The 136,642-nt window shown below is 34.1% G+C and overlaps 19 protein-coding genes, 2 non-coding genes and 1 pseudogene across 23 annotated transcripts in view; 7 read left to right on the top strand and 15 right to left on the bottom strand.

The window, feature by feature from the left end:
- LOC111809350 (60S ribosomal protein L9-like) overlaps positions 1-885 on the top strand; it is a 2,271-nt gene extending 1,386 nt beyond the window's left edge. The window contains exons 2-3 of the mRNA XM_023695794.1: positions 267-389; positions 496-885. Coding sequence (XP_023551562.1) covers positions 267-389; positions 496-585 — 213 coding nt within the window. The 3' untranslated portion in view covers positions 586-885. The remainder of the gene's footprint in view (positions 1-266; positions 390-495) is intronic.
- Positions 886-2,927: 2,042 nt separating this feature from the next.
- On the bottom strand, positions 2,928-4,508 carry LOC111809143 (probable WRKY transcription factor 27). Of its 2 annotated transcripts, none has more exons than XM_023695505.1 (3): positions 3,850-4,508; positions 3,645-3,758; positions 2,928-3,499 (listed from the first exon to the last, which is right to left on the bottom strand). In XM_023695505.1, the coding sequence occupies exons 1-3, from the start codon at positions 4,326-4,328 to the stop codon at positions 3,064-3,066; spliced, it is 1,029 nt and encodes a 342-aa protein (XP_023551273.1). In that variant the 5' UTR covers positions 4,329-4,508; the 3' UTR covers positions 2,928-3,063. The 2 variants fall into 2 exon arrangements, with proteins under 2 accessions (XP_023551273.1, XP_023551274.1); XM_023695506.1 differs by having other exon boundaries at positions 2,928-3,481.
- Positions 4,509-10,794: 6,286 nt separating this feature from the next.
- LOC111808666 lies at positions 10,795-14,508 on the bottom strand. Its single transcript, XM_023694782.1, has 9 exons — positions 14,395-14,508; positions 14,125-14,300; positions 13,720-13,811; positions 13,551-13,630; positions 12,453-12,494; positions 12,206-12,333; positions 11,628-11,809; positions 11,112-11,555; positions 10,795-11,038 (listed from the first exon to the last, which is right to left on the bottom strand). The coding sequence occupies exons 1-7, from the start codon at positions 14,506-14,508 to the stop codon at positions 11,794-11,796; spliced, it is 648 nt and encodes a 215-aa protein (XP_023550550.1). The 3' UTR covers positions 10,795-11,038; positions 11,112-11,555; positions 11,628-11,793.
- On the bottom strand, positions 11,108-11,794 carry LOC111808667. Its single transcript, XM_023694783.1, has 2 exons — positions 11,628-11,794; positions 11,108-11,555 (listed from the first exon to the last, which is right to left on the bottom strand). Exons 1-2 carry the CDS (start codon positions 11,792-11,794, stop codon positions 11,108-11,110), a joined length of 615 nt encoding a protein of 204 aa, XP_023550551.1.
- A 5,048-nt stretch (positions 14,509-19,556) lies between the features above and the next one.
- On the top strand, positions 19,557-20,780 carry LOC111808665 (uncharacterized mitochondrial protein AtMg00810-like). Its single transcript, XM_023694781.1, has 2 exons — positions 19,557-19,742; positions 20,259-20,780. The coding sequence occupies exons 1-2, from the start codon at positions 19,557-19,559 to the stop codon at positions 20,778-20,780; spliced, it is 708 nt and encodes a 235-aa protein (XP_023550549.1).
- Positions 20,781-24,172: 3,392 nt separating this feature from the next.
- LOC111808199 (heavy metal-associated isoprenylated plant protein 39-like) lies at positions 24,173-25,956 on the bottom strand. The gene is made up of 3 exons (XM_023694043.1): positions 25,666-25,956; positions 25,487-25,562; positions 24,173-24,711 (listed from the first exon to the last, which is right to left on the bottom strand). Exons 1-3 carry the CDS (start codon positions 25,669-25,671, stop codon positions 24,371-24,373), a joined length of 423 nt encoding a protein of 140 aa, XP_023549811.1. The 5' UTR covers positions 25,672-25,956; the 3' UTR covers positions 24,173-24,370.
- A 3,235-nt stretch (positions 25,957-29,191) lies between these two features.
- On the top strand, positions 29,192-33,580 carry LOC111807983 (protein REVEILLE 6-like). Its single transcript, XM_023693732.1, has 8 exons — positions 29,192-29,477; positions 30,240-30,297; positions 30,512-30,635; positions 30,730-30,897; positions 31,184-31,288; positions 32,062-32,171; positions 32,332-32,391; positions 33,052-33,580. The coding sequence occupies exons 1-8, from the start codon at positions 29,275-29,277 to the stop codon at positions 33,157-33,159; spliced, it is 936 nt and encodes a 311-aa protein (XP_023549500.1). The 5' UTR covers positions 29,192-29,274; the 3' UTR covers positions 33,160-33,580.
- A 1,626-nt stretch (positions 33,581-35,206) lies between these two features.
- On the bottom strand, positions 35,207-37,458 carry LOC111808664 (probable polygalacturonase). The gene is made up of 6 exons (XM_023694780.1): positions 37,426-37,458; positions 36,813-37,145; positions 36,573-36,693; positions 36,234-36,408; positions 35,996-36,066; positions 35,207-35,913 (listed from the first exon to the last, which is right to left on the bottom strand). Exons 1-6 carry the CDS (start codon positions 37,456-37,458, stop codon positions 35,207-35,209), a joined length of 1,440 nt encoding a protein of 479 aa, XP_023550548.1.
- Positions 37,459-44,225: 6,767 nt separating this feature from the next.
- On the bottom strand, positions 44,226-48,145 carry LOC111808663 (probable polygalacturonase). Its single transcript, XM_023694779.1, has 6 exons — positions 48,068-48,145; positions 45,836-46,177; positions 45,598-45,718; positions 45,258-45,432; positions 45,012-45,082; positions 44,226-44,929 (listed from the first exon to the last, which is right to left on the bottom strand). The coding sequence occupies exons 1-6, from the start codon at positions 48,143-48,145 to the stop codon at positions 44,226-44,228; spliced, it is 1,491 nt and encodes a 496-aa protein (XP_023550547.1).
- Positions 48,146-48,722: 577 nt separating this feature from the next.
- LOC111808330 (probable polygalacturonase) lies at positions 48,723-50,998 on the bottom strand. Its single transcript, XM_023694251.1, has 6 exons — positions 50,966-50,998; positions 50,310-50,648; positions 50,062-50,182; positions 49,719-49,893; positions 49,509-49,579; positions 48,723-49,426 (listed from the first exon to the last, which is right to left on the bottom strand). Exons 1-6 carry the CDS (start codon positions 50,996-50,998, stop codon positions 48,723-48,725), a joined length of 1,443 nt encoding a protein of 480 aa, XP_023550019.1.
- Positions 50,999-54,006: 3,008 nt separating this feature from the next.
- Positions 54,007-56,302, bottom strand: LOC111808331 (probable polygalacturonase). The gene is made up of 6 exons (XM_023694252.1): positions 56,270-56,302; positions 55,652-55,990; positions 55,409-55,529; positions 55,045-55,219; positions 54,793-54,863; positions 54,007-54,710 (listed from the first exon to the last, which is right to left on the bottom strand). The coding sequence occupies exons 1-6, from the start codon at positions 56,300-56,302 to the stop codon at positions 54,007-54,009; spliced, it is 1,443 nt and encodes a 480-aa protein (XP_023550020.1).
- Positions 56,303-65,205: 8,903 nt separating this feature from the next.
- Positions 65,206-67,509, bottom strand: LOC111808662 (annotated as a pseudogene).
- A 7,791-nt stretch (positions 67,510-75,300) lies between these two features.
- LOC111808329 (probable polygalacturonase) lies at positions 75,301-78,811 on the bottom strand. Its single transcript, XM_023694250.1, has 6 exons — positions 78,779-78,811; positions 78,150-78,491; positions 77,903-78,023; positions 77,627-77,801; positions 76,074-76,144; positions 75,301-75,989 (listed from the first exon to the last, which is right to left on the bottom strand). The coding sequence occupies exons 1-6, from the start codon at positions 78,809-78,811 to the stop codon at positions 75,301-75,303; spliced, it is 1,431 nt and encodes a 476-aa protein (XP_023550018.1).
- Positions 78,812-80,534: 1,723 nt separating this feature from the next.
- Positions 80,535-82,750, bottom strand: LOC111808328 (probable polygalacturonase). Its single transcript, XM_023694249.1, has 6 exons — positions 82,705-82,750; positions 82,076-82,414; positions 81,844-81,964; positions 81,555-81,729; positions 81,372-81,442; positions 80,535-81,288 (listed from the first exon to the last, which is right to left on the bottom strand). The coding sequence occupies exons 1-6, from the start codon at positions 82,735-82,737 to the stop codon at positions 80,585-80,587; spliced, it is 1,443 nt and encodes a 480-aa protein (XP_023550017.1). The 5' UTR covers positions 82,738-82,750; the 3' UTR covers positions 80,535-80,584.
- Positions 82,751-87,731: 4,981 nt separating this feature from the next.
- Positions 87,732-90,285, bottom strand: LOC111808327 (putative septum site-determining protein minD homolog, chloroplastic). Of its 2 annotated transcripts, none has more exons than XM_023694246.1 (2): positions 89,077-90,285; positions 87,732-88,078 (listed from the first exon to the last, which is right to left on the bottom strand). In XM_023694246.1, exon 1 carries the CDS (start codon positions 90,177-90,179, stop codon positions 89,208-89,210), a length of 972 nt encoding a protein of 323 aa, XP_023550014.1. In that variant the 5' UTR covers positions 90,180-90,285; the 3' UTR covers positions 87,732-88,078; positions 89,077-89,207. The 2 variants fall into 2 exon arrangements, with proteins under 2 accessions (XP_023550014.1, XP_023550016.1); XM_023694248.1 differs by lacking the exon at positions 87,732-88,078 and adding an exon at positions 88,197-88,468.
- Positions 90,286-90,357: 72 nt separating this feature from the next.
- TRNAR-CCU lies at positions 90,358-90,430 on the bottom strand. The gene has a single exon. It is a non-coding gene; the product is annotated as a tRNA-Arg (tRNA).
- A 5,328-nt stretch (positions 90,431-95,758) lies between these two features.
- Positions 95,759-98,000, bottom strand: LOC111808326 (scarecrow-like protein 8). Its single transcript, XM_023694245.1, has one exon. The coding sequence runs from the start codon at positions 97,849-97,851 to the stop codon at positions 96,091-96,093; it is 1,761 nt and encodes a 586-aa protein (XP_023550013.1). The 5' UTR covers positions 97,852-98,000; the 3' UTR covers positions 95,759-96,090.
- A 16,484-nt stretch (positions 98,001-114,484) lies between these two features.
- LOC111808104 lies at positions 114,485-117,113 on the top strand. The gene is made up of 2 exons (XM_023693911.1): positions 114,485-114,872; positions 116,302-117,113. The coding sequence occupies exons 1-2, from the start codon at positions 114,527-114,529 to the stop codon at positions 116,994-116,996; spliced, it is 1,041 nt and encodes a 346-aa protein (XP_023549679.1). The 5' UTR covers positions 114,485-114,526; the 3' UTR covers positions 116,997-117,113.
- A 2,342-nt stretch (positions 117,114-119,455) lies between these two features.
- Positions 119,456-125,105, top strand: LOC111808661 (cucumisin-like). Its single transcript, XM_023694777.1, has 10 exons — positions 119,456-119,542; positions 119,616-119,704; positions 119,944-120,038; positions 120,244-120,490; positions 120,594-121,107; positions 121,191-121,288; positions 121,508-121,729; positions 121,810-121,921; positions 122,008-122,221; positions 124,570-125,105. Exons 1-10 carry the CDS (start codon positions 119,456-119,458, stop codon positions 125,103-125,105), a joined length of 2,214 nt encoding a protein of 737 aa, XP_023550545.1.
- A 3,345-nt stretch (positions 125,106-128,450) lies between these two features.
- LOC111808592 (protein DETOXIFICATION 35-like) lies at positions 128,451-132,599 on the top strand. The gene is made up of 7 exons (XM_023694677.1): positions 128,451-128,827; positions 129,558-130,183; positions 130,528-130,584; positions 130,999-131,237; positions 131,322-131,440; positions 131,631-131,717; positions 132,287-132,599. The coding sequence occupies exons 1-7, from the start codon at positions 128,573-128,575 to the stop codon at positions 132,362-132,364; spliced, it is 1,461 nt and encodes a 486-aa protein (XP_023550445.1). The 5' UTR covers positions 128,451-128,572; the 3' UTR covers positions 132,365-132,599.
- Positions 132,600-133,919: 1,320 nt separating this feature from the next.
- TRNAL-CAA lies at positions 133,920-134,003 on the top strand. The gene has a single exon. It is a non-coding gene; the product is annotated as a tRNA-Leu (tRNA).
- Positions 134,004-135,091: 1,088 nt separating this feature from the next.
- LOC111808594 (28S ribosomal protein S9, mitochondrial) overlaps positions 135,092-136,642 on the bottom strand; it is a 7,858-nt gene continuing 6,307 nt past the window's right edge. The window contains exons 3-4 of the mRNA XM_023694678.1: positions 135,522-135,602; positions 135,092-135,403 (exon numbers count right to left, since the gene is read on the bottom strand). Coding sequence (XP_023550446.1) covers positions 135,312-135,403; positions 135,522-135,602 — 173 coding nt within the window. The 3' untranslated portion in view covers positions 135,092-135,311. The remainder of the gene's footprint in view (positions 135,404-135,521; positions 135,603-136,642) is intronic.

Below are 136,642 nucleotides of genomic sequence, written 5' to 3'. Positions count from 1 at the left end.
GGGGGGGGGGGGGGGGGGGGGGGGGAGAGTAAGCAAGGAGAGAGATGACGTCTAGAAAATGAACGAGAGAGTCGATAGGAACATCATTGAATACTTTCCTTTGATCTATCATAATATTCTAATAAGTATCTAAACAGAACTAGTCCATATACCAATTAAATTTTTATGGGTAAAAATCCTCTTTAATTAATATAATTATTCTTTGTAAAAATGCATATACCATTTGTATGATGCAATGTGATGTTTTCATTTTCTTTGTGCAATAGGTGCGAAAAGTAGACATGCTTGACGGAGTATCTATTGTTCGATCTGAGAAGGTTAAGGATGAGTTGGTCTTGGATGGTAATGACATTGAGCTTGTATCTCGGTCTGCTGCCTTGATAAACCAGGTCTTGTTCTCACCCATGCCTCTTTTGATTGATTATTGCTCGCAAAACATGTGCCTAGTCATTGTTGGTTCTATACATAAATTTTTTCTTTTTTTCTGGGTGACAGAAATGCCATGTGAAGAACAAAGATATCCGGAAGTTCCTTGATGGTATTTATGTCAGCGAAAAAGGAACTGTTGTTGAAGAGGAGTGTTGACTTGAGTAGTTTTGTTCAACCATGCTTTGGCTTTTGGTGATAGTTTCTTCTTATATATTTATATTTAATTCGTAGACAAATTAATGAGACAAAAAAAACTTATCTTAGACAAATTCACGAGATTTTAGTTCGAAGCGATGTAACGGCGTATGGAGTAAATGTCAGTTACCGTTGTTTGGTTTGTTTCGGGATTTCGAGAAGACCTAATTTTGTTCCTCTCTTAGTGTTGAGTTAAGAATGCTGTCCATTTTCCAATATTTAGTCATTGGTGATGTGGTGTGGTGAAGCCATTGTTGGTTGTGGGATGCACTTGTTATCTTAGGGCCATAAATTTTACACTTATAAACACATTAACATCATCTTATATTGATGTTAATTTATATTTTAGGGAGGACTTTTGAACATAGATTGTTGGCTAGGTGTAGCAACTTGGGTTGTTCGACAATCATTTGATTTTTGAAAATTAAGTTTATAAATTTATATATTTCTTTGTTTAGAAAGAAATTACAGAATATGTTGCCTCTTTATCATTATCTATTGTTTCAAGCTTTTACACAAGTTTTCTTTGCACAAGGAAACCATACTCCAATTCCTAAGAAGCAAAGCTACTATTACCTCTTAGTTCTCCGAAACAAGCAGACCTCGAATAGATTTCACTTTTCTCTCTTTTACTCGTTTTGCTCTCTTTTAAGTATAGTGCAATAGATAAAATATTAATTATCATTCTTATATTTTTTTTCCTAATAGTATTCTAGTATACACTAATTAAGAGTTATAAATGGACATAATCCAAGTTGACAACTTGATTCTGACAAAGTTTCAATTTTGAAACAACTTGAAATATAATATGTTTGACCAAATAAAAGTCATACTGAAAAAGACTTAAGTGAATTGACATAAAGAGTATCTTTCGATTATATATATACCATTTTGTACAAAGTATCTTTCAATTAGATACTCATTATAAAAAGTCATTTTGCTTTCCTTCCATTTTGTACAAACCCCCGTGTAGATTGTACTATAGGTAGATTGACTCATGAGTATTGTACTATAGGTAGATTGACTCATGAGTCTGACTTTACAACATTTGAGTAATAAAAACTCTAGATTGTACTATAGGTAGATTGATCATGAGTCTGACTTTACAACATTTGAATAATAAAAACTCTAGATTGACTCATGACTCATGAGTCTGACTTTACAACATTTGAGTAATAAAAACTCTAGATTGTACTATAGGTAGATTGACCATGAGTCTGACTTTACAACATTTGAATAATAAAAACTCTGTAAAATAATAAATTCTGAGTAGATAACCAAGAGATTGAATCCATTCCTCCTAACTTCTTTATTGTATCATGTCATTTATCAATGACTAAGTTAACTTTTTTGTTGTATCATGTCAGTTATCAATGACTAAGTTAACTCATGATGATTTTTATTATTGGAGTTAATAATATGGATTAGTTAGAGGATCATTTCGAAAATGTATTTATTAATTTAATTTTTATAAATTCATGAGTTAAATAAACACTGTGGATCTTATTTTGTAAATATATTTAATTTGGATGAACACAAGTATCTAGATCTTATTTTGTAAATATATTTAATTTGGATGAACACAAGTATGAAATGTTATAGTTCAATTTAGTTAGCAACTACAATGTTGTTTACTCGATCTCTACATAAATTAAGGTATGGTATAAATATTAGAACTTGATAGAGTGTATAATCACGATATCCTAAAAATAGAAAATATAAATATTAAAGGCTACATAAACTATAAAACAATTTAAATTAGCATAATTATAATTTTGTTCCTCATATTAGTTTAGATTGTGAGTTGAAATGAGTTAAGTTTTCTTTTCTGTTTCATATATTCTTAATTTAACTCATTATAATGCATGATATATTTTCTCGACAGATGTCTAATCATATCTAAATGTGACCGGTGTCTGATCACAGAACTGAACAGACACTCCTTAAATATAAATTTTGAATTAGCAAAAACTTACCAAATTACTTAACTTAAACCAAGTCTAACGAGATGACTACGTGACTAACATGCCGTGATTAAGAAAAAAATTATTTCTATTCAACCCATCCACTATAAATTATAACTTTGGTCCTTTCTATTACTTTAGATTAACTTAGTCATTTCTATTAGTTTAGATTAACTTGTCTTTTTTTTTTATTAGTTTAGATTAGGTGATTTTAGATTTAGTGTTTTTGAAATGTCAGGGAATATTCGGCCTATTTAAGTGCATGATATATTTTCTCTGATTATGACAGGTGTCTAATCATATTTGACAAGTGTCTGATCAGAACAGACACCCCTTAAATATAAATTTTGAATTAACAAAAACTCAAAATTACTTCACTTATACCAAGTCTAATTACATGATTATATGACTAAAGTCATTCTGTGATTAAGAAAAAGTATTATTTCAATTCAACCAGCCGCCACGGTGGCCGGAGTTATGGTGGTCGCCGCCTCCGAATCTCATCAAACCCAGCAAAGATTTCATCTCTCACCATCAAGTTTGGAATCAGAATATCGTCGTAATCATCATCGCTATCGATCGCCATATCCTCAAACATCTCTCCCTCTTTCTCGTCTCCTCCGCCATAGTCATCGTTGAACGGTGTCATCGGAGAATCAGCCGGTGAAGAACCAGAGCCCACCAGAGCAGTAGTGATCAGAGATTGATTGGGATCTCCAGTGGGGTTTTTGTTAGTGACGGAGGAGAGTGGCCTGTTCCGAGAACTTCCGGCGAGGCAATTCCGGTGAGTCGGACGTGGATGAATGTGTTCGCCGGTGTAAGTGATGATGAAAGATTCGGGATCGGCGTTGCTCCGTTCAACTTGCTTTCTGGCCCCACACCCTTTTGAGCTGCTGCAACGGTAATAGTTTCTGTGATCATCAATTCAAATCATGGGAGGAGAAAGTAAGAATTTTCCCGAGAAACAAACAGAAAATAGAAAAGAAATTTTTTTATTTTTGACCATTTATTTATTTAATTTAATTTCATGATTATTAATAATGTATATTTAAATACCTTGGATATGGAGATCCTTTAATGGGCTTTTGCCCATATTTACGCCAAGCCCACATGTCTGTTGAGAGATTATCTGCAGTAACATGGCATACAGTTCTCTTCTGTTGATTTTTTCTGTAATTTTTTTTTTTAAATTATAAAAAAAAAATCCCCAATTATTACCCAAAACAAATAAATCAACAAAAAATTCAATTAAATTTCTTACCTTTTTCTCGATTTGGGTATGTTAGATTGCACCATTGACGAATTTGGGAATTCCGGCGGGAACGAAGGCTGGATTTGGTGGTGGTGTTGATTCTGCAGCGCCGCCGCCGTCTCTGCCGCCTCCACAGGATCCGGCTGCGGCAGAATGGGTGTAAATTCCTCTTGAAAGTAACGGTTTGTGGTGGCGGTGGGAATTTCCGGCGCGATGGTGACGGCGGCGGTGAGGGAATTGGGGAGAAAACAGATAGCTTGGTGCAATTCATCGAAGCCGTTGTGTTGTTGTTGTTCTTGTTGTTGGGGTTGAAGTATGTCGGGAAAGGAGAATGCGACGTCGTTTGGATCGTCGTCGAATGTTAAAGAAGCGAGACACGACAAATCGGTTTCTGTGGCGGCGGTGGCAGTTGGGGTTGTCCTGTAAGCTGCTGAATTGCAGCTCCGGACGACGGCGGAGAGATCCCAGTCATTGTTTCCGGCCGCCATGGATGGAGGTTAAACAAAAATTGAAATTAATTTTTTTTAAAAATTTGGGAATTTGGTTAAAAAAAAAGGGACAAAGGGGAAAGAATTGGAGGCAGAAACGACGGCGCTGACTTTTTTTTTTGATGCTCAGAGAGCCAAAGAGAGAGAGAGAGAAACAGAGAGAGAAACAGAAATGAAAGGAAAAAGAGCACTGACTTTTGAAATTCCCTAAATCTTTATTATGTATTTATACACACAAAAAAAAAAAAAAAAAAAAAAAATTAAATCATTTTTTTAATAAAAAAGAAAAAGAAAAATTACCAAATATAATTTTTCTTTTAAAAAAAATATTAATATTTGATATTATCCTTTATCCTTTTAGTGTTTTGAGCAAATAAATAATATTTAAATTCATCATTTTTGAATTTTGGAAATTTAGTAAATTAAGTGATTAGTGTTTTTTTTCCCATTTTGTTATTTTTTATTTTTATAACTAAAAGTGATTACGTTATCTATAACTTTATAGCTTAAATCGTCAAAGGTTCGAGTTTCCGATCATACGGTCACGTGTCCGTATATCCGTTATTACTTCTAACTTATTTAATGATTGCTTTTCTTTTTCATTAGTAAAAAGCATCTTTTGTCGTTTTGTCTCGGAACTTGTTTCGAATCCAAAACTATAATTTTAATACAAAAAAATCAATTAAATTATACTCAGATTATTTTCTTTTTTAAAAGAATAATAATTATAAAATCATAATAGAAAATGAGGCATCACTTTAAAATATTAATTTTATTTCTTATATATATATATATATCAAAATTTTCTCGTCTCCATCCTATATCAGTGTAAAACTTACATTAGTTGGAGAAGGAAACAAAATATTTTTTGATAAGGGTATGTAAATCTAGCAAACACATTTTAGAATAAAGATGATTATATGTTAGCAGTGGACTTGAGCTTGAGCTGTTACAATCATTATGTTTTTTTTTTATCTTTTAATTCTTATACTCTTAAAACTAATTTTTTATTATTATTAATTTAAAAAAATTTTGGGGAATTAAATTTGAACGTTTGAAAGTATATAGACGGGTTTGAGACCGTTGTAGAGAGAGAAAAAGAGGATGAGAGACAAAAAGTGAAATGAATATAATAAATATAAAATTTGTTGACTTTGAAAGAAAATGTCAAATGGGGACAAAGAAAGAAGAGGGAAGGTGGCAAAGGTTGAGGAAGTTGGTGTTTTTTGTGGCAGTGTGCAAAGGAAGGCGTTACACTAACATCTTTGACTCTCCCATTCTCTTTCTCTCTCCTCTTCTCATTGGTCAATAGCTTTATAGGGATTAGGGAGCTCTCTTTACTTCACGCGCTTTTCCCTCTCGTCCTCTTCACTTTTCCCCCACATGGGCCCTTCTGTTCTGCATGTTTGACACATCATGCTCGTCTTCCCTACGCCCCTCCTTGCGACTGCTACTCCCTCTCTCTCAACACAATCTCCCTTTTATTCCTTACCAACCTTCCCATTTTATTTACCACTTTTTTAAAAGTTTTTTTATTTTTTTCTTATATAAATTCATACTCATGTTTCTTTTAATTATCTCTTAATTAGTCAACGTGTGACGGTTCCTCTCAATAATCATCAACAAATTATTCGTTTACTTGATAGTGAAATGACGTGATTGGTAATATACTGATGTGAATTATTGACACTACGTCACTGTCGTTATTTGAAACTAATAACGACTTTTTTGTTAACGAAAAGTTAACGATTTTGTCGTTAACAACGAAAAGTCTCACTCATCCAATCTCGACTTTCCTTTCAACGTGTCAATTATTTCGTGTCTTTTTAATAAGTAAATCAATCATAATTGACTTAGAAATATATAAAAATTCACTTTTATTTATTTAATTACACAAATATTTTTTTATTTAATAAATTTTAATAGATCACACCGCTACTTGGAACACAAATATATGTTTGTTATAAGGCTATGTTCCACTTTTGGAAGACCGTGCGTTATATTACCATATCGTGATTTTTCATATATAAATGTAACTAAGGTATGGGAGCGGAGCGTTATATCGCCATATCGTGATTTTTCATATATAAATGTAACTAAGGTACGAGAGCGGATTCCCCATCGGCAGGGGACAGGAGACGGCCAGCTCAAGGCACATCACGACCTACAGGCAAGACCAGCGAGACTTGGGAAGGCAACCCGATTGGTTGTCAGATGATCCATAGTACCTGCAGCATGCAGTTAGCTCAAAACATGTTCATCATGTGGCCGAGCGAAGTGCACCTACACCTGTCTTTGTGAAGGGTGAAGCTGAAGCAACCTAGCATCACTTTAGATAGGAGCAGATTAGATGACTTACAAGTGAAAGTCAATTCTTCGGATCGATACATAGTACCACGTAATGGAGATCAATTGGTAATTGACCCTAAGGTCAAAATATATACCGTCAAATATAATTTTTATACATACAAATAGGTAATTGTCTTAAGTTTCCATGAACTCAAAAGGGTCAAACGTTCAAAAAATATAATTTTTAAATTACGCAACAATATCACGACAATTCAAAATATAGAATGGAAAACACTTATATGCATACATAGGAAAGTGTAACAACCCAATATTGTTCGCTTTAGCTCATTACGTATCATTATCAGCCTCACGATGAGCTTACGTCCCGTATGCTTAGATTGTGACGTGTCTTGTAAAGAGATGAATGTTTATTGAAAGTAATAATTCCTAAGTTGAAGCCAAATTTGTTGAGTGCATCTAGCACAACAAAATGACCCTGCCTACACTCCTATTTCTCATCCTAATATCGAACGTGTCATTTTTTCATCCACTATTTTTCTAATATACTCTTTAATTTTAAGTTATTTATAGCATTTTCAGAATCTAAACTTACACAACTTATGAGGAGTATATACAGAACAACTATAAATTCAAAAATCAATCAGTCTATTAAATGAATCGAAAAGTGAGTCAGTCAAATATAATGAACGAAACATACACTAAGAAAGATGTTGGTCTTTATAAACAACATCATCTATTTTGTTATAGAGTTGTTTAATGTTTTTTTGCCGTATATAATTTATTTAATGATATAAACAAGTTGTTTAATGTTTTTTCGCCGTATATAGTTTATTTAATAATATAAATCAGAAATATTTTAAACTTATTTTAATTAATTAATTAATTAACTCAAAATAAAATATATTATTGTGGTTAATAGTATGTCATATTTTCTGGTTCATTGTATTTTCAAAAAATAGACATTAATTAAACAGTTAAAGCAGCTCTAATTATTCTAAAAGATAAATACAAAATTTCTCCCGTCACATATGATGTAATATTACATTAAATTTTTATTTAAAAAAATATTTTTATTAATTTTTTATTTTTTATTTTTTTAAAAAAAAAAACTGATGTGTGTATGGTAGGGATGAGAATATGGATCCGAAAAATAATAAAGAAAAAAACTTTATGGTAAACAAATATAATGTAGAAAAACTNAGAAATGTGGAGTGAGGTGAGGAATCTTTTTAATTTTCACTATTTTTTAAAAAAAATTAATTTATTATTGCCTATGCATTTTTGAGAAATTTCATTATAAAATTTTCCTAATTCACCCATTAATTTGTAAAATAGTTTTTATTTTAAGTTTATTAATGCATGATAAAGTAAATTAGTCAAAACTCTTGAATTTTAATAATTACGACAGTCCGTTTTATTTCAAAACTTGTCAATTTTGTAAGATATATGTGTCTGGTAATCCATTGAATGTATAATTTTTTTTAAATAATATCCGAAAAAGTTTAAAAATACCATACACAGATCGGTTTATATCCAAAACTAACCTTAAAGATATTTTTTAGAGTAGAAGAAGATATTTTAATTAATTTAATGAATTTTGAATTTAAAATTTAAAATTATGATTTAGATTATTAAATAATTAAAATATTATGGTCCCAAGAGAGGGATATTGGATGTTTGTTTTTTAATAAATAATTTATGTATTATTATTTTTGTTTGGTATGTTTCATTGTATTTGTTACTAATTAATGCAATGAAAACTCTTTTTCCCCAAATGTCAATTTTATAAGGGTTCGTTTTAAGAGTTTGTTGCAAGGGATTTCATCCCTTTATCACTTTTCAATTTCACCTTTTTTTTTATATTATTTTTATCTTTCTAATTTAAATTTAAATTTCTTTAAAAAAATTCAAATATCTTTTTAACCGACTTACATATTTATCCTCAAGAATTTTAGATTTGTTACACCTGTGTGATCTACAATTTTAGATCTGTTACATTTGTCTGTCTGAAAACAGAATGAAGTCAATGTTGAGTTCAAGATAAATAATAGAAATTGGATCCCTAGAAAATAATCATGGACTCATTGACCTTAGATAGAGCGGAATTGGACTCACTTCAAAACGCATACATCTTGCACTTCATCGGCTCATTGTACTCATCATTGAAACACGTAAAGGAGAGTTCTCTGTACCTAACTAATTAAATGTATTGATGAAATTTCTCCGTCTATAATAGAAAATCGATTATGGAATGAATTAATACTATTTTAATTTTGTTAAATAAAATATATGTTCTATTCACTAAGAGATTAGAAATTTGAAAAATATTTAATTATATAATTAAAATTAAGTCTATTTTACAAGCAAATAATAAATAGATTTATAATTGATTAAACATTAAATATAGTAATTATTTTCATTCAATATATTGAATATATCGGCGGCAAATTAAATACAAGAATTTAAAAGGAGAGGGTTAGGAGAAATGAAATTGGATATTAAAGTCATCAACCTTACCTAATCTATACCAAAATTGTGTTAAGAAAGACGGGAAGATCGTTGTTTGTCGCGTTTCAAAAAGACAAATCATTGTAATGATTGATTCGAGCTATCTGAGCTATCCGACAAAATATATTTAATTAATCATGTTCTATAGATACGAACAACTATATCAACTAACTCGACATCTCAACTAACCTTTAGATATAAAAGGTTCCTTTTTGCACTACCGCTATACTAAAATAGGTTTGTCCCTTTAATGCCTTAGTGGACGGATATCTTAACATTTGGAACTACTATATTCGAGTGTAGGATCTAAAGAATAAAAACGAAACAATGATTTGGCGTTATGGAAAGTTAATAGCAGTATTACATGGCATGTCTTCGATGGATATGACTGATTTAGGTCATAAATGAGTGTATAAAGAAAACGTATTACCTAAAAGTGTCAAACCAATACTGATTAGATCGAATAAAACATAAACTATAGAAATTATAATGATAATGTAACAATTCAAGCTCACTGCTATCAGATATTGTTCTCTTTAGATTTTTCCTTTCGGACTTCCTCTCAAGGTTTTAAAACGCGTCTACTAGAGAGAGGTTTCCACACTCTTATAAGAATGTCTCGTTCTCCTCTCCAACCGATATAGGATCTCACAACCCACCCCCTTGGGGGTCCAACGTCCTCGTTGGCACTCCGCCCAGTGTCTAGCTCTGATACCATTTGTAACAACCCAAACCCACCGTCCTCTTTGAACTTTCCCTTGAGGTTTTAAAACACATATGCTATGGAGAGGTTTCCACACACTTGTAAATAATGCTTCGTTCCTCTCATAGGATCTCACAATCCACTCTCCTTGGAGGCTTCAGCATCCTCGCTGGCATACCGTCCAATGTCTAGTTCTGATACCATTTGTAACAACCCAAACTCATCGCTAGCAAATATTGTCCTCTTTGGGCTTTCTCTTTCGAGCTTCCCCTCAAAGTTTTTAAAACGTGTCTGCTAGGGAGAGGTTTCCACACTTTTTGTCCTCTTTAGGCTTTCTCTTTTGGGCTTCCCCTCAAAGTTTTTAAAACGTGTATGCTAGGGAGAGGTTTCCACACCTTTATAGGGAACGTTTTGTTCCCCTTTCCAACCGATGTGGATCAGATTAAAAGGGTGTCCTAAAATTCATTCTTAAACATAAGATAATGGGATTGGAAGTGATGGTATTATGTTGAAAAGACCAAATATTTTTGATGTTGGAAATCCATGGCATCCACTTCTCTCTCCTTCTCTCTCTCATCCTTCTAAATCATTCTATTTCCTTCTAAGATGATATCAAAAGAAAAGAAAAAGTATCCCATAAGCTTAAATAAAATGATAGCAATATCTTTTTCAGGAGGGTCTATGTGAGTAACTATTAGCACTTGATAATGTGGAAGAAAGTGCATAACACTATGGAAGAAGAGGACAAGAAATGCATTAAAACCACAAACAAAACAAAGCAAAGCAAACCCACTACCAATTCCTTCACCCATCATTGCTTTGCTTTTTCCTGTTCTTAGAACAGTTCTTACCTTACTATGGAAAGTTCTGCTTGTTTAATTCATCCAACACCGTCAATTTCTAACCAAAACTGGAACAAGCCATCATAACTCATGGACATAGCAATTTCAGTAAAGGCTTCGCCACAAAAAAGGAAGCAATATCTAATCTTTAGCACACAATTCTTTCAAATCCAATTCCATATCAACAGACAGACACTACTGGAATTGAACAAACAATCATTGCAGTTTTGGAGCCATGTAAGAATAGAACAGAGAAATAGATTTGTAATACTTACAAGCAGCAGCAGCCTGTCTCGCTTATGAATCCATTTGGTCAAATTGTAACAGCCCAAACCTACCGCTTGCATCTGAGAAAACGGGAGTTGTTAGAAGAGTAGTTCGTTTAGATGCATGATGCTCAAAAGGTCCTTTAATCATTACCTATGATCCCACCGTGCCGAACCAGAGCAGAAATGACTGACATTTGCAACAAATAATGGATCACGTTCTTCGTTGTCGAATTCGTACTCGTTAGGACTAGTAGGATTACCCTGATCTATATTCTCTAGTTCTCTAGTCAAATCTTCCATTGTCTTTTTTAAATTGGCTTTACTCGTGTCCCCTGATTCACCAGTAGAGACACCAACCATTGTTATTTTGGGAAGAAAAGGACTTGCCTGCACGTTTTGATTCATATATTCGTGACGAATGTCATCTCTTTGGCGTTGTTTTGACCACAAATTTCTAAAAGGATTGAAGGATTGTTGCTTAGTTTCTTGATTGGCTTCCCTATTATCTTGAATGTTGAGGGCTGATGAGCTATAACACTGAAGTTCTTCGGCCTGCTTAGCAGACTCTGAGATTCTTAGGAGAGAAGTTGCACTCCTGAAACATAGAACATAAATAGCATCAAAGGTATTGTAAGATGTACCTAATTTCGAAAACCTGAGCACATACCGTCTCTCGAATGAGTCGACCATGCAAGGGAACTTGGGCTGAATACCGACAGCTTTACGCAACCATCTATTTCCAAGAATTACTTTATCGACGGTATAAAGAAGCTGCATTTCAGCAACCTTAGAGATGACACTCAAGGGTATTCCAGGATTGCCCATCTCATCCATCACTTCTTGAACCTACTAGAGAAGAAAATGTGAGACGACGCATGTTAGTTGTGGCTTAATAATCGATCCGAGGATAATATGTTCGGAACCCAGATAGAGTATGAAAAGTGGGAGAATAAAAATTATCCTGCTAAGAAGCTAAGCCTCTAAACACTCTATTATTCCTTTCACCCCAAAGGTTCCACATGATTGCACATACTCCAGCTCAAACCGACCTTTCTCACAAAAAGGCGGACGAAAGGGGAACTACCCGAACATTATTGAGCATATCGAGAAAGAAATTAGAATATACTAACAATAGCCTTTTGATTCTTGAAGACACATTATGATATGGTATAGAACCACCCTTTACAACAACGTACTTACTCAAAGTAGCAAACACTGCATAACCAACTTGAGAAAATGACATACCACTTTATCCCATCATTAGTTGCTATTGCAATATTCAAGTTATGGGCACCGAAAACAGGAACGCCATCAATCTTTTTGATTCCACCATTTTGAGACAGGCATTTAAGAAGCTTGTTTGCTGCTTTAACCTACACATTACAAAAGCACACAAGGGCCAACGGCACGACTAACTGTCATGATATTCTAGCTGGTAGATTGATATTTTGTGTTAATTGAAGTTTTTTGATTCAGTCAAGAAAAATCATACTTGCTTCTCATTTGGAATGAACTGAAATAGATGAGGTTTTTCCTGCATAACATAACTTTAGAAGTTAGATCATGGAAGACAATGCCCAAAATCAAGTAGTGAATCTTCAGCAGATTAGTACAGCTACTTGCCGTTTGAATAATGTACCTTATGGTTATGGATTCCAAAGAACAAAATTCCAAAATGAACCGATGACATAATATTGTTAGAGAGAGGTAATCTTTTTGTTCAAAAGTAGAAAAGTTACAGAAAAAGTTAACAAAGAACACGCAAAAGAAATACAGGTCTTCACCAAATCAGCCAATCTCCAACTGCCTTTACATGTCATTAAATATTCTAGAATTCCTTTCCACCCAAATATTCAATAAAGATCCTTCATCACATTTATGAGAGATCCCACATCGGTTGAAGAGGAGAACGAAGCATTCCTTATAAGGGTGTGGAAACCTCTCCCTAACATACACGTTTTAAAACTTTGAGAGGAAGCCCAAAGAGGACAATATCTACTCGCGGCGTGCTTGGGCTGTTACAAATGGTATCAGAGCCAGGCACTGGGTGGTGTGCCAGTGAAGATGCTGGACCTCAAAGGGGGTGGGTTGTGCAATCCCACATCGGTTGGAGAGGGGAACGAAGCATTCCTCCCTAATAGACACATTTCAAAACCTTGAGGGGAAGCCCGAAAGGAAAAACCCAAAGAGGACAATATCTGCTAGCTGTGGACTTGGGTTATTACATACCCATAAAACCATCCTTGTTCATCAACGGTTAGAAAAGAATTGAATGAAGATTTTCATTGCTTTTCACAGTTATCTATACCACCACTAAAAAGAGTGCAAAAACTATATTGACTACTCAAAGATGATTATGGGATAAGCAGAAGAGGAACCTTATTCCAAATAAATTTTGAGAAATACAATCCAAGCATGGTATGACATTGTCCACTTTGAGCGTTAGCTCTCATGGCTTTGCTTTGGGCTTCCCCAAAAGGCCTCATACAAATGGAGATGTATTTCCTTACTTATAAACACACGATCATTCCCTAGCCAACGTGGGACTTTCCTCCCAACAGACTTGACCCAACAATATTATATTTAGTACCTTGAAATGCTCATATGCTAAATCAAGACGACATGCCCCCACCACAGCACTTGGAATATTCAATCGCTTAACATATGTAACTAAGAAGCAAATACATAAATCACATAAATACTACAAAAGGAATGAAGATAAAGTGTAGCATAAACATAGAAATTTAAGGAGTTCATACCTGCATCGCCTAAATCAGTAAAGAAGCGGAACATGGGGCCATTTCTTTCACTCTTAGTAAAGGTCGAGAACATCTTAAGCCACTCTGGTGTTCTAAAAGAACGGAATCAACAAATAAGATATGACATTTGAACGGATACTTCGCTCAGAACAATACAAACAAACTCTAACACTTGAGCTATTAAAAAATGAATCACATAAACAGTTCCCCCCAATTACATATTCATAAACTGACTAAACCGTGAGCAGTACTTCTCATATAATGTATACATAAACAGCCATGATTGGCTGCCCATTAGCAAAATCAGTTGTTACCCTAGCTTCAATCTACTCCCTAGCAACATAAATTATCAAACTCAAATGAAAAAACAATTACAATCTTAACGACAAGAGATGGGAGGGGAACCTTTTAGAAATGAATGGAATGTCGAAGTGGGTCGAGACGGCCATAAGACCAGTCCCAGAAAGGTCGCACATGCTGAAGACCTGGCCTACAAATGCGGGGCCGCCGGCTTTTCCATCCGAATTGAGCCCTGAAATCCTGAGTGTGGATGAGACGACAGACCGTTGACAGCGGCGGATTTGGAGGAGTGGAGGTCACGATGAGTTGAGCTAAAAGGGTAGAGAAATTGGAGGTAGCGAAATGGAAGAAGTGGGTTATGAATTTAAGTGGAACATTAGGAGGTTCAATCTGAGAGGCCATGGAAGCTTCACAAATTCCTTCTGATGCGACCTGCTGTGTTAACTTCAGTAGCAACATTCTTTCTAGCTCTGAGTGGGTGAGCTTCATTGAGCGTGTAAATTAGCGTGTGGGGTGCATTTTCTTGCCCGTTCGACCTTTGCTCGTATGATTTCAATGGCATTCCTAATTTCTTTGTTACAAGTCATATTAGTGAAATTTGGAAGGAATTGGAGTAAGTTAGGAACGTTTTTAGCGTAAAACACGTAAAGCAAGTACCCATCTATAACATGTTTTAAGAAATACTCGTACGAGTCGATTAGGACCATGGACAAATGATTAGAAAACATGTTTAAGAGCCTAACTGACATAGTTTCATGATACCTAAGTCTTGTAAATAGAAAAGTTTATAATTTAGTACATTATTCGATTTTACCGCTCGTGTGCACATGATTTAAGATCTCTAATTGTACTACTATGTTTATTCTAACATGTCTGGGTTGATTTACTATCCCTTGCTTAAGCATTTTAAGTATAATATATGCTTATTTATCTTATTATATACACGATTTAGGGTTTAGTTCATGCCCATTTATGCTCCAAACTAATGTTATGTGCCCTAGAATGTTTGTTATGATTATGTTAGACGTGACCACGAACTGTTGTTTTACATTATTTTGGTCCTAGACGGTAGTTGTGAGCCTCATAGACCCTTTTTGGGTTGAATAGGCACCTTCTAGAGATGTTTAGGGCGCAACCTCTAATTGTGAACTAAGCAAGAGGAGCTAGGGCTTACTTGGTACACAAAATTTAGTTATCACCCACATGGGACTCTAAGAGTCATAGAAGGTATATTATTAAGTTAACCCGGTTGTATCTAGTGGAGAGTCATGACCTTATACTATTCCAATCCGAGGAGGGTGATATGAACATGCAGTTTACTATTCTAACTTGAAAAGACGATGAATAAACAAGTATTGTTCCTAAGGCAGGTAGTTGACTATTCCAACCCAAGGAGGGTGGTAGGAATATGCATTTACTGTCCCAACTGAAAAGGCAATGTGACAAATAGTTTACTAATCTTAAGAATAGGTAGATGTTGTCTGACACCACTAGAAAGAATCTTCTGAATAGAGCCTCACTAGGTAGACATGTATGATCATTCTTAGAGCAAGACGACTCCTTCGTACCTATGAGAGTTACCCTAGGACTTATTCAAGAGCCACTACGACTCAGAGCATATTAAGCATAAGATTGATTACCGACGTATGTACATGATTTAGGTACCTTTGAACCTGAAAAAGTTAATACATACCTTAATCCACATTTTTTTTTTTACTAATTTATGGGCAATATGAGCACATAGCTTCAACTTTCGTCTATAGGTATATGTCCAACGATAGCGTATAGAAGGTTGCTTACTGAGTACATTTTATACTTACTCTTACTGCACTTTTTTTTTTCTCGATAATTACTAGATGACTGATCATAGTGGAGGCGTACTACTGGTTGTGAGTATGTTCTTGAGGTAGTGCCTCAACTCTAGACATCAGACACAACTCTGAAGGCTAGTTAGTTACCTTAGTTTGTGCATAGCAAGAATGATATGCATAAATCTCAGTGATAGTCAGTGATAGTCTGTGGTCACCTGCTAGATCAAAGATGCGATGAGAGCCTACAAGTAGTTTGCTTGTGGGCTATATCTATATACTTACTCCTTTCTACATTTTCTTTTTCAGGTCACGTGGGCTATATCTATATACTTACTCCTTTCTGCATTTTCTTTTTCAGGTCCATGACCGTGTTAATTGAGGTGAAGTGTTGGGAGTTTAGTAGTCATAAAGGAATGTCGACCCAGGGCATCTGTTGAATGCAGTCAACATTTTTGTACACACCATGTACCTCAATTCTCGTTCCCCTTTTTGAATGAACATATCAGATATTTTATAATACTTAAATATAATTGAAGTAAAATATTATATTTCGATATATTAAAGAACATTATCTTAAGTCAAGAGAATCTCACGCATTCTTCTCTAGAATTCTTTAGACGTCTTCATTTTCGAGAGGTTTTTCAAATCTTGGTGTTGTATTCAAGTCATAATCGTCGTAGCTCGGGAGAAAGTTCCATAAACATCATTTTCAAATTCTCTAATTTTCTTCCCTTTTATTTAATTTATATGAATTCAGGTGAAAACAACATTAAAGACAGAAGATTATAATAAATTACAAAAGAGGAAATAAAATACATTTTCCCATAATTAAAAATATAATTGAATTTCAAACAGTTGTTGGGACATTTTTTAAATAATCATTTAAGCAACAACTTTCTCATAATTAATATAGTATATACATTTTATTGATTAAATAACTATAATGGAGTAACGATCTATGCTTAGAATTTGGATAAAGACTCAAAATATGTACTTGTCACCTGATCGTCGTGACATGAAATGTTACAAATGGTATCAGAGTGGTACCTCTTCCAATAAGGTGTTCGGAGATGAACTAAGACAAGAGCTGGTGGACATGTAACACTTGAGTAAATGAGTAGTACATGAATAAATCGCGGCTCTATTTGAATGAGAGCAATTACGAGGATAGGATAGCTATTTGGTTTTAGTTTGTAGGTATTAAGTTTGAAAACACTACTTTCATCTATAAATTTCGTTTTTAACCACTTTAATTCACGTGTCATACAATAGCATTTCATACTTATTCACATGCAGATTAAATTAGGTTTAACAAAATTTCTCTTATATTACCTCACAAAAGCTTCAAGTTGCAAACATAACACGTTCTTTTTCCTTTATATTTCACCAAAATTTCGGTCAAACTCTAATCCTAACAACCGAAGAAAATTGAATCAAACCAATCAAGTTGTACTGGATCAAATCGAGGCTATTCACATAAAAGACGGTGAGTCAATAGACGACTTTACTATGAAGTTGACGACGATCGTCAGTGGCATCCGTTCATTAGGCGACAAGGTGGAGGGATCTCCGTTGTTAAGAAATTCCTTCGAGTTGTTCCCTCGAGATTCATGCAGATTGTTACCTCCATCGAACAGTGCAGTGACTTCAAGAACATGTTGGTAGAGGAGTCGTTGATTATCTTAAGGTCCATGAGGAGAGACTTCGTGGCTACGAAGACAAAGGGGAGGAGAAACACCTCTTACTCAGACATGAGGATGGCTCGCACGAATGAAAAAGAATGATGCATCTGACTCTTCTTTTTCAGGTACGAGAGGGCATCGCAACCATAATAATGGAAATAGAGATCGTGGACATGGTAGCGAACGTGGTGGCAGAGGAGGTCGTGAAAGTACCTTACAACAATGTCAACCCCTTGAAGGACAATAGCATGATCAAGTGTTACTTTTGTGGAAAATATGAGCATTATGTGGTAGAGTGCTACAAGAAGAAGTGCGATGAGGAGGCAAACCTCACACTCACGCAGGATCAAGAGCCCACACTAATGTTGGCTTAGAAGATGTCAAACTGTTGATACTTAACTAAGAGAAGGTTATGGTGAACTTTCTCACAAAAGAAGAAAACTGAGCAGAGACCAACATGTGGTGCCTAGACAATGGAGCAACCAACTACATGACTGGAGATTGAGGAAAGTTCAAGAAGTTTGATGAGAACCCCTATGATAACGTGAAGTTTGGTGATGAGTCAACTGTACCGATCCAAGAAAAAGGATTCATCTTGTTCTAGTGCAAGAACGACGACCAACGTCTACTGACCGAGGTATATTATATCTCAATCTTGAAGAGTAATATTATTAGTCTTGGTCAGATGAAGAAAGAAGGAAGCAGAGTGGAGTTAGCTTGACTCATTCCTCAAGATGTTCAACAGAGATGGAAACTTGTTGATGAAGTCAAAATGGTTGCATAACCGCCTCTACAAACTACTATTGAAGACCAATCCTCCCTCTCTATTGACGACACTCGCAGACCGAGCTTGGCTATGACATGCAAGACTTGGACACTTGAACTTTTAGGCGCTCAAAACGATAGGAGAGAAGAAAATGGCTAATGGGCCACCCAAAATCATACACCCGAACTAGCTATGTGAAAATTTTCTAGTCTCCAAACAAGCAAGACTGTCGTTTCCAGCTTAAACCCGTTTCCATGCTGAGTGACCATTGCAACTGGTTCATACAGATTTATGTGGCTCAACATGTAATACCCCAAGCTCACTGCTACTAGATATTGTTTCTTTGGACTTTCTCTTTTGGGCTTCTCCTCAACGTTTTTAAAACGCGTATGCTAGGGAGAGGTTTTCATATCCTTATAAAGAATGCTTAATCCCTTCCCCAACAAATGTAACATCTCACAATCCACTCGCCTTTGAGGCCCAACATCCTCTCCAATTGATGTGGGATCTTACACAATCACCCCATCATCAAGTGCTAGTAACAACGTACTTTCTCTTACTTGTTGATGATTATAGCCGTTGGATGTGGTACTTAGAGAAAAAGGAGTGGCATTATGTGCATTCAAGAAGTTCAAAAGACTTGTTAAAAATGGTCTGATCACGAGCTAAAAATCTTGCGCACCGAACGAGGTCGTGAGTTCTTATCCCAGAACTTCTGAAAGTTTTGTGATGAGGAAGGCATCAAGCGTTAACTCATTGCACCGTACGCTCCACAAAAAAATGGTGTGGTCGAACGAAGAAACCACACCATAATGACCACTGCAAGAAGCTTACTCAAGAGCATGCAAGTCTCCATGACTTTCTGGGTGAGGCAATATGACATGCAGTTTATCTTTTAAACCATTTACCACAAAGGCGCTAGACACTCGCACCCCCTACGAAGCATGGTTCAGTAAGACAACTCACTTCGAGTACCTAAGAGTCTTCAGTTATAACACATTTTAAGACTGTAAAATCATATATCAAAAAGCTTGATGACAGAAGCCAAAAGATGGTGTACTTTGGCGTAGAGAATGGGTCCAAAGCACACAAGTGTATGATTCGCAACATGAGAAAATTCATGTAAGTAGAGATGTCGTATTCGAAGAAGAGAAGAAGTGAGATTGGTGCAGCATTGGCGATACCAAGCAGCTTGTTACAGACTTCACTGCCCTGGAAGAAGAAGGAGACGCAATAGACCTAGAATGTACACCGACAGTGACACCAAGAAGTCCACACATGTCATCACCAGTGACTTTGAAAGTCGTGATAAATCCTCTAGAACAAGAGATCTCATGCGAGAGCACAGGAGGATCCACAACAGAGGATGGACCAAAGAAGTTTCGTTCTCTTGCTGTAATTTATGTAGATACACTTGAAGAAGAATTGGATCCCGACAAGTTAGCAATTGAAATGACGAATTATGTAGATACAGTGGCGAGGAGCCGAAAACTTATCATGAGGCAGCAATTGAAATGATGTAGTAGGAGGTCATGGAAAAAGATCTTAAAGCCACTGAGAAGAACAAGATGTGGGCATTGACTAGTCCGTCAATTCGAAGTGGGTGTTTAAGTTGAAGAAGAATAGCGAAAGAAATTTCATTAAGCATAAAGCAAGACTCGTGGCGAAGGGATACGTGTAGCGGCAAGGAGTTGATTTTGAGAAGTTTTTCACGCCAGTGGCTAGATTGGACACTGTAAAGTTGATTCTTGCCCTCGTAGCTCAACACGGGTAGAAGGTCCATCACTTGGATGTCAAATCAGTGTTCCTAAATGGTGACCTCCAAGAAGGATTGTATGTTGCCCAACCTGAAGGTTTCATCATCAAACCCGAAGGGCACAAAACGTACAAGTTGCCAATGACCCTCTACAGTTTACTGCATGTATTGAGGGCTGGAACATACATCTGAATAAGAGCTTAAAGATTCTAAAATTCATGAAGTGTTCGCAAGAACAAGCAGTGTATACAAGAAACAATGGAGATGAAACACTCATAGTTGGTGTGTACGTTGATGACTTGATCGTCATTGGTACAAGTGTGGAAGGCCTCAAAGAGTTCAAGCACCAAATGATAAAAGAATTTGAGATGATTGATCTCGGGTTACTCACGTACTACCTCGGTATTGAAGTAGGCCAAAGGAAAAATTGTATCACGCTAAAGCAATTGGCCTATGCTAAGCAGGTGTTGCATCAATTTAAGATGGCAGAGTGCAACCCAACTAAGTATCTCATGGAAGCAAAGTTAAAACTCGCGAAACATATTAAAGGAAGCTTGGTGAATTCCACTGAGTATAGGTGCATCATCGAAAGTCTATGGTACTTGACTCATACTCGTCCGAACCTTTCATATGTTGTTGGAATTGTGAGTAGGTACATGGAAAAGACTACTATGATACATCATCCAGCAGTTAAGCACATTCTCAGCTATGTGAAGCGAACCACAAGTTCTGGGCTGAAGTATTAAAGAGGGTGAGGTCTTGAAGAACTAATCGATTTTTCCGATAGTGATTTAACGGGAGGCATTGACGATAAAAAAAAAGTACGGCAGGAATGACGTTTTATCTCAACAGAAATTGATCTCTTGGTAATCTCAGAAGCAACAAATTGTGACACTATCTTCCTATGAGGCCAAGTTCATGGTAGCAACTGCGACATCATGCCAAGCATTGTGGCTGAGAAATTTGTTGAACTAAGTGACTGAAAGTCGGTAACTCTCTATGTCGACAAAAAACCTACGATTGCATTGATGAAGAATTTGGTATTTTGCAGACGCAACAAACACATTGACACTTATTTCCACTTTATCCGTGAGTGTGTCGAGAAGAGACAAATCGCTGTAGAGTTCATATGCATTAGAGAGCAATGTGCGGATGTTCTCACCAAGGCCCTAGCAAAGACTAAGTTCGCAGAGATGCGAGAGTTGTTGGGAGTGAAAAATCTTGAATAAAGTCATGGGGAAGATCGTGAGCCGATAAACTTAAATTAATAAAATAAGTTATTAATTAATGGAGCAACTTTAGTAGATTTGTCGGTAGTTGGCAAATTGTGGAGTGATTTAATTAGAAAAATTGTTAATGTTTTTAACTTGAGGAGAAAGTTTAGAAAAGTTGTCGGTGCTTTCTCCACTATAAATACTCATTGTCAAATGTATGCTCTAGTCACGACAACATAAATGCTTAAGATTCTTTTATTCAAAGAATCTCTCCCCTTAAGTTGTTCTTGCTTCTTTTACTTGTTTCGGTATATTTCGATCATGGGTCATAATCTAACAGATAATTTTCGAATAATAGTAAACAGAGAACAATTGAATCAAGAGCTTTAAGATAACAATGACCCTAGAGCGTCGGTTAAATGATGGGTTAATGAACAGGGAGAGTCAGATTTCTTTGAGAAATCTGATCCTTTAATAGAACAATCTATGGACGATACCAAAATTTATTTGTTTTTGAGATATTACAATAATTTTCAAAAACTAAGAACAAAAAACCAAATGGTTATCAATAGGGATGTATTGAAATTCTTCTCTCATTTGTGAATTATTAAAAACAAAAGGCAACGTGCTTAATATACAAAACAAATGCCACTAAATAATCAAGTCAAGGCTTACTTGGCTACCACTCCATACTATATTATTATTACCAACTTTCTAAAAGGCATCTCCACCAAATATGGCAAAAGGGTGTGTTCACATCTTTAAACCTTTTTTTCCCCTCATATTGCATTATTGTCTATCTCTATCTATGATTCATCAGTTATGGGTAAATTCTTAGAATTTAAAGCATACCCTTTTGAATTTTCTTCGAGCAAATTAGTGGGTTGAACTCGTGCTGTAACAGTCCAAGTTCACTGCTAGTAAATATTGTCCATTTTAGCCCGTTACGTATCGTCGTCAGTCTCACAGTTTTAAAACATGTTTACTAAAAAGAGGTTTTCACATTCTTATAACAAACGTTTCGTTCTCCTCTCTAACTAATGTGGGATCTCATACGTGATTATCGAATTGGACGGATGCAGACACAATTGTCTAGCTCGTCAAACTCGAGATTATATTAACATATGGATAAATATGCAATCCATTAGTCATACGTAATATTCGATAATTGATTATTATTATTATTATTATTGTATGGATTGACGTCATCATGAAGAGGAAATTGACAAAAGAGTTGCTTTGTTGAAGACGGCATCTTTGGATATATCTCATGTCCATTTGAACATTGTATTTGTGGGGACAAATATTATTCCACTCATACACAGTGGATTTGAATTCCGACAGACATATATGTGTCGTTTACAAAAATATTAATGTCTCAATTTTATGAAATTATTGATAAAAATATCGATAATCGTTAATACCGATAGAAAAGTTACCTAAATAAAAGATTTTGAAAAAACGTCGATTTCGTTAAACTCATAAATCATAATTTAATATCTCGCTTCTAGTTAAAATATATAAATTAAATAAGTTCCTGACTTTTTTAAATTTAAACGAACTAAGATCATCGCTAAACACATGCAATCGTCATTTTAAAACACAAGACAGAGAAGTAATTCTAGCTTAAAACGAGGAAAAGTCGTAGCAAATGACCTTAAAATTGAACTAAACCAACTTAGCCGGACTGAACTGCAAAAACAATGGTATGCATAAATCCCAATCGGGATCTCCCAACCATTTCCTAATGACGACGACAACGACAAAAACTCCCACAAGCAACACCCTGATGGTTGATATATGCAACGATGTTGTTGTGGCCGAAGGTGGAAAAGATGTAGTTGCGTATATAAATAATTTAAGTTTTGAAAAATTTCAACTAGTATCTAAAGTTGGGTTGAATCTTTGACTTCTAATTATTGCTAGACGTAATCAATTCAATAGTCGTAAAAATTATAATATTTAGTTTCAACCAATTTATATCAACTTATACCGTCTTTTTTATCTTATACACGAGAATCAATTAGCTAACCAATCCTTCCTACTTTATTATCAACATCGCTTTCTCAGGAAAATTTATTCATCAGGGTATTTAGGAATTTTAATTAAATATTATATAATTAAAATATTTGAAACTTTAACTCTTTTTATTAAATAATTATTGGAGTTAAATAAATTTGTTATTAGTAATATTAATCTAACTATTTTTGAATTATTATTTTAAAAATAAATATTTAATTATTTTTTCAATAATTTATCATTATAATTGCATGAATTTATTACGAATGCAAATGGTTTTTAGTTGGTTTGGTCAAAACCGGCATACAAATTAATTATTATTATAAGAAATTTTAACTATTTCTATTTAATATAAAATTACCATTAATTAATAAATAAAATAGAACAAAATAGCAAATTTACAAAACTACCCTTGATATTTCCTATTTAAGATTTTAAAAATAAATAATCAGAAAAATGGGTATAGAAGAGACTTAGTCAAAGTCAACGATTATACCGACGACTTAAGAGATAAGGTTTTTTATGTTCGTTCCATTGATTAATTTTGATTATAATATATATATATATATTTTTTTTTTATTTGCAAATATTTTTTATTTTTCTTCTACTAATTAAAAATAAATAATTTTTAAAAATTGTTCTTCCCCTTCAGGAAATGAACGCCATTACTCTTTGGAATCTCGGGAATTATATTTTTAAATAGTTCAAGAAATTAATGTTAGAAATATGAACGTTCAAATTTTTAATCAAAATTAGATACATCTTTACTAGTTTGGTGGCGGAAATATATATATAGAAATGTCTCTGTTCTTGATTTTATAGGAATGTTGATAAAAATATAAATAAAATGTCAAACCGGTTTGAATTTTCTAAAGTAATAAAAACGTTAATTGATTTGTGGAGTGTTGAGACGAAAAAATATATTATTTCTTATCCAAATTTCAATCTTCCATACATGAAATCACAAAATTTTGGAGTGGAAAAGAAGGAAAGAACTCAAAACTTAGGTCTAGAACTTGGGAATATCCATTTGAAATGGCATTCATATACAGAGAGAGGTAGAGAGAGGTAGAGAGAGAGAGAGAGAGAGGCAGAGAGAGATTTTAAGAAATAACACAGCCATTTGGATCTTCTTCAATGCTTATGCTTCTAGGAGGATAGAAAACAGGTGGATAAAAACAGGGGTTATTTCTGGCATGCCATGCCTTCAACATCTCTGCAAGCTTTTCTTCTTCTTTCTTCTTTTCCTCTGCTGCCTTCTTTGGATCTTCCTTCTTTGGTTCCTCTTTCTTTGGCTCTGGTTTCTTCTCTTCTTTCTCTGGTCCAACTGATACGATCACTGTGTGACAAATTTTCCTTAGTTTGCTCACTATCATCACTGGATCTACATCCCCTGTTACTGTCAGTTTCTTCTCTTTCATGTCCATTGAGATTGAGTTCACTCCTGCAATCATTTTTTCACAAATTTTTGTCAGCCAAACAGGATGGAGAGAGAGAGAGAGAGAGAGAGAAAAGTGGTGGATTTTGATATATGGGGTTGTTTTTGTTCTTTAATGGCTAGTTCGGAGAAAAACAGAGTATTTCTACAAAACAGAACAGAGCGAGCGCGAGAGAGAGAGATGGAAGATTTTGAAACATGGGTTGCTTTTGTTTTACATGTAAAATAATGGGTTCGTTCAATTTTTCATGTAAAATTGAAGAAAAAAGAAACTTCAATTGGTTTGGAGAAAAAACAGAGTATTTCTCCAAAAACAGAGCAGAACAGAGAGAGAGAGAGATGGAAGATTTTAAAACATGGGTTGTTTTTTTTTCTTCGTGTAAAATAATGGGTTCATTCCATTTTCCATGTAAAATTGCAGAACAAAGAAACTTCATTTGGTTTGGAGAAAAACAGAGCATTTCTCCAAAAACAGAGCAGAACAGAGAGAGAGAGATGGAAGATTTTGAAGCATGGGTTATTTTTGTTCTTCATGTAAACTAATGAGTTCGTTCAATTTTCCATGTAAAATTGAAGAAAAACAGGGCATTTCTCAAAAAACAGAGCAGAACAGAGAGAGAGAGAGAGAGAGAGAGAGAGAGACTCCATGGAGTTGAATCTGTTCTTCTAATAAAAGATGGGTTTGTTTTGGACAGATCTTCAATGATATATTTTCATTTCCTCTGTTTTCTTAGAGAGAGAGAGAGAGAAAGAAGAAATCAAAAGAAAATCCATTAAGTACCTGCTAAACTAGAAACAGAGCTCATAGCTTTTTGCTTTGATTTTTCATCAGAAACATCTAATTTCAGAATCACTTTCTGCAAAACAATCAAACCAAAAAATAAGCATAAAAAAAAAAACAAAAAACAAAAAACAAAACCCATCAAAGAAGAGAAAGAGAAAGAATTCGACAAGCCGTACCTTCATTTCTGGAGAATTTCAGAACGGAAATTAAAACAAGTAGAGAGAGGAGAGAGAGAAGAATTTAGTGATGAAATCTGGAATTGAAAGGACACGGAATGAACCAATTTATAACACAGAAAAGATAGAGAGAGACGAAGACGAAGAAGAAGATGACGACTAAGTCATGATGAAAGGTCTCCGGTGAAGAGTCAAGGAAATGAACTAACGAAAATTCATGGAAAATTCATTCACTTTCTTTCTCTGAAAGCTCTGTTTAAACTAATGAAATGCGTGTTTTTTTGTCACTTTTGCAGCCTACAATGGCGGCCTTCTTTTCTTTAACACACAGGTGTTCCAAGAAGGCCTTGAAAACATCGAGTCAACTTCCTAAATGGATCTTACCAAAATTGTGATCACAAAAGGTAAGGTTTTGATGATAAACAAAAAACAAAAAACAAAAAACAAACGTGGGGTGCAAAAGTTTGTGTTTTTTGGGGACTTCAATAGCTTGCATTCTACGCTTCTTTAGAAACATTGTATCCCGATCATTAGTAGTTGTTCGTGGGTTGAGCTGGATCGAGTTATCGTATCTTTTAGGAAAACAATATGCTTTGGAAGAATCTTGTACAGCTTCGAAAAAGGGTTCTGATTGATCAAAATGATGATTGGGCACCGTCATACCTAATGCAGAAATCACACAGAACAGTAGGTGTTGTACGGAAATTGTTGGACATATACGAAATTAAATAAACGTCTACAAAACCGATTAATTAATCGGATTTTTCGAGTTATTGAAAATTTTTAAACAACCCTAACAGTTAACACTGATGAATCGAACATGTTGCACACAACTTCCATGAAACATAGTCGAAAAGTCCAATTTTTCGATAAATTTAATTATTATTATTATTATTTTTCAATGAAAGGAAAGAGAAAGTGAAGTTTCTTTTAGATAAATGCAAAAAAACATGGGTGAGAAGTAAAGATAGAAAGATCATTTCTTTGAGTGATTGGAGGAAGTCTAGAAAATCTCGAGTCAACCAACATTCTAGATGGTTCGAGAAAATACGAACTTTTCAATACGATTCAGTTATGCTTTGAAACTATATATATATTTTTTTAAACCTTTGAACACGACAGCTAACGTGTAATAATTGATTGACAAACATGACATCATTTATAAATTCACGCACTTTAAAGTATGATGACTAAATCGTTACATATTAAAGTTAATAAACTAAATTGGTAAAAAAAAAAAAAAAAAAATTTAGATAATTTCATAAGTAACATTTTTTTTTTCTCAAACTTCTTACTTTTTCTATTCATATTAATGTAACAAACTACTAAATTAAGGCTACAAATGAATAAAAATTAATTATGCTTAATAATAGTTAGAATAATTCCTTCCATTTATGACAATAATTAACATAATTATAATTATGGAAGAGCTATGTAACGATCGAAGCTCAAGCCCACTACTAGCCGATATTGTCGTTTTTGGGCTTTCCCTTTCAAACTTCCGCTCATAGCTTTAAAACAAAGGTTTCCACACAGTTCTCTTGTCCTCAATCAACGTGGGACATCACAAGCTAATTGAGGAAGATTTAGAGAAGAAAATAGAGGTAATTATGTAAAATCCATGAATGTTTCTATTTGAATCAATCAACGTGAGTATAGTTTAATAGATAAAGTTTCAATTATTTTGTTTAAAGGTTAATGGTTCGATCTCTCGTTCCGAGTCTCTACTCTATCTCAACATCTAAAGAGACCTTAAAGTTTTAAACAAACATACTAAAAGAACTTGGATTTGTCGGTGGAAATCGTCTTATTATCTTAATATTAGATAATTCACAAAGTGTAGCTCAATGGCAACGTTCAATCATCCAAATGATTTCATTTTGTTCGTAAATGAAAACTATCCATTTAAAGTTTTTAACGTAAATGATTATTAAATGATATCAGATAATGACACCCCATTAAAAAAAAAAAATAATTATAAAAAAAATAAAACTCTCAACCAATAACTAATCGACAGCAAATCAAATAAGGCTAAAAATAAAAGGAAAAAAAAAATATAAATCAAATAAGGAAGTGAGCCAACGGTCAGGCGACATCTTTGGGCAGAGGATAGATAAAAGAGAGAAATAGAACGGTCAAGAATGACAAAAGCAAGGTCAAGGGTAAAAAGGTCAATTTACCATAAAAGTGATTATTTATTATTTTTTTTTTTTGGAGATTATGGAAATAATTTACTTTCCTTTTGAGAAGATAAAAATGTTGGGATATTTGGATTTGATGATTGCAGAACTCACGAGAAATTCTACATGGGCTCCACCCCCCAAAAAAAAAAAAAAAAAAAAAAAAAAAAAAAATATATATATATATATATATTATTTTTATTTTGACAAAATAAAATATATTAAATTCTAGTTTCCAATGCATATGAATTTATTAAATATATTATCATCAAAATAGTTAATTGAAATTAATTAATTAATTAAAATTTAAAGTCCAAAAAGTAGCACTCCTAAAATATTTAGCAAATTAATTGCATAAAAAAGTTATTAATTAACATCCAATGATAGTCTTTTAACCAATTAAATAATTATATTTTAGAAAATAACTTAAATAGTAAAAATATTAAGGAAGATGGAGGATGAATAATATTATAACATTAATTAATTATATTTAGCTTTTTTTCTAGAGAGCTTCATTTAATCTATTATTTAAATACAAATTATATTCTCGGTTTTTGTTTTTGCCCTCCATCCTATCTCGACCTCTTATTCTTTGTTCGAAGATTTTATAATTTTATTTTATTCTTCCCTTAATTTTTTTAAATTTAAAAATTATATATAAATATATATACAACTTTAAAACGTTAATTTTTTCAAAACTATAAAATTGTATAATATTTAGGTAATTACATTTTATGTTTTAGAAAATTTAAAATTTGTTGGTAAAAAAAAAAAAAAAAATGACACGTGAATGGGAAAAATTACTTTTTAAGTAAATAAACCAAAGAAAAAAGAAAAGGAGGTTAAAAGTAGGGGAGATTTTATGACACGTGTCGAATCCTCGTTACTTTCGAATTCAACCTCCCACGTTATAACCGACTTTCCCTCTCATGCATCAGATTTTGTTCGCTGAATCGCGGACCAACGTAACGTCATGTGACTTATTTATATATTTATTTATTTTTATAGAATTCTGAAAACAGATTTTTTGAATAATAAATAATATTTCTTAAAGCTAATTATACTCAGTGCCACAAACAAAAAAAAAGAAAAAGTAAGAAAAAAAATAATATTTTACGAAGTTTTTCCATTCTGAATGCCACGTTTCGAGCATTGATTCGTTGTTTTCATGGACCTAACTTAAAGCAACCGCAGAGGATAGAAACTCCAGTTTATCTATAAATTCTGAAACCGCCCTTGGAACAGCCGCATTTTATTTCAATCCTGTTATCGATACAAATTTTTTTATATTTTTATTTTTTTATTTTTTCGTAATTAAATAATAAAAATTATTATTATTATTATTATTATTATTATTTATTTCTTCTTCTTCTTTGTAAGAACCTGAATCTCTTCCCCTTCTACTGCTTCTGCTTCTGCTTCATCTTCTATGGTGTCTAATAACCCGAATCCGTCCGAGGGATTCTACTTGGATCCATCGGGAATGGCGTTGCCAGGGCTGGGGCCGTTTACCACCACCATGGCCGCGTCAGAGGATTTGTCCAAGAAGATTCGTAAGCCCTACACAATTACCAAGTCTAGAGAGAGCTGGACTGAGCCCGAGCACGACAAGTTCCTCGAAGCTCTTCAGCTGTACGTTTTTCATCCTTGTTGCATTCAATTCTATTGGTTTCTTTCTCGTTTAGGGTTTTCGAATTTGATGCCTGTTTCTCTTCGTTCTGTGTGGTCGATTTCGTTTTGTGATTTCATTTTTTTTAGGTGGATCTTGGTGGCAAAGGAAATGTTGAAAATGTGGGGAATTGAATGCTAGTTTTGGGGTTTAGTGGTGGAATTGATGTCGTGGTAGGTGTGGAAATTAGTTATGGGTGGTTTATGCAAAAATTTTGGTAGCTGTGATTGAGATGGAAATGGTAGGGGTTTGAGTAGGGTTTTGATGGGGCGAAGGGCTGATCCATCTGGTTTTCATAAGTGTTTCAGAAATTCTTTAATTAGAAGTTTAGGAATTCACCACTTTGTTTATGACTCTTCTTAATTAGTTTAACTGCTTCGGCTATACTAGTAGCTAATATGGTCCCTGATCCCAACTGATAATTGATCCTGCTCGGTATTAGCCATTGGTGAAGTTCTATAAGCAAGAGGATGTTGGTGGAGTTGGTATTTGGCACAAGAAAAGGTGGAGAAGCGAGAAATAATGGGGTTTCTGGGTTGTTAATGGAGGAGAACATAATTTGTGACTCAAAATTCTTTACTGATGATCTATGGCTTGTCCGTTTAAAATTTGAAAAAAGAGAAACCAAGTGGGTTGAGAACTTAATTGTGGTTACTACTTGTTCTTAGCTTTTCTTGACATATGCCTTGATTATGATTCTTTATTATTTTTGTAACTATATCCAGATTTGATCGTGATTGGAAGAAAATTGAAGCTTTTGTTGGATCGAAAACTGTTATACAGGTAATTGATGCCAGATCCCTGTTATTTTCGACGTACTTTCTTTGGGAGTGTTGAGCTCTTATCATTAGAAAAATTGGACTTGTCTTCGATTCAATTAAATTTTTCATTAATTGGGCAAATTCCTTAAAAGAAACCTCATTTAAAGGAGGTTTGTGCAATTTTCTGTATACATTTTAATTTATGAATGACAAACTAAGAGAATGACGCCCCGCAGATACGTAGTCATGCACAGAAGTACTTCTTAAAAGTTCAGAAAACTGGAGGTGGTGAGCATTTGCCTCCTCCACGACCAAAAAGGAAGGCTGCTCATCCATATCCTCAGAAGGCTTCAAAAAATGGTTAGTCCCCCCCACCTCTCTTCAATGTGTTTGATATCACTACATTATGTTGTTCTAACAGTGGCTCACAAATCTCATTTGTACTATTTGTCAGTTGCCATGCCTTCTCAAGTGCCAGGGTCATTTCAGTCCACGTCTCCTCTACTTGAACCTGGATGCACCATAAGGCCAGATTCATCTTCAATACTTGCACGTCCGGCACCAGGTGGAGCTGTACCTTCTTGGCCAGTGAACTCTGTCCAGCCACTCAATTCATCACAAGGTATCAAAGGCTAAATATTAGATGCTCTGAAATCATGAGTTTTTTCATGGCTTCTTACATATAAGTTAGTCACACTGGATAAGATGCATGTAATTAGGTGCCTTAAACACCTAGCATGTTGTCATCTGGGCTGCCATGCATGGAAAAAAATGGAAGTAGAGGAATACGAGGGTTCCTAGGATGCAGGCGTATGAGGATCATTTAAAGTTCTTCCTGTCTCTGATTTCTAAAAACTGCTTATAAGTTACACATGTAACTTTTTTGTTTGGTTTATATGTGTATGCAGTGCCAACAACAGCAAATAATTGTTGCAGTAGTACTGAAAGCCCTTCAAAAGCATGCCCTCTTGTTGAAACAATTGATCAAGGAAGTAACACTCATTCTTTTAGAGGTGATCCTCTCATTTATTTGCATGCACTTCAAATTATTTTATTTTATTGCAAATAGTTTGAGATTGCTTTGAACTTATTCAATAAAAAATCGTGGATGCATATCCTTAGTAGTTATGTCAAGGAGCTCATTAGCTAGTTTGAAGTTCTTAATTGTTACTCTTCATGGAATAGGATACTAATACATGAAATCTCAGTTTATGTATTTTAGGAATCAGAAATCTGGTTTGTGTTAGTCAATCCATAACATATCCATACATGCTTTTAGAAGCATATTGAGGCATAGTCTGGAGAATAGATGTAATCCTTATATATTCTCACACTTAAAGCACTTGATCATAATTATGATATTGCATCATTCATATTATGTTGTATAATTTCTTTGAACGATTCAAGATCTTGATCAAGGTTTGTGTTACAGAATAGTGTACAATCTCAATTCCCACAAAAGAGAATTCCGATTCGTTCATTTTTCAAAGGCCTTCTGTGATTATTATTGGCATGTAATTGACACTTATATCATGTGTAGGCCAAAAAAGAAAAAAAAAAACAATATATATACAACCCGACTTTTCCTCGGAATTTTGGAGTTGGACAATATCTGTGAACTCTTGTGTTATTGTTTTAGATCACTACGACTTCTATGAGCTTTTTCTAGTTTTGCTAGTGGTATAAGTTCCTATGGAATTGTTTTAATGATTTTAGTGAATCTTCAATCCCTATTTCCTGTGTCTTATTGTTTTTCATGATACTTAAATGCCCTTTTGTTGTGCAGTTCTGCCAGATTTCACACAAGTTTACAGCTTCATTGGCAGTGTCTTTGACCCAAATGCTTCAGGTCATCTGCAAAAGTTAAATAGGATGGACCCAATTGATGTTGAAACTGTATGATTTACACCTTTCCTTTCTACTTCATAGCATTGTTGCTTTAGTTGAATAAAGATTTTGTGTGCATTGCCTATTTCATTCTTATAAGAACAGCTGTAGTTTAAAAATATATCATATATACATGGTTAACTAAACAATAATCATTCCCTCCATGTAGGTTCTGCTGTTGATGAGAAACTTATCCATCAATTTGATCAGTCCTGATTTTGAGGATCATGTAAGTACCAATTATTCTTTGTAGTTTTTGTCCCCACTTTTGTGTTTTCTGGGTGGAAAAAAAATGCTTTAATAGACAATGTGAAGTAACAAAAGTTTAGGTACCTTAAAGATTTTCTTATCCATTTGATTTTATGCGTATTGTTTCGAGGGGTCATATCTAGGCTGCGAGCTGTGGACGTTCTAGTAGGGTTTCTACCAAACTGGAATGTTTGGACACTTGAGTTAGGATAAAAACTTCTGATTTTTATATGTATAACTTCAGACTCATTCTCATTTAGTAAATCAGGTCAAGTTTTTATTTTGTTTATGACCTTGAATAAGTTCTGTTCTGTAGGTTGTACCCTGTGTAAGCTTGAGTTCTGAGGTCAATTTTCATTTTAAAATGGTTGGACTGGAAAGAGAACACACACATAAAACTAAGGCAGCATTTGGAAATATTTTGATCGACGTTTCTTGTGATAAACTGCGATATCTAGTTATTTTACATGAAATTCTGATTCTGCATCTTAAACCTCTTGTGTAAACAGTAAAATGTGACTACTATCGACCTCTTCTTTTAGTTCTCATCAATGTCATTTTAATGCACTCATTAGTGTAATATGATTTCCTTCTAGAAACATATTTGCTTATTATGCTCTTCCTATTTTTCCCTTTGCAGAGGAGGTTGCTCTCATCCTATGAGATAGATTCGGGGCCAATTCGGCATGGCGATATGGATAAGGCCATCTATGTCGATGATCATAAACCCAAATTGGTAGCCAACTAGTTGGCACAGGAGGAGGTGATAAACAGCATGCTGCTATTCGAACAGAATACCGACCGATGCTGAGGGATTGCCCGAAAATAAAAAGCATGACGACCCCAAAAAAGAAAAAAGCTTGCCAAGTATGTATGCCTTATGCAATGTTGTGAGGTCGCTTGCATTATATATATACTTTTTTATGTGCTCAGTTATTTTGATGCATCTTTTGTATATAACATAGCCACAAAATCGTGTCCTGGCCTTTGTTTGTATAGAGATGGAGAGCCCTTGAAATAGTGCTGTATAGCCCTTAGGTAGGGAAGCCCTGTATTCGAGTTTTGGCAGTTAATTTGTAAACGGTTTTGTAAACTTTTAGTCCTATGATCAACTTTTGGATTACAAATATTTCTTAGTCAAAAGCATTCCTGGAGTGGAAGTTTTGTGATAAATATTGTTCTTAATCTCAAGAACTAGTTTAGATGTGTAGAAAGGCACGTGAAATAAATGTTGTAAATCGAAATAATCTAGTGTATAGATAAGGTTCGATGTCTTATTTTAGTAATACTATTGAGACGGCTCATTTTGTCGGCTCATTTTGTCATCGTTAAAAATGATTTGATCTAAATTGTTTAGGTGGAGGGAGACATGTGAATTGGGATGTCTTATTCAATGTGTTCCTATAAAACTTAACTATGAGACATTTAAAACTTCCTATACTTTACATAATGATCACATACGACACGATCTTAATCTCGAGTAAGTTATGAAATGTTATCCTTTGATTTGAATGGGTGAGAGTGGTTTTTGTAGTCAATTCACTACACCTACTATTTTGCGGACTTGACCAAACAGAGAGTTGGAAACATAATATAAGATGGAATTCACTTCTCCCATATCGAGGTAAGTAGATGAGTCGGGACTTGAACTATGAGGCCCCACCCTCTCACGGGTTTGAGAGAGACTTAACTTATAATTAGACCATAAACAAATCGTTCATGAGAATCAATAGTACATAAGGTATAAGATATAAGGTAATACGGACTTTTGATTCAACTATAATTATGAATAATCCGTGGAGAACTGACTTGCTTATAATAATTATATCTATGGATACAACTTGTTCTATTGTGCAAACTTATAGTTAATGAATGAAATTGATAAATTAATTTTGTATCATTGAAGCTTATCATTTGTAGGTCAATAAGAAATTCACACTAAATATATATACGATAAGAATATATTTAATTTTGAATGTTCAAATTACTATTTAATTTATTAGATATATTAAATATACAAACGATAAAATTATATTTAATTTAAAAAATTCTCAAAATAATATTTAATATACTATATATTAAACCTAAAAGCGAAAAAGATAATTACGTAAAATACATTAAATAAAAATATATATTTGAAATTTAAATATGATTTAAATAAGATATTATATTTAAATATATAATATATTTAAATATATTATTATCTCACATACTTTTATTTTTTTCTCAAATATTTGGAATATTCTCCCAAGAAATTTAAACTAATGTTGGTCTTGGGTTAAAAGGCACGTGTAAGAATGAAAAAGTTCCATAGTCAAGAATAAGTTCCAAATCTTGTGGAGGAAGTTCAGCCAAGAAACTTTCGCGATTTCTACAATGGTACGATCAGCCAAGAAACTTTGCGATTTCTACAATGGTACGATCTGTATTCATTTTAGTTTACATGTTTTGTTTTAATTTTTAATAAAATTAAACGCTTTTGTGGTGCAAATGAATGATTCATTCTCCTTACCTCGTCGGTGGGCATTGCTCGCTTTTGTGGTGCAAATGAATGATTCATTCTCCTTACCTCGTCGGTGGGCATTGCTCGTTGGCCACCAGCAACGGCCAATGATGGGTAGTGCTCCTACTTGTCAACTATGATGGAGGTAAAGGTAGATAGATTCAGAGGGGTAATGACACTTCTTATTTTTTTGTTTATAAATTTGTAAGGAAAAGACATTTTTTCTATATCTTCTTTAAATTTTTCATTATCATTTATTCCATAGAATTAAAAAAAAAAAAAAAAAAAGCCTTTACTTTAAGGTCGGAATTTCAAGAGAACATGACTTCAATTGAACCTTCTCAATCGGCAGCTGATCCTCAGGAAAGTCACATCCATCGCTTTTTGCTGCCTTAGCCAGTGGAGCACATGGCAGCGGATCCACATCGCTACTAAATCCCTCAACATTCGTACAGTTCCACTGCAACTTTTTAGGCGTCGCCGACAATCCAATCTTCACATTCGAAATACATATATCTGTGAATGGATCTCCTGAAATCCCAGCCAAATTTGCCGACATATTAACATTCTCGGCCACCACGTCTCTGTAATTAATGTTCTTAATCACTGGCAACGCCGAAGGATCAAACTTGTCATCTGCATGCGCTTTGTAGTCTCCAGTCATCCAAAAGACGTACTTCATTGTGGATAGAAACATTCTTCGAACGAAAATGTCCTTGACGAAACCGCCTCGTCCGCGAGCAGTTTTGATTCTGACGGCAGCCTGTGTGTTGATTGCAGTGACATTTTCGATCCTGACATTGCGGATTCCGCCAGACATTTCGCTACCAAGGGCGATAGCTGCAGAATCTGGTGAGATACAAGTGAGGTGGCGAATGACAAGGTCCTCGGTTGGCATTCCGAACTTGATACCGTATTGGTCCCATCCGCTCTTGATGGCGATGCAATCGTCACCGGAGACAATGTAGCAATCTTCGATTCGAGTGTTGGAACAGGAATCTGATAAATTGAATGGAGAATTAGGGAGAGGATTGACGAAATAAAGAACCCTAAGGTTTTGAAGGGTGAAGAAGAAGGGAACCTGGATTGATTCCGTCCGTATTGGGTTCGGTGACTGGAGCCAAGATTGTGAGCCCTTGGATAATCACATTTCTGAGTTTTGGTCGAACCAAATTAAAAATAAATAATAGTAATAATCATAAAATTTTAAATCATTTTTAGTGGTGAGTAATTTGAATCTACAAATTTTAACTTTCTTTTAAGCATAATCCTACAATACAAGAATAACGAGACTGCGTGAGAAAGTGGAATAGTCAAACCTGCTATAGATCGGATGGACGAACCAAGAAGGGGAGTTGATCAAAGTAAGATCTGAAATCTGGATTTGATCAGAGTACATGATCTCGATCATATATGGCCGTGTTACCTTGAGTTCCTCTTTGTGAAACTTTTCCCACCAATAAGATCCCTGCCCGTCGATTGTACCGTTGTTACCTACACCATGTCACCAACCCAATTTTATTTCTCTATAATTATTTTTCTAATGTTTTCCTTTACCTTAACTTTTTTTTATTTAATTTTGATAGCACAAAGTCTATAAGATTATAATTTTTTTAAAAAAATTACAATGTTAAGACCTAAGAAAAAGAAATAATCACCCGTGATGACCACATCGGTCAGATTAGTTCCAAAGATGAGGCTGCTGTACCGTCCACCAGGAGCATCTCTTCCCCTCCCATAAGATGGGAGAACTTCTACAAGTGGCCATTCTAATTCATTCTGCATAGTTAATTATAACGATCCAATCTAATTAATTTAACTTCGATTAAGGATTAAAATTCAAATCACCATTCCTAAAGTTGTTAGCTCTGAAAAATAATATACTCCATAGTTCGAACCTGGGATGCAAGAAGTTTAGCTTCTTTATCGATAAAAAGTGTGAAATGGCTGGTCAGATTAAAACTTCCGGTCAGCCATTTTCCTGGCGGCACAACCAATTGAGCACCGCCATCTGCTGCCAATGTGCTGAGATGTTCAATTGCTTTCCGGAACGCTTGAGTGTTTGAAGTTACTCCGTCGCCAACGCCGCCAAACTCTGTCAGCAATGCCGAGTGTTTCCGACAACTAATCGCCTGAAATGTGAGAGAGTTGGAACTCAGATGCGGATTCATGGCGTCCACGGTAGCTAAGCTCACCAATGCCAGTAAGATCACAACCGAGATTCTCGTAACCTGCAGAAAAAAAAAAAATCAAAGATGATTCAATTTTGTTTTTGTTCCTCGAAAAAATAATGCTAGAAACAGCCGTTGGGTTTATGGATTCATATTTGTATTGGTTACATTTTCAAATTTTCTCGAGAAAAGTGAGGTCCACTAAAAAAAATCTTCAATAAACTAATCTGGAAAAGAAAAACTAATGAAAAGTAGAAGAACGGGGCCAACCGCACCCGATCAATTCAAAGAAAACAAAGAACCAAAAGGAAATTCAAAAAGAAAGAAGAAGAAAAATTACATTGGTTTTTGTGGGTTTTCGAGGAAGATCCATGATGAATTATATTTTTGAGTTTATGATTTTTAGATCAGGACAATCGATTTTATAGAACAATTTAGGAATTAAAATAGGAAAGGAATTTATTACCCTGAAACGGTGGGATTTACATAGAATATTAGTTGATCTGAAAATAAAAAGAGTGAAAGCATTTTAAATTTGGCATCGTTTGTTTTTTTTTTTTGTTTAACTTGTTCTTATGAATATTAGGGTGTTAAAATAGTTTTTTTTGGAAGAACGGGATCAAACCGAGGCAACTAAATCCATATTTAAAAACAAATTATCAGACATTTTCTATAGTTAGATTAAGCTGAATTCATTAGTTAACGAGTTTATTGGATTGAAAAGTTTACCCTCCAAACAATTAAATTCGATCTAAAACATGTTCAACGGTTCTTTGTTTAATTTTGAATAATAATTTTTTTTTGATTTGATTAGCATTTAATTAGATCAATTATTTTTTCATTCATGGTAGCAAATGAGATTAAATATTATTAGATGAAATCTCTTGAATTTGGTAAGTATAACTCAATATTAATCAATTTATTCTTTTGATATATTTGTTAAAGTTTTCTTTTTATATTTCTTTCTTTATTAAATTTTTTTCTTAAATTATATTTAAATAAATTATATTTAAATCCTAGTGAAATATGACCATACAACTATTTAATATAAAGTCTATTATATAATATAGAAGTTCACTTTTTTTTTTTTTTTTTTTTTTTTTTTTTTTTTTTTTTTTTTTTTTTTTTTNTTTTTTTGTTATATAGAGTGAATATATAGGTTATTACTCGAACATGATCCTCTAGTAAGTCAAGTACATATTGTTTACGATTGTACTAATACTCTTGAATTTTTTTATACAATTGATAATATTAAATTGTAAATAAAATAATCAAAATTATTATTAAAAATTAAATAATAAATTACGGCTTGAGGACATAAATCTCAATCGTAAAACCATTCTACATAAATGAAACAAGGATACATAAGTTCATAACTTTACATATAAAACTTATTCTCAATATTGCAGTTCTAATCATGTTTAGATGCACAAAAATTAAAGCATGAAGTCAAGCAAGGTGTTTACATGTCTCGAAGTAGTGAAATGGCTCATATTTAACGTATAAAACATGTTTGGGGTAAGTTTAAACTTAATCGGGTCAAACAATCATCCCAAGTTAATCTCATGATTTGTGTTTTAAAACATACTCAAGTCTATCGTAACTGTAATTAGAAGTTCTAAGCAATTCATGTATTCCCACGAGTAATGTCAATATGGTTACTTGTTTAAACATACTTAGAACCTCACCTAGTTCCAATTTGCATTTGAGTTCTAGCCATGGACTTAGTCGTATACCATTAGATAACTTTTTAGCAGGGCACCTAACTTTCCTATGAGACTTGCACGTATTTTGTAAAGTCGTTGAGGCCCCGTTCATTGCTTAAGATAATTGAAGCCTTACTCAACACTACTTTCACAAGCTGCACTATAATACCAAAATATTAGCACTTTGGCACATCTCTAGAACTTGTTCATTTCCGAAATAGTGTTGGTAGTGTGTAGGTCTCGACATTCAAAGGCTGAGAGCACATCAAGCCAAGAAGGAAAACCAAATTAGCTTGATCCTCATCACATCTTCCATTCAAACTCTTTCTAAACTTGTTGGAATTTCGACGTTTTATAGGCTTTTAAGTACTAAACTTGCTTGTTTGCACACTTGTACGCTACTGTCCAACATTCAAAATGTAACGACTCTAGATTTTTACTAACCTAAAATCGCTACCGCTACCGTATACATAACATAACCATTTTATGCAGAAATAATCATTTGAAACGTATTCATAAAACGTTGTCATGGATTTAATGTTTAATAACAAGTCTTTAAAACAAAACAACTGAAAAATTAAAATAGATATAAGTAAAAATAAAATAGAGATACCCTATACTAACCTATAGTCTATGAAATTAAATACAACTAGCCTATACATGTGACATTTGTTTTTAAAATTGAGATGTCTTCGTCAACAGTATAAAAGTGTCTTGCCTTTACCTAAAAAATAAATGTAGCGCTTGAGTATTTTAAGAAATGTTCAGTATGTGACTCTACTATTGGGGTTAGACGCAAACACGTGCAATTATGAATGTGACCTATCATTTAAAGTTGTGTTCTCTTAGGTGACTATCCTAAACGACTTATTGGATTTTTATTTATTATTCTACACATGGCTCATACGTGCAAATAAAGACTCACCAGCCGGTTTTCACACCTCTTGGGCCCCTTTTCTAGTCGAGTGAGCATTCTCTGGTGCTATTGCCGGACACCCGGTAAGAGTAGTGACCGTCATAGGATTATGATAAACATAATAATCATTTATCATTTCGTAATGTACACTTCCATACCCATCATAAATAGAGTAATTCCCTGATGCATGTAACATACAATGATGCATGAGGTCCCAACAATTTTCATTTATTAAACGGTATAAAAAAACCTCTTCCATTTTCCCATATCATATCATTTTATAACATAGCCTTTAAAACATATATCAAAGTTGTATATCATGTCAAAACATATCTACTATGTGTCATCCATGTCATACATCGCATTATGTCATATCATGCACTTAACATGTCCTTCAACATACCATATCATATCATGTACGTATCATTTCATCAATTATATCACAACATGTATCATATCGTCAAGTATGTCATATTATAACATGTATCATATCGTCAAATATATTGTATTATAACATGTATCATATCATCAATATATCAAATCATAGTAATATCATATCATAGACATTATTTCATAAACATCTCACACATATCAAACACATGACACGTGAATAACCACGAGGCACGTGTCATCATACATAACACAAACTTCTAACCATGCCGATAGTAAGTCTACTTACTTGATTGACCTATGCCGAAGCTATTATGACCCTTTGATGCTTGATGCTAGCTTAACACTAACCTCTGAAATTTAATTCTACCTTAGAGTTCCACAATGATCAATTAGAATTCTAACGTGAGAATTTGCTCACCTAATTTTGCATAAATAATTTAAACTAGGGAAGCCTAATTATGCATAAATTTAAATTTGACTCGACCACAAAAATTTAAACTAACGAAAAGATAGTCATACTAATTTTAAGTGTTTTTGAAGAGTTGAAAGTAGAAGGAAAGTGTCCAAGCTTATTAGATCGAAGCTGAATCAGCCAAAATTCTGGTGCAGAGCCGTCATAAAAATGTATTCTCTGACTTTTTACCATTCAAGTGGGATATGAAATGAAGTAAGAGCCTTCATTTTAAAGTGGAGTCCAACTCCCCACTTCTCAACATAAACTACGTGGGAACAATTTTAATTTTAATTTTTTTTTTGTTTTTGGATTATCACACAAAAGCTCTTAGAGTAAATATTTGCAGCTTTGTAGTTAGCTTGGTGTCGAGAATGACGAACATGAGGCGACAAGAACCGAAGATTGACATAGTTGCAAGCCCTCTCGAATTAGAGAGCTTTCTCTTCCTGTTTCTTCTCCTTTATTAGTGGTTACAGATAAAAAAAAAAAAAAAAAAAAAANGTTCGATGGACGAGGAGGTGAGCTACAGATAAAAAAAAGTGTGTTGGTAGAGAATGTGTTCGACGTATGAGAGAATCATTTTCAAGAAACAAACTAAATAATCTAGTGTAGATAAGGTTAAATATCTTGGTTTAGTAATATTATTCATACAGCCACATTCTAATGATTAAAAATGATTTGATCTAAATTATGTATGGAGACATGTGAGTTGAGATATCTTATTGAATGTGTTCCTATAAAATTTAACTACTGACATATTACTTTTTATTAATTTGTTGATTAAAAAGATTTTACATAACGATCACATACGATACGATCTTAATCCCGAGTAAGTTATGAACTCTTATTTGTGACGACTTATCCTTTGATTTGAATGGGTGAGAGTGATTTTTGTAGCTGATTCAATATATCTACTATTTTGCGGACTTGACCAAACAGAGAGTTGGAAACATAATATAAGACGGAATTCACTTCTCCCACATCGAGGTAAGTAGATGAGTCGGGACTTGAACTATGAGGCCTCACCCTGTCAGTAGTTCGAGAGAGACTTAACTTATAACTAGATCATAAACATTCGTTCTATTGTGCATAAGAATGCAACTCTAAGTCTATAATAAAGTCATTTGTAGGTCAGTAAGACTCTTACTAGTTCATAGCAACACTAAAAATATTTAAATATATTATTATCTCACCTACTTTATCCTTTTCTCGAATATTTGGGATATTCTTTTCACAAATTTAGACTAATTTTGGTCTTGTGTTAAGAGTCACATGTAAGAAGGAAAAAGTTCCATAAAATCAAATATTTTTGTTGTTTGTGTTGAACACAACTCACTGTGGTAAACACTCGCACTCTTTATTAACACTGATCGAGAAGAGAATACAGGACACTCTGTAGAATACTTCTGCTTTTTATTGTTTTTGGATTTCTTGGATGAATAACCTAGGTAGGGTGGAGAGGTATTTATACTAAGAGTAAGCAATCTATATTTAACCAATCTAAAACTAGACCTAACCGATTTGAATCTAGACCTAACAAATTTGAATATTTCCCCTAAAATATCTAGATCTCTTTCTCCTAAAATCTCTACTAAAATAAATATACTGAGCTCATACAATAATTGGGCTTGACTCTATTGGGCTAGTGATGATATTTCAACTTAACCATTATTGTATGAGCTCATACATCACGACGCTTTATCATACAGTCAGTAGTTCGAGAGAGACTTAACTTATAACTAGATCATAAACATTCGTTCTATTGTGCATAAGAATGCAACTCTAAGTCTATAATAAAGTCATTTGTAGGTCAGTAAGACTCTTACTAGTTCATAGCAACACTAAAAATATTTAAATATATTATTATCTCACCTACTTTATCCTTTCCTCGAATATTTGGGATATTCTTTTCACAAATTTAGACTAATTTTGGTCTTGTGTTAAGAGTCACATGTAAGAAGGAAAAAGTTCCATAAAATCAAATATTTTTGTTGTTTGTGTTGAACACAACTCACTGTGGTAAACACTCGCACTCTTTATTAACACTGATCGAGAAGAGAATACAGGACACTCTGTAGAATACTTCTGCTTTTTATTGTTTTTGGATTTCTTGGATGAATAACCTAGGTAGGGTGGAGAGGTATTTATACTAAGAGTAAGCAATCTATATTTAACCAATCTAAAACTAGACCTAACCGATTTGAATCTAGACCTAACAAATTTGAATATTTCCCCTAAAATATCTAGATCTCTTTCTCCTAAAATCTCTACTAAAATAAATATACTGAGCTCATACAATAATTGGGCTTGACTCTATTGGGCTAGTGATGATATTTCAACTTAACCATTATTGTATGAGCTCATACATCACGACGCTTTATCATACAGTCAGTAGTTCGAGAGAGACTTAACTTATAACTAGATCATAAACATTCGTTCTATTGTGCATAAGAATGCAACTCTAAGTCTATAATAAAGTCATTTGTAGGTCAGTAAGACTCTTACTAGTTCATAGCAACACTAAAAATATTTAAATATATTATTATCTCACCTACTTTATCCTTTCCTCGAATATTTGGGATATTCTTTTCACAAATTTAGACTAATTTTGGTCTTGTGTTAAGAGTCACATGTAAGAAGGAAAAAGTTCCATAAAATCAAATATTTTTGTTGTTTGTGTTGAACACAACTCACTGTGGTAAACACTCGCACTCTTTATTAACACTGATCGAGAAGAGAATACAGGACACTCTGTAGAATACTTCTGCTTTTTATTGTTTTTGGATTTCTTGGATGAATAACCTAGGTAGGGTGGAGAGGTATTTATACTAAGAGTAAGCAATCTATATTTAACCAATCTAAAACTAGACCTAACCGATTTGAATCTAGACCTAACAAATTTGAATATTTCCCCTAAAATATCTAGATCTCTTTCTCCTAAAATCTCTACTAAAATAAATATACTGAGCTCATACAATAATTGGGCTTGACTCTATTGGGCTAGTGATGATATTTCAACTTAACCATTATTGTATGAGCTCATACATCACGACGCTTTATCATACAGTCAGTAGTTCGAGAGAGACTTAACTTATAACTAGATCATAAACATTCGTTCTATTGTGCATAAGAATGCAACTCTAAGTCTATAATAAAGTCATTTGTAGGTCAGTAAGACTCTTACTAGTTCATAGCAACACTAAAAATATTTAAATATATTATTATCTCACCTACTTTATCCTTTCCTCGAATATTTGGGATATTCTTTTCACAAATTTAGACTAATTTTGGTCTTGTGTTAAGAGTCACATGTAAGAAGGAAAAAGTTCCATAAAATCAAATATTTTTGTTGTTTGTTGTGCGAATGAATAATACATTCCCTTTACCTCGTCGGTGGGCAATGCTCGTTGGCCATCATCAATAGTGGTCAATGATGGGTAGTGCCCCTACGCACGTCAACTATGATGGATGTAAAGTAGATAGATTCGGGAGGGGTAATGACACTTCTTATTTTTTGTTTATAAATTTGTAAGGAAAAGACACTTTATCTATATCTTCATTAAATTTTTCATTACTATTTATTCTATAGAATAAATAAATAAATAATAATAATAATAATAATAATAATAATAATAAATAAATTAAAAAACAAAAAAAAAAAAAAGCCTATACTAGAAGACAGGAATTTCAAGAGAACATGACTTTAATTGAACCTTCTCAATGGGCAGCTGATCTTCAGGAAAGCCACATCCACCTCTTTTTGCTGCCTTAGCCAGTGGAGCACATGGTGGCGGATCCACATCGCTACTAAATCCCTCAATATTCGTACAGTTCCACTGCAACTTTTTAGGCGTCGCCGACAATTCAATCTTCACATTCGAAATACATATATCTGTGAACGGATCTCCCGAAATTCCAGCCAAATTTGCCGACATACTAACATTCATGGCCACCAACTCTTTGTAATTAATGTTCTTAATCACTGGCAACGCTGAGGGATCGAACTTGTCATCTGCATGAGCTTTATAGTCTCTAGTCATCCAAAAGATGTACTTCATCCGGGTTAGAAACATTCTTCGAACGAAAATGTCCTTGACGAAACCGCCTCGTCCACGAGCAGTTTTGATTCTGACGGCAGCCTGTGTGTTGATTACAGCGATGTTTTCGATCCTAACGTTGCGGATTCCGCCAGACATTTCGCTACCAAGGGCGATAGCTGCGGAATCTGGTGAAGTACAAGTGACGCGGCGAATGACGAGGTCCTCGGTTGGCATTCCGAACTTGATACCGTATTGGTCCCATCCGCTCTTGATGGCGATGCAATCGTCACCGGAGACAATGTAGCAGTCTTCGATTCGAGTGTTGGAACAAGAATCTGATAAATTGAATGGAGAATTAGGGAGAGGGATTGACGAAATAAAGAACCCTAACGTTTTGAAGGTAAAGAAGAAGAAAACCTGGATTGATTCCGTCCGTATTAGGTTCGGTGACTGGAGCCAGGATTGTGAGCCTTTGGATAATCACATTTCTAAGTTTGAACCAAATTAAAAATAAATAATAATAAAATCATAAAATTTTAAATCATTTTTAGTGGTGAATAATTTGAATGGTAAATTATTACAAGTTTTAACTTTCTTTTTAGCATATAATCCTAAAATACAAGAATAACAAGACTATGTCATGAGGAAGTGGAATAGTCAAACCTGCTATAGATAGGATGAACGAACCAAGAAGGGGAGTTGTTGAAAGTAAGATCCCAAATGTGGATTTGATCAGAGTACATGATCTCGATCATATATGGCCGTGTTACCTTGAGCTCCTTTTTGTGAAACTTTTCCCACCAATAAGATCCCTGCCCGTCGATCTTACGGTTGTTACCTACGCCATGTCACCAACCCAATTTTATTTCTCTATAATTGTATTTCTAATGTTTTCCTTTACCTTAATTTTTTATTATTTAATTTTGATAGCACTAAGTCTTTAAGATTATAATTTTTTTTAAAAAAATTACAATATTAAAATGTAAGAAAAAGAAATAATCACCCGTGATAACTACATCCGTCAGATTAGTTCCAAAGATGAGGCTACTGTACCGTCCACCGGGAGCATCTCTCCCCCTCCCATAAGATGGGAGAACTTCTACGCGTGGCCATCCCGATTCATTCTACACACTTAAATTATAACGAATCTAACTAATTTAGCTTCGATTAAGGATTAAAATTCAGATCACCACTCCTAAAATTGTTAGCTCTATAAAAATAATATACTCGATAGGTCGAACCTGGGATGCAAGAAGTTTAGCTTCTTTATCGATAAAAAGTGTGAAATGGCTGGTCAGATTAAAACTTCCGGTCAGCCATTTTCCTGGCGGCACGACCAATTGAGCACCGCCATCTGCCGCCAATGTGCTGAGATGTTCAATTGCTTGCCGGAACGCGTGAGTGTTTGAAGTTACTCCGTCCCCAACGCCGCCAAACTCCGTCAGCAACGCCGAGTGTTTCCGGCAATTGATCGCCTGAAATGTGAGAGAGTTCGAACTCAGACCCGGATTCATGGCGTCCACGGTGGCTAAGCTTACCAATGCCAGTACGATCACAGTCGAGATTCTCGATGCGGTAACTTGCTGAAAAAAAAAAAATCGAAGATTGTTCAATTTCTTTTGAAGATGGTTCAATTTCTTTTTGTTTCTCGGAAAAATAATGCTGGAAACATCAGTTGGGTTTATGGATTCATGTTTATATTGGTTATAATTTTCTAATCTTTAACAAATCAATTAGGGTTTTGAACAAAAACACATAATCATTTTGAATAACCCAAAAGAAAAACTAATGAAAAGTAGAAGAACGAGCCAACCACACCTGATCAATTCAAAGAAAACAAAGAACCAAAAGGAAATTCAAAAAGAAAGAAGAAAAATTACATTGATTTTTGTGGGTTTTCCAGAAAGATTCATGATGGATTTTCTTATTGAATTTATGGTTTTTAGATAAAGAGGACAAAGAATTTTATAGGATAATTTAGGACTTAAAAATAAGAAAGGAATTTATTACCATAAAAGGGTGGGATTTACATAGAATATTAGTGGATCAGTTTAGGACAATAGAACAGATATGGAAACAAAAAGAAAAAGAGTGAAAGCATTTTAAATTTGGCATAGTTTTTTTTTTTTTTTTTTTTTTTTTTTTTTTTTTTTTTTTTNTCTTATAAATATTATGGTGTTAAAATAGTTATTGGAAGAACGGGATCAAACCAAGTCAACTAAATCTATATTTAAAAACAAATTATCAAACCTTTTCTATGATTAGATTAGGCTGAATTGATTGGTTGACAAGAGTTTGAGTCTGTTGGATTGAAAAAGTTTATCATCCAAACAATTAAATTCCATTGATTTGTTTAGTTTTGAATGATAATTTTTTTTTATTGATTTGATTAGCATTTAATTAGATTAATTATTTGGATATATTTGTTAATAGTAAGTATAACTCAATATTAATCCATTTATTCTTTTGATATATTTATTACAGTTTTCTTTTTATATTTCTTTCTTTATTAAATTTTTTTCTTAAATTATGTTTAAATCCTAGTGAAATACGATCAGCAAGTTATTTTTTTGTTTTAAAAAAATAAAAAAAGAGTGTATTTACTAAAATTTAAAACATGAAAAATAAAAGATGAAATAAAATACCTATAAAAATCACTTTATAGTTGTATGAACCTATTGAATTTAGAGTCTATTATCTAATATATGAATTTACTTTTATTTTTTTTTTATTATTTTTTATTTTTTATATAGAGCGAATATATAGGTTATTACTCGAACATGATTCTTCGATGTTCAAAATATTAGCACTATTTCTTGAATGTTGCTGGTTTGGTAGTGTGTAGGTCTCGACATTCAAAGGCTGAGAGCACATCAATTCAAGAAGGAAAACCAAAGAGGCTTTTAAGTACTAAACGTGCTTGTTTGCACACTTGTAAGCTACTGTCCAACATCCAAAATGTAACGACTCTAGATTTTTGCAACCTACAATCGCTATCGTATGCATAACATAACCATTTTATGTGGAACTAATCATTTGAAACGTATTCATAAAACGTTGTCCTGGATTTAATGTTTAATAAAAAGTCTTTAAAAAGACAACCGAAAAATTAAAATAGATATAAGTAAAAATAAAATAGAAAATACTCTATACTAACCTATAGTCTATGAAATTAAATACAACTTTCCTATGCATGTGACATTATTTTTAAAATTTCGATGTCTTTGTCAATTATACAGAAGTGTCTTGCCTTTACCTAGAAAATAAATGTAGCGCTTGAGTATTTTAAGAAATGTTCAATATGTGACTCCACTATTGGGGTTAGACACAAACACGTGCAATTATGCATGTGACCTATCATTTAAAGTTTTGTTCTCTTAGGTGACTATCCTAAACGGCTTATTGGATTTTTATTTATTATTCTACACATGGCTCATACGTGCAAATAAAGACTCACCAGCCGGTTTTCACACCTCTTGGGCCCCTTTTCTAGTCGAGTGAGCATTCTCTGGTGCTATTGCCGGACACCCGGTAAGAGTAGTGACCGTCATAGGATTATGATAAACATAATAATCATTTATCATTTCGTAATGTACACTTCCATACCCATCATAAATAGAGTAATTCCCCGATGCATGTAACATACAATGATGCATGAGGTCCCAACAATTTTCATTTATTAAACTGTATAAAACAACCTCTTCCATTTTCCCGTATCATATCATTTTATAACATAGCCTTTAAAACATATATCAAAGTTGTATATCATGTCAAAACATATCTACTATGTGTCATCCATGTCATACATCGCATTATGTCATATAATGCACTTAACATGTCCTTCAACATACTATATCATATCATGTACGTATCATTTTATCAATCATATCACAACATGTATCATATTATCAAGTATGTCATATTATAACATGTATCTTATCGTCAAATATATTGTATTATAAAATGTATCATATCCTCAACATATTAAATCATAATAATTTTTAATAGCTCATTTTTAATTATAAATTTTAAGGGAAAAGACATTTTATCTCTATATTATTAATTAAATTTTTAGTTTCCATTTATTTCATAGAATTAAAAAGAAAAAAAAAAAAAAAACAAAGTCTATCAGAAGGCAGAAATTTCAACCGAGCAAGACTTCAACTGAACATTCTCAATTGGCAGCTTATCTTCAGGAAAGTCACATCCACCGCTTTTTGCTGCCTTGGCCAGTGGAGCACATGGCGGCGGATCCACATCGCTACTAAATCCCTCAACATCGGTACAATTCCACTGCAACTTTTTAGGCTTCTTTGACAATCCAATCTTCACATTCGAAATACAAATATCCGTGAATGGATCTCCTGAAATTCCCACCAAATTCGCCGACATATTAACATTCTCGGCCACCATGTCTCTGTAATTAATGTTCTTAATCACAGGCAATGCTGATGGATCAAACTTGTCATCTGCATGCGCTTTGTAGTTTCCAGTCATCCAAAAGACGTACTTCATTGTGGATAGAAACATTTTTCGAACGAAAATGTCCTTGACAAAACCGCCTCGTCCACGAGCAGTTTTGATTCTGACGGCAGCCTGTGTGTTGATTGCAGTGACATTTTCAATCCTGACGTTGCGAATTCCGCCAGACATTTCGCTACCAAGGGCGATAGCTGCAGAATCTGGTGAGATACAAGTGAGGCGACGAATGACGAGGTCCTCGGTCGGCATTCCAAATTTTATACCGTATTGGTCCCATCCGCTCTTGACGGCGATGCAATCGTCACCAGAGACAATGTAGCAGTCTTCAATCAGAGTGTTGGAACAAGAATCTGATAAATTGAATGGAAAATTAGGAAAAGGGATTGATGAAGAAAAGAACCCTAAGGTTTTAAGGGTAATGAAGAAGGAAACCTGGATTGATTCCATCGGTGTTGGGTACCGTGACTGGAGCCAAGATGGTGAGCCCTTGGATAATCACATTTCTGCATTTTCACCCAACCAAACCACATTAAATTAAAAATAAATTATATATATATAAATACTATTACCAGTTTTATTATTATTATTTTTAGCTTAATCATAAAATAAGAGGATAATGAAACTCAAGTGAAATAGTCAAACCTGCTATAAATGGGATGGACGAACCAAGAAGGTGAGTTGATCAAAGTGAGATCTGAGATTTGGATTTGTTCAGAGTACATGATCTCGATCACATATGGCCGTGTTACCTTGAGCTCCCCTTTCTTAAACTTTTCCCACCAAGTAGATCCTTGCCCGTCGATTGTGCCGTTGTTACCTACACCATGTTACCAACCCAACTTTATTTTCTATAAATGTTTCTTATGTTTTTATTTACCTTATTTTTTTTTATTTAATTTTGATAGCACAAAGCCTATAAGATTAAAATTTTGCAAACCATTAAAAAAAAAATTATAATGTTAAAAGTTAAAAAAATAAAAATCACCTGTGATAACCACGTCGGTGAGATTAGTTCCAAAGATGAGGCTGCTGTACCGTCCATTAGGAGCATCTCTTCCCCTCCCATAAGATGGGAGAATTTCTACTAGTGGCCATTCTGATTCATTCTACACCATTACCATTAAATGATGAGGAACAAATCTAACCAATTTATATTGAATTAAAGATTAAAATTCAAATCACCACTCCCAAAGTTGTTAGCTTTATAAAAATAATATACTTCATAGGTCCAACCTGGGATGCAATAATTTTAGCTTCTTTATCGATAAAAAGTGTGAAATGGCTAGTCAGATTAAAACTTCCTGTAAGCCATTTCCCGGGTGGCACGACCAATTGAGCACCGCCATCCTTCGCTAATGTGCTGAGATGTTCAATCGCTTTTCGGAATGCGAGAGTATTTGAAGTTACTCCGTCGCCGACACCGCCAAACTCCGTCAGCAACGCCGAGTGTTTCCGGCAATTAATCGCTTGAAATTTCAGAGAGTTCAAACTCAGACGCGGATTCATAGCGTCCACGGTAGCTAAGCTCACCAATGCCAGTACGACCATAGCCAAGATTCTCGCCACGGTAACCTATCAACAAAAATTGAAGATCATTCAATTTCTTTTTGGTTCTCGAGAAAATAATGGTGGAAACAGCAGTTGGGTTTATGAGTTCATCTATATATATTGGTTACATTTTCGAATTTTCTCTGGACAAAATCTAAAAAACAAAATTGGTCTTAGATAAACAGAAACAATTGGTTTTTTTTTTACAAAAACCCATAATCATTTTGGTTAACCTAAAAGAAAAACTAATGAAAAGTAGAAGAACAAGCCAACCACCCGATCAATTCAAAGAAAACAAAGAACCAAAAGAAAATTCAAAGAGAATGAAGAAGAAAAATTACATTAGTTTTTGAGGATTTTCGAGGATGATCCATGATGAATTTTCTTTTTGAGTTTATGATTTTTAGATCAAGAGGAGAAAGGATTTTATAGAATAATTTAGGGATTAAAAATAGGAAATGAATTTATTACTATTATTACATTATTGTTTAAAGGGTGAAACGGTGAGATTTGTCATCTTTTTCATAATAATATAACATATAAGGAAACATAAAGAGTGAAAGCGTTTTAATTTTGTCGTTTGTTTTTTAAAATTGTTTTATGAGTATTAGGGTGTTAAAATAGTTATTCGAAGAACGGAATCAAACCAAGTCAACTAAATCGGCATTTAAAAACAAATTATAAAATGATTTCAATATTAACATTTTTAATTAATTACTCGAATAACTCGAATCAACCTAACATGAATATTTTATGATTAGATTAAGCCGAATTCATTATTTGATTAAAAAAAATTTATCATTCAAATAATTAAATTAGGTCTAAATATATTCCATAATATCCCTGATTTATTTAGTTTTGTGATATTTCTATATTGATTTGATTAAAATTTAATGAGGTGAATATGTGTTTGTAATCTCGCAAATATAACATAATATTAATTCCTATTTATTCTTTTGATGTTTTTGTTAAAAATTTTCTTTTATATTTCTTTCTATTTTAAGAAATTTTCTTAAATTAGGTTTAAATCAGATTTTTTTTTTAAGTGAAATATGACGTGCAATTTTATTTTTCAAAAAATAAAAATAAAAATTGTATTGATGGTTATCAAATAAAATTATAATAAAATATTTATAAAAATCAGACTATAAAGTTTATTATCTAATATAGAAATCTTTCAAATTTTACCATTATATGGTAAAATTTTGCACATTTAAAAACAAAAAAGATTAAAATTATAAAAGAAGATGAAAATCATAAAAATGTATAAGTACATACCTACTTTTATATATGTGTGTGATGTGCATATATGTATATGTTTGTATTTATTTAAGCATGTAGATATGTATCTATTATATATGTGCGTGTGTGTTGTGTGATACATACATATATACACACAGGGTGAGGCACGACCATAAAGTGATCCATGCATGTCATGGTAATGTACGACCTCCATTTGAGTGGCACTGATGGCTTGTAGACGTTATGATTTTGGTACTATCTATGTGCATACATACTAAATAATAGACGACAATTCTAAAGTAAACCATAACATCGTGCCATACACTCGTTTGTCCCATCTCATAATATATCCATATGGACTCTGGTCCATCCAAGGACTAGTTTACGAAATAAAGGCCTCGTTGAAGCACAAAATCATTTTCGCACATGATACCATATATGGTCTAGGGATATTATGGTTCTATAATTGTGACAGGATGAATACGTACTAAGGAATAGGTGATAATCAATGTTGGATCATAATATCATGTCATGATTCGGGAGATCTCAAGTATGGCAACTTCATGGTGTATTCATCCAAAGTTGGTTATGAAACAGAAGTCTTGATAAGAGCCTCTACTTTATTTCCATACACGATACTATATACTCGAAATAGATTTAGTTCTAAGTAAGGTGTAATCGTATTGAGACTAAACTAAATCTACCTCATTGGTATAAGAATGTGTCTCATCTATGATCACTAGTGCTTATATTGTAGGTACATAGCATCGAATATGGCAACCTCAACTCTATCATATCAATTTGTTTTAAATGAGTCTAGTAAGGCGCTATTAGATATGAATTTTTGATCATAGTAGCAGAAGTATTATGAACCAATTTTATTTTATTAAAACTAAAAGAATGTATTTAAATCTTATGAGTTAGCAAGGACGCCTAGCTCAAATAATAATATAAAAGTTGATTAATTAAAAATTAATTAATTTTCATTCCTTAACTCTAGGATACCCTATTATAGATCTAGGGTTACACTTTTATATATTATATGACAAATTTTGTCCGTTAATATAATCATTACAAACTAGTCAATTTTTGGTGATTTAGTTCATAATTATGACCTGTTTAAAAGTTTATTTTACTCATGCAATTACATTTCTCTAATAAATAATTATTTTATGATCTAATTATAAACAAAACCTCTCTTCAGAAGTTGAGAAGGTGGGGATCCCATTTTTCAAATTTGGAAACCAACCGTCAACGGAACTATTCAACAATTTACCTTATATGGAAAACAGTGAATTTCATTGAGAAGAGTAAGCATGCCTAATTGGTTACAAAAGTCATCCTCACCTGCAAGTCAAAAGATAGTCTGGTAGAGGTGGAAATTCATAACTCAGTTAGGATTAAGATCTTAGTTATGATCATCACGGAAATATTAATTTTCTCAATTAATTAATTTAGTGTAGGCTGTTTTTACTTTTAATGTTTATTATTTTTTATTTTGTATTTTGTTATGTTGTTTTAAAGATATTTTCGAACATGTAATTCCATGACAATGTTTTATGATGAAGTTTTAAATGTTTATTTCCGTACAAGAGGGTATGTTGTGATGAAGGTAGTGACTTTAGGTTAGTAAAAATATAGGATCGTTACACTCACTCATATACCATAGAAAAACCTTTAAGTACGACACCTAATTTTCTCATGAGATCTCATATTTTGCAAGGGTATGAATTCAAAAAAAAAAAAAAAAAAAAAAAAAAAAAAAAAANAAAAAAAAAAAAAAAAAGTCGAGGCCCCGTTCATTGCTTAAAAATGATTGATGCCTTACTCAACACACTACTTATCGAAACTACACTACAACATCAAAATATTACCACTTTGGCACATCTCTAAAACTTGTTCATTTCTGAAATAGTGTTGGTAGTGTGTAAGTCTCGACATTCAAAGGCTAAGAGCACATCAAGCCAAGAAGGAAAACCAAATCAGCTTGATCACATCACATCTTTCATTCAAACTCCTAGTAAACTGGTTGGAATTTCACCCTTTTACAAGCTTTCAAGTACATTTTATCTATATCTTCTTTAAATTTTTCATTACCATTTATTCCATAGAATTAAAAAAAAAAAAAAAACAAAGTCTATTAAATGACAGGAATTTCAACAGAGCATGATTTCAACTGAACATTCTCAATTGGCAGCTTATCCTCCGGAAAGTCACATCCACCGCTTTTTGCTGCTTTAGCTAGTGGAGCACATGGCGGCGGATCCACATCGCTACTAAATCCCTCAACATCCGTACAGTTCCACTGCAACTTTTTAGGCTTCTTTGACAATCCAATCTTCACATTCGACATGCAAATATCCGTGAATGGATCTCCCGATATCCCTGCCAAATTTGCTGACATATTAACATTCTCGGCCACCACGTCTCTGTAATTAATGTTCTTAATCACCGGCAACGCCGAGGGATCAAACTTGTCATCTGCATGCGATTTGTAGTCTCCAGTCATCCAGAAGACATATTTCATCGTGGATAGAAACATTCTTCGGACGAAAATGTCCTTGACGAAACCACCTCGTCCACGAGCAGTTTTGATTCTGACAGCAGACTGTGTATTGATTGCAGTGACGTTTTCAATCCTGACGTTGCGGATTCCGCCAGACATTTCGCTGCCAAGGGCGATACCTGCAGAATCTGGTGAGATGCAAGTGAGGCGGCGAATGACAAGGTCCTCGGTCGGCATTCCGAACTTGATACCATATTGGTCCCATCCGCTCTTGATGGCGATGCAATCGTCACCGGAGACAATATAGCAGTCTTCGATTCGAATGTTGGAACAAGAATCTGATAAATTGCATAAAGAATTAGGGAGATGGATTGACAAAGAAAAGAACCCTAAGGTTTTAAAGGCGAAGAAGAAGGGAACCTGGATTGATTCCGTCAGTGTTAGGTACAGTGACGGGAGCCAAGATAGTGAGCCCTCGAATAATCACATTTCTGTATTTTCATCCCACCAAACCAAACTAAATTAAAAATAAATCATAATAATATATATATATAAATCAAAATTGTTTTTAGTTGGGAATAATTTGAATGTAATTATTATCGGTGTTATTTTTTTTTTCCAAGCATAATCTTAAAATACAAGTATAATAGGTTTTAAGTGAAATAGTCAAACCTGCTATAAATGGGATGGACAAACCAAGAAGGTGAGTTAATCAAAGTGAGATCCGATATCTGGATTTGATTAGAGTACATGATCTCGATCACATATGGTCGTGTTTCCTTGAGTTCCCCTTTCTTAAATTTTTCCCACCAAGAAGATCCTTGCCCGTCGATTGTACCGTTGTTACCTACACCATGTCACCAACCAACTTTATTTTCTATAAATGTTTTTCCTATGTTTTCATTCACCTTAATTTTTTTTATTTAATTCATTTTTTTTATTTAATTCCGATTGCACGGAAGCCTATAAAGATTATAATTTTGCAAACCATTTAAAAAAAAATTAAAATTTTAAAAGGTAAGAGAAAAATAATCACCTGTGATAACCACATCGGTGAGATTAGTTCCAAAGATGAGGCTGCTGTACCGTCCACCCGGAGCATCTCTTCCCCTCCCATAAGATGGGAGAACTTCCATGAGTGGCCATTCTGATTCTTTCTATAACCATTAAATTATGAGGAACAAACTTAACTCATTTATTTTCTATTAAAGAATAAAATTAAAATCACCACACACAAAGTTGTTAGCTATATAAAAATAAAATACTCAATAGGTCGAACCTGGGATGCAAGAATTTTTGCTTCTTTATCGATAAAAAGTGTGAAATGGCTAGTCAGATTAAAACTTCCGGTCAGCCATTTCCCCGGCGGCACGATCAATTGAGCACCACCATCCGCCGCGAGTGTGCTGAGATGTTCAATCGCTTTTCGGAACGCGTTAGTATTTGAAGTTACTCCGTCGCCGACGCCGCCAAACTCCGTCAGCAACGCCAAGTGTTTCCGACAATTGATGGCCTGAAATTTCAGAGAGTTCGAACTTAGACGCGGATTCATAGCGTCCACTGTGGCTAAGCTCACCAATGCCAGTACGATCACGGCTAAGATTCTCGCCGCAGTAACCTGCCGAACAAAATCAAAGATGATTCAATCTCTTTTTGGATAAAATAATGTTTAAAATGGCAGTTAGGTTTATTGGTTCATCTTTATGTTGGTTACATGAAAAAAAACAAAGTTTTTCAATCAACCAATCACGGTTTAGAACAAAAACTCATAATCATTTTAAGTAATCGGAAAGAAAAATCAATGAAAAGTAGAATAATAAGTCAAGCCCACACGATCAATAGAAAGAAAACAAAGAAAAAAAAGTGAAATTCAAAGACAAAGAAGAAGAAAAATTACATTGATTTTTGTGGGTTTTCGAGGAAGTTCCATGATTAATTTTCTTGATGTGTTTATGATTTTTAGATTCCAGAAAAGTGATTTTATAGGATAATTGAAGAATAAAAAATAGAAAATGAATTTATTACTATTACTATTATTACTTTTTTTTAGGGTGAAAATTTGAGTGGTAAATGAAATGGTTGGATTTACCTAAAATATTAGCCCAAAAGACTATTTAGGAAATATACGGAGTGAGATCGTTTTAAATTTGACATCTTGTTTTTGTTGTTTGTTTTTTTATTTATAATTATTTTATGTGTATTAGAGTGTTAAAATAGTTACTCCAACAACAAGGTCACACCAAGTAAACGAAATCAGTATTTAGAAACAAATTAACAAAGGTTTTCTATATTTGAAATTTATTTTTATTAAAATTTTTTTAGTAAATTACTCGAGAATCAACCTAACGTGAATATTTTATGGCTAGATTACACGAAATCATTATTTGATAAGGATTTATTGGACTGAAAACGTAGTCCAAAAATTTAAATTAAGTCTAAAACATGTTGAATCTAAAATAATTGTTTATTTAATTTTAAATGATATTTCTATATTGATTTGATTAACCTACAGTTATTTTTTCATTAATGGTAGCATATGAGTTGAATATGGGTAGAAATCTCTCAAATATGGTAAGTATAACTCAATATTAATTTTTATTTATTCTATTGATGTATTTATTAAAATTTTCTTTATTAAGAAATTTTCTTAAATTACGTTTAAATCAGAATTTTATCAATTTACCTTATTTAGACTATGAAATTATTATCTAATACAGAAATTAGCTATTTTTTTTTATCAATAAATAAATTATTATTAATTGGATCTTTGAAATTTTACGACAAATCTTTTTTAATAAAAGAATATAGAATGAATAAGTATGTGCTATATACAAATACATAACACACATACATACATAGATATGTATGTATGTATATGTATGTGTGTGTTGTGTGATACATACATATATGTGCATATGGTGAGGCACTACGATATAGTGATCCACGCATGTCATGGTGAGGCACGACCCACGTTTGAGTGACACTGATGGCTTATAGATGCTATGATTTTGATCCTATATGGGTGCATATATACCAAAGAATAGATGACAATAATAAAGTAGGACCATAACATCATATCATACTCGTTTCTCTTATCTCATAATGTATCCATATGATCTCTGGACCATCCGAAGATTAGTTTACGAAACAAAAGTCTTGTTAAAACTAAATGCTATCTAGAAATAAAGGGAATGCATTTTTCATTCTTGGGAGAAGCATTGAAAATCAATTTAATTTTATTAAAAATTAAAAGAAAACATTTAATATGAAAATATTTCAACTATGTTAAAGTTCCTTCCCAACAATGACTGAACTCAAGGCTAATTGGAGACTTTTTTTAAAATAAAAAAATAAAAAAAATCATATATATTATTTAATCCAATGTATCTAAGATACATTAATTATTTTAATATTTAATATATCAAATACAATATTATTTTTCTTTTGTATGTTTAATATATTTTATATATTAAAGGATAATATTTTAAATTAAATATTATTTTTCCTTATATTTATTATATCATTCAATAGTAATTTGAATATTTTAAATTAAATATATGTATATATTTAATTATTTTAATATATTTAATATGTTAAATATTAATTTAAACGCTTCAAATTCAATCTTACGAGTTACCAAGGAGACGGTAACTCCAATAATGATACAAAAATTTATTAATAAAAATTAATTAAACTTTTTAATTAATCAATTTTTATTCATTAATTTTAGAACACTATATTATAGACCTAGAGTTACACTCTTAGTTACTCTATGACAAGGTGTATCCATTATTATAATCATTACGAGCTAGTCAATTCTTCCTGAGTTGTTCATAATTACAACTACATCAAAAGTTCATTTTACCCATGCAATTACATTTTTTTGCCTTAATATTTGTTAAGAATGAAAAATAGAAATAGAATTGGAATCGAATGTATGTTCTCATTCATATTCATAAGCTTTAAATAGGATACAAACTAATAACTAATACCTACAAATAAGGAAAATATAAACTAATTAAATATCGAGAATAAAATAAAATATACCATAAATCAAATCATAAAGGAATAATATTAAGATATAATATCTAAAATATATTACATAAGTAATATATACTCTAAATATTATATCTCAACACTCTCCCTCAAGTTGGAGTGTATGTTAAAATCACATCCAACTTGCCTTTACGAGCGTAGGTCAATAACACCCAAGTTGTCTTTACGAGCGTAGGTCAATAACACCCAAATTGTCTTTACGAGTGTAGGTCAATAACACAACTTGTCTTTGATTGGTTTGCATTTTTAGACTTCCAAGAATTTATTGAATTTCCTAGAAAGATGCAGAACTCAGAAATAGACGGCCTTTTATTGGTTTGCATTTTTAATCTTCTCAAGAAATTATTGAATTTCCCAAAAAGATGCAAAACTCAGAGATAGACCGCCTTTGATGTATCTCAGAACTTGAAGAGCTATTTCTTGATTTATGCATAAATGATGTACTCCAGGATTGGTAGTTTGTTCCATTTAATTTGACTGGAACAAGTGAATATCCTGGCGGATCAGAGTGATGAATATAATAAGGATGTGTTAAATAAACATCCGAAGTTTTGAAGTTAGATAATGACACCAAGATCGGTGCTCTAAATCACTTGAGATGTTGTGAAAGACAATACGAACATCTTGAATATGTCACATTTGAGCCTGGTGAGAAATTTGAAGATGCTTATAACGTATTCTTGATATTGGAAGATCGGCTGATGTAAAGGCTTCACTGATTGAGTTAGATGATGAATGGCGGTTGTAAAGACTGATAGAGTTAGGGTTTGGGTTTGGCTCTGATGCCAAACACTAACTCAAGAGGAAATTCTGATATTTAAGAATACCCAGATCGATGCTTTGATATCATGTTAAGAATGAAAAATAGAAATAGAATTGGAATCGAATGTATATTCTCATAGATATTCCTATCCAATACAAGCTAGCAACTAATACATACCACAGGAAAATATAAACTAATTAAATATTGAGAATAAAATAAAATATACTCTAAATCAAATCATAAAAGAAAGAATATTAAGATATATTATCGAAGATCTATTCCATAAATAATATATTCTCTAAATATTATATCTCAATAATATCATCCATTATCTAATGAATAATTTGTTTATAATCTAATTATAAACTAAGTCCCTCTCGGGACATTGAGAAGGTGGGATCCCATTCTTCAAGTCTTGAAATCAGCACTTAAGAAAACTATTCATCTATTTACCTTATATGTTTTATGAAGAAGTTTAAATAAAGTATTTCAGCATTCTATGTTCATGATATGTATATAGTAATTGAAAACGTTTGCTGAAGCCACCCCACCTAAATATGGTGAAAGTTCTCTATTTATAATCATTTACCGTACACAGAATTATGGTAAATCACAAATAATATGGAAAGAACAATAAAAGGTAAGAACAATAAATGAATACAATATATTTGCTTTTAATAAAATGGCAAATATGGTAAGCCAGGTAAATATCTAAATATTTGCCTTATAATAAACGGTCAACTATCCTTAACACCCCGCAAGCTGAGTGTCGGATTTGAACAAACGTGAAGCTTGGATTTGAAAAATTCAAAGAGAGGTCGAGAAATACTTTTCATGAAGATGTCAGCAACTTGGAGATGGGAAGATACATATTGTGTGCCAAGTTTGCCAGTGATAACAAGTTCTCGAAGGAAATGATAATCTAGTTCAACATGTTTGGCCCGCTTGTGAGAAACGGAATTAAAACTATAAAAAAAAATAGCACTTTTGTTGTCACATAAGAGTAAAGGCTGCTGTGAAATAGGGATCTTGAGGCCATGCAAAAGATGCGTAACCCAAAGAAGTTCAGCAGCAGTCGTGGCAAGAGCAAACGATACTCAGATTCACAGCTGGAACGTGAGACAGTAAGTTGCTTTTTGGCACTCCAAGAAACGAGATTGTTACTAAGATAAATAGAATAGCCGGATGTAGAACGACGAGTATCGAGACAACCAGCCCAGTCAGCATCTGAATAAGTGACTAGCGTACTAGGAACAGTGGATGGACGAAAGGTAAGACCAAAGTGGAGTGTTCCTTTGACATAGCGAAGAATACGTTTGACAGCAAGAAAGCGATCTGCAGTAGAGACATGCAAGAATCGACTGACAGAATACACAGCATAGACAATATTTATACGTGTAATAGTCAAGTACTGAAGGATGCCAACAAGAGATCTAGAGAGTAGGATTAGAGAAAGGAGAACCATCAGCAGGTGTTGGGAAACAACCATGGGAGTGTGGACTGGTTTGCTATCGAGCAACTGAGCATGAGTAAGAATATCTCGAGCATATTTTAACCGACTAATAAAGAGACCATCAGGAGTGAGTGAAGCTTCAAGACCAAGAAAGTAACTGATAGAACCCAAATCTTTGGTAGCAAACTCATAATGAAGCTTGCGAGTAAAGCTGTCAATAAGAATGAGTTGTTGTCGGTAACAATAATGTCGATTAGACTGAATTTTTATAATAATATTTTTATTTTTATAATCAATTTAACTTAAATATTTTATGGTTCGATTAGACTGAATTTGTTTCATTTTCCGAAAAAAAAATAAAAAAATAAAAAAATAAGAAAGTGTATCGATTTAAAAGATGAAAAATAAAAGATCAAATAATATTATAACAAAATACTTATAAAAATAACTTCATATTTCATAGCATAAGTCTATTGTTTAATATAGAATATATATATATATATATATATATATATATATATATATATATATTTTATCGATAACAAATATATTTCTTTTATTAAAAAATATGGAGTGAACAAAAACAAAAAGAGGATAAAAATTATGAAAATGTATAAGTATGCATTATATATATCTACCAATATTGTTTAATTTATTAAGATTCGTCGGTAAGTCAATCATATATTGTTTAAGACTCAATAAATAATATCAAATTCTAAATAAAATTATTATTAAAAATTAAATAACTAATTACGACTTCAGGAGATAAATCCCAACCGTAAAACGATGCTAGACGTAAATGAAACAAGGATACAAAAGTTATAACCTTACATATAAGCCATATTCTCAATATAGCATGAAGCATGAAGTAAACACGGTGATTGTATTCTTTGAAGTAGTGAAATGGTTCCTATATGACATATCAAACATGTTTGGGGTATATTTAAACTTAACATGGTCAAAGAATCATCTCAAGTTAGTCTCATGATCTATGTCTTCAAACATACTCCGTTCTATCATAAAAGTTATTGTGATGTCCCACATTGGTTAGGGAGGAGAACAAAACACCATTTATAAGGGTGTGGAAACCTTCCCCTAGCTGACGCGTTTTAAACCCTTGAGGGGAAGTCCGAAAGGAAAAGTTCAATGAGGACAATATCTGCTAGCGGTGAATCTGAAGCGTTACATTTATACTTTAAATTCTAAACAAACCATGTGATACCCAATCGTAAACGCTTAAAGAGAACTCAACATGACTACTTGTTTAAGTATACTTAGAACTCATCTAGCATGATTTCATAGCTCCAATTCGCATCAAAACTCTCAAGTTCTAACCATGGACTCAGTCATATACTATATGGCTAACTTCCTAATTTTCCCTTGAGACTTGCTCACATTTTGCAAGGCCATATATTCAAGGAAATGTCGAGACCTCGTTCATTGCTTAAGAATCATTGGTGCCTTATTCAACACACTAATTATCGAAACTACACTATAACACCAAAATATTAGCACTCTGGCACATCTCTAGAGCTAGTTAATTTCTTGAATGGTGTTGCTGATTTGGTAGCGTGTAGGTCTCCATATGAAAAAAAAAATTGGAAATGAATTTATTACTACAATTACATTATTGCTTAAAGGGTGAAACCGAGGGATTTACCTAGAATATTATTCTAATGACATGTAAGAAAACATTATCCCTCGAATATTATTCTAATGATCTGTTTAGAATAATATAACGTGTAAGAAAACATAAAGAGTGTGAGCATTTTATATTTGTCATCTTATTTTTGTTTGTTTTTTAAAAATTGTTTTATGAGTATTAGGGTGTTAAAATAGTTATTCCAAGAACATGATCAAACCAAGTCAACTAAATCGGTATTTAAAAACAAATTATAAAATGATTTTCATATTAAAATTTTATTTTTATTAATTTTATTTTAATAAATTATTCGAATAACTCGAATCAACTTAACATGAGTATTTTATGATTAGCTTAAGCCGAATTCATTATTGGATTGAAAAATTTTACCATCCAAATAATTAAATTAGAAACCTATTCAACCAAAGATATTTATTTGTTTAGTTTTGTGATATTTCTATATTGATTTGATTAAAATTTAATGAGTTGAATATGGGTCGAAGAGAATAACTCAAAATTAATTCTCATTTGTTCTTTTGATATTTTTATTAAAATTTTTCTTTTATAAGATATTTTCTTAAATTATGTTTAAATCGAATTGAAATATGACCTGCAATTTTATTTTTCAAAAAATAAAAAATAAAAAAAGGTATATCGATGGTTATAATAAACGGAATATATGGTAACATTTTGCACATTTAAAACAAAAAAGATTAAAATTATGAAAGAAGATGAAAATTATAAAAATGTATAAGTATATATGTGTGTGTGTGATGTGTATATATGTATATGTAGGTATGTATTTATGCATGCAGATATGTATTTATTATATAGGCGCGTGTGTGTTTTGTGATACATACATATATATGCACAGGGACGGCACAACCATATTGTAACGACCTAGATCCACCGCTAGTAGATATTATCTTCTTTGGACTTTTCCTTTCGGGCTTCCCCTCAAGGCTTTAAAACGCATCTGCAATGGGAAGGTTTCCACACCCTTATAAGTGGTGGTTTGTTTTCCTCTCCAACTAATGTGAGACATCACAATGCACCCCCCTGCGGGGCCAGCGTTCTCGCTGGCACTCTATCCTTCCTCCAATCGATGTGGGACCACCCCCAAATCCACCCCTCTTTGGGGCCCAATGAATGATATGATTTTGATACTATGTGCATACATACTAAATAATAGACGACAATTCTAAAGTGGGACCATAACATCATGTCATACACTCGTTTGTCCAATCTCATAATATATCCATATGGTCTCTAGTCCACCCAAGGACCTCGTTGAAGCACAAAATCATTTTCGCACATGATATCATGTATGGTCTAGGGATATTATGGTTCTATAATTGTGACCGGATGCATACATACTAAGGAATAGGTGATAATCAATGTTGGATCATAATATCATGTCATGATCCGGGAGATCACAAGTATGGCAACCTCATAGTGTATTCATCCAAAGTTGGCTATGAAACAGAAGTCTTGATAAGAGCCTCTACTTTATTTCCATACACGATACCATATACTCGAAACAGATTGAATTCTAAGTAAGGTGTAATTGTATTGAGACTAATCTGAATCTACCTCATTGGTATAAGAATGTGTCCCATCTATGATTACTATACAATATGACAAGTTGTGTCCATTAATATAATTATTACAAGCTAGTCAATTTTTCGTGAGCAGTTTATAATTATAATCAAGTTAAAAGTTTATTTTACCCATACAATTACATTTCTCTAATAAATAATTTTTTTTATGATCTAATAATAAACTAAGTTTATAAGGTGGCATCCCATTTTTCAAATTTGGAAACCGGGCTAAGGGAACTATTCAACTACTTACCTTATATGGAAAAAAGTGAATTTCATTTAGTGAAATTATTATTTCACTCCTTGTTTGGTCAAATGTCCCGAAAATGGTAAGCATGTTCAATTGGTTACAAAAGTCATTCTCACCCATGCAAATCAAGAGATAGACTTGTAGAGGTAGAAATTCATAACTCAGTTAGGATCAAGATCAAGATGATCATCATATTAAATATTAATTTTCTCAATTAATTGATTTAGTGTAGAGTGTTTTTAATTTTAATGTTTTTTTTTAATTTTATATTTAGTTATGTTGTTTTAAAGATATTTTCGAACATGTAAATCCATGACAATGTTTTATGATAAAGTTTTAAATGTTTATTTCCGCACAAGAGAATATGTTACGATGAAGGTAGCGACTTTAGGTTAGTAAAAATATAGGATCCTTACACTCACTCATATACCATAGAAAAACCTTTTAACAGGGCACCTAACTTTCTCATGAGATCTCATATTTTGCAAGGTCATGTATTAAAAAAAAAATGTCAAGGTCCCGTTCATTGCTTAAAAATTATTGATGCCTTACTCAACACACTACTTATTGAAACTACACTACAACACCAAAATATTAGCACTTTGGCACATCTCTAGAACTTGTTCATTTTCGGAATTGTGTTGGTAGTGTGTAGGTCTCGACATTCAAAGGCTGAGAGCACATCAAGCCAAGAAGGAAAACCAAATTAGCTTGATCACAACACATCTTCCATTCAAACTCCTTGTAAACTTGTTGGAATTTCACAGTTTTAGAGGTTTTCAAGTACTAACTTAAAATGGCTATTATATACATAATGTAACAACTTTATGTCGAAATAATCATTTGAGACGTATTCATAAAACATTGTCATAGATTTAATGTTTAATAAACAATCTTTAAAACAAAATAACTTGAAATTAAAATAAAAATAAAACATAAATACCCTACAATATCATTTTATGTTTCAATGGTAGATTATTATTTTGATGATTTTGAGTTGGAGTATTACTTTAAGGAAAAGACATTTTATCTATATCTTCTTTAAATTTTTCATTACCACAAAGTCTATCAAAAAGGAGGAATTTCAACAGAGCATGACTTCAACTCAACATTCTCAATTGGCAGCTTATCTTCAGGAAAGTCACATCCACCGCTTTTCGCTGCTTTAGTTAATGGAGCACATGGCGGCGGATCTACATCGCTACTGAATCCCTCAACATCCGTACAGTTCCACTGCAACTTTTTAGGCTTCTTCGACAATCCAATCTTCACATTCGACATACAAATATTCGTGAATGGATCTCTCGATATCCCTGCCAAATTTGCCGATATATTAACATTCTCAGCCACCACATCTCTGTAATTAATGTTCTTAATCACCGGTAATGCTGAGGGATCAAACTTGTCATCTGCATGCGATTTGTAGTCTCCAGTCATCCAAAAGACGTATTTCATCATGGATAGAAACATTCTTCGAACGAAAATGTCCTTGACGAAACCACCTCGTCCGCGAGCGGTTTTGATTCTGACAGCAGACTGTGTATTGATTGCAGTGACGTTTTCGATCCTGACGTTGCGGATTCTGCTAGACATTTCGCTGCCAAGGGCAATACCTGCAGAATCTGGTGAGATGCAAGTGAGGCGGCGAATGACAAGGTCCTCGGTCGGCATTCCAAACTTGATACCATATTGGTCCCATCCGCTCTTGATGGCAATGCAATCGTCACCGGAGACAATGTAACAGTCTTCAATTCGAGTGTTGGAACAAGAATCTGATAAATTGAATAGAGAATTAAGGAGAGGGATTGACAAAGAAAAGAACCCTAAGGTTTTAAAAATTGAGAAGAAGGGAACCTGGATTTATTGGGTCAGTGTTAGGTACAGTGATGGGAGCGAAGATAGTGAGTCCTTGGATAATTACATTTCTGCATTTTCATCCCACCAAACCAAACTAAATTAAAAATAAATCATAATAATATATATATAAATCAAAATTGCTTTTAGTTGGGAATAATTTGAATGGTATATTATTACACGTTTTAATTTTTTTTTTTTTTTTAAACATAATCTTAAAATAAAATATAATGGGACCAAGTGAAATAGTCAAACCTGCTATAAATCCGATGGACAAACCAAGAAGATGAGTTGATCAAAGTGAGATTCGATATCTAGATTTGATCAGAGTACATGATCTCGATCACATATGGTCGTGTTTCCTTGAGTTCCCATTTCTTAAATTTTTCCCACCAAGAAGATTCTTGCCCGTCGATTGTACCGTTGTTACCTACACCATGTCACCAACCCAACTTTATTTTCTATAAATGTTTTTCCTATGTTTTCATTCACTTTAATTTTTTTTATTTAATTCATTTTTTTATTTAATTCCGATTGCACGCAAGCCTATAAAGATTATAATTTTGCAAACCATTTAAAAAAAAATTAAAATTTTAAAAGGTAAGAGAAAAATAATCACCTGTGATAACCACATCGGTGAGATTAGTTCCAAAGATGAGGCTGCTGTACCGTCCACCCGGAGCATCTCTTCCCCTCCCATAAGATGGGAGAACTTCCACGAGTGGCCATTCTGATTCTTTCTATAACCATTAAATTATGAGGAACAAACTTAACTCATTTATTTTCTATTAAAGAATAAAATTCAAATCACCACGCACAAAGTTGTTAGCTATATAAAAATAAAATACTCAATAGGTCGAACCTGGGATGCAAGAATTTTTGCTTCTTTATCGATAAAAAGTGTGAAATGGCTAGTCAGATTAAAACTTCCGGTCAGCCATTTCCCCGGCGGTACGATCAATTGAGCACCACCATCCGCCGCGAGTGTGCTGAGATGTTCAATCGCTTTTCGGAACGCGTTAGTATTTGAAGTTACTCCGTCGCCGACGCCACCAAACTCAGTCAGTAATGTCGAGTGTTTCCGGCAATTGATGGCCTGAAATTTCAGAGTGTTCGAGCTTAGACGCGGATTCATAGCGTCTACTGTTGCTAAGCTCACCAGTGCCAGTACGATCACGGCTGAGATTCTCGCCGCAACAACCTGTTGAACAAAATCAAAGATGATTCAATCTCTTTTTGTTTCTTGATAAAATAATGTTGAAAACGGCAATTAGGTTTATTGGTTCATGGTTGTGTTGGTTCCATGAAAGAAACAAAGTTTTTCAATCAACCAATCTCGGTTTTGAACAAAAACTCAGAATCATTTTAAGTAATCGGAAAGAATAACCAATGAAAAGTAGAATAACAAGCCAAGCCGAGGATCCATAGAAAGAAAACAAAGAAAAAAAAGTGAAATTCAAAGAAAAAAAAAAGAAGAAAAATTACATTGATTTTTGTGGGTGTTTGAGGAAATTCCATGTTTAATTTTCTTGGTGAGTTTATGATTTTTAGATTAGAGGGAAAATGATTTTATAGGATAATTTAGGAATAAAAAATAGGAAAGGGATTTATTACTATTATTACTTTTTTTTTTAAGGGGTAAAAATTTGGGTTGTAAATGAAATGGTTGGATTAGTCTAAAATATTAGCCCAACAGAACTGTTTAAGAAAATATAACTGTAAGGAAACATAAAAAGTGAGATCGTTTTAAATTTGGCATCTTGTTTTTGTTGTTTGTTTTTTTATAATTATTTTATATATATTAGATTGTTAAAATAGTTACTCCAAGAACATGTCAAACCAAGTAAACTAAATCACAATTTAAAAACAAATTAACAAAGATTTTCTATATTAGCGATTTATTTTTATTATTATTTTTAGTAAAATATTGGAACAACTGATATTTTATGGTTAGATTAGACAAATTCATTTGGATTAAAAATGTTTACCATTCAAAAAATTAAATTAAATCTAAAACATGTTAAATCCAAAATAAATCCAAAATAATTGTTTCTTTAATTTTAAATAATATTTCTATATTGATTTGATTATATTTTTTAATTAATAACACATGAGTTGAATATAGGCGGAAATCCCTCCAAATAGTAAGTATAACTCAATATTAATTTCTATTTATTCTTTTGATATTTTTGCTAAAATTTTCTTTTATATTTTTTTTCTTTATTAATAAATTTTCTTAAATTATGTTTACATTATTTAGACTATTTAATACCAAAGTCGGTTATCTAATATAGAAATTAGTTTTTTTTTTAACAATAAAAAATTATTATTAAGTGGACTTAACTTTTTAATAAAACAATATAAAATGAATATGGTAAATTTTTCACATTTAAAAACAAAAGAGATGAAAATTAAAAAATGTATAAATATATGCACATGGTGAGACACAATGATATAGTGATTCATGCATGTCATGGTGAGGCACGACTCACGTTTGAGTGACACTGATGGCCTGTAGACGCTATGATTTTGATCCTACATGGGTGCATACATACCAAAGAATAGATGACAATTCTAAAGTAGGACCATAACATCATGTCATACTCGTTTCTCTCATCTCATAATGTATCCATATGATCTCTGGACCACCCAAAGATTAGTTTACGAAACAAAGGTCTTGTTAAAACACTGAATCATATCTAGAGATATTATGGTTCTATAATTTCAACCAGATATATACATACTAAGGAATAGGAAATGACAAAAATTGGATATGAATCTACTTCATTGGTCTAAGAATGTACCTCGTCTATGAACACTAGTGATTATAGGGTACGTTGTATCAAATTTGGTCACCTCAACTCTATCATGTCCATGTGTTTTAATTATGTCTAATACCAGCTCTAAAACTAAATGCTATCTAGAAATAAAGGGAATGCATTTTTCATCCTTGTAGCGAACCATTGGAAACCAATTTAATTTTATTAAAAATTAAAAGAAACATTTAATATGAAAGTAAAAACTCTACCTTTTTTGTATTTTAACCGTTGAAGTTTCTTCCTTTATATTTATTATATCATTGAATAGTATTTTGAATATTTTAAATTAAATATATATTTTTTTAATTATTTTAATATATTTAATATATTAAATATTAATTTAAACGCTTCAAATTAAATCTTATGAGTTAGCAAGGGGACACCTAACTCCAATAATGATACAAAAATTTATTAATAAAATTAATTAGTGTTTAGGACACTACCTAGCGTTACACTCTTAGGTACTCTATGACAAAGTGTGTCCATTATTATAATCATTGCAAGCTAGTCAATTCTTCGTGAGTTCATAATTACAACTGGATCAAAAATTCATTTTACCCCTACAATTACATTTTTTGTCTTAATATCATTCATTCTCTAATGAATAATTTGTTTATAATCTAATTATAAATTAAGCCCGTCTCGAGACATTGAGAAGGTGGGATCCCATTCTTCAAGTCTTGAAATTAGCACTTAAAGAAACTATTCATCTACTTACCTTATATGGAAAAAACTGAATTCCATTTCATGAAATTATGTTTCGAGCTACCTATTTGATCGAGTCCCCAAAATGGTAGACATATTGAATTGGATACAAAAGTCATTCTCATCCATAAAAAATCGAAGAACAACACATAGCATGTAGAAATTCATAATTCAGTGAGGATTAAGATCAAGTCACATATGATCATCATGCAAAATATTTATTTTCTCAATTAATTGATTTACACAGAGAAATTAAATATTTTGTGGTCCAAGTCTTATACAAACTTAATGTATAGGATAACCACACTCGCATGCCTCCACATGAATAATTTGGATCAAATCATTTGTAACGATTTTAAAATGCGGAGAATCAATAGTGTTGAGCATATAACAAACTCAACCTTATTCGTTTACTACAAACTCTTTAGATTATCACTCGAACGTGATCCTCCAGTAAATGAAGTATATATTGTTTAAGACGGTATTAATTGCACTAACCAAAAATTAGAAAAAGAAAAAGAAAAAGAAAAAGAAAAAGAAAAAAAAAAAGAAGTCGTCCCACGTCGCTTAAAACTTAGAAGTGAAGGGTTTGCTTCCCCGGTAAAAGGGAGGTCCCTCACATCATTTTAGCATCCCGCTTGAACGGTTCGAATCCAGTCGAAGAAATCATTTTCTGATAGCTCAAAGCCAGCATTTTGGCTAATCTAACTTGGCTCTCATACACTCGGACCATTTCCTCCTAGTTTCAATTCTTTGGAAGCGTTTAAGATTAGTATGACTAACTTTTGGCTACCTAAATTTTTGGCATCGAGTTCAAATTATTTATGCATAATTAGGTTTAGTTAGTTTAAATTATTAGGGGTAAGTTTTTATGTATAACTAGGCTTAGCTAAATTAAATAATTAGAAATAAGCTTAAAATTATTTTATGCAAAATTAGGTGAGTGAATCCCTGTAGTAGTAAAAATTTATGATTTTATAACTCTTTAGTCATAATTAAATTTCTGCGAGCAGCCGTTAAGTAGCACTAGCATCAAGCATCAAAGATTCGTAGTAGCTTTGGCCTAGGTCAACTAAGTAAGTGGTCCCACTCTTGTTTGGTTATAATTGTGTGCTGATTAATGACACATGCCTATGGCTTTGCATATGTCTTATGCTTGTATATGTAAATTGTTATGAAATGAAATGTTACGTGAATGTTATGCTATATGTGTTAAATTGATATGTTTATGATATGATATATGGTGATGCGATATATTGAAGGCATGCTCGGGTTATGTTATGTAACTGTTATGATATATAATATGTTATGATATGTGAATTAACACGTGCAAAGATATTGTAACAGCCCAAAAATAAATAAATAAACAAATAAAAATTATTATTAGGTATAAAAAAAAATAATAATAATAAATTAATAAATAAGTAAATAAATAAAAAAAACCATTATTCCCTCTTTTCTCTCCGGTAAGTCACTTCCCCAATAACCTCTCCTCAACACCTCACAATCCTCCCAAATGAAACTGAAATGAAAAATCTCAGATTTGAGAAAGCTGACATGCCTTGCATCAAATTTATACGAGATTGGTCGACAGAGATGATCAAGATTTACCTGGTAGAGGGGAGAGAGATTTGAGATTTCTTGTAAGTTATATCTCAGATCTCCTTTTCTTTTATCCAATTATTTAGTTTTATTTAGCAATTTAATTAGAAAGATACGTCATGATCAATAGCAGAAACAAAATAGAATTGATTAAATTGGCGGAAGTAATTGCCAACCTAATTGAAAAAGTAACAAACAAAAATAAAAAGAAATGATTAAACAGATTTAACTCATCAGAATTTCTTCTCTCCAAAAACAAGCACAAAAAGGGTTTAGATTAAATTTTGTTTTGGTAGAAAGAGATATGTTGCTAAAAAGAGATATTGCATTTGAAGAGGTCATTAGTTTCCTTTTATTTTATTTAATGATATTAAAAGTCATTCTCGGGAGAGATAATTAAAAAATTAAAAGAAAGAAAACACAGTAATAGACAGAGAGGGAAGACTGTGAACATAATTGAAAATTATCTGGAAAATGTTAAAAGGGTATTAAACACCATTAGAGAAAATAGAATATCCGGTAAATTTTAATGAGTATTAAATGGTTTGTATGAAAATAATACTATAACAAACATATATAAATATTTCAACACCTAACTCAAGCAAAGACCCTAACGTTCAAGACTCTAACGTTCGCATGAAGTATAACACATGGGTCAACATAAATTAGAGAAATAATTTTATAGAGTTCAAACTTGAAACTGATGTCATGAGCTCACATAGGTTGACTTGGAGTTCAATGGACTTTCATCAAGGATAACGACGGAATCGAACTTTCATTAAGGATATATTCGTGACAACGACTTAAGCTAACCAGGTAAGTGACCTTACTATCGGCATGGTTATATTTGATGTTGACACGTGCCCTGTGGTTCTGCACGTGTCATATATATTGATATGTGTGAATTGTCTGTGGATCGATATGCTTCCTATATGTTATGTTATGTTATATAATATGTGGATTGTATGATAATAATTATCGTACGATGTGCTCTAGGAGATGTTTGAGATAGGATACGAGAAGGATGCACAAAACGAAATGTAACGATAGGAGTAAGATACGTTCATGAAACGTTAAGGTTAGGTTACATACCGGAGTGCTATGGATAGGAGAGATTGATGAAAGAATACGGTTAGGTTATGGGTAGAAAGGGATAGGTTTGTGATAGATTGATAGAACGATAGCATTAGGGTACATTCTTGTGACGATATGACTAAGGTACGTCACGTAATGATATGTCTGTGATAGGTATAAGAACGTTAAGGCTATGGTAAGTTAGAGAACGATATGACTATGAAGTGTTTACGTTATGACTTGGTTATGATATGATACATTGTATGCTAGATTATTGTGCTTAAGTACGAAATCATGTGAACGTGAATGTATGTTATTTATGCTGCTTAGTTGATGTGATATGAATGCATGTGACGATGTGGGCCCTTGTACGATTATGGCTTGTTGTATGAGTATTGGAATGTAACTGTATGAATTGTATGACATGAAATACGGTAAATTGCATGATACATAACCCCGCTAGGAATATGTATGATATGTAACAGAATGAGAATGAGAATGACATGTAAGCATGAAAACGTGACACGGGGTTATGTTCATTAAATGATGACTGTAGGACTAGTGGGACCTCATGCATATTGTGTGATCATGCATTTGGGGGGATACCCCTATCCCATCACGAGGGTACGGACGCGTACATCCAAATGGCAGGACAACGATCGTTATGCCCTGCATAGCGCTGCCGTGACGGTTTTAGTTTTAACGGGTCCCGGTGGGCCCCCAGAGTATGCCCACCGGCTAGGGACAGTGGCCCAGCGGTGTGCGAACTAGCTGGTGAGCCCATACTCGCACGTATGGGCTGCGTGTAGAGTATATGGTACACGTCCACGATTACCTGTTAGGATTACACCGTAGGGAAAACGAAACAAAACGAAATGAAATGAAACGAAACGAAAGATAGGTCCCATCATTTCATTGCATGTGATTGTTGCATTTAACCCCTATAGTGGGGTCACTTGCTGAGAATTTCTTTAATACTCAAGCCATGTGCTACTACATTTTTCAGGATTAGGGCAAGGCATTCCTGTACGGCTGACGACGGCATCGCAACTCGAGATCATGGCACATGCATAGGATAGTGGTATTTATTTTCTTAGTCTTAGGATAGAATAGGATGTTTTAAACTTAAACGCTTATTTATTTTATTTCGGGTCTTTGTTGTGTCGTTTTAAAGATGTTTTCGAAACACGTAAGTCCATGGCTGTGTTTTAAGATAAAGGTTATGTTTTATGGAATTTAAATGAAGTCTTCCGCATTCAATGTTTATGGTATGTATACAGTAGCGACCTTAAATTAAGTAGAAAATTTCGGGTCGTTACAGATATGATAAGTTATGATATAGTATATGACCATAACACATGCATCAGGTCGTTGTACTTATTTTCTTAGACTTAGGTTAGAATAGGGTGTTTTTAATTTTAATGTTTATTTATTTCATTTAATATTTCATTGTGTCGTTTTAAACATGTTTTCAAACACGTAAGTCCATGACAGTGTTTTAAGATGAAAGTTATGTTTTATGAAGAAGTTTATATAAAATATTTCTGCATTCTATGTTCATGATATGTATATAGTAGAGACCTTAGATTAAGTAGAAAATTCAGGGCCGTTACAATTGGTATCAAAGCTCTAAGTTACAGATTTTGTAAACTAGCTTATGATGGAGGGCTTTGCATGTTCTATGGTCCCACTGCTGATGTCACATCACCGTCTAGTATGTCATGCGTAAGATAAGAAAAGGAAACATTATTGATTGCATATGTTGTTGCTCCTTAATCATTATAAAATATGACTTATAATTGATTTTTGACACTATTTACTGGGTTATAGTTATCTTAATTGTTGTTGGCTTAATTCTATGTTTATTATAAGGTAGAATATGTTATGATTACCTAAAATGTGAATGTAAATTAAAGTATTGATGATGTTTAGATTTAGCAAGGTTGGGAAGCTATAGTTTAGTAAGCTACTAAATGCTAGTATGTACATGAAAATGATTTTGCTATGGAAGGTTAGATGTTTCAGTTAGACGTCTCGAACATAGTTAAAATACGCAACATTATGACAATAGAGATGGAAAGGAATGTACCAATGTAGACTAACAAGTAAGTAGTTTCGAATGAAAATGACCAAAGAAGCTTGATGGACGACGATATCATAGTCTGCTATAGATATTAAAAGCGGTAGTGTCGAAAGAAAATTTCGTCACTATGAAGTATGTAAATATGACATTAAAGTGTTGGTATAAAAACAAATTTTTATTACTTAGAGGACAATGTAATGCAAGAAATTAATTAAATATTGATCTAGTTAATGGAAGGAAGTAAGTTTGGACAACGTGAAAAAGTTGAAATTAAGGTTGAGTTAAGTATTTTAAGGTGAAGCACGTGAGCCACAAACCTACTACACGAATTCTTTTGCAAATGAAATTTTAGACATATGAAATAAATTTCAACCGAAAAACCATGCTAGACATAGATGAAACAAGGATATATAAATTCATAACTTTACATATAACGTCTATTCTTAATGTAGCAGTTGTAATCATGTTTAGACAAACATTTTCTATAACCATGAATGATACAAATTAAAGCATGAAGTCAAACACGTGTTTACATGATTTGAAGTAGTGAAATGGCTCATAGGTGATATATTATTAAACATGTATAGGGTATGTTTAAACCTAATCGGGTCAAACAATCATCCCAGGTTAATCTCATGATCTATGTCTTAAAACATGTTCAATTCTATGTCTTAAAACATGTTCAATTCTATCGTAACATGTATATTTTAAGTTCTAAGCAAACCATGATGCCCACCTATAACACTTAAACGGAATTCAATATAGTTACTTACTTGCTTAACCATACTTAACCATACATTGTATATCGAGGCCGCTATATCATTAGTGTCATCGACGAGGATGGGTTTCAGGAAAGTTGTAACGTCGAGACACACACATTTGTAGGTGTATAAAAACTTTACAAGACTGTCGACGAAGAGGAATCTACTAGAGGAAAAACAATATTTTATAAATTTTTTATATTTTCATTACATTTTTCATTACCATTTATTCCATAGAATTTAAAAAAAAAAAAAAAAAAATTTACTAAAACGAGCACGACTTCAATTGAACATTCTCAATTGGTAGATGATCCTCAGGAAAGTCACATCCACCACTTTTTGCTGCCTTAGCCAGCGGAGCACATGGCGGCGGTTCCACGTCGCTACTAAATCCTTCAATTTTCGTACAGTTCCACTGCAACTTTTTAGGCTTTTTCGACAATTCAATCTTCACATTCGAGACACATATATCTGTGAACGGATCTCCTGAAATTCCCGCCAAATTTGCCGACATTGTAACATTCTCAGCCACCACGTCTCTGTAGTTAATGTTCTTAATCTCTGGCAACGCCGAGGGATCGAACTTATCATCCGCATGATCTTTGTAGTCTCCAGCAATCCAGAAGACGTATTTCATCGTGGATAGAAACATTCTTCGGACGAAAATGTCCTTGACAAAGCCGCCTCGTCCGCGAGCAGTTTTGATTCTGACAGCAGATTCTGTGTTGATTGCAGTGACGTTTTCAATCCTGACGTTGCGGATTCCGCCGGACATTTCACTACCAAGGGCGATACCTGCAGAATCTGGTGAAATGCAAGTGAGACGGCGAATGACGAGGTCCTCGGTCGGCATTCCCAATTTGATACCGTATTCGTCCCATCCACTCTTGATGGCGATGCAATCGTCACCGGAAACAATATAACAGTCTTCAATTCGAGTATTGGAACAGGAATCTGTAAAATTGAATGGAGAATTAGGTAGAGGGATGACGAAAAAAAAAGAAGCCCTCAGATTTTGTAGGTGAAGAAGTAGGGAACCTGGATCGATTCCGTCGGTGTTGGGTACGGTGACTGGAGCCAAGATGGTGAGCCCTTGGATAATCACATTCCTGCTTTTCACCGAACCAAATTAAAATATATATATATATATNGAGTACATGATCTCGATCATGTATGGTCGTGTTACGTTGAGCTCCCCTTTGTGAAATTTATCCCACCAATAAGATCCCTGTCCATCGATCGTGCCGTTTTTACCTACACCATGTCACCAATCCAATTTTATTTCTCTATAATTATTTCGAACCATTTTTACAAAAAAAAAAAAATGAATGTTAAAAGGTAAAGAGAAATAAATAATCACCTGTGATGACAACATCCGTAAGATTAGTTCCAAAGATGAGGCTACTGTACCGTCCACCAGGGGCATCCCTTCCCCTCCCATAAGATGGGAGAACTTTCACAAGTGGCCATTCCGATTCATTCTGCACCGTTAGATTATGAAAAACAAATCTAACTAAGTTGTTAGCTTCATAAAAATAATATACTCATAGATCCAACCTGTGATGCAAGAATTGTAGCTTCTTTATCAATAAAAAGTGTGAAATGACTTGTCAGATTAAAACTTCCTGTCACCCATTTTCCTGGCGGCACGACCAATTGTGCACCGCCATCTGCCGCCAATGTGCTGAGATGTTTAATCGCTTGCTGGAACGCGTGAGTATTTGAAGTTACTCCGTCGTCGACGCCGCCAAACTCCGTCAGCAACACCGAGTGTTTTCGGCAATTGATCGCCTGAAATTCCACAGAGTTCGAACTCAGAAGCGAATTCATGGCGTCCACGGTGGCTAAGCTCATCAATGCCAATACAATCACAGCCGAGATTCTCGCTACGGTAACCTGTCAGAAAAAACACAAAAGATGACTCAATTTCATTTTGTTTCACAAAAACATAATGGTAAAAAATGCAGTTGAGTTTATGGGTTCATCTTTTGTTACATTTTTCAAATTTTCTCAGAAATCAATAAACAAAACCAATCAGAGTTTTGAACAATAACCCATAATTATTTGAAAAACGAATGAAAAGTAGAAGAACAAGCCAACCCTACTCGATCAATTCAAAGAAAACAACGAACCAAAAGGAAATTCAAAGAAAGAAAAAGAAAAATTACATTGATTTTTGTGGATTTTCGAGGAAGATCCATGATGAATTTTTGTTTTTGAGTTTATGATTTTTAGATTAGGGGACAGAGAATTTTATAGAATAATTTAGGAATTAAAAATAGAAAATGAAATTTTTACTATTATTATTATTATTATTTAGAGGCTGAAAATTAGGTTGTAAATGGAACCGTTGAATTTACAAGGATAAAAGTCAAATTAAGGACAATACAACGTTGTAAAAAAAGACAATACAACGTGTAAAAAAAACATAAAGAGTGTAAGGTTTTTAAATTTGGCATCTTGTTTTGGTTTTTTTTTTGTTTTTTTTTTATATATATATATATATATATTAATTCAAAATATAGAGTAAAAATTTGAATCAAATACTATTCAAGTTTGAACAGAGTGTGTGAGAAAGTGACAGAGTCAACCTGCTATAGACGGGATGGACGAACCAAGAAGGAGAGTTGATCAAAGTGAGATCTGAGATTTGAATTTGATCAGAGTACATGATCTCGATCATGTATGGTCGTGTTACGTTGAGCTCCCCTTTGTGAAACTTATCCCACCAATAAGACCCCTGCCCGTCGATCGTGCCGTTGTTACCTATATCATGTCAACATTCCAATGTTATTTCTCTATAATTTTGCTAACCATTTTTTTAATAAAAGAAATGTTAAAAAGGTAAAGAAAAAATAAATAATCACCTGTGATAACCACATCGGTAAGATTAGTTCCAAAGATGAGGCTGCTGTACCGTCCACCCGGAGCATCTCTTCCCCTCCCATAAGATGGAAGAACTTTCACAAGTGGCCATTCCGATTCATTCTGCACCGTTAGATTATGAGAAACAAATCTAACTAATTTAGCTTTGATTTAAGCATTAAAATTCAAATCACCATCCCAAGGTTATTAGCTTTATAAAAATAATATACTCATATTCATAGGTCCAACCTGTGACGCAAGAATTTTAGCTTCTTTATCAATGAAAAGTGTGAAATGACTTGTCAAATTAAAACTTCCTGTCAGCCATTTTCCTAGCGGCACAACCAATTGAGCACCGCCATCCGTCGCCAGTGTGCTGAGATGTTCAATCGCTCGACGAAACGCATGAGTATTTGAAGTTACTCCATCGCCAACGCCACCAAACTCCGTCAACAATGCAAAGTGTTTTCGACAATTGATCGCCTGAAATTTCAGAGAGTTCGAACTCAGACTCGGATTCATGGCGTCCACGGTGGCTAAGCTCACCAATGCCAATACAATCATAGCCGAGATTCTCGCTGCTGCGACAACCTGTCAAAAAAAGAAACAGAAGATGATTCAATTTCTTTTTGTTTCTCAAAAAAAATAATGGTCAAAACTACTTTTGAGTTTATGGGTTCATCTTTGGTTACATTTTGGAATTTTCTCCAGAAAAAGTAAGAATTTAGGAAAAAAAATGTTCTTCAATAAATCCAACCAATCCAAGTTCTAAACAAAAACNAAAAATGAAAAGTAGAAGAACAAGCCAATCCGACCTATCAATTCAAAGAAAACAAAAAACAAAAGGGAAATTCAAAGAGAAAGAAGAAAGAAATTACATTAGTTTTTGTGGGTATTCGAGGATGATCCATGATGAATTTCTTCCTGAATTTATGGTATTTAGAACAATGGAACAAATGATTTTATAGGATAATTTAGAAATTAAAAATAGAAAAGAAATTTATTTTTATAATTATAATTATTATTTAGAGGGTGAAAATTGGGTGGTAAATGAAACCGTTGAATTTACATGAATAATAGTCAAAAGAATGGACAGGTTTTAAATTTGGCATCTTGTTTGGTTTTTTTTTTTGTATCTTTTTTAAAATTGTTTCACTAGGGTGTTAAAATAGTTACTCCCAAATTAATTAAATTCATATTTAAAATAAATTATTAAACGTTTTCTAATATTAATAACTTAATCAATTTAACTTAAATATTTTATGGTTAGATTAGGCTGAATTCGTTTTATTTTTCAAAATAAAAAATAAAAAATTATATCGATTTAAAAGATAAAAAATAAAAGATCAAATAATATTACAACAAAATACTTATAAAAATCACTTTTGTTTTATATACAACTTTCCTATGTGTTTTATCAATAGCAAATATTTTTTTTAATTAAAAAATATGGAGTGAACTATGGTAAAATTTTCCCCATTTAAAAACAAAAATAGGATAAAAACTATAAATATGTATAAATATGTATACATGCATACATATACACATATATACATATATATTGTGTAGATGTGTGTATATTATATATATATATATATATATATATATGATTATGCGACTACAACATTTGCGTAGCTCCGAATACACGCATTGGATCTCTTCCCTCGATGTTCGGAATCGCTTGTAAATCGTTAATTCGTCGGGTGGTGGCTTATTTCTAACACTCCCCTTACTAGATCAAACAGATAAAACTTCATTGAATGAACAAACTTCTCCCTCCCAGACAATCTAATTTCATATATGTAAGATGCGGAAGGTATTTCCTTCTTTATTTCACTGAACTAACTGATATATAATCTGAGAATCACTGTGCAACATGATGGAGATGCGATTGTGCTTTGGCTATATATATATATATATATTTATAATTACTGTCGTACTCAATCTTATCTATATACTATAGATTCTTTAGTTTATCAAGATCTTTCAGTAAGTCAACCACATATGGTTCAAGACTACACGAATTTTTCATACAATGAATAATATCAAATTATAAATAAAATAATCAAAATTATTATTAAAAATTAAATAACTAATTACAACTTCAAGACATAAATCCCAATCGTAAAACAATGTTAGACATAGATGAAAGAAAGATACATGAGTTCATAACCTTCCATATAAACCCTATTCTCGTAGTTCCAATCTTGCGAAGACGAACTTATTATAATCATGAATCATACTAAATTAAAGCATGAAGTAAACAAGGTGATTACATGCTTTGAAGTAGTGAAATGGCTCGTACAAAATTCTTACTCATTATCATATTCATTTTCTAAATTCATACAAAATTCTTTTCATTTAATTTCGTTCTTTTCATTTAATTTCTAGTTCGAAGTTAATTAATTTAATTTCTAGTTCGAAGTTGATTATGATCGAAGTGAGGTAGATAGCTTTGGGAGGGATAATGTAAAAATATTTTAATCATTTTTTTCTTACTCATTTTCTAAGAAGGTGGCTAAATATTATAAATCCACTTGAAATAACTTATTTTCAAAATTAAACTCTTCTTATTTTTGTTTTATAATTTTTTAAGAAAAAGATATTTTATCTATATCTTCATTAAATTTTTCATTACCATTTATTCCATAGAATTATAGAAAGAAAAAAAAATGAAGTCTCTCCTAAAAGGCAGGAATTTCAACCGAACATGACTTCAATTGGACATTCTCAATTGGCAGCTTATCCTCAGGAAAGTCACATCCACCGCTTTTTGCTGACTTAGCCAATGGAGCACATGGAGGCGGATCCACATCGCTACTAAATCCCTCAACATCCGTACAGTTCCACTGTAACTTTTTAGGCTTCTTCGACAATCCAATCTTCACATTCGAAACACAAATATCCGTGAATGGATCTCCCGAAATCCCCGCCAACTTTGCCGACATAGTAACATTTTCGGCCACCACGTCTATGTAATTGATGTTCTTAATCACTGGCAATGCCGAGGGATCGAACTTGTCATCCGCATGCGATTTGTAGTCTCCAGTCATCCAAAAGACGTATTTCATCGTGGATAGAAACATTCCTCGAACGAAAATGTCTTTGACATAACCACCTCGTCCACGAGCGGTTTTAATTCTGACGGCGGACTCTGTGTTGATTGCAGTGACGTTTTCGATCCTGACGTTGCTGATTCCGCCGGACATTTCACTACCAAGGGCAATACCTGCAGAATCTGGTGAGATGCAAGTGAGACGACGAACGACGAGGTCCTCGGTCGGCATTCCGAATTTGATACCGTATTCATCCCATCCACTTTTGATGGCGATGCAATCATCACCGGAGACGATGTAGCAGTCTTCAATTCGAATGTTGGAACATGAATCTGTGAAAATGAATGGCGAATTAAGAAGAGGTATGGATGGAAAAAAAGAGTCCTAAGGTTGTTAAGGTGAAAAAGAAGGAAACCTGGATCGATTCCGTCGGTGTTGGGTACAGTGACGGGAGCCAGGATGGTAAGCCCTTGGATAATCACATTGCTACTCAAGTAAAAATTTGAATCAAATACTATTCAAGTTATAACTTCCATTTGAAGCATAATCCTTAAATACAGAGATCATGGAAACGGTGTGTGGAGTGTAATAGTCATACCTGCTATAGATAGGATGAACGAACCAAGAAGGTGAGTTGATCAAAGTGAGATCTGAGATCTGGATTTGATCAGAGTACATGATCTCGATCATGTACGGGCGTGTTACTTTGAGCTCCCCTTTGTGAAACTTTTCCCACCAATAAGATCCTTGTCCGTCCATCGTACCATTGTTACCTACACCATGTCATCAACCCAATTTTATTTCTTAATAATTGATTTTTTTAATGTTTTTTTTATCCCACATAAGCAAATTAAAAGGTTAAAAAGATAAGAACAAGAAATAATCACCTGTGATAACAACATCAGTCAGATTAGTTCCAAAGATTAAACTGCAGTATCGTCCACCGGGAGCATCTCTTCCCCTCCCATAAGATGGGAGAACATTCACAAGTGGCCATTCCGATTCATTCTGCATCGTTAGATTATGAGAAACAAATAACTACATTAGATTTGATTCAGAATTAAAACTCAAATCATCACTCCCAAAGTTGTTATAAAAATAATATACTATAAGCCAAACCTGAGATGCAAGAATTGTAGCTTCTTTATCGATAAATAGTGTGAAATGGCTGGTAAGATTAAAACTTCCAGTCAGCCATTTCCCCGGCGGCACAACCAATTGAGCACCACCATCGGCCGCCAAAGTGCTGAGATGTTCAATCGCTTGCCGGAACGCGTGAGTGTTTGAAGTTACTCCATCGCCAACGCCGCCAAACTCCGTCAACAACGCCGAGTGTTTCCGACAATTAATTGCCTGAAATTCTAGAGAGTTCGAACTTAGACGCGGATTCATGGCATCCACAGTGACTAAGCTCACCAATGCAAGTACGATCACAACCCAGATTTTCGTCATGGTAACCTGATGAAAAAAAAATAGAAGATAATTCAATTTCTTTTTGTTTCCCGGAAAAATACTTCTTGAACAGCAATTGAGTTTATGGGTTCATCTTTGTATCGGTTACATTTTCAAAGTTTCTCGAGAAAAAATGTAAATATCTAGTAAAAAAAATCTTCAATAAACATAATCAATTAGGTTTTTGAACAAAAACCCATAATAATTTTCAATAACCCAAAATAAAAACCATTCAAAAACAAGATCAATCGAAAGAAAACAAAGAACCGAAAGGAAATTCAAAGAGAAAGAATTACATAGGTTTTTGTGGATTTTCGAGGATGATCCATGATAAGTTTTCTTTTCGAGTTAATAATTTTTAGACTAGGGAACAAATGATTTTATAGGATAATTTAGAAATTAAAAATAGGAAAGGAATTTATTATTATTATTATTATTATTATTATTATTATTATTATTTAAACGATGAAAATTATGGTCATACATGAAACAACTAGATTTACATAGAATATTAGTCAAATACAGCGTGTATGGAAATATAAAGATTGAAAGGGCTTTAAATTTGGCATCTTGTTTTTGTTGTTTGTTTGTTTTTTAAAAATTGTTTTACGAGTATTAGGGTGTTAAAAAAGTTACTCAAGAACGTGATCAAACCAATCCTACTAAATTTATATCATTTAAGTTGAATTATCGACCTGTGTATAGTTTAATTGAATTGGTTGGTTCGTAGTTTATTGCTAAACTTTTTAAAAAATAAAATTGCATATGATATGATTATATCCATATATTTATTTTAATTTTATTTAATTTCAAAGTTATTTTTTAGATTATTATTCTCCAATAAATTTTAAAAAAATAAAATTCTGAAAGGATCGAGATCACAGAACATTTGGAATGCTCTCGCCCTAAACCCTAAACCGTAAACCCTAAACCCTATATACACCTACACATACCAATAAAACACAATAGACACAAACAGAAAGATTAGGTTCTAAATGGTTCTTTATAGTTTCACAACATTTGGAATGTCCTCGCTCGACCAACTCATCAACTTTCACATGAAAAATATGGAGTGATAAGAGTGAGTATATATTCTGTAAGTAGTCTACCTATGAGATTAGCTCCGAGAAGCTAGTCTCGAGTGTCTTTAAAATGTGAGATGAGATTTAAACAACCTAAATGTCCCTAAGAACATAGTGGACCTCTCCATCATCTTGGAATGACTAAGGTAGCTCATTAGGCTGTTAGCAGTATGAACGATGTTACAGAGTCTCCACCACCCTATCCTCTTTAGTACCCCGATAGTGTTATCACAACCCAAGTTGAACCCAATAGCATCTCGCCAAGCGGTAGCCCTCTAGGAGTTGTACCATAGAGCTGCTACGCCTAGATGGGATAAGGTTGTGGTTAGGTGCCCCAACCTTGTGGAAATGGTAAAGGGCCTCCTGAACGGAGTCACTTTACTGTAAACTTATCCTAAGAGGGAGCGTGGGACCACGTAGGTTGATATAGTAGCTGACCGACACATATGGTAGCTCTAGTGGGAGAGTACGCCAGCTAACCTTCCATGGATTTTGTTCACATTATAGACACCATACTTTAGCACCAGATAATTATGAAGTAACATCTTATTTACCCCAACATGGGGCACTCATATATAACAAGTCTGTCATTTAGTCATCCGTACTCTTACTTCAAGATTTTTTCTCTAATAAAATGGTAGTGCACCTCCACATATTTTGTTCTAGCACGAAACATCAGATTTTCTACTAGACGAATGGTTGACGCAATTAAGTGGTACATGATAGTCAACTTTCTAGTACAAATCCTTCATTAAGAGTTTTAGTCATGTACTTTCTTGAGTTGCTTCAGTCGCTACTCTATACTCCACTTTTGTACTTGACAATGATACTATTGATTATCTTTTGTTACACCAAGAAATTATTTCTAGATCGATCCTAAACACATACCCAGTGGTTGATCTTCGAGTATCACAGTATCTAGCTAGTTTGCAGTTATCACTTCTTTTGTACAAAACATCATAATCAATTGTACCTATGACATATCTCAATATCCGTCGAGTTGCATCCAAATGACTCATGACCCCAACTCCATTTTCAAATTCCTTTGATTGGTTCATGTAGATCTCCCAATCCAACTCTCCGAGTAAGAAACTATTTTTCACATCCATCTGCCATAATTTTAAATTTTTACTTACCACAAGTACTAGCGGGACTTGTACAGTAGTGACCTTCGCCACTAGACTAAACGTTTCATCATACTCTAGTCTGTATTGTTGAGAGAGCCTTCAAGCTACAAGTTGAGCTTTGTATCTCTCGATTAATTCATCATCGGAGTTGAATTCATTATTTAACTAAAAAAAAAATTTAAAATGCAATTAAAATTCAATCTTACTTTTTTAGTAAAAATAATTATAAATTATCCCATATTTTCATTTACGTAATGATATACTACAAAATAATTAATGAAAATTTAAGAGAATAATGTGAATTGACTTTTTCAAAATTATCCATTAAAAACTTTCCATAAAATATTACCTCTAATATAGCAATGACAATCATATTTGCTAGTTTCTCAAGTTCTAAACATTTGGATATTTTCTTTCTAGGTGTAATTATTATTAAGTGTTTGGAATTTGATATTTACGTTTCAATCTCGACTGAATTTAAAGTAACGTTTAGTTGCAGTAAAAACATGAAAGAAAGTGGCGGGAATGGAGACAAAAAAGTCATTTTCGTCCCTCATCTCGAATACTCTTATTTTTTTAATCTACGTCAATAATTATTAAGAGACAGCACATCAAATATAATGGTAAGTTCATTAATAAATTACAATGTGCACGTGCACTGCCATGTCATCTATTATGTCTCTTACGTGCTTAGCTATACACCTACCATATAAGCCGCGTGGATTTGTTTCTATTTTTGTTTTTGTTTTTTTAGAACATCACTTTTAAATTTTAAACTTAACAAAAAAAAAATTAAAAAAAATTAAATTAAATTAAATTAATTTTAGTAGAATATTAAATTATCCCTCTTTAAAATAATAATTTATATTTTATCTGTTAAGCTAAGTTTGAATTGATTAGATAAAAAGTTTATTTGGGGTATATAAGGATGGGTAAGTAGGTTTGGAAGAATCTCTGCGACCAACCCATTTGAAAAACTTGAAACGAGTTCACACCCAACCCTATATTTTAGGTTTAGGTTGGGTTGGACTATCGGGTCATTCCACTTGAGAAACTTGAAACGAGTTCACACCCGACGGTCATTCCACTTGAGAAACTTGAAACGAGTTCACACCCGACCCTATATTTCAGGGTTAGGTTGGGTTGGACTATCGGGTCATTTTTTAAATTATTTTAAAAAAATCATACCTATTCACAATACAAATAAAATTAATAACTAAAATTTCTTAAAATTTCTTAAAATTAATAACTAAAATTTCATAAATTTCAAATATCAAACATTTACACGTTACAACGCATCACTACATCGGTTACTCTTTTTAATAGTAATGTACAGTTAGGTTGTAACCTTATTTCCGAACTCGATAAAAAAAAAAATTTAGCTCGCAAACCGAACCAAATCTTTGATTTTTAAAAAAATTCAACCCAACCAAAACCGAAAAAAGATCTAACCCAACTCAACATTTATGATTTGAGTTAAGTAGTTCTGGTTCTCGAGTCATATGAACTCCTTTTATGAGATTTTGATTGGAGAGAGGAACAAATGCTAGCGAGGATGTTTGGCCTCGAAGGTGGGTGGATTGTGAGATCTCACGTCGATTGGAGAGGGGAACGAGTGCAGCGAGAACACTAGACCCCAAAGGGAGTGGATTGTGAGATCGCACATCAATTAGAGAGGGGAACAAGTGCCAACGAGGACACTAGATCCCAAAGGGGGTGGGTTGTAAGATCCCACATCAATGGAATCCTCCCCTTAGTAGACACGTTATAGAAACCTTGAGGAAAAATTCGGAAGGGAAAGCCCAAAAAGGACAATATTTGCTAGCGGTAGGCTTGGACTATTACAAATGGTATCAGAGCCAGGTGTCACAATCGCACTTTTAATGGCAGCGGACTTACGATTGTGCAGCACTCACTTTCCTACGACAAGTGAGCTAAGCCAATTCGTTCTTGCGTCGCCTACGGCCAAGCGACGTATGCTCGAGCCTCTGGCCTCGGTTTTAAGAGAAGGTTTTAGAAAGCGAGGGCAAAGAGAGATTTTCGAAAGAGAGATTTTTGAAAGAGACGTTATATAAGCAAGCAAGAGAGAAATAACAACGGCTTACAGTATATAACCTTGGGTAGGGAGAAGTTGACAACTAGTCGTATCCACCTATAGTACATTCTGAGGCATAGGCATTTCATGTCTGACACGCCTAGACATAATATTTCTGAAAATAAAAGTAAAACACTAGAATATGAAAAGGCATGAATGGTTGGGTTTGTCATGGGCATGCGGAGTGCCAGTGAGGACACTAAACCTCAAGGGGGTGGATTGTGAGATCCCACATCGATCGGAGAGGGGAACGAGTGTCAGCGAGAACACTGGACCCTAAAGGTGGGTAGATTGTGAGATCTCACATCGATTGGAGAGGGGAACGAGCGAGCGAGGATGTTCCACTATTTCCTCCCCAAAATCAGCCTTTGATAGGGTTTAATGGTTTTTTAAAAAGGTTGCTAAAGAAAATTGGAGAAATCAGAGCATTTTGCAGAGGAAAACCATCACCTCAAAATTGCAATAAAACCTAACATCAAAGAAGTCTTCAAATTCATCGCCAATGTTGTCTGCTTTAGCCTCATGGTAATGAATATTGCATTCCCCCCTTTAAAACCGATGTGATGTGAGATCTCATACTCTACCTTCAAAGCCTCACGATAAGGACTCACATTCTACGTCCAAAGCCTCGTAGTAAGAAATGTTTCATTCCCCTCTTCAAGTAATGTGATATGAGATCTCACAACGTCCTCGTTGGCACACAACCAATATGTTGTGGGATCTCATAATCTATCCTTCTTGGAGACGAAGTCCTTGGTACACCACTCACCACTCAATACCCGACTCTAATATCATCGGTAACAACTCAAGTTCACCAATAGCAGATATTATTCATTTTAGCCCATCACATATTACCATCAGCCTCAAGATTTTAAAACACATCTACTAAGGAGAAATCTACATCTACACCGTTATAAGAAATGTTTTGTTCCTCTCTCCAACCGACGTGAGGTCTCACGTAACAATTGAGGATTTGAGCAAATTTTGAGTCTTTTATTTCAAAGAAGTGTGAAGACAAATTGAAGAAAAGATCGTGATGAATAGATATTGAAGTTCACATTAGATAAAGTATCTCTCTTTTCTACGATTTTTTAACTGTGAATAATACAAGGAAAAAAAAAAAACTCAATCTAGCAGCACCAACAAAACAGTCTTGTTCACTCATAAGATACCTGCATCTAACCATAAATTTCACAAACAACATTCATCCATCATTTACTCGACATTACCGTACCGTTCGATCTAATAAAGTTACCTGACTATGGTTTAAGTGAAATTCAGGAGTATAGATCGTTATTACTTACTGGGTTTCCTGTGAACTCTGTGGAAAGAGATGACAATTTCAAACAGTTGATTCCAAGCTCCCCTTGAGAAGAATGAAAGAAAACAAACGGGGTCAATCAAAATGAACCTATTCAAAATCCAAACCTAAAAAAGGGGTCAATAACCTTTGAGGTGAACCTAAGCAAACAAAAGAAAAAGCATTTCAATCCCAACGAAATCATTAGATACAAATTCCCAAAGTTGTTTGAGATGAACTCACAAAGACTCAACTCGAGAACTTTTTCCATAGAGTAGCGTCGTTTATAAAACTCGACTTTCTTCCAAAAGTGGAACTCATAAAAAGAGTTTTAGCTCTTTTGTATGGCAATAAACCTAACAAAGGATCACCAATCTGAGCAAAGCTCAACATGCGTAAGATAAACCATTTCGACAACAAAAACAATCAGCACTTCAGAGAAAGTTGCCTCTATCCCTGAAAGAAGAATGAAACAGAAACTCCATTATAAGGAAACGATCCCTAATATGTACAAACCAAAAGTCTGTTTCATCACTCGGTGTCACTTCAGTCTACATTTTCGACAACCAATTAAACCGATTTCGACAACCAATTAAGTCAGCAGCAGAGAAAACGTCGATTTCCAAAAGATGGTTCATTTAGGGTTAGTGCTTGCTTCTGATATCTACCAGGCTTCCTATTTGGTTCTTAAAGGCTCAATGAACAATGATTCTTCTGAATTGAATACAAACAAGGGGTTGAGTTTTAGGCTCTATCTAGTCTGAAATGGCATCGTTCTACAATTTTCTTGGCATAAAAAGAAGCTATTAAATGGAATGCACTCATTAGTCCATAATGATCTCAGTGAACAGGTGGTGACATATTGAAAAATGGCATTATCATTGCATCACAAAACTTGATCATAAAGCCAAGCAAGAGATTTCATTCCATCACATTAGAAGTGATTTTGGAGCCAATCAAAGGCATCATCACAACAAAATGAAAATTTTCTAACTAAGAACTATAGATTTCTACCAATCAAATCTAGAGAATCAGAATCAAACCAACTATACAGAACGACTCACCGTGGCATCTCCTGTTGAACAAGTAGTAGCAGGTCCGGCTGCTCTTCTAACACTACCAAAATTCTTCCTACTCCACTTTATACATGGCCCCTTAAGATCTACACAACCTTTGTCTCAGAGAATTTGATCTCTTAGACACCGAAGAACGAGAAAAAACCTCGTTTCTTCGGCTCCTCTTCGACCATCACAGCCGTCATACTGTCCTGTTCAACAAGCCTCCAAGCTGCCTGCTCAAAGGCCAAACCCGCCAATGTGGGTGGCTTGTTCAACACCAGAGGGTACCCTCTGTTTGTGCTACGAATTACCTCTGAATCCTCAGGAATTGCACCCAATAAAGCCAAGCCCAACATCTCTTGTACGTCTAGCACAGACATCATATCCTCCCCTTTGATCATATCAGTCCGAACCCGATTCACCATCATCTTAATGTCTCGAATTCCATCACATTCAAGCAATCCCGTCACCCTATCGGCGTCTCTCAAGCTCGTGATATCCGGCGTCGTTACAAGAATCGCCTCATTAGCAGGAGTAATGGCGGTAATGAATCCGGCGTCAATTCCAGCCGGACAGTCGATAATAATGAAATCAGGACAACCTTCTTGTCTAGCTTTTAGCGCATCCACAAGCCAAACCAATGCTTTCCCACCAAAACCAATCGGTAATTTCGACCTAGGCTTCGAAATACAAAGCAATTCAAAATTCGACCATCGTTTATCCCTCACCAAAGCCTGATCCAACCGGCAATCCCCATTGAGAACCTCAACAACCGTGTAATTGACACGATTCTCAAGCCCTAAGAGAAGGTCGAGATTCCGGAGGCCAACGTCCGCATCAATGGCCACAACAGAGAAGCCAAGACGGGCCAGGGAAATGCCGACATTGGCAGTGGTGGTGGTCTTGCCAACGCCGCCTTTACCAGAGGTGATGACGACGACGCGGGGAGTGTCACCGGCGAGCTCCGGCTTCCGATTCCATTGAAGGACGGATTTAACGGGGGTGGAAGAGGGGGATTTGGGGAAGGATTTAGGGTTGGGGATTGGGAAGGCTTTGGAATGGAAGGGATTGAAGATGAATGGATTGGGAAGAAGGTGAAGGATTCGCATTGTCCTGAACGCAAGAATTAGGGCATACCAACCCCAACAGTAAGGATTTGATCACTTTGAGACACTGGAAATGGAAGACTGAATGTTCCTCTGCGACAGAGACTGAGAGATCGGATATTTTGAACGAGAAAAAAATATAAAATAAAAACAAGAAAATTAAATTTAGGAAAAAAGAAAGCGCGCCAGGTAGGGGTCGAACCTACGACTTTCTGCTTAGGAAACAGACGCTCTATCCACTGAGCTACAGGCGCTTGTGTTTGAACACGATCTAACAATAATTATATTTATTCAATAAAATAAATAAATATCCTAAATGTTCACAATTTACTTTGGTTAAGGTCTCAAGATATTGAGTATTAGAAATGTTCACTTCTCCATTCATATTTCAATTTTTATTTCCACTAAATTTTTTTATTTAATTTTATTTTTGCGGAGATTTTAGAATTCGAGAAGATCGGACTACTCTAATATATAGTTATCTCTTAATCTTTGTTAAGATAGGATGAGATGATAGGTACGAGAGTCGTGCCCCTAGATTGAATCTGTTCAGATAAAGAACATGGTCAATATGAGTAGTTCTATGTGAGTATAAAATAGTTGGCAGAAACAAGGTCGCCTATCAAGATCAAGAGNAAAAAAAAAAAAAAAAAAAAAAAAAAAAAAAAAAAAAAAAAAAAAAAAAAAAAAAAAAAAAAACTTATTTCTAAACTTGTGATTCAAACTACTCCGCAAAATGTTTGATTAACACCACTTAAATGATTCTAGCATGCAAGTTTTAGAATACAAGAATTTGCAAAACGAAAAACTTAACTTTCAACGAATCTAAAAAGAAATTATATTCATTTCAATTTAAAACGTGACGTTTACAATGAATGAAAAGAGGGTTATACTCTCAAAGCAAAGCTGCTTTACAAAGGGGAGGGAGTGAAGCAGCTCGATCAATAGAGAGAGAAACCGTCGACTTTCGAAATTAGGAGTAAAGTGTTAAAACGCCCCTACCATCTTTTTAAAACGCAATAAACATTTGATACTTTACTAAGGGGAAAGAGTGAAGCAGCTCGATCAACAAGGAGAGGAACCGTCGACTTTCGAAACTATTAATAAAGCGCTAACGCATCCCTACCATCTTTCTAAATCAACAAGCATCCAAAACTTTAGTATGTAGAAGGAGCGAAGCAGCCTAAATTAAATATTTAAAAATAATACATGTTTTAGCCACCGACATTTAATGACCTAAAACCAATATGAATATACCTAACCCAATTATAGTAGGTCAAGAAATTTCAACCTAATTCAATCCTATCCACCAACACCTCTGGACTTAAGTAAAAAAAGTACACGTTAGGATTGGAAGCAAACCAGTAAATTTCATTCATGGTCGGCCATTATAACTCAAGTGAACAAAAAAAATGTATGTTGGGACCAAGGTTGTCCCCTTATGGCTTGTCATGAACACGATCTTGCAACTTTAGCTTCGAAGAACGCTTCATTATTTTGTTTGGGGGTAATGAAAGAGAGAATTTGAGATGGAAAATGAGAGTGTTCTTTGGTCATAACAATACACCAAGTATTGTATTTTGATGGCTGCTGATGTAGTTCAAATTACAGTCCATGTTGCTCTAATTCTTGGTCTTGGAAAGCTGTTCATCATTGATTTAAAGCTGTTGTGGCTTCAAATGCCAATATTGAGCCCCCAACAACACCATGTGGGATGCCAACTTTGGTGGTTCCTGCTCTTTTTGCTGCTACTTTTCTGGGCATTGCCTTGACCATCCTTAGCTTAGACCACCCTACGTGCTCGAGTTCGGTTTTTTTTTTTTTTTCACTTAAATATGTCTTCCGTAAGTACCTTTTCATATATTTCATTTATTTACTTCTATGATCCGAATATATCTGCAGAATAAGGAGGGGACAAAGAAGTTTTCCTCATCTCTATCCCGTTCCTGTCTCTTATTTCAACTCTCATTCTTATGAAATTCTAATTTATTTTTGCAAGAATTGGGACGGGTATTCACTATAAAATAATTTCTCCATTTTTTAGAAAAAATATTTGTTTTTAATGGATAATTTTCATTTTCTAATATATGTCACGTCAAATTTTCTAAGTACAACCGGAACATAATATATCATCTAATAACGTATCAAATGTTTAATGATAGTTCAACATGTACCTCTCGTTCACCTACTTGTGTACTCTATTTAAGTTGGTTTGGGTTATAAGCTCTACTCAGGTTATTCGAGTCACCAACTCAACCAACTCCAAATTTCGATTTGGTTCCAAAAGGTTTTTACAACCCAACTCAATCTCTCTACACCACTAATTTTGATCCGTAACTAATAGTATATTGATTTATCCACCTCGTTTTTTTGTTTCGAAGTCAAAATTTTATGTGATACCATAATGGGAACTAAATTCAAAGGGTTAGAAGGTGATTGATGGATACTAGAGCCATGTCCAATTAATACCTTTCACCCTTGTCCCTCGTCAACAATATATCATGTTATTCTTTCGTTAGAGCAATAAGATACTTGTAATAATCCAACTCCACCACTATCAAATATTGTCTGTTTTGGTTCGTTATATATCGTCGTCAGCCTCACAATTTTAAAACGCGCCTATTAGGGAGAGGTTTCCACACCCTTATAAGAAATGCTTCGTTTCCCTCTCAACTGATGTGGGATCTCACAATCGACCCCTTTGGGAGCCACACTGTCCGATGTCCGACTCTAATACCATTTATAACAATTCAAGCTCACCGCTAGCAGATATTGTCTGTTTTAACACGTTACGTATCGTCGTTAGCCTCACAATTCTAAAACATGCCCATTAAGGAGAGGTTTTCACATTCTTATCGGGAATGCTCTGTTACCCTCACAACTGATGTGGGATCCACAATCTATCCTCTTGGGAGCTCACCGCCCGATGTCCGGCTCTAATACCATTTGTAATAGTTCAAGCTCACCACTAACAAATATTGTCAGTGTGAGATCTCACATTGGTTGAAAATGAGAACGAATCACTCTCACGAGAGTGAGAAAATCTCTCCCTAACTAAAATGATTGTTATGAGTGGCAACATGAGATGTGTGGTTTCATAGGATTATTACATGACAGCAGACAACATTAATAAACAAAGCATTGACTTCTCAACAACATATTACACTGCACAGATTTGCGAATCCTTTTCAAAGTCAACTCTACAGCAGACAAGATTGGAATCTATTACCAACATTGCTAGTTTAGGACCCCCTAAAATACCTTTTAATTATGTAACCAAAATAAAGGTTAAATGATGTAATTATGCAACTTTCTACCCTCCGGCCCAATCGTACGCATCAAAGATTAGGGTCGTCTAACTTAACCCTAATTGGCACATAGAGTTCGAACGTCTGTAATCAACTCTAAAAACCGTGGACCACCGTCATATGGTAAAAATTAAAATTTTGATCCTATTCAAGAACTCGAAAATAAGATATATTTCCACTCTATACCTTTGATCATCCTTTTGGCGATCTAGAGTATTTTTTATGATCGGAGGTTTGGCGTTCTTGACTAGGTACCTTATGACAAAAGTCAATCTTGACTTAAATTTTATAATCGAGTAGGTCAAAAGATAGAGTTTTCTTTTTCGTTTTACTTTTTAATTTCTAGATGTTACAAATTATCATTTTCTTTTTATGTTGTGATTTTAAATTAATTTCTGTTTGGTTTTATCGTTTAGTCAAACTTGACTATAGTCAAAGTTGTGATTTTGTATTGAATAGGTCCACAAAGTGGGGTGGAGATGGAAAGCTTTCTTCGGTCCCGTCCCACTATAATAGGTCATTATAATGATTATTGACGTGTACGATTGAGTCTCATTTATGTTTTAAAATACGAACCAAAACACTAAGGTTTTATTGAACATCGCTATTTTTTACTTGAGTATGTAGTACTTCTCTACACACGTCCCATGCATGCATATATGGACCTACAAGATAGGCTCATATACGTACCCCTATGCCTGATTAAAGCTAGCACACGCTCAGACTATTTAAAACTACAAAGGAAAAGGAGCCCATATAATATTATCGTGTACATGTTCGTACTAATCATAACGTGAAAGTATTTTGATGCTCGTGATATACAAAATACATGAGGTCCCATAAAGCACCTCCTACTCTCTCAAGTTTATACCTTAAATTAATGATGCGTCAAATCACTTCAAAGTTGAAAATATTACATTAAAATTAAAAATAAACTTAGTAATTCTTTTATTCATATTAATATTAATATGTGTATTGTAACATCTGACGATAATATAAAATGCAATAGATACGTACGAGCCAACATGAGCATAACTCAATTGGTCTGAACTACTCATTTTTTATCGAATGTAGTTTAATGATCAATTAACCCATTGATTGAACGTATCAATTCGAAGAGATACTTAAGTGGGAGTTTAGCGGGCTTTAACGAGCTTATTTAAATTAGTAGCTAGTCAGTGAAGTCACTCTAGCATATTTGTCATGAAGTACTACTAAAAGTGTCATTCTTTGAGGTCAATGTGACCGAGTCGTGGTGGACTTTACTCCAACTTATAGAAATTTACACTCAGTCAACAAAATCGAGCTATTCCAACAGAAGACATTCATGATANAAAAAAAAAAAAAAAAAAAAAAAAAAAAAAAAAAAAAAAAAAAAAAAAAAAAAAAAAAAAAAAAAAAAAAAAAAAAAAAAAAAAAAAAAAAAACTACATAACGAAGAACCAATTTAAAAATCATTTTAAAACTAAATAAACCCTTGGACTCTTGACCCCTTCTTCTTATTTTCTTTAATATTCAATTTTTAAAAAAATTATAAATTTAATCCCGAGTTTTAATACCCCTTCCAATATTAGCTCGATAGAGATTGATATCAGCTCCAAAAACAGCGAGAGAGAGTTCAAACCGATCAATTAGACTCATATTAATCCAACTGAATCAAGTTGGATCAGACTAGATGGGTCGAGTTGTTCAATCAAACTAATATATTTAAAAAAAAATAGATAAATAATTTAGAGATTAGTTCGGTAATGAATAAATATAGAAAGAAAAAATGGAATATTAAAGCAAAAGAAAAGAAGTATTATTATTATTATCAATAAATGAGAATTTAATTAAATCAATTTTGTCAAACTTCATATAAAATGATAAAAATTAATTACAATTACTTTAATAATAAAAACCTTTTACATATGGTAACAAATCCACTATGGTCAAATATTATCAAATTTTTAAATTTTCTCATTTATTACATTAAAAATTAATAAAAAAATCGAGCTGTACTCCATAAAAATAATCTTATTTTAGGTAATAAAATCTTATTAAAACATAATATCAGTAACATGCCAAATAATTAATGCCTCAGTAACTTTCCAAAGTTACCATTCCCACCATTTAATGTTCTTTTTCCCGATATTAATTTTGTAAATTAACGCCATAAATTGCATTAATATCTAATTATATTTAAAACAAAATTGGACTTTTTAATTTGGTAACCCTTATTAATGATTAGAAAGAAAAAAAAAAGTGAAAATAGAATTAAAAATATATTCCAACTGCCAATCAGAAGCCGACACGATGTTCACAATAATTTTATTATAAGAAATAAAATTAGGAAAATATTAAAAGTGGGGCCCATCTGGTTTCAACAAGTTGGCACTCACCAAACTTCCTCTTTCACACACCCCCAAAATTAGGAAAATATTTATCTTTTTTTTTCCCCTTTTTTTTTTTAATTTAAATTACAAGAATTTTCTCGGAATCCAAACACCCCACCATTTTCCTTTCCATTTTCTCGGGAAAATGTTAATATTAATATTAATATTAATACTTTAGAAAATTAGGTAATATTAAAAATTAAAAAGGGAAAAAAAAGAAAAAAAAACAAACTAACGCCACGCCGTGGTGACGGTGAGAGTCCGGCCCATCCAGCCGAAGCAAATTCCTCCGTTTTCTTCCTTCACGGTGAACCCCGGGTTGACTCGGTAGCCTGAACTCAGCCGAGTTTTCATCGACTCAGCTACGGTTTGACTGATCGGCCTTGCCTCGAACCCAGCCATCCCCAGCCTGGCTCGCCATTTCCCAGCCACCTCGCATCTTTCCACTCGGTCTCTCCCCTCGCAAGCTAGGGAATTGGCTAACTTTCGTCCGATCCCTTCCTCAACCTTCACCCGGTCTGGATGGTCTCTCTGCATGGTCGAATCAATAGACTCGAACAATGAACTGTAGTAGATACACGACTCGGCTACCCGAGCCTTAAATGGAGCTGTATTCATGTTCAATTCTTGCTCCATTACCGTCACGACGGTGGGTGCCAACGCCTTTACGCTACGGAGAAGCTCGTCGCGGGGATTCTCCGTCGAGACACTCTCGTCCGGCATTCGGTATAACTTGAATGCGAAATTCACCGCTAGTAATTCGTCCGGCTCACAGCCGAGTAACTCCCGTGTTAACTCGGCGAGTTTATGTCTTACGATGTTGAATTCGAACCCGACGCCGAGTTCGTCTGCGAGTTGACTCAGCGACTCGCCGACTTGTTTTAACCTCTCCTCGCCGCCACTCTCCGCCGTCACAACCGCCGTTAGCTTCACAGAAACCTTCCCTTTCTGGCGGTTGGAGAGGAGGTGAATTAGGTTCATATACTGACCGCCTTTTCCGATGTCGAAATCCACAACATGCATTTTCCGATCGTCTTCTCCGATCGCTTCAAGAATCGCGAGATTCGCCGCCATGAAAGCGAGTTTAAAGCAGGGAGAAACATCATACAGCAACTGGGTCGCCGCCGTGTGTTCCTCACCGTAAATCTCCATCACCGGCGGCGGGAATTCCACCGGATTCACACGCGATTTCAGAGCAAACACCATAAATTCCGCCAATTTCGAATTCGAAACAACCACCGGAGCAAGAATCTCATCAATACCCTCTAATTTCCCATCGGAAATCGCGGCGGCTGCCTCGATTACAGATTGTTTCCAAGAATCAGAAGCTTTGGAAGCGACAGAGGACGAGGTAGACGAAGAACAGGAAGAAGAAGCAGAGGAAGTCGGACTTGGATTCTGCGCCACCGTGGGACTAATCAGATTATAAATCGTTTCACACCATGGACTATTCGAGTTCGTAATCACCGAAACGGCGTCGCTTCCATCATCATCATCAATATCTTCAAGAAGCTCTTTCTCCAATTCCTGAAGGCGATGATTCATAATCATCTTCTTCTCCGTGTCCAAACTCTGCAAATCCCTCACCGGAACCACCCCATTCGGCTGTTGACGAAGCTGCTGAAGAAGCGCGGCGGAGCTCGTGCCATAAAGACGGTGGGATTGAACATCCGGCGACGGCAGAGACATAGTAGAGTAGAAATCCAAATTGGAAAGTGGTGAAATCGGATGAGCAAAAGCTCTGGGCTTAACAGAGCGGAGGAAGAGGTTGTTGAGAGGAAGATTATGGTGGTGGGTATGTTGAAGATCGGCGAGATTCCGTTTTCCAAGCAGAGAAGAGGGGATTTGCCGACCGATCTGACCGGTGGTCGGATCTAAGAAAGCACCCCCGGGGAGCTGCGATCTGTATGGATTCGGCTGAGATGGGTTGGGGATGGATCTGCCGGCGGTGTAGAAATCCGGCGCGCCACCACCGGTGAAACCAGATTGCATTTTTACAGAACAGATTCCTTCCCTCTCTGTATTTTCTCTCTCAAAATCACAAAATTAAAAAATTAAAACTGTGAATTCCCAACCCCAAAACAGAGAATTTATAATATATATATATATATATATATATATATATATAAATAAATAAAGGAGAAGAAGAAGAAGAGACAGTTAAATAATCCTTGAGAATATAACGGAAGAAGATTTTAGAGAGAGAAAGAGGAGAGAGAGAGGGTTTGATTTCAAGTTTTTCAAAATTTTCAAGCGGATATCTATCAATCTATGATATGAATCGAANTTTTTTTTTTTTTTTTTTTTTTTTTTTTTTTTTTTTTTTTAAATTGAATTAAAATTGAATTTAAATGATTTATGGAAAATAAAAATGGGGAAAAAACTGTGGACCGTTGGATGCTGGTGAGATGGGGTTGGGTGGCGACAGTTAAGAAGAATTTGTGGTGATAAAACGAGGTAGACCCAACCCATGCTCCTTACTTTCCACGAAACTTTTGCTTCCCTCCCCTCATCATTCCCCACTCTCATCCCTCCGCGCGTGGACTTACCTTCCATTAAATGCATTTCTCTTTAAATATCATTTCAGAAATAATATATTTATTTTTTAAATTTATCCAAATTACATGCACTAAAATTTTTTTTTTTTTCTTTTAAAATTTTTAATTTTACTAGTATGATAATTATTAGTTTTTTCTTTTGAAAATTATTATCTTTTTCATTTTCCATTGCTCGTTACGAATTTCCTTCTGGTTTTCATGGCTAATCTTACGTTCAATTTATCATCAATAATAGTCACGTTACGAATTTCCTTCTGGTTTTCATGGCTAATCTTACGTTCAATTTATCATCAATAATAGTCACTACTGCTAGACTCGCTCGATCGACTTCGTCAAGAAATCCATTTAGGAAACAAACCACCATTAGAGAAGAAGGGAACTCATAAGTGAAGTGTATGTAGAACGTGAGGAAGGAGGTTGATTCAGTCTTGTCAATTTTCTTTGATTTTCAAGCCAATTTTGAATGTATTATGTGTGTGGATTGTTAGAGGGTCAGCAGTTATATAAAGTAAGAACAACTGTCCACATAAGTATCGATAGTTGGTAGGTATGGGGTCGCTTCTCGTATGGTTATGAATATGGTACTATATGAGGATTAGTATTGATAGAATTCGTATATGTACCAGATTTTGTAGCTACAGGGTCGCTCCCTATATGTTAGACACACATGCAACGTCATTCATTGCGTGTACATGATGTGATCTACTAGAATCATGCCCTATATATGTATGAACTCACATGATGGGATTAAACCATATAATGTTCGGGATCTTGCCCTACATGGTATGAACCCACGATGAGTCGCTCCCTGCATGTATATCATCTATGAATCCACATAATGGGGTCACTTCCTACACGAATATGATATAATCTACGGAGGTTGTGCCTACATGATATGAACCATGACTGGGTCGCTTTCTACATCATGATATGATCTACAAGGCGGTACCTTACTCTTTGTATGTATATAATATGATCTACCCAACATAGAAATTACATATGATGGGACCGTTCTCCCATGATTAAGACTATACGTATAAGATTTAGAATTGGATTAGTTTCAAGACTGAGACAATTATATACTGTAACCCAAAATTGGATCATCGAACCGTTTGAGTTGAATTAAACAAATTTTTTCGTGCTTATTTAGCGAATTGATGGGTGACAAATGTTTTAATTAAAAAAATAGAAATATAAAAGAAAATTATTTGTTAAATGGGCATGAAATAATAAATGGGTGGAACTTTATGAATTAAAAAATGAAATATTTTTAATTATAATAATAAAAATAATAATATTATATATGTCATCGTTGGTAGTGGGATGTTTTGGTTAAGATATAATTATTTTTGTATTTTTCAGTCCTAATATATTAATATATTTCTATTTTACTGCATTTGCTGTTCGCCATTATGTATTTATTTATTTATTTTAATTTAATTTCAGATACTTTTATAATTCTGCACTGTTTTAAAACAAAACAAACAATTTTTTAATTAAAAAAAAAATCATATATATTTACTTATGGGAAGGAGTTTGAGAGCGACGCGCCAAGAGAAGAAGCGTAGAGGTTGAGCGAAAGAGGCAAAATCGGGGAGTGATAATCTGACAAGCGAATTTATAAAAATTAAATAAAATTAAAATGAAGGGACAAAAAAGCCCATAGAATTGAATCAGTGGAAATGTAGTTTCACACGTGTACAAAGGGGAGAGAAACATTCAGCAGTACTCTGTCACAGCCACGTCAGATTAAAAAATTCCCCGAGTTTTTCATTCAACTTGTATTTTCTTCTTACCGGCACCTGTCGGTTACCGCGTTTCTATTCTTCCCCCACTACCCTGGCCAACCCCCTATCCACACAACCTTTTTTTTCCTTTTTTTTTCTATTAAATTTTAAATGTTTACACGTCTCTTCAACATTAATTAATCTCTTAAATATAAAAAAAAAAAAAAAAAATTAAATTATGTCTAATAATCTTTTAATTTTGTATTTTATTTCTGTATATTATTTGTTATCGGTAAAGAATGTTTCATTTCTCTCTCCAATCGAAATAAGGTCTCACACATCTGGTGTGGTCCTAGTTAGTATTCTGTATACTAATTAGGACCACACCATAACAACCTTGGTCAATCTAGACAAGTTAGTTAGCACGGGATGCTGGAAAAAAAATAAAAAATAAAAATATTGTTTATGTTTATACTGAAAATTGAAAGAAAAAAAAAACATAATAAAAAGAAATGTTTGTGGTTAATATTTTAATTTATTGACCAAATAGAAAGATATTCTTTTATTTAGAAAAAAAGAAAAAGAAAAAAAAAAAGAGATTCTTTTGAAAAGGATATTTTGAGGGGTTTGTGTCCAAGTACAAGCTCCACCCCATGTGCATTTAATTTCATAATTATAAATTTTATTATCAGTTTTAGATAATAAATTAATTCCATTTATTACAACACCAGGCCCGTTTTTTCCATTCAACTCAATTTAATTTCATTAATAATACTCTTTCTCATTTCAATTAACTTTTAATTTTATTTTTTATATTAATTAAAATTTAATATTTTTAATTGAAAATATTAATGCGAAAATACTTCATTTAAACTTTCATAGAACGTACTTGAATGTCTTGCCTAAACCTAAAATAAAGGTAGCACGTGGCTTGAGTATTTAAAAAAACATTCAATAAGTGATCCTAAGTTAAATGTAAGAACATGCGAATGCAATGACGGGACATATCATATCAGTCGGATTTAAATTTGAAAAATAATAATTACAAAACGGTAGCGTGTGGGGAAATCAAGTTGAGAAATTAGTTACCAATAAACTTTCTCTTCATTTTTTTATTCAAAATATTGGGCAAATCTCACCGTGTTGACACGTGTCCTGCCTAACTCAAATTCCATCCAATCAAAATTTTTCTTTTTTTTTAATAATTCATTTATTGTCTTTATTTTCTGAAAGTGGAAAGAGGGAGATTCCTTCTCAAACCCAAATTTGCCTATGAACTCTTTTCCTTCTAGACTAGCTTGTAAAATAAAGAAATTTGGAATAAATTTATTTCAAATTTATTCCAAATGTGGAATAAATTCATCTTTTTTTTAACATTGCAATTCTAAAGAAACATGATTTACCCTAATCATCTTCCCGGGAATCACTCTTTCTTAACAATGTTCGTTTTACCATTGAATAAACATATATTATATTTGGACTAAAGTTCATAATGATCTCGTATGTTCGTGTTTCTACTTTTTTTTTTTTTTTAAATGGTTTAAACAAGTATTTTTTTAGTAGGGATGTTCGTAGGTTGGGTTGGCTTGGTTCAGATTGTTCGAGTTGTAGACTTTTCAACTCAAAAACTATTGGTTATATAATGAACCGAAGCCAACCATAATTTTCTTGGTTTTGATTGAGTTGGTTCCGTTGTTCATCACAATTATTTAAAATATTAATTTTAATAAATATAAAATCTCATTCCATAAAATATATATTTATTTATTTTCAAACATTTAATTTGAAACTCAATTTTAATATATATTTTGACAAATTACTATGAATTGTTTTTAAGAATTATTGAAGAATAAATAATCATAAAATAAAATAAATACACGTATATATAATTATATTAAAATAATAAAAAAAAATATTTAAATACCCATATTTTTTATCTCCACTAATGGCAAAGGTGGAGATTAAACCATTGACTTTAGAGCGATAACGGGTCCGTATCAATTGAGTTATGCTCAGATCAGATACATTGTAAGAACGAAAAAATGAAAGAATAAGCTAAATACGACTTGCATACCTTCTCTTTCGGGCTACACAATTCTCGTAGGTCAGGCCGTGGTGCAACAATTTTCAATATTTGGTTAAGTCTCCTTGTTTATCTTTTTTATTTTATTTTTTTTCTTAAATTTTCTTTTCCTCAATAAAATAAAGTGAAAAAAAGACCATTCAAATATTGCAAAATTTTATATTATCCAATTGAGCCATTGCCACGTGTCTTATTTATATATTACTTTTATACTACAAAAAATTAAGAGAATAAAACTTTTTACAGGGCCAAAATCGTCATTTTCACCAACATTTCAGGAGTCGGTGAAGGACCGCCAGCTATACTGTAATTAATTGACGAAGAAAAATCTGGAAAATCAAATCAAATTAAAATATTTTTTTTTTTATTAATTTAATTAATTAGATTAAAAAAAAAAAATCGAATCGACCAACCCAATTCATACCGCTTAGATTGTGTTCGGTTTAAATAAATGAGAAGTTTAGAGATTATTTAGTTGATGTTCCTCTCAATTAAATTTACGAACCTAAAAAATTTGAATTTATTTTTAATTTTTTAANTATATATAATTTTTTTTTTTTTTTTGCTTATAATACAATTTAAAATATATTTTTACTTATAATAAAATTTGAGAGAATAATAACATTATTTAATTAATATAAATTAAAACAGTTAAATGAGTTAGTAGTTGATGGTTTATATTGATTTGACATGATATTCTTTTTTATATATATATTTTATTTTTTATTTTTGAAACAATCTCGCATTAAAATAAAATAGGGAGGAAAAATTGAAGAATCTAAAACCATAAACTAAGAGTTATAAAGAAAAGAATAAAGACAAATAAAAATAATGGGGGGGTATTATAGTCTTTTTACTGAAACATAATGCGGCGCTTTGACCTGCCGTAACTGGGTGACCGGCTACTTGGAAATGATCGGTCACGAGAAGCATTTCACGCCGTGCCGACTAAAAGAGTCTCACGCGCAAATAACGAAATTGACGCGCAAACGCTTTTTTTTTTTTTTTTTTTTCTTTTAATTTTTAAAATTGAATCAAGTGCCACCGTTGATTTCAAGTTCAACCAACCAACGGTTCAGATGGAATCTGTAAACAGTTTGAATAATTGACTTTATTTAAAATATTGGTTAAAGTAAAATGAATCCAAAGAAATTTCATTTGAATTTATAATAGTGGAAATTTTTATTTTTAAAAATATTTTCAACTTATCTCAATTTTGAATTTAAAATTTTAAAATTAAAAAAATTATATTAAAACAATAAACCTTTCCATTTTATATCATAAACTCATTTAAAACAATAAAACAATTATATTTAAAATTTTGAGTGTATAATATATGATATTTTATATTGGTTGTTTTGTGGATAAAGGGCAAAATAATAAAATAGAGGTGGTCTAAGTTGAGTCTTTTAAAATTATTATTATTATTATTAATGTTACAATTAATTTAATAATATAATTTGAATAATTGTATAATGTATCAAGTTGGGTGTAGGTTTGGTTTGGGAATCATTAGATTGGTGCCCCCACATTAAATTTAAATAAATAATAAAAATATAGTTGTTGCTTTACCAATAATTTAATAAAATTTTATTATTCTCTTTAACCTATAGTTTCATTTATTTTCACAAATATTTCCTAATTATGGTTTTATTTTGATCTAATAACATTTTCAAATATTTTATTCAAACTAATAATAATAAATTAAGTGTTCTCAGATTGCTTCTAAATTTATAAATCATCTTTTAAAATNTTTTTTTTTTTTTTTTTTTTTTTTTTTTTTTTTTTAATATTTGAGTCACTCACGGTTAATAGCTGACGTGGAATATTGAAAATATACAATAATTTAAAATATTTAAAACGTGCATGCGTTTATTTGAGTTGGGTTGAATTTTTTAAAAATAAAAAATTTGAGTTGATTCATAGGTAATCAATTTTTTGGTCGGGTCAACTTGTCCAACCCGAAAAGAGGATTACAACCCAATCCATCCTATCATACTTTTAAAATATTATGACGATTAAGAATATTTGACATTTAGCAGTAAGTTGTAACCTGTAAATGTCTAAGAGACAACTCGACTCAACCCAGAAATAGAAGGTTAGGTTGGGCTGTGAACTATATTCAAGTTGCTCGAGTCATCAACCCAACCTGAATAGAGTTTATAATTATGTAATTATTACTTTAGCTTTGTTTGATAATCGTTCGATTTTTATTTTGATACGGTTAAGTTTATAATCATTATTTCTACGGAGATTAATTAATTAAAATTTCTTAAAATTTAAAAAAAATATAATTTTTGTTTNTTTTTTTTTTTTTTTTTTTTTTTTAATAAAAAAGTTGTAGCTGTGGCTAAAAAAGGGGAGAGAGGAGTCGGGTGCGCACGGACATAACTAGAAGCGTCTTTTGTAATCAGTTTTGCCTAATTGTCCCCCCTTCCGGCTATTACCCCTCTATCGGGAGAATTTATGTTAAGAATGAGATAAAAATAAAATTGAGAAGGTGTGTTATCATTGATATTGATATCCTTTAAATAGGATACCAGAAGTACAAATTAGGAAAATATAAAATAATTAAATATTCNAGTAGGGGTAGGGGCGGGGGCAGGCAATGTCAAATCATAGAAAATAAATTAAAACAAAACACAAGGGTAAAAACGTCATTACAAAGAAACAGAGAGAAAGAACAAGAAACTGAAAGCACGCAATCCTGTTTGCGTGTTGCGGAGCGCCGTAATTAATCCTATTATACCAGAGCCGTCAGATGTGAGTGGACACGTGGTAAGATCGTAATGCGGGTCTACAGAAAGTGTCAGTACGGTCGCCCACGCGGGATTCGCATCCTGGTGTATAAAAGCAGGAAGGCGCTTTTAGTGATCAAATTTGATTTAGAGAATTGATCCTCTGAATCCAAAACCTTCCAAATCCCACACTTATTTATTTATTATTATTATTATTATTTTTCCATTACTTTATATTTTTCTTTTTAAAAATTTAATTAAATATTAGCTGGGGCCCACTCAATTTTATACTAAATTATTGTGGTTTTTTTTTTTAATAATATATTAAATACAAAATTAAAATTAAGAGACATATTAGAATTTTTTTTATAAAAAAATTAATTGTAAATTAATTATAATTATAATAATTAAAAATAAGGAAGTGGTCTCATCACTATTTCTCATAATAGTAAAGAAAATAATATACTTTCATGTGGTCCTAAAATTAATAAAAACAATTTTTTTTATTTTTTTTTTATTTTTTGAAAAAAGAGCAATCTTTATAATTAAACAAAAAATAATTATTAATTGTAGGTTGGCTTGGGGTAGGTACTATTTTTAGTCAACATTTGGTCTTCTTCTCTCTTCTTTTATGCATTTCTTGGTGTATTTTTCACTTATTTTTCTTTACATAAATTAATATTTATCTTTTTATATGATCCGAACACGTCGACCAATTTAAATTATCTAATCCAGATCATAAAATTTCAGTTGGGTTAGATTTTTTGGAAAATAAAAAATTTGGGTTGATTCACCGGTTACATATTTTAGAAGGATCAACCTGACCCATCTAAAAATAGATGTCGGCCAATCTAACAAATATATTACGTGATGTTCGAGTGAAGAGGAACTACGCCCAAATGAAAATAATTCTGAATCACGAATATTTTAAAAAATTGAAAATTATTATTTATACAGTCCATTATAAAAAATTTAAAATTAAGCAAGCAATTTTTTTAGATTTATAATGATGAGATATGATTTTGGGCTGAATGTTAGCTTAATTATTTGGGTTAATTACAAAAACAGCTAACCTTTTTAATTTTTAATTTTTAATTCCTAATTATTAATTAAATGAAAAGGGTGGCTAGATGTGAACCAATACATTGAACTAAAAAAAATGTCACATTTATTTATTTATTCAACTTTTAAAATTATAAATTTACTCCTAATATAATAATTAATCTTTTTTTTAATATATATACATATATTTATTGAGTCATTAAAATATTCCATTTTTTTTTAGACAAATAATAATAATAATTATAAAAAAAAAAAAGGAAAAAAAACTTATAGAGGAAACATAAATCACTCTCATAGACATTTTATCAAACATGTCACATGCATGCATAAGTTGTATTATTATTTTTTTTTTTTCTTATGGATCACTCACACTCAACCAAATAAATAGATTCTCAATCACTTTTATTTATTAAAAAAATGGGTGTTCAACATTCAACCATCTTGACCACCAAAAATTAAGGAATTTTCCTACAAAAATATCTATAAAAAACAAAAATTTAAACCCGAATCAAAACGCTGGATTCCACTTGGGTTAGAGCTTATAAGGGTGTCGAAACCTAATGCACGCGTTTTAAAATTGTGAGATTAACGACGATACGTAATTGGTCAAAACGAATAATATCTGCTAGCAGTGACATTGAGTTGTTACTCGTTCCACTGCGTTCATGACTAGGTTGGCTTGCCAACAGGTGTGGAAATTCTTTAGGTTGGTTGTTTATGGAATTTTTATTTTGAAATATAAAAGTTGTATTATAATTATATCTTATTATTAATTAACAAAAATAAATTATTATTTTTTTTTTTTTTTTTTTTTTTTAATAAAAAAGTTGTAGCTGTGGCTAAAAAAGGGGAGAGAGGAGTCGGGTGCGCACGGACATAACTAGAAGCGTCTTTTGTAATCAGTTTTGCCTAATTGTCCCCCCTTCCGGCTATTACCCCTCTATCGGGAGAATTTATGTTAAGAATGAGATAAAAATAAAATTGAGAAGGTGTGTTATCATTGATATTGATATCCTTTAAATAGGATACCAGAAGTACAAATTAGGAAAATATAAAATAATTAAATATTCAGAATAAAATAAAATTTACCGTAAATTAAATCATAAATAAAGAATAGTATGATATAATATCTAAGATATATTCTATACATAATATATACTCTAGATATTATATCTCAATAGTTTATAAATAAATACTTACCTGGGGAGGCGGCCAGAACTCTTTTTTCTTGAAACCAGAGGACGAGCAGCAATACCAGGGTGATGAGCTTGAGGATCAGACGTCTTAGGGGGGACCATTCTAAAAGGTTCTTCTTCTTTTGCTTTTCCCGATTAGAAGTCGACGAGTGTGGTCCGGCGGAAAAACATAAGTTGTCCGTCTCGATCAAATTTGAAAACGGGTCAGAAGAAATGGTTCAATGTTGTTCTTGTGGTCTTGTGTATAGCAGCGTAGAGTAGTGATCTCTTCTCACAACCGTCTATCCTGTGCTGGGGCTCGGCTCCTGAACCGTACTTGAGCTGCCTTCTCTCTCGATCTCAATTGAGACTCGCCCCCGTCCTGCAAGAAAAAAGGTCGCTTGAGTTTTGAGTGCCGGGTACAGGGAAAAAAAAAAGCCACGATGATCGGAAAAAGTTTGCCAACATTTCAGATAGGCTTGTCTATGCAGGCCTAACAAGATTTGGGCCTATTTCTTAGGCATTGGGCCGGCCGGGTAAGCTTACTTCTTGGGCCTATTATTTCCGCCGGGTTCCGGTTTCTGGTTACGGGTTCGCGGTCAAGGCTTCCCGGAACCCTCCAATCCATGTTATACCCAAATTCCTCGTTTAGCTATCGAATTCATCAGTCATGGCGACTGCACTTATCGCCGGCCTTTCTTCAACCCTAAAGCTTCCTCTTCTCACATCAATTTCATCTTCCCCTTTGAAATTTCGACCTANTCTTTTATGCATTTCTTGGTGTATTTTTCACTTATTTTTCTTTACATAAATTAATATTTATCTTTTTATATGATCCGAACACGTCGACCAATTTAAATTATCTAATCCAGATCATAAAATTTCAGTTGGGTTAGATTTTTTGGAAAATAAAAAATTTGGGTTGATTCACCGGTTACATATTTTAGAAGGATCAACCTGACCCATCTAAAAATAGATGTCGGCCAATCTAACAAATATATTACGTGATGTTCGAGTGAAGAGGAACTACGCCCAAATGAAAATAATTCTGAATCACGAATATTTTAAAAAATTGAAAATTATTATTTATACAGTCCATTATAAAAAATTTAAAATTAAGCAAGCAATTTTTTTAGATTTATAATGATGAGATATGATTTTGGGCTGAATGTTAGCTTAATTATTTGGGTTAATTACAAAAACAGCTAACCTTTTTAATTTTTAATTTTTAATTCCTAATTATTAATTAAATGAAAAGGGTGGCTAGATGTGAACCAATACATTGAACTAAAAAAAATGTCACATTTATTTATTTATTCAACTTTTAAAATTATAAATTTACTCCTAATATAATAATTAATCTTTTTTTTAATATATATACATATATTTATTGAGTCATTAAAATATTCCATTTTTTTTTAGACAAATAATAATAATAATTATAAAAAAAAAAAAGGAAAAAAAACTTATAGAGGAAACATAAATCACTCTCATAGACATTTTATCAAACATGTCACATGCATGCATAAGTTGTATTATTATTTTTTTTTTTTCTTATGGATCACTCACACTCAACCAAATAAATAGATTCTCAATCACTTTTATTTATTAAAAAAATGGGTGTTCAACATTCAACCATCTTGACCACCAAAAATTAAGGAATTTTCCTACAAAAATATCTATAAAAAACAAAAATTTAAACCCGAATCAAAACGCTGGATTCCACTTGGGTTAGAGCTTATAAGGGTGTCGAAACCTAATGCACGCGTTTTAAAATTGTGAGATTAACGACGATACGTAATTGGTCAAAACGAATAATATCTGCTAGCAGTGACATTGAGTTGTTACTCGTTCCACTGCGTTCATGACTAGGTTGGCTTGCCAACAGGTGTGGAAATTCTTTAGGTTGGTTGTTTATGGAATTTTTATTTTGAAATATAAAAGTTGTATTATAATTATATCTTATTATTAATTAACAAAAATAAATTATTATTTTTTTTTTTTTTTTTTTTTTTTAATAAAAAAGTTGTAGCTGTGGCTAAAAAAGGGGAGAGAGGAGTCGGGTGCGCACGGACATAACTAGAAGCGTCTTTTGTAATCAGTTTTGCCTAATTGTCCCCCCTTCCGGCTATTACCCCTCTATCGGGAGAATTTATGTTAAGAATGAGATAAAAATAAAATTGAGAAGGTGTGTTATCATTGATATTGATATCCTTTAAATAGGATACCAGAAGTACAAATTAGGAAAATATAAAATAATTAAATATTCAGAATAAAATAAAATTTACCGTAAATTAAATCATAAATAAAGAATAGTATGATATAATATCTAAGATATATTCTATACATAATATATACTCTAGATATTATATCTCAATAGTTTATAAATAAATACTTACCTGGGGAGGCGGCCAGAACTCTTTTTTCTTGAAACCAGAGGACGAGCAGCAATACCAGGGTGATGAGCTTGAGGATCAGACGTCTTAGGGGGGACCATTCTAAAAGGTTCTTCTTCTTTTGCTTTTCCCGATTAGAAGTCGACGAGTGTGGTCCGGCGGAAAAACATAAGTTGTCCGTCTCGATCAAATTTGAAAACGGGTCAGAAGAAATGGTTCAATGTTGTTCTTGTGGTCTTGTGTATAGCAGCGTAGAGTAGTGATCTCTTCTCACAACCGTCTATCCTGTGCTGGGGCTCGGCTCCTGAACCGTACTTGAGCTGCCTTCTCTCTCGATCTCAATTGAGACTCGCCCCCGTCCTGCAAGAAAAAAGGTCGCTTGAGTTTTGAGTGCCGGGTACAGGGAAAAAAAAAAGCCACGATGATCGGAAAAAGTTTGCCAACATTTCAGATAGGCTTGTCTATGCAGGCCTAACAAGATTTGGGCCTATTTCTTAGGCATTGGGCCGGCCGGGTAAGCTTACTTCTTGGGCCTATTATTTCCGCCGGGTTCCGGTTTCTGGTTACGGGTTCGCGGTCAAGGCTTCCCGGAACCCTCCAATCCATGTTATACCCAAATTCCTCGTTTAGCTATCGAATTCATCAGTCATGGCGACTGCACTTATCGCCGGCCTTTCTTCAACCCTAAAGCTTCCTCTTCTCACATCAATTTCATCTTCCCCTTTGAAATTTCGACCTAAAAGCCAAAACGTTCAATTTTGTAGCTCCCCTTACAAAATTCACACCATTTGGAACAAACCCACAAGAAATTGCAATGTGTTATCGCATAATCTAAGTGGGTTTCTAATTTCGAGGAGCTTGGGACCTTTCACTGTCTCCGCCGGAGCTGTTGAACCTCAGAATGATGATAGAGAGGAGGGTACTATGCCGGAACGGTTCAGGTACTTGACCAAAGAAGCTCCTGATCCTCCTGTGAGATGGCCTTTCTTTGTTGGTAAATTCTTCTTCTCTTTACAATTTTGTTTTTCTTAGATGTTTTGGACGTTTAAGAATCATTTCTGTTCTTGGTTTGTTTAATTTTACCACTTCGATTCAGTATAATCTTCAAACTTGTTAGTGGGGTTTGCGATTGTTGTTGAATTCAGGGTAGAAAANAAACTTATAGAGGAAACATAAATCACTCTCATAGACATTTTATCAAACATGTCACATGCATGCATAAGTTGTATTATTATTTTTTTTTTTTCTTATGGATCACTCACACTCAACCAAATAAATAGATTCTCAATCACTTTTATTTATTAAAAAAATGGGTGTTCAACATTCAACCATCTTGACCACCAAAAATTAAGGAATTTTCCTACAAAAATATCTATAAAAAACAAAAATTTAAACCCGAATCAAAACGCTGGATTCCACTTGGGTTAGAGCTTATAAGGGTGTCGAAACCTAATGCACGCGTTTTAAAATTGTGAGATTAACGACGATACGTAATTGGTCAAAACGAATAATATCTGCTAGCAGTGACATTGAGTTGTTACTCGTTCCACTGCGTTCATGACTAGGTTGGCTTGCCAACAGGTGTGGAAATTCTTTAGGTTGGTTGTTTATGGAATTTTTATTTTGAAATATAAAAGTTGTATTATAATTATATCTTATTATTAATTAACAAAAATAAATTATTATTTTTTTTTTTTTTTTTTTTTTTTAATAAAAAAGTTGTAGCTGTGGCTAAAAAAGGGGAGAGAGGAGTCGGGTGCGCACGGACATAACTAGAAGCGTCTTTTGTAATCAGTTTTGCCTAATTGTCCCCCCTTCCGGCTATTACCCCTCTATCGGGAGAATTTATGTTAAGAATGAGATAAAAATAAAATTGAGAAGGTGTGTTATCATTGATATTGATATCCTTTAAATAGGATACCAGAAGTACAAATTAGGAAAATATAAAATAATTAAATATTCAGAATAAAATAAAATTTACCGTAAATTAAATCATAAATAAAGAATAGTATGATATAATATCTAAGATATATTCTATACATAATATATACTCTAGATATTATATCTCAATAGTTTATAAATAAATACTTACCTGGGGAGGCGGCCAGAACTCTTTTTTCTTGAAACCAGAGGACGAGCAGCAATACCAGGGTGATGAGCTTGAGGATCAGACGTCTTAGGGGGGACCATTCTAAAAGGTTCTTCTTCTTTTGCTTTTCCCGATTAGAAGTCGACGAGTGTGGTCCGGCGGAAAAACATAAGTTGTCCGTCTCGATCAAATTTGAAAACGGGTCAGAAGAAATGGTTCAATGTTGTTCTTGTGGTCTTGTGTATAGCAGCGTAGAGTAGTGATCTCTTCTCACAACCGTCTATCCTGTGCTGGGGCTCGGCTCCTGAACCGTACTTGAGCTGCCTTCTCTCTCGATCTCAATTGAGACTCGCCCCCGTCCTGCAAGAAAAAAGGTCGCTTGAGTTTTGAGTGCCGGGTACAGGGAAAAAAAAAAGCCACGATGATCGGAAAAAGTTTGCCAACATTTCAGATAGGCTTGTCTATGCAGGCCTAACAAGATTTGGGCCTATTTCTTAGGCATTGGGCCGGCCGGGTAAGCTTACTTCTTGGGCCTATTATTTCCGCCGGGTTCCGGTTTCTGGTTACGGGTTCGCGGTCAAGGCTTCCCGGAACCCTCCAATCCATGTTATACCCAAATTCCTCGTTTAGCTATCGAATTCATCAGTCATGGCGACTGCACTTATCGCCGGCCTTTCTTCAACCCTAAAGCTTCCTCTTCTCACATCAATTTCATCTTCCCCTTTGAAATTTCGACCTAAAAGCCAAAACGTTCAATTTTGTAGCTCCCCTTACAAAATTCACACCATTTGGAACAAACCCACAAGAAATTGCAATGTGTTATCGCATAATCTAAGTGGGTTTCTAATTTCGAGGAGCTTGGGACCTTTCACTGTCTCCGCCGGAGCTGTTGAACCTCAGAATGATGATAGAGAGGAGGGTACTATGCCGGAACGGTTCAGGTACTTGACCAAAGAAGCTCCTGATCCTCCTGTGAGATGGCCTTTCTTTGTTGGTAAATTCTTCTTCTCTTTACAATTTTGTTTTTCTTAGATGTTTTGGACGTTTAAGAATCATTTCTGTTCTTGGTTTGTTTAATTTTACCACTTCGATTCAGTATAATCTTCAAACTTGTTAGTGGGGTTTGCGATTGTTGTTGAATTCAGGGTAGAAAAGATTGCCTAACTTTGTTGATAGTCTTGGAATTTTTGTCATTGTAACAAGAACAGCTGTATCTGTAATAGTTTCTAAGCTCTGTAGTTTTGAATTTCATTGTTATCCTATGGCATAATAATAGGATCTTGTGACAGGTTGAGAGGTCATGTGGGAGGTAGCTAGGCTTAGTACCTCCCCATGAACTTCATTCACTAGGCCTTACCGAATGAAGTTATTAGGACGGAGACATATGGGTATGTGTTTGAAACTTGGACATTNAATGGGTGTTCAACATTCAACCATCTTGACCACCAAAAATTAAGGAATTTTCCTACAAAAATATCTATAAAAAACAAAAATTTAAACCCGAATCAAAACGCTGGATTCCACTTGGGTTAGAGCTTATAAGGGTGTCGAAACCTAATGCACGCGTTTTAAAATTGTGAGATTAACGACGATACGTAATTGGTCAAAACGAATAATATCTGCTAGCAGTGACATTGAGTTGTTACTCGTTCCACTGCGTTCATGACTAGGTTGGCTTGCCAACAGGTGTGGAAATTCTTTAGGTTGGTTGTTTATGGAATTTTTATTTTGAAATATAAAAGTTGTATTATAATTATATCTTATTATTAATTAACAAAAATAAATTATTTTTTTTTTTTTTTTTTTTTTTTAATAAAAAAGTTGTAGCTGTGGCTAAAAAAGGGGAGAGAGGAGTCGGGTGCGCACGGACATAACTAGAAGCGTCTTTTGTAATCAGTTTTGCCTAATTGTCCCCCCTTCCGGCTATTACCCCTCTATCGGGAGAATTTATGTTAAGAATGAGATAAAAATAAAATTGAGAAGGTGTGTTATCATTGATATTGATATCCTTTAAATAGGATACCAGAAGTACAAATTAGGAAAATATAAAATAATTAAATATTCAGAATAAAATAAAATTTACCGTAAATTAAATCATAAATAAAGAATAGTATGATATAATATCTAAGATATATTCTATACATAATATATACTCTAGATATTATATCTCAATAGTTTATAAATAAATACTTACCTGGGGAGGCGGCCAGAACTCTTTTTTCTTGAAACCAGAGGACGAGCAGCAATACCAGGGTGATGAGCTTGAGGATCAGACGTCTTAGGGGGGACCATTCTAAAAGGTTCTTCTTCTTTTGCTTTTCCCGATTAGAAGTCGACGAGTGTGGTCCGGCGGAAAAACATAAGTTGTCCGTCTCGATCAAATTTGAAAACGGGTCAGAAGAAATGGTTCAATGTTGTTCTTGTGGTCTTGTGTATAGCAGCGTAGAGTAGTGATCTCTTCTCACAACCGTCTATCCTGTGCTGGGGCTCGGCTCCTGAACCGTACTTGAGCTGCCTTCTCTCTCGATCTCAATTGAGACTCGCCCCCGTCCTGCAAGAAAAAAGGTCGCTTGAGTTTTGAGTGCCGGGTACAGGGAAAAAAAAAAGCCACGATGATCGGAAAAAGTTTGCCAACATTTCAGATAGGCTTGTCTATGCAGGCCTAACAAGATTTGGGCCTATTTCTTAGGCATTGGGCCGGCCGGGTAAGCTTACTTCTTGGGCCTATTATTTCCGCCGGGTTCCGGTTTCTGGTTACGGGTTCGCGGTCAAGGCTTCCCGGAACCCTCCAATCCATGTTATACCCAAATTCCTCGTTTAGCTATCGAATTCATCAGTCATGGCGACTGCACTTATCGCCGGCCTTTCTTCAACCCTAAAGCTTCCTCTTCTCACATCAATTTCATCTTCCCCTTTGAAATTTCGACCTAAAAGCCAAAACGTTCAATTTTGTAGCTCCCCTTACAAAATTCACACCATTTGGAACAAACCCACAAGAAATTGCAATGTGTTATCGCATAATCTAAGTGGGTTTCTAATTTCGAGGAGCTTGGGACCTTTCACTGTCTCCGCCGGAGCTGTTGAACCTCAGAATGATGATAGAGAGGAGGGTACTATGCCGGAACGGTTCAGGTACTTGACCAAAGAAGCTCCTGATCCTCCTGTGAGATGGCCTTTCTTTGTTGGTAAATTCTTCTTCTCTTTACAATTTTGTTTTTCTTAGATGTTTTGGACGTTTAAGAATCATTTCTGTTCTTGGTTTGTTTAATTTTACCACTTCGATTCAGTATAATCTTCAAACTTGTTAGTGGGGTTTGCGATTGTTGTTGAATTCAGGGTAGAAAAGATTGCCTAACTTTGTTGATAGTCTTGGAATTTTTGTCATTGTAACAAGAACAGCTGTATCTGTAATAGTTTCTAAGCTCTGTAGTTTTGAATTTCATTGTTATCCTATGGCATAATAATAGGATCTTGTGACAGGTTGAGAGGTCATGTGGGAGGTAGCTAGGCTTAGTACCTCCCCATGAACTTCATTCACTAGGCCTTACCGAATGAAGTTATTAGGACGGAGACATATGGGTATGTGTTTGAAACTTGGACATTGATTGTGAGATCCCACATTGGTTGGAGAGGAGAATGAAACATTCTCTATAAGGGTGTGGAAATCTCTCTTTAGCAGGTGGGCTTTAAAAACCTTGAGGGAAAGCCAAAGAGGACAATATTGGCTAGTAGTGGGCTTGGGGCGCTACAAATGGTATTAGAGCTAGACATCAGGCGATGTGCCAGCGAGGAGGCTGAACCTTGAAGGGGGTGGACATGAGGCAGTGTGCCAGCAAGGACACTGGGCTTCGATGGGGGGTGGATTGGGGGGTCTCACATCGATTGGAGAAGGGAACGAGTGCCACGAGGACACTGGGACTCGAAGGAGGGTGGATTGTGAGATCCCACATCATTCAGGGGAGAACGAAACATTCTTTATAAGGGTGTGGAAACCTCTCTTTAGCAGACGGGTTTTAAAAACCTTGAGGGAAAGCTCGAAAAGGAAAGCCCAAAGAGAACAATATCTGCTAGTAGTGGACTTTGGGCATTACAAATGGTATCAGAGCTAGACATTGAGCGATTGCTAGCGAGGAGGCTGAACCTTGAAGGGGGTGGACATGAGGCGGTGTGCCAGCAAGGAAGCTGGGCCCAGAAGGGGGATGGATTGGGAGGTCCCACATCAATTGGAGAAGGGAACGAGTGCCAGCGAGAACTCTGGGTCTCGAAGGGGGTGGATTGTGAGATCCCACATCAGTTAGGGAGGAGAACGAAACATTATTTATAAAGGTGTGGAAACCTCTCCCTAGTAGACACGTTGTTATGAGTTTTGTGTCATTCAATCATTTATGATATACTGAATGCATATTCTTAGTAATGTATTTGTATCATGTTCATTACAATTCCTTTCTGACGAGAAAAAAAGACAACATTAGTAGCTTATTCTTCTGCGTCGTCCTCTGTTCTTAATCATAATAATTCAACCCGACATAAATTCTTGAGTTCGTTATCTTTTAATACGATCGATCTCGTTATCGAAAGATGAATTACTGTTAATTACCTTTGGTTATAATGCAGCTCTGGCATTTATTCTCTATGCTTGGAGAGCAGTCTTTTTTGAACTTGGTAACTGGAGAAAGGCTGTTCTTTGCATCTTCAATTTTGTGGGATACATATTAAAAGGTGCCTTAGCTCTCATCCTCTATGTTATTGGAGATCCCATCACTTCTATGATAAGAGGAATCGAGACGACATTCTACACGATTCGATCTTTCTACTCGAGCATAGTTGCATACGCACCCGTTCCCGAGCTAACCACACTAATCATCCTAGCCTCAACCGTGGTTGCAATCTCAGAAGCCAGTGTCCCTGATTCTGTTAGCACTCAACCATATCTTCTAACACTATCAGGGCTTGCTAGCTACGCAGCCGTGCGAGCGTACATTTCCGAGCCATTCTTCTGGACGATTCTGTTGGGAGTTTACAGTTTCTCGAAGTTCGTCAAGAAGAGAAACGACGTAACGTCTGCGCTGCCTGCTGCTGCTGTGTTTGCTGCCATTGGTGAGCCATGGGTTAGGATTTTGGCTATGGGTTCGTTTATGGGTTTGGCTATTTGGCACCATTGGAAGAAGGTTTCACAAGGAAAGGAAAGGGAAGAGGGTGTGTATGAGAGGGATGTTCCGGTGCCTCTTTTGGGTGCGGCTTTGGCTATTGGGATCCATGCGGCGGCCAAATGGGCTGGTTATAGGCACTTGACATGGATGATTGTATGAATATAAACACTTCAATTTTTATTTGAGGTTTTGATTTGAGAGATGATTTTAGAAGAGAGGAACCCTCTTATTTATCATTTGATTTATATTTTGAATTTTTAGTCTTTTGTTTTATAACCACAAATTCATACATTAATTTAGCATTGATTTTTCCCTTGTTGACACATGTGCGAAGTTGAGTCGAGTCGGATGGTTCGAATCCTCGATACAGGTTGGTGGATCAGGTCAACAGGTTCAGGTTGTCTCGTGGGTTGGAGTGGCTCCGTGTCGTCTCCAAGATCACCTCATTGCACCACTTGCAGAGTGTCACAACCATACTATGAAGAGACTAGGTTGTGACCCTCACGTCATGACAAGCAAAGCGGCGTCCCTCAAGAGACACCCATCTGGCCACATGAGGGCCAATATGGAAGAGTGTCATGATGCGATCGAGGAGGATGATGGATTATCAACACACCACCACGCGAAGTGGGCATCGAAGACAAGACAGAGATAACGAATAGACATGAGGGGCAAAGATAGGCTTGTTGAAGGGTCGGGTAGGGTCCCGGGCCTTAACCTTGAAAGTCGGGGTTCCAGAAGGAATCTAGGCATACGGTTCGAGAGTTAAGTCCGCCATATGAAATATGAATGCTCGCCAAGTTTGATGTCAATCGGACACCGAACGGACAATACATGACACCGTATGACCGTTCACCAAAATCATGTCTATGCCTAGAAGATTGAAAATGGCTCAAAATGTAGTATAGGGTACCATGGTGTTAGCTCTCCACCACTCCTGGGCCTTGTAGCCTAAATGAGCCACCTTGTGGCACATACGTGTGTCACAGTGTGGGCGAGCATGCCGAAACGAGTGTCTCGGGCGACTTCCTTTGAAATGAGTTTTTGAAGGACAGTACCGGACGACACGGGTGTGCCAGTATTGCGCCCTAGCCCACGTGTTGGAGGTTACTACATACACCCGCTATCCGGTATGGTATTCGTAAATGACTCGGCATGGGCACGGGAGGGTCAATGCCTCGATAGAACTCGGATGGTGGATGTTCGGGAAGTCCCGATGAGATGAACGACATGCAAGCCCATTCTCGAGGTATGATGAGTGAGTTATGATGACCGACGACATCTCGAGACGCGAGATGACGTCAAGACATATGGATCATGTCAATGGGGGTCGAGATGACAAGATGAGATGCGACGTTGCATTAAGAGACCTTGGCCCGAGCAGAGGCAAGGTCGAGCCGAATAACTTGGCCCAGTGTAGAGGCAGGTCGGATGTGTCGCAGACGATTGAACATGCACGCGCAGGCGGCGTGTGTGGTTGAACAAGCTTGGATTCCGCACAAGCGATGTTCAAATGGCGAAGACAAACCTCACCTAAGGTTCAACAAAGCCACAAAGCCGGGGCAAAAAAAAAATATATGGGGCTTAATTCCCCCTAAGGCTGGTCGTGAGCATGTCAAGATCACGACGCCACACGGTAAATAATGTAGGACCATGACACAAAGCACCATGTGTTAAGAATATAGAATGACTAAGAAATGTTTAAAAGAAATGAAAGTTACTACCTCACCTATAAGGTGCACCTTCCTTCTCGAGTGTCACATGCCCATTAACTTCCGCCTTGGTTCATCCCTGAACCACATCGTATAGGGAGTGATATTGTTCTGATACCATTTGTATTGATCCATCCCCAGCATTCTAATATGAATTATGAATCTGAGTCATTACAAGTGGTATCAAAGCAATACCTCTCCTAGTAAGATGTAGTTCAGGGATGATTACGAGCATTTGTGTGGCTTAATTATAGGAACTTCATGACTAATCGTGCTTTCCTCGGAATTCATTGTGTCATAATTATAAATCGTTGTCATTTGTCAATTCAAATAATGACCCTTAGTTAAGACCAAGTCATACTTGTTTTCTTCCTTTTCCAAAGAATAAAAGACAAATATATCCCTTNAAAAAAAAAAAAAAAAAAAAAAAAAAAAAAAAAAAAAAAAAAAAAAAAAAAAAAAAAAGTCATTTTAGGATTCATATTAATTTAAAATTTTATATTGATTTTTCATTAAAATAAAATGATTTTTAAATTAAAACGTACATTAATTAAAAAATAGTTTAAATTAATAAAAATACCTTTAAATTAAATTGCGTGCTCTGTCAAAAATGCCCCTAACTTAAAAAAAAAAAAATCATTAATATCTTCGATTTAAACGATCGTGTATTAAAAATATTTAATAAATATGATGCAAGTAATAACAATTAATTATAAAAGAATTAAAATTTAAATTAATTAATAAAAACAAAATGAGAAAAGGTCTCCAAGGAAATTAAAAATTAATTAATTTTTTTTGTTTTTTGTTGAAATTTTCAAATAATGGGTTCTTTTTTTCCACAAGTTTCAATCAAACTTTGGTGGATAAATTAGCTTTCCATATCCTTTCATGCCTTAATATCAACCAATGTCTTCTCTTTCGAGGCTTCTCTTCCTCGCCTTTTGCTTTTCTCGGCTATTCTTCAGCTCAAATTCCGAACACGAGGATAGAAAAGTAACATAATTTTCTCTCTAAATCTCCATTTCCGTCGTATTTTCAGTCTAATATGTCGTTTTTTGATTTGCAGACGTATATTGTGTACATGGGAAGTCATCCAAAAGACCGAGTTTCGACTCGGTCTCATCATGTGAGAATGCTACAAGAAACTATCGGCAGGTGATTGTTTAGGTTAAGTTACGAGTCCAGTCTGTGAACGTTTATGTTTGTGTCTAACAAATCTTTATAGTTTGATAAGTATCGAATAAGTCATCCTTAAACTTTAAATTGGTCAAATATTTTTTACTTTAATTTGTGTTAATTTTTAAAGATCTAATTTATTAGACATAATTTTTTTAAAATTTAAAGACTTATGGTCGAGAAATATACTAATTAAGAAAAATAAAACTTTATTTCAGTAGTTTTGCTCCACATTCTTTACTCCATAGCTACGAGAGAAGTTTCAATGGCTTTGTTGCGAAGCTGACTGAAGTCGAAGTCCAAAAAGTTTCAGGTACGCTCGTAAAGAACCTAAGATTAGGTTCTTTTTCCTTTGCGAAGATCGAGAGAGTGAAAACATTTACAGCGAGTTAAAAACATAATGTAAAATGTTTGAACGGTATGGTTGAATATTTTCGGGTCTTGAAAACATCCCTATAAACCATTTTAATTCTCTCCCAAAAAAATAATATATATATATATATTTTTTTTAATTTTAGAAATGAAGGGCGTAATATCCGTTTTTCCTAATGGAAAAAAACAACTCCACACGACAAGATCATGGGACTTCATGGGACTGTCCCAACAAGCCAGCCGAGTTCCATCAGTGGAAAGTGACATCATTGTCGGAGTACTAGATACAGGGATTTGGCCGGAATCGCCTAGTTTCCTCGACCAAGGATATGGCCCGCCACCACGTAAGTGGAAGGGTAGTTGTGAAGTCTCATCCGATTTCTCTTGTAACAAGTACGTTCGATTTCGTATATTCTCAAAGATTTTTTCGTAGCAATTTAGGCTTCGACATTTAATTTGTAAGAACATAAGTCCTAATATTAGATTCTCTATGTAGTAAAATCATTGGAGCTCGATCATATCGTACCAATGGTCAATATCCTATAAACGATATCCAAGGTCCAAGAGATTCAAATGGCCATGGGACGCATGCGGCATCAACAGTAGCAGGCGGGTTGGTCAGACAAGCGAGTATGCTTGGTCTTGGCTCTGGCACAGCAAGGGGAGGAGTCCCATCCGCACGAATCGCTTCCTACAAAATATGTTGGTCTGACGGTTGCCGTGATGCTGATGTTCTTGCCGCATTCGACGATGCCATTGCGGATGGAGTTGATATCATCTCTTTCTCGGTCGGAGGACGCAAGCCAAGAGATTACTTTAATGACTCTATAGCTATTGGAGCATTCCATGCAATGAAAAAAGGAATCCTTACGTCAATGTCTGCTGGCAACAGCGGTCCAAAATCTTTCACTGTTAGAAACTTCTCACCTTGGTCTTTATCAGTAGCAGCTAGTACTACTGATAGGAAATTTTTATCTGGAGTTCAACTCGGAGATGGAAGAAGCTTCGATGTAAGTCATATATATATATAACATACTTTTCGATCAAATTTTATGAACTTGAATATAATTTTTTATATATATATTTATGACAGGGAGTCACGATCAATACATTTGATTTAAATGGAACACAATATCCATTGGTGTATGCTGGAAATATTCCTAATATTGGCTTCAATGGATCCATCTCTCGGTAATGTTACTGATTTTATCGTTTAATTTTCTTGTTTTGTTATATGTCTTTTAAAAAATTAAATTATGTTCGAGTTGAGTTTTTGGGTACTATTTTTTAAACCATGACGATAAACTAAGTTAGACTCGAGTTGAGTTGAGTTGAGTTGAGTTGAGTTGAGTTGCTATTTTGTGACTATAAAACGGAAAATTAAGATTTTTTTTTTTTTTTGTGAAATAGATTTTGTCTGACGAACTCGGTAGATAAGGAGTTGGTGAAGGGTAAAATTGTCCTTTGTGATTTTTTTGTATCACCGACAAATTTGAGTTTTTTAGAAGGTGCAATCGGGATTATAATGCAAGACAATAATCCAAAGGATCTGACGTTCCCTTTCCCTTTGCCTGCCTCCCATCTCGGCACACAAGAGGGAGCTCTCATTTCTTCTTATGCCAATTTAACTAGGTAATTAATCCAATCTTTTTTACTTTTAATCTCAGTAATTACCATTACTTAACACTAATTAATTACATCATTATTTACAGCCTTCCAACGGCTACTATTTTAAAAAGCACTGAAGGGAAGTATAAAGAAACCCCTTTTGTTGCATCCTTCTCTTCAAGAGGTCCAAATCCAATAACGCCTGATATTCTGAAGGTGATTAGCTTCATAATCATTAACTTAATCACTCTCTAATCTTGATTATTATTAGTATTATTGAGTTGTCTGTTGTGGCATTGCAGCCAGATTTGAGTGGTCCAGGTGTTGAAATTCTAGCCGCATGGAGTCCTATAGGCCCACCCTCAGGAGCCGAAGATGATACCAGACAACTCCTTTTTAATATCATTTCAGGGACTTCAATGTCTTGCCCACATGCTACCGCTGTTGCTGCTTATGTTAAGTCGTTTCACCCTTCTTGGTCTCCTGCTGCACTCAAATCTGCACTTATGACAACAGGTATTAACACCAATACTTGACTCATAGCTAGCTTGTATAGAGATGTTTACACGGCGGAGATGGGGAAGCTTTTCATGTTCCCATCTTCGCCTCTTATTTCATTTCACGTTCCTACAAAATTCTCTATTTATTTTTGCGCACTCGTTCTTTCTCCAATCGATGTGGGATCTTGCTAAATCCACCCTTCTTTGGGGCCAGCGTCTTTATTGGCACGCCCCCTTGTGTCTACCTACCCCCTTCGGGGAAGAACCTCCTTGTTCGTTCTTTCTCCAATCGATGTGGGACCCAGCCAAATCTACCCTTCTTTGAGGCCCGGCATCCTTACTGACACACCGCCTCTTGTCTACCCCTTTCGGGGAAGAGCTTTCTCATTGGCACATAGTTCGGTGTCTAACTCTGATACTATTTGTAATTGCCCAAGGCCATCATTAGCAAATATTGTCCTTTTTGGACTTCCTCTTAAAACATTAAAACGCATCTTTCAGAGGTAGAGAACCGGTATTCACCCGGATTTTGTCTTTTCCCTCAAGGTTTTTTTGGGCTTTCTTTTATGGGCTTCCCTATTACGCGTTTGCTAGGGAACAAGTTTTCATACCCTTATAAAATATTCGTTCTCCTCCCCAAACCTATGATAAGGATTTAAGCGGGGTTTGAGAGCGAGTTTGGGGATGGAGAATATAATCACTACCCTCGGCCCCGTTTAGCTAACGGGTAAAAATCTCTCACCACTCTCTCCCCCATTTAAATGGAGATTTTCCTCTTCGTTCGAGATTGGTCCTCCGGAACAAATGGATATCTCTAAGCATGCACTCATTTTAACGATTTTTGAATTTACGAATGCAGCATTTCCCATGAGAGCTGACCTCAACCCAGATNAGTTTTTTAGAAGGTGCAATCGGGATTATAATGCAAGACAATAATCCAAAGGATCTGACGTTCCCTTTCCCTTTGCCTGCCTCCCATCTCGGCACACAAGAGGGAGCTCTCATTTCTTCTTATGCCAATTTAACTAGGTAATTAATCCAATCTTTTTTACTTTTAATCTCAGTAATTACCATTACTTAACACTAATTAATTACATCATTATTTACAGCCTTCCAACGGCTACTATTTTAAAAAGCACTGAAGGGAAGTATAAAGAAACCCCTTTTGTTGCATCCTTCTCTTCAAGAGGTCCAAATCCAATAACGCCTGATATTCTGAAGGTGATTAGCTTCATAATCATTAACTTAATCACTCTCTAATCTTGATTATTATTAGTATTATTGAGTTGTCTGTTGTGGCATTGCAGCCAGATTTGAGTGGTCCAGGTGTTGAAATTCTAGCCGCATGGAGTCCTATAGGCCCACCCTCAGGAGCCGAAGATGATACCAGACAACTCCTTTTTAATATCATTTCAGGGACTTCAATGTCTTGCCCACATGCTACCGCTGTTGCTGCTTATGTTAAGTCGTTTCACCCTTCTTGGTCTCCTGCTGCACTCAAATCTGCACTTATGACAACAGGTATTAACACCAATACTTGACTCATAGCTAGCTTGTATAGAGATGTTTACACGGCGGAGATGGGGAAGCTTTTCATGTTCCCATCTTCGCCTCTTATTTCATTTCACGTTCCTACAAAATTCTCTATTTATTTTTGCGCACTCGTTCTTTCTCCAATCGATGTGGGATCTTGCTAAATCCACCCTTCTTTGGGGCCAGCGTCTTTATTGGCACGCCCCCTTGTGTCTACCTACCCCCTTCGGGGAAGAACCTCCTTGTTCGTTCTTTCTCCAATCGATGTGGGACCCAGCCAAATCTACCCTTCTTTGAGGCCCGGCATCCTTACTGACACACCGCCTCTTGTCTACCCCTTTCGGGGAAGAGCTTTCTCATTGGCACATAGTTCGGTGTCTAACTCTGATACTATTTGTAATTGCCCAAGGCCATCATTAGCAAATATTGTCCTTTTTGGACTTCCTCTTAAAACATTAAAACGCATCTTTCAGAGGTAGAGAACCGGTATTCACCCGGATTTTGTCTTTTCCCTCAAGGTTTTTTTGGGCTTTCTTTTATGGGCTTCCCTATTACGCGTTTGCTAGGGAACAAGTTTTCATACCCTTATAAAATATTCGTTCTCCTCCCCAAACCTATGATAAGGATTTAAGCGGGGTTTGAGAGCGAGTTTGGGGATGGAGAATATAATCACTACCCTCGGCCCCGTTTAGCTAACGGGTAAAAATCTCTCACCACTCTCTCCCCCATTTAAATGGAGATTTTCCTCTTCGTTCGAGATTGGTCCTCCGGAACAAATGGATATCTCTAAGCATGCACTCATTTTAACGATTTTTGAATTTACGAATGCAGCATTTCCCATGAGAGCTGACCTCAACCCAGATGCAGAATTCGCATATGGTTCAGGCCACATAAACCCTTTAAGCGCAGTGAATCCCGGATTGATCTACAACGCCACTGAGATCGACTACGTAAGGTTCCTTTGTGGTCAAGGTTACAGCACCAAGTTGGTCCAGCAAGTTTCTGGAGATAATAGCTCGTGTTCTCGAGGCGATATCGACCTAGTTTTCGATCTAAACTATCCTTCATTTGCTCTTTCCACATCTATCTCAACCTCAATCAGCCAAGTTTATAGAAGAAGGGTCACAAATGTCGGGTCGGCGAATTCGACGTATAAAGCCATAGTTTCGGGTCCTTTGGGGCTTAATATTACCGTAAATCCTTCTGTTCTTTCATTCAAGGCCTTGGGAGAGGAGCTGAGGTTTGAGGTTACAATTGAAGGAAGCATCAGTAGTAGCATTGCGTCGGGTTCATTGGTGTGGGATGATGGCAAACATAAAGTGAAGAGTCCTATAGTAGTCTTTGATGAAAATACCTTTATTAATTAAGTAATTTATTATTGTATTTTTTGAATTACCTAATGTATTAAATTAATAAAAGTATGAGTTTTGTTTAGGATATTTATAAATAAAATGCATTGAATTAAATAACTTTGGTATTATGTGAGAATATTATCATAATTTTATATTACATTAAATTATTGAAACAATTTACATTTCAATGTAATACATTTTTGTCCTAGCGGGCGTATACATGATTTTGGTGAACGGTTATACACCACGTATTGACATGACAAGAATAGTAACAACCTAACTACATGTGAAAATAATTAAAATGGGTTTAGAATAGGTCTGTGGCCATGGACAACACGTCTGGACAAGCATGACAGCAACATCTCTCTTACTTTCTCCACAGTGGAATTCTTCTTCGTCGCATAAGGTATTGCTTTCTTGTGTCTGGTTTGTCTTTCTGGTCTGGATAATAACATTTCAAGTTACTAACATGAACAACAGAGCTAGTCCTCGTTCAAGGGAGTAATGGAACCTATATGATGCCTTCCTGACATTCTGAATGATTTCGACTGGTTCTTGTTGCTTTGAAATCGAAGTTGATCTGACCTTAGCTTGATCAAAATTCTTTCCCTATTTTGGAATTGTAGTGGTCGATGCTTCCGACCAGTTATTCTCTTCATCCATCCAAATGGTCTTTCCGAGTAAACATGAGTTACTCTAGTGTTTTGTCTCCTCCTTCAGTGAAAGTGCTAGCTTGGGGTCTCACCCCATCATTTGGGTGATCACTAACAAGAGTCCTTATAGGTCTGATGAACCTGAGTCATATAGCTCCTTGTGAAATTCAGCTGGCACGAGTTGAGTTGTATGATACATATTTGTGATAGGCGATCTTGTCCCCAATATAGAATCAATACCGTGATCTGTCTCGTTAGGTTGGGATAAATACTTAGTATGATCGTCAAACCTGTCGTGGTGTTCATCTAACTATGGCAATGTTTCTGGTGGAGTTAGCTCACTCGAGCTCTCCTCTTCAACCATGGCAATAGGAGTGAGCGTGGGTTCATCGTGGGTAAGGTCCCTTTTCAACTGTAGCATCGACATCATCTGGTTGACCGGTGTTAGTTTAAATGATTGTGGGGTTGGACCCCGTTACCACTAAGCATTTCGTTAGAGGCATGGGAATGACTTTATGTTCGAGTTGTAAATCCATCCTAACACGAGGTCGAAGTCATCCATCTTGACAATCACAAAATTAGTTTGTGTAGTCTAAGTCCCAAGCTTGATCAAAGTTCTTTTTACAATTCCTAAGACAGGTAGGGCTACCAAATTGATGACCTTCATTCTTCATGTACCTCGATGCTAGAGGATGTTTAATCGTTTTGCTTTGGTCTTCGTCATGAAGTTGTGGTTAGCTTCAGATTCGATAATAGTATTATTGGCTACTCTGTGTTAACCTAGACCTCGACATGTATAAGACCGAATTTCACTAGTTCTTATCTCTCTCTCACTCTCTTCTAGAGAGAAAACAAATATCCTAGTGCCCCCATTTGAGCTGTTCAACGTTTTCGACATTACGCCCCCACCCATGTGTCGGAGGTTGGTATATGCACTTGCTATTCTGTACGAAATCTATAAATGACTTAGTATGGACACATGAGAGTTTATGTCTCGATAAAACCCAGATGGATGGTTGTTCAAGATGCCCCAATGATTGGTTCTCGATAGACATGCCCGAGTGAGCTATGATGGTCAATAACAACATCCCAAGACTTGGGATGATATCAAGATATGTGAGCCGTGTTGATTGAGAATCAAGATGATAAGATGAGATGCGACGTTGCACATGAGAAACCTTGGTCTAGAGTAGAGGAAATGTCGAGCCGAATAACTTGACCTAGTATAGAGACAAGTCGACTAGAGTCCCAAATGGTTGAACATGCACACATGAGCAATATATGTAGCCAAACAAACTTAGATTCCGCATGATTTGTGTTCGGTTGGTGAAGACAAACCTCACCTAAGATCCGAAGAAGTCACAAAGTCGAGCGAAAAACATAAATGGGGCTTTGGTTCTCCTTATTAATCTTCATTTACTAAAATTAATATAAATATTAGTTAAATAAACTAATAATAATTTATCTAAATCTATATTTAATTCATTTTCACAAATAAAAGTTTATTAAATAAATAAAAGTACATATTTACTAAAATTATCAATTAATTAGCTGATTAGCTAACAATATCCTAGGTACAATTAATTAGTTAATTATGATTATACAAAATTAATTATTTGTACTTAGGATTAATTAACAATAATGTTATTTAATATATCTCAATTTTCAAGCCTAATTAATTAAATATTATATTGTCATACCTGTTATATAAAAAAAATTATTTCTTTTTTATCCTTTTTTAATAATTTATTATAATTATATCCAAGTATATCCCATTAAAAATAATTTACTACTTAATTTTTGAAATATAAGTTGTATTGAATAATTTTTTTTTTTAAAATATAATTCTTTTGCTAATATTGATGACAAAATAAATTCAAAAAACCTAAAATATAAATGTTAAACTAATCATTTAATTAATTAAAAATATTTTAATAATTTAACTTAATAAAAATATAAAAAAAAAAAAAATAATTAACCAAACAAAACAAATAGAAATACTCTTTATTTATATGAATCATTACGATGAAATTTTGAACATTTCATTAGTAAATATTTTAGACAAAATTTTTAACCAAACGATCCTTAAAAAAAATTAATTTTTTATATTTAAAACCGAAGAAAATCTAAAATTTTAAAAAATTAATTGATTTATTAGATAAATTTTTTTAATTTTATCTAATCCACAGACTTCCAATTTTGTCTGAATTTTTAATAATAAAATATTAGAAAATAATTTAATACAAACATTAAATTTAAAGAGAAAGAAACAGACAACCATAAATTAAATTCAAGGACCATCATAGCTGACAAGCCTCTGCCCAGAATAAATCCTAAAATTAATTTCTATTTTTGTTAAAATTTCAAATAAATATTTTTCTCACTTAGATTTTTTATCTATAAATTTCACAAACCCTTTTAAATATTAATTCTAATTATATTAAATTAAATATTATGCTTTTTTAATTTTTTTTAATCCAATAACTAATTAATTTTTTAGAGACATAAAAGATCAAATAAATAAGGATTAAATTTATAATTTAATGGTTATATTTAATAATAATAATAATAATAATAATAAAAAATTAATAATGAAATAAAATAAAATAAAAAGATGGGTGACGTGGAGCAAGGAGAATGGAAGAAAAATTAAATGAGAGAGAGAAAGGAGAGGTGGATTATTCCAACGACCAATAAGTACCTGCGAGTAGCTCACGGAAGGCGCCATGTTCGAGTTCGACGACCTTCAGATTCAGGCTCTCCATACTCTGTGTTAGGTACGTCAAGGAAATATCCTAACCGCCTTCGTACGGCACCGACAAGCGGAGAATGGAAGCGCCTTTGCTACATGGTCTCGCCGCGGCTGACTATGAGCCACTCAGGAGTTTCGGCGACGCCAATCGTGTGTTCTTCGCTGAGACGAAGAAGCTCTGGAAGATTGCGGCGCCTATTGTGTTTGGTATACTTTGCCAGTATGGAATCAACTCAGTCACTAGCATTTTCGTTGGCCATATCGGCGACGTTGAGCTTTCCGCCGTTTCTATCTCTGTTTCCGTTATAGGAACCTTCGCCTTTGGCTTCATGGTTCGTTTCTTTCTCTTCCTCTCTCGGTTCTGTTCGTGTTTTTTTTTTCTTTGTAATGTATCGGAAGGATGAGTTTCTCGGTGCTTGTTTATGGACTGTATAAGAGCAGGATTGATTACGTTATCGTTGCTGTCTCGCATATTTTTCTTTTCACAAAGCAGAAAACGGATCTGTATATGCATTATCTTACAATGTCTGTCCTCTCTAGCCATATTATAGGATCACGACTGGAGAGTGGTTTTATTTCTCGTTTGGCTAAATTCTTAGTACAAAATTGTTTCTGGTTTCTAGATCTGGAAAAATATTGATGATTATGTGAATTCAATCCCTAGATGTGCGCTGTTTTCTCTTGGTTGTTCTTTTCTACGTGTTCTGTCAGAATTTTTTCTTTTTTCTTTTTTTCCTGTGCTATTAGCTATGATGAAAATGTAAAACGCTAAGCCAATAAGTTTATTTCACACAAGAAGTTGAGGAATTATTCGAAGAGCTGGTGATTTGATGTAGGAGAGAACATTTTAAAATAGTATTTCGTATGAACTGTTACGAGGAGCATATAGATTTTGAAGCAGCCACAGTGGTGGCCGGATTGAATGATTTTTCGAAGAAGTCATTCCGAGATAATGGTTTAATTTTGCATCAGTATAATACGAATTTCTTTCAATGCTACTCCTCTTGTTCTGATTTTTTCTATTCTTGACTATAATTAAATTTTATTTTCCATAAAATGTAGCTTGGTATGGGAAGTGCACTGGAGACGCTGTGTGGTCAAGCTTATGGCGCTGGACAAGTTTACTTACTTGGTGTTTATATGCAACGTTCATGGATTATTCTCACGGTTTCCAGCTTCTTTATTCTACCAATTTACTGGTTTGCTGAACCAATCCTAAAGGTTCTGGGACAAACAGATGAAATATCTGAAGTTGCAGGATGGTTCACAAGGTTGCTTATTCCCGAACTCTTTTCACTGGCGATCGTTTTTCCCACCCAAAAGTTCCTTCAAGCCCAAAGCAAGGTCAATGTCCTTGCCTATATCGGGTTTGTCGCCTTATTATTACATGCTGCAATGCTCTGGCTCTTTATTTTCGTATTCAACTGGAACCTAACTGGTGCAGCTATTGCAAGCAATATTTCAAGTTGGGTTACTGCCATAGCACAAGTTATCTATGTTGTTGGTTGGTGTAAAGATGGATGGACTGGTTTGTCATGGTCGGCTTTCAATGATATATGGGCCTTTGTTGGCCTTTCCTTTTCATCCGCTGTAATGCTTTGCCTAGAACTCTGGTATATGATGAGTGTAATTATTCTTACTGGCCATCTCGATAACGCGGTATATGCCGTTGGTTCCCTTTCAATTTGGTAAGAACAGAACTTAGTGCCGTACTTCGTTTTATGTTTGGCTTATCAATGACATCATATGTTACTTATATAACATTTATAATAGCCCTGCACCCTTCTGTAGCTTGTACAACAAAAAATTAGTTTTATGCTGAATAATGTGATTATAGAAATCGCTTGAGAATTCATAGCATGTTCATGGCACAAATGAGACTATAGAGTGATACGGGTAGGAAATAGAAACCTTACGAATTGTGAAGTATAAAGAATTGAAGCATACCTTTGCTAGGAGCTTCAATTGTAATGTAGGTACGTCTAAGATGGATTTCGAGTTTTGACTAATCCATTTACTTTTGTTTTTCCAGCATGAATATCAACGGGCTCGAAGCAATGTTATTTATAGGTATAAATGCTGCCATCAGGTATGTGGTCAGTCCATTAATTTCTTGTCCCTCTAAAGGCTTGTTACCACTACTGACAATTCTAAAGCCAGGGATTTTAAATGATAAATGTACTATTGTAATATTTGAATAGTTCTCTTGGAAGATGATCTCATATTCCAAACAACCCATGGNAAAAAAAAAAAAAAAAAAAAAAAAAAAAAAAACAGAACAATCTGCTAATATGGCATTGTTTGGGGGAATAATAATATGAGTTCACTTGAAAGATGATCTCATATGCTCATGTTGCTATTCTCATTTCTAGTGATGAACTGATGATATGATGTGATATTTAAACGTGACTTATATGTGCACATTGGTATTTGATCTTTCAAAAATTAATTGCTTGATCTGTGTATATAATAATCATCATTGGTGTACTGAATTTGCATCCAGCGTGCGGGTTTCTAATGAGCTTGGACAAGGGCATCCAGTGGCGACCAAATATTCTGTCTATGTTACAGTGTTTCAGTCTCTTCTTCTCGGCTTACTATCCATGGTGATTATCTTAATCACGAAGGATAGTTTTGCTGTCATTTACACCAGCAGCAAAGAAATGCAAGCTGCTGTCTCTAAACTAGCATACCTTCTCGGAATCACGATGGTTCTTAACAGTGTCCAGCCAGTAATTTCAGGTAGCAATTCTACCATGCTTTGTAAGTATGCATTTAGTTAACAAGATTCTCCCTTTATCGTTTATCTTTTCCCTGAGTTTCTAGGTGTTGCTATTGGAGCTGGTTGGCAAACGTTGGTAGCATATATCAATCTTGGCTCTTATTATGCCTTTGGTCTTCCCCTTGGTTATCTTCTTGGTTATACAAAACATTTGGGAGTTCAGGTCAGTAAATTTTCATTTCCTTCTCACGAAAATCAAGGTAAAGTTTAAAAATATTATATTGATCACGGGAGCCTTTTGGGAGTTCTCAACAACCTTAGATGCAGAGTATATGTTATAATATTATGCATAAACATTTTGCCATTTTTTCCTTCAGCCATATCAAATGTTTATATATTCTTTATAAGCACAGGGACTGTGGGGAGGCATGATCTGTGGACTTTCTCTCCAAACCATTCTGCTTCTGATCATACTCTATAAAACAAACTGGACCCATGAGGTAAAGTTCAATCTCTAGTAATCCTTATCTCTCTCCCTCTCTTTCTTTAACTTATAACATTGGTTCTACATCTGATATGGCAAGTCTGACTCCAAAGTATTGGTGAAATTTGGCACATTAAAGTGAAAAATAACTCTAGCCGGTTAAAAATATATTTCAAAATTTCCATGTGTGTCACCTATTCAAAAATAGTTTTAATAAATCTTTTCTTAGAAGCCGTTTATATGAAGAAACGTTTGATTGGTATATAATATGCTCTCAAAAGTTACCTTAGGTTCGTTCTTAGAATAGGTTTGGAAGTGATTTTGAACGGGTTAAAATCACATTTGTAGTGTTCAAATCACTCCCAAACATGTTTTTAATCCTTTAAAAACAAATTTTGAAAGTGATTTTAAATATAACAAAAGTGATTTTTGTCCATTGGAAGATCACTTCCAAACAAGCTTAGCTCTTGGTATATATTATTTATGGAAAACTATACAGGGAATCCTCAAATGTGTTGTGAGGATATATGATATGTGGAAAACTTAAGTGAGACACATCATTAATAAACAAAATTACATTTGCAGGTGAACCAGTCCATAGAACGGATGAAAAGATGGGGAGGACAAGAGGTCAAAATTGTCAATTCAGCTGATTACATATGAACTAGACAGTCAGAAAACAGCTAGACCAGATTGCTCTAACTTAGTTTGGAAGTATTTTTTTGTTTCTTTTTTTTTTATATGATTTCTGTTCCTTAGTTCTTCATGCCGGTCTAAATGAACTTATGCGTAGCCTAAAATTTCCCATTTCTTATTTGACGTTAAATTGGATTTATGGAAACAATTTAGATTTTTATCAAAAGATGTCATTGAGATGGTAAGATCATATCTCCACTAATGTGTATTTTGTTCAAAGTTTTTGATGTTCCATTGTTATTAGATTATTTTGCTTTCTCTAATTCTGAATGGTTATTTCGGGAGGTTTTAGAATTTAGAGACTTAGAGGATTTTATTTATTTATTTATTTATTTATTTTAAGATTCTAGAGTAGTTTATGGATTTTGGGTGAAGGTTTTTTTTTTTTTTTTTTTTTTTTTTTTCCTTTTTCTTTCGATTTAATTTATAAGATTCTAGAGTAGTTTATGGATTTTGTTTGAAGGGTAATTTAGTCCATTAATTAGGAAGAATAAATAAATTATATAAAATATTATGCTATTTATTAGGTAATAATCTAAAAATGATATTAGAACTAAGAAATAAGGCAGATGGTTAAATTTAAATATCTCTTTTGAAAATAAACAAATTATTTTTTTTTTCTTTTTTTCTTTTTTTTTTCTTTTTTGTAAATATGGATAAATACAAAAGAAATTTTTTTTATTTTAATAAAAAACGATAGATGAAAATAGTCTCCACTTATAGGGATTTAAAAAGAAATCAAAGAATGAATTCAAGGGACTAAAGGATTTTTATTAAATAATTTTTTTAAAAAAATAGAATAATCTTATCAAGAAAATTAAATCTAAAATAAATGTAAGGTAAATTTGGTTTTTTTATAACATAAAATATAAAATAAATTGTTTCAAAATTGGAATTAGATTAAGTATTATTATTTGATCCCAAAAAAAATCATATTTTAAAACATTCTTATATTTTTACTACCTACGTATCTCAAATTAAATTTTATTTTTATTATATTATATTTCATACCTTAATTAATTTCATTTGTATTATTTATTTATTTTTTTACTCTCTCATTTTTCAATCTATCAAACACGGAAAAGTGTATTCTGTCCTCTCACTCTTTTCCGTATGTTCGTAATTATTCATTTTGTCTATTCATTTTAAAATTTTTAATTTATTCCATTTGTATTTTAATAGATTATCTTTCGACGACATTTTATTTTTATATCTCTTTTTGTTTTTTAATAGATTATCTTTCCGTAGATTTTTTTTTTTTTTAGTGATTATTAATTAGTCAAATAGATAAAAAAAAAATTATTTAATTTTGAAGAACTATTATTTCAAATTATTCATATTTTGGGTTGCTAAGACTTTAAATTGATTCCTTGAACTAAGTGCAAGGATTAAAAAGAAAACAAATATCCTTTTTATGTTTGAAAATTAGGGTAAAACTGTTATTTTATAATTGTACTAATTACTATATTGATTAAAAATATTAATTATTAATATTTATAATTTTAAAAATCGTTACCAACAAGTCAGGATGGCCGAGTGGTCTAAGGCGCCAGACTCAAGTTCTGGTCTTCGAGAGAGGGCGTGGGTTCAAATCCCACTTCTGACAATGTTTTTTTTCATTTTATGTTTGTTGTTTGCTTTAAATGATCAACTCTTAAGTATTTAACCTCAAATAAATGTCAAACAATTGAAAATGATAATTTATATTTTTTAAGTTTAATTATTACATAATAAATTAATTAGGAACCAAATTAATTCTTTGAAGTGTTACATAATAAAATAAAAATAGATAATATTGGTTATTATTGGTTCCCAGAATTACTCTTTAAACCTACTTAATTTTACAATTCAGCCCTTAAATGCTACTTAGTTTTATAATTTAAGCCCTTATATATTCCATTTGAATAGTAAAGATGAGAAATGTCTGAATGGTTCGAGTTGGATTATGAACTTATTTAAGTCGAGTTTTCGTTTAAATAAATATAAATGAAAACTTAATTTTCATTCATTCCTTCAGCATGTTCCATACAAAATCAAAACATTGAATAATTGAGAAGCTAAGTTTAAATAAAGCTTTCTCATACTATCTTAAATTGCTAAGACATGGCTTACCTCGACCCCTAGCTTATTGCCTGTACTACCCGAGTTGTTGAGATTCAAACCATTTTGACAAACTTTCCTCCAGAATAAGAACAAGACTTAGCACGAGCATCATTTGCACGTTTCGTGCCTCTATGACATCAATTGGACTCACTGCATTGTGCAATTAGATTGCTTTCAAAGACAAGAGGGGTGACACAACTCTTGACGGGTCGGTGAGACTTTACCCTCAATTTGGCATACAATTAAAATATAATGGCATATAGTTCTTGAGAGGAAAAACGCGTGAGTGAGAACAAAAAGGAAAACCGTGAGTGAACGAGACGAAAATATCATTTTCAGACAATATTCTCTCATGCACAACCAAATAGGTCATCTTTGATTCTCAACAATCTTTTATTCCCAGACCTATTAACCTCCAGCATCATTCATCCATGAACAAACAAGAAAACAATGTCCATTAAATTCCAAGAAACAAATAAACAGTTCACAAACAATAATATGATACAATGTCCTCTAGAGGATGAGAGTATAAATGTAAGTGTCCACTAAATTCCAGTGAGAGAAAAAGAATAGAAAAGAGTAACCATCAAGAAAGTCAAGAAATATCCATGAGAGGGGAGAGGGAGTAGTAAACTTCCATGGCTCAGTGTTAAATTCAATAGTTATATTTGCAACAAACAAACAGAATATTTGGAATAAACAAATCATGGCTACATCACAAAAACGATGCAGGAACCAACCTGTTTATAAACCTTTTGTCTATTTATTGCAGAAGAAAAATGTCGAAGTTCCATACGAGTACATGTTTGACCTAACGCTTCACCCATTGGAAGCTCTTTCTTGCTTTCGCCTTTCCTGGCTTCTTTCTTTCTACGACACGTGAATCTCGCGTCAAGAAACCAGCTACAGAGCAAATAGAACAGAAAACTTTGATCAGTAAAAATATAAATGAATGCAACTGATTGATATATATCATTCTCATCATAGCGGACTGAAAAAACTGTGATTCGTTTTATCTTACATGCTCGCAATGGAGGACGGAAATCTGGCTCCCAATTCTGCAACGCTCTGCTGATACCCAATTGAATAGCTCCAACTTGGCCTGTAAAAGAAAGTTCAGAACTTTCACTCACTTGAAAACACATTCGAAGAGGGTAGAGCGAAGGAAATGTGAATTTGGAACAGATGGAAGCAAAAAAAAAAGTTTAACATTCAATGACTTTGGAGACTGGATAAAACTCCAGAAGCAGCAAAGTCGAAACTTTAATGCATCCTTCCTAATACAGTCAACATAAATGTTTCCTTCCGATCATTAGACTGAGGAGCTGGCAGTAAAAGATCTTATATGCTAATGACGACACAAAAGACAAACCCAGTTCTGATTTTTCATATCATGTAAAGTAAAGTAGGGTAAATCGATTAGATGATCAGCCACCAATAATAAATGTGTACCAACGAAAACAGGTTGAAGGAGGCGGCAATTAGATTGTGAATTAGTTAGAAGTGGCCTACTTTTGTAACTGTCATATGTGTTGATAGAGAGTTGTGGCACAGCGGGGAACATAGAGAATGTGAGTAAAAAGGAGATTTTGCTTTTGTGAACAGGGGTAACTCAGGTCTGGGAAAGATGGGAGGGGTATCATAAGACCAGGGCAGTCCCAAGTTCGAAGTTACCAGTTCAATCATGAAGTTTACATTTATTTGAACTTTTATGGTTGTAGAACATGAATTAAAGAAGTTTATGCATTGTACATCATTCCACGGCGACAAAGGAAAGCACAGACTGAAGTCTAATAAACATTTATTTTGTATCAATCATAATATATACTAACTTGGAAATTTGTTTCAAATGCATATTCCATGTCTGAATAGCAGGGTTTAATATCATGCGTTGAAACTACTATACAATGAAACTGATGAGTTGCCAAGTAGTAGCAGAAGGATTTTTTTTTTTTTTTAAGAGAGCTTTTCATTAAAGAGAGAAAACTACAAGAATTAGACGAGGTATAAGATATTAACACACTGCATGCCAAAGGAGAATTTAAACATAGTTCTTTTAATTGACATTAATAAAAAAAAAACGAAATATTTCAAGAAAATGGGAGTACAGCAAGCAGAAACACAGAAACCATAACCCCCCCC

Source organism: Cucurbita pepo, chromosome LG13, assembly GCF_002806865.2.
Source record: "Cucurbita pepo subsp. pepo cultivar mu-cu-16 chromosome LG13, ASM280686v2, whole genome shotgun sequence".
Taxonomy (NCBI): domain Eukaryota; kingdom Viridiplantae; phylum Streptophyta; class Magnoliopsida; order Cucurbitales; family Cucurbitaceae; genus Cucurbita; species Cucurbita pepo.
Note: the sequence above shows the minus strand (reverse complement) of the source record. Positions and strands in the feature narration are given on the sequence as shown.

Bases quoted from the DNA above. Each gene is read 5' to 3' on its own strand.
- LOC111808329 (XM_023694250.1), bottom strand. From the start codon at position 78,811: ATGGATCATCCTCGAATACCCACAAAAACTAAT. The intron at 78,492-78,778 runs GTAATTTCTTTC...TTTTTTTGACAG, and splicing joins GAATACCCACAAAAACTAAT to GTTGTCGCAGCAGCGAGAAT. The intron at 78,024-78,149 runs GTTGGACCTATG...CTAACGGTGCAG, and splicing joins CTAAAATTCTTGCGTCACAG to AATGAATCGGAATGGCCACT.
- LOC111808104 (XM_023693911.1), top strand. From the start codon at position 114,527: ATGGCGACTGCACTTATCGCCGGCCTTTCTTCAACCCTAAAGCTTCCT. The intron at 114,873-116,301 runs GTAAATTCTTCT...GTTATAATGCAG, and splicing joins GAGATGGCCTTTCTTTGTTG to CTCTGGCATTTATTCTCTAT.
- LOC111807983 (XM_023693732.1), top strand. From the start codon at position 29,275: ATGGTGTCTAATAACCCGAATCCGTCCGAGGGATTCTACTTGGATCCA. The intron at 30,898-31,183 runs GTATCAAAGGCT...ATGTGTATGCAG, and splicing joins GCCACTCAATTCATCACAAG to TGCCAACAACAGCAAATAAT. The intron at 31,289-32,061 runs GTGATCCTCTCA...TTTGTTGTGCAG, and splicing joins TAACACTCATTCTTTTAGAG to TTCTGCCAGATTTCACACAA.
- LOC111808661 (XM_023694777.1), top strand. From the start codon at position 119,456: ATGTCTTCTCTTTCGAGGCTTCTCTTCCTCGCCTTTTGCTTTTCTCGG. The intron at 119,543-119,615 runs GTAACATAATTT...TTTGATTTGCAG, and splicing joins CCGAACACGAGGATAGAAAA to ACGTATATTGTGTACATGGG. The intron at 121,289-121,507 runs GTAATGTTACTG...TTTGTGAAATAG, and splicing joins TTCAATGGATCCATCTCTCG to ATTTTGTCTGACGAACTCGG.
- LOC111808665 (XM_023694781.1), top strand. From the start codon at position 19,557: ATGTCATCACCAGTGACTTTGAAAGTCGTGATAAATCCTCTAGAACAA. The intron at 19,743-20,258 runs GTAGATACAGTG...AAATTCATGAAG, and splicing joins CAATTGAAATGACGAATTAT to TGTTCGCAAGAACAAGCAGT.
- LOC111808667 (XM_023694783.1), bottom strand. From the start codon at position 11,794: ATGGATGAGATGGGCAATCCTGGAATACCCTTGAGTGTCATCTCTAAG. The intron at 11,556-11,627 runs GTATGTGCTCAG...TCTATGTTTCAG, and splicing joins GTCGACTCATTCGAGAGACG to GAGTGCAACTTCTCTCCTAA.
- LOC111808331 (XM_023694252.1), bottom strand. From the start codon at position 56,302: ATGGAACTTCCTCGAAAACCCACAAAAATCAAT. The intron at 55,530-55,651 runs GTTCGACCTATT...TAATGGTTATAG, and splicing joins CAAAAATTCTTGCATCCCAG to AAAGAATCAGAATGGCCACT. The intron at 54,711-54,792 runs GTTCCCTTCTTC...GCAATTTATCAG, and splicing joins CACTGACGGAATCAATCCAG to ATTCTTGTTCCAACATTCGA.
- LOC111808330 (XM_023694251.1), bottom strand. From the start codon at position 50,998: ATGGATCATCCTCGAAAATCCTCAAAAACTAAT. The intron at 50,183-50,309 runs GTTGGACCTATG...GTAATGGTGTAG, and splicing joins CTAAAATTATTGCATCCCAG to AATGAATCAGAATGGCCACT. The intron at 49,427-49,508 runs GTTTCCTTCTTC...TCAATTTATCAG, and splicing joins CACCGATGGAATCAATCCAG to ATTCTTGTTCCAACACTCTG.
- LOC111808664 (XM_023694780.1), bottom strand. From the start codon at position 37,458: ATGGATCTTCCTCGAAAACCCACAAAAACCAAT. The intron at 37,146-37,425 runs GTAATTTTTCTT...TTTTTTCTGCAG, and splicing joins GAAAACCCACAAAAACCAAT to GTTACGAGAATCTCGGTTGT. The intron at 35,914-35,995 runs GTTCCCTTCTTC...TCAATTTATCAG, and splicing joins TACGGACGGAATCAATCCAG to ATTCCTGTTCCAACACTCGA.
- LOC111809143 (XM_023695505.1), bottom strand. From the start codon at position 4,328: ATGGCGGCCGGAAACAATGACTGGGATCTCTCCGCCGTCGTCCGGAGC. The intron at 3,759-3,849 runs GTAAGAAATTTA...AAAAAATTACAG, and splicing joins ATACCCAAATCGAGAAAAAG to AAAAAATCAACAGAAGAGAA. The intron at 3,500-3,644 runs GTATTTAAATAT...TGATGATCACAG, and splicing joins AAAGGATCTCCATATCCAAG to AAACTATTACCGTTGCAGCA.
- LOC111808328 (XM_023694249.1), bottom strand. From the start codon at position 82,737: ATGGATCATCCTCGAAAATCCACAAAAACCTAT. The intron at 82,415-82,704 runs GTAATTCTTTCT...TTTTTTCATCAG, and splicing joins GAAAATCCACAAAAACCTAT to GTTACCATGACGAAAATCTG. The intron at 81,289-81,371 runs GTTTCCTTCTTT...TCATTTTCACAG, and splicing joins CACCGACGGAATCGATCCAG to ATTCATGTTCCAACATTCGA.
- LOC111808199 (XM_023694043.1), bottom strand. The intron at 24,712-25,486 runs GTACTTAATGGA...AAATGATTGCAG, and splicing joins CTCTGTTTCTAGTTTAGCAG to GAGTGAACTCAATCTCAATG.
- LOC111808327 (XM_023694246.1), bottom strand. From the start codon at position 90,179: ATGCGAATCCTTCACCTTCTTCCCAATCCATTCATCTTCAATCCCTTC.
- LOC111808592 (XM_023694677.1), top strand. From the start codon at position 128,573: ATGGAAGCGCCTTTGCTACATGGTCTCGCCGCGGCTGACTATGAGCCA. The intron at 130,184-130,527 runs GTAAGAACAGAA...TTGTTTTTCCAG, and splicing joins GTTGGTTCCCTTTCAATTTG to CATGAATATCAACGGGCTCG. The intron at 131,718-132,286 runs GTAAAGTTCAAT...TTACATTTGCAG, and splicing joins AAACAAACTGGACCCATGAG to GTGAACCAGTCCATAGAACG.
- LOC111808666 (XM_023694782.1), bottom strand. From the start codon at position 14,508: ATGAAGCTCACCCACTCAGAGCTAGAAAGAATGTTGCTACTGAAGTTA. The intron at 13,631-13,719 runs GTATGAACTCCT...TTTGCTTCTTAG, and splicing joins TACTGATTTAGGCGATGCAG to TTACATATGTTAAGCGATTG. The intron at 12,334-12,452 runs GTATGATTTTTC...TGTAATGTGTAG, and splicing joins TCATTCCAAATGAGAAGCAA to GTTAAAGCAGCAAACAAGCT.
- LOC111808663 (XM_023694779.1), bottom strand. From the start codon at position 48,145: ATGACGGTCACTACTCTTACCGGGTGTCCGGCAATAGCACCAGAGAAT. The intron at 45,433-45,597 runs GTGATTATTTCT...GACATGGCGTAG, and splicing joins GACGGATGTAGTTATCACGG to GTAACAACCGTAAGATCGAC. The intron at 44,930-45,011 runs GTTTTCTTCTTC...TCAATTTATCAG, and splicing joins TACGGACGGAATCAATCCAG to ATTCTTGTTCCAACACTCGA.
- LOC111808326 (XM_023694245.1), bottom strand. From the start codon at position 97,851: ATGCAATCTGGTTTCACCGGTGGTGGCGCGCCGGATTTCTACACCGCC.